Here is a 109,050-nt window from a genome sequence, read left to right as displayed (position 1 = left end):
GCACGGCGCTGTCCCGCAGCGACCCCTGGCGGGCGGAGCGGGGAATGGCGGGACCGGGACACAGCGACAGGGGAAATATCGCGACAGGGGACACAGCGCGATAGGAGACACAGCGACAGGGGAAATATCGCGACAGGGGACACACCGCGACAGGGGACACACCGCGATAGGAGACACAGCGACAGGGGACACAGCGACAGGGGAAATATCGCGACAGGGGAGACACAGCGCGATAGGAGACACAGCGACAGGGGAAATATCGCGACAGGGGACACACCGCGACAGGGGACACACCGCGATAGGAGACACAGCGACAGGGGACACAGCGACAGGGGAAATATCGCGACAGGGGACACATCGCGACAGGGGACACACCGCGATAGGAGACACAGCGACAGGGGACACAGCGACAGGGGAAATATCGCGACAGGGGAGACACAGCGACAGGGGACACAGCGACAGGAGAAATATCGCAACAGGGGACACACCGCGACAGGGGACACACCGCGATAGGAGACACAGCGACAGGGGACACAGCGACAGGGGACACAGCGATAGGGGACACAGCGATAGGGGACACACCGCGACAGGGGACACAGCTCGACAGGGGACACAGCGACAGGGGAAATATCGCGACAGGGGACACATCGCGACAGGGGACACAGCGACAGGGGACACAGTGACAGGGGACAAACTGACAGGGGACACACCGTGATGGGGGACACACCGTGATGGGGGACACACCGATAGGGGACACAGCATGACAGGGGACACACTGCGATAGGAGACACAGCGACAGGGGACACAGCGATAGGGGATGCACCGCGACAGGGGACACACTGAGACGTGTGACACACCGCAACAGAGGACACACCCAACACGTGACACACCCCGACACATGACACACTGTGACACACGACACACCGTGACATGTCACCCAGCCTGACGTGTCACAGCGCCCCCGCCCTCTGGGCAGAGACACTCTGGGGTCCCAGCACGTGGCTCCTGCTTCCAGTGGGGTTGAGGAAATTTCGACACCTCCCGGAGCTGTGACACCCCCAGGGCCGCGTGGTGCCACCAGCGTGTCCAGAGGCCACCAGCTGCGGGGGGACGGGGAGGGGACACACAGACAGGGGACACATCCTGCCCCACCCCTCACACCTGTCCCACCCATCACACCTGTCCCACTCTCCCCGGGGTGCTCCGGGAAGTGACACCCCTGTCCCTGGAGCAGGCTCCTCCCAGCCAGGTGCCCCAGGTCCCCGCTCTGGGGTCCCCCACGGGGGACCCTCGTGGGGTCCCCCGGGCACGGCGGGTGTCCGGGCTGGGGCACGGGGCCGGCCTCTGTCCAGCCTCCGCCGGCTGCCAGTCCTGGTGCCCGTGCTGGCGCTGGGGGACCCACACCTGCAGACCCCGAGATGAGGATGGGGACAGGCCACTCGCTCCCGGGAACCGCCTCCCCTCCACTCCCAGGTGTCCCCCACGAGCCCCTCCTGCCCCAGAGACCCTCACGGGCTGCGGGCACGGCTGGGGGGACCCGGCCCTCATGGGGACTCCCAGCTTGGGGGAGCCGGCCCTCGGGGGGACCCTCACAGCACCCGGGCTCCTCCGGCCCCGGCCCGGCACAGCTCGGGGGTGGGGGGCACTCCCGCAGTAGCCCCGGGACCGCCTGCTCCCCCTTGGGGTGCAGCAGGGGAGCCCCAGTTCCCCCAGTTATCCCAGTTCCCCCAGTTATCCCAGTTCCCCAGGGGCAGCCGGTCCCCACTGCGCTGTCACCCCCTGCGCTGTCACCCCCTGTGCTGTCACCCCCTCCCCACCCACACCCCGAGGCAGCCCGAGGGCAGGGGGAGTCCCCAGGCAGCCCCGGGTGGGGTGGGCTCCCCTCCCTTCTCACCCCCTGCACCCCCGAGCTCTGGTCCCCCTGGGCTGGCAGTGGCCGCCCCGGTGTGTCCCCGTCCCCAGCCCTGTCCCCAGCGGTGGGGTTGGGGTGAGGGGCGGGGGGCCAAGGGGGTCTCAGGGGTTGAGAGGCGGGATCAGGGACGAGTGCCAGGGGTGGGGAGGGCAGGAGTGGGGTTGGGGGGGTCAGAGGTGGGGCCAAGGGTGGGGGCTCAGGGATGGGGGGCTCAAGGATGGGGGCTCAAGGATGGGGGCTCAGGGATGAGGGGCTCAGGGATGGGGGGCTCGGGGGGCGCAGGCAGCTGGCGAGGGAGGAGGGTCCCTGCTCCCCACCCGGCCCCGGGGGCTGCGGGTCCCTGCTCGGGGCGGTCTCGGGGGGTCGTGCCCCAAAGCGGCCGCCGGCTCTGCCCGCAGCCCCGTCCCGGCGTCCGCAGCCCGGGGCGGCGGCGGAGGGCGCAGGGGCTGCGCTGCCCGGCCCGGGGCCGAGGAAGGAAGCGGCGGGCGCGGGGGGCCGGGCGCGGTGGGGGAAGTTTCTCCGCGGGACCGCCCGGAGCGGCGGAGGAGGCGGCCGCAGACTTCCTCCTCCTCCTCCTCCTCTTCGTCCTGCTCTTCGTCCTCCTGCCGCTGCCGCCCCGGCCCCGCGCCCGCCGCCGCGCCATGCTCCGGGGTGAGTGCGGGGCCGGGGGCACCGGGCAGGGCCGGGGGGTCCCGCGGCCGGGGGGTCCCCGCCGGGCTGGGCTCCGAGCGGGGGGCGGGAGGAGCCGCCCGTCGGGGCCAGGGCGGGGGCGGCGGCAGCGGGACCCGCCCGGAGCGGGACCACGGGGGATAACGGGACTGCCTGGGATAACGGGGGACCGGGGAGAACGGGGGTGGCACAGCGGAGCTCCGGGGATAACGGGACCTCCGGGGATAAGGGAACCGCCAGGGATAACGGGGGCCCGGGGATAACGGGACAGCCGGGGATAACGGGGGACCGGGGTGCCGGAGGAGCGGCGTTTTGGGCGGGAGCGGGCCCGGCAGCAGCCGGGACAGAGCGGGGACAGAAACTGGCCCGGCCCGACCCCCTCGGCGGGACCCCCGCCCCTGGCCCCGCGCCCGCCGAATCTGCAGCCGCACCCCTGTCCCGCTCCCGGCCCGGCGCTGCAGGGGCTGCGCTGGCACCGGGGGGCGCTGCACGGCCCGCGGGACCCCCGGCCCCCGTCCTGACCCACCGGCCCCCTGCACTGACCCCCCTGCACCGGCCCACCGGCCCCCTGCACTGACCACTGAGCCCCCGCACTGACCAGCACTGCGCTGACCCCACTGACCTCCCCCAGCACTGCTCCACTGCGCTGACCCCCAATTCCTCGGATCCCCCTGGCCTGACCCCCCGCACGGACCCACCGAGCCCCCTGCACTGAGCCCAGTGATGCCTCCAGCACTGCCCCCACTGCCCCCTGCACCCACTGCAGTGACCCACGGACCCCACTGCCCTTTGCACCCACTGCAGTGACCCACGGACCCCACTGCCCCCTGCACCGCCCCTGCAGTGACCCACGGACCCCACTGCCCCCTGCACGGCCCCTGCAGTGACCCACGGACCCCACTGCCCCCTGCACGGCCCCTGCAGTGACCCACGGACCCCACTGCCCCCTGCACCCACTGCAGTGACCCACGGACCCCACTGCCCCCTGCACCGCCCCTGCAGTGACCCACGGACCCCACTGCCCCCTGCACCGCCCCTGCAGTGACCCACGGACCCCACTGATCCCCTGCACCCACTGCAGTGACCCACTGCCCCCCTCTGTGTGACCCCACACATCCTTGCAGGCGCTGCCACACGTGTGCAGCAGTCAGGACGTGCCAGGGCTGTCCCTGTGGCCGGGGTGCCTGCCGTGGGTGCTTGTCATGGGGTCCCCCCAAGGGTGTCCCCCGTGTCACTGGGTCACTCAGTCAGTGTGGGGCCACCATCCCTAGAGCCTGTGGGGCTGTGGATGGATGCTGGGTGTGGGGGCTGCTGGTCTTCCTCCGCTTGGCTCAGGGGAAGGAGAAGCCACTGAGGTACTGAGGCACCGTTTGTGGCCTATGGGGTCAGGTTGTGGTGGGAGTGTGGTGGGAGGGGGCCCACGGGGACGGGCTGTGGTGGGAGCGGGCTGGCCCAGGCACCAGGAGTGTCTGTGGGCAGTTGTGGAGGTGCTGGGCCATGCTGGCTGTGGTGCAGGTGTGGGCTGTGCCCTCGTGCATGGAAGTGAGTTTGGTTTGGCCGTGGCCCAGAGAGGCGCTGGAGCAGCACGGGGCTGCCACCCAGCACTGGGACCCGCTGGAGCCAAGGAGCCTGGCCTGGCCTGCCTGGCTCCATCCCTCCATCCATCCATCCTGCCCATCCCTCCATCCTTCCATCAATCCAGCCATCCATCCATCCATCATCCCTCCGTCCATTCATCCTGTCCATCCTTCCATCCATCCATCCTGTCCATCCCTCCATCCATCCATCCTGTCCATCCCTCCATCCATCATCCATCCCTCCATCCATCCATCATCCATCCATCCATCCATCCATCCATCATCCATCATCCATCCTTCCATCCATCATCCATCATCCATCCATCCATCCATCCATCCATCATCCATCATCCATCCATCCATCCATCATCCATCCATCCATCATCCATCCATCCATCCATCCTGCCCATTCATCATCCATCCATCATCCATCCCTCCATCCTTCCATCAATCCAGCCATCCATCCATCCATCCCTCCATCCATTCATCCTGTCCATCTATCCATCATCCATCCTGTCCTTCCCTCCATCCATCATCCAACCATCCATCCATCCTGCCCATCCTTCCATCTTTCCATCCATCCAGCCATCATCCATCCTTCCTTCCATCCATCCATCCATCCATCCATCCATCCATCCATCCATCCATCCATCCATCCATCTATCCATCCATCCATCATCCATCCATCCATCATCCATCCATCCTTCCATCCATCCTGCCCATCCCTCCATCCTTCCATCAATCCAGCCATCCATCCATCATCCATCCATCCATCCATCATCCATCCATCCATCATCCATCCATCATCCATCATCCATCCATCCATCCATCCATCCATCCATCCATCATCCATCCATCCATCCATCATCCATCCATCCATCCATCATCCATCCATCATCCATCCATCATCCATCCATCATCCATCCATCCATCCATCCATCCATCCTCCATCCATCATCCATCCATCCATCCATCATCCATCCATCCATCCATCCATCCATCCATCCATCATCCATCATCCATCCATCCATCATCCATCCATCCATCCATCATCCATCCATCCATCCATCCATCATCCATCCATCATCCATCATCCATCCATCCATCCATCATCCATCCATCATCCATCCATCATCCATCCATCCATCCATCATCCATCCATCCATCCATCCATCATCCATCCATCATCCATCCATCCATCCATCCATCCATCCATCCATCCATCATCCATCCATCATCCATCCATCATCCATCCATCCATCCATCCATCCATCATCCATCCATCTGTCTGTCCGTCCATCCATTATCCATCCGTCCATCCCTCCACCCACCCCAGGATCCCCATGATCCAGCCCTGTGGTTGCTGGGAACAGTGGCCCGGTCAAGGAGTGGCCACATGCCCTCGAGGGGCCTGGATCCGGCCCCAGCCCTGGAGCTGCAGAGCTTTGGCAGCGCCTGGAGCAGAGGCCAAGGGCCGGGAGTGGCCGTGGCCATGGCAAGGGGCAGAGCAGAGCCTGGCCTGGCAGGGAAATAAAATGAGGAAATTAGTCACGACAGCTGGAAAATGAGGGAAATCAAAATCCTCCGACTCAGCATGGAAGTTATTTTAGCTGCCACGGCAGAGCCTGCGGCAGAGCTGGGGGGCCCCTGGGGGGTCCCTGCATCTCCACCATGGCCATGGGCCCCCGTGGGGTCCCTGCTTGGGATTTAGAGATTTCAGAAGTTTTATTCATTTCCTCTTTCTGCTGCTGAGCAGGCTGCAGGGCCGGGGGGGGCAACGCTGTGCCTGCCACCCACAGAGCAGGAGTGACCCCAGTGACGGGGCTGGTGACCCCCAGCCCTGGGGGGACCTGGGCACGTCCCTCGGGCCGGGATGCACCCGGCGGCCCGGGGCAGGGTGGGGTGCACAGGGCGGGGTGCTGGGGGCACGGTGGGGTGTGAGGTGCCCGAAGTGGGGTGTGCCGGCGGCTGTGGGGCGGGGAAGGGGTGCCTGGGGCGTGCAGGGTCGGTTCAGGGCGGTCGGGTCAGGTTTGGGGACCGTGGGACAGGGAGCTCACGGGGGTGGCTGCTCCACTTCCCCGGCGGAAAACCCCCGGGGGCTGCCCCGGCCGGGAGCGCTGGCAGAGGGTTTTGCTTCCCTTTTCTGCTGAAGAGATGAGTCGCTTTTCCCGTGCCAGGGGGTGGCGATGGGAGGGGGGACCTCTGTGTGCCACCCACAGCCCCCCTCTGCCGCCTCCCCCTCTCCCCAGCCCCCCAAACGCCATCCGAGTGCCACCGCCGTGAGGAGCGTGGCCGGGGGGGCTCGGGGTGCAGCCCCCGTGCTCCCACCCCTCCTTCCCCGGCCCCCTCTGCTGGGGCTGGGAAGGGGCAGGTGCCCCCATGGGCTGTGTCCCCCGCGGGCTGTCCCCTCAAGCCCACGAGGCCACTTTGACCCCGGCATCCCGGGGGGCCAGAAGGGGTTAAACGTGCTGCCGGCCGCGGATCTCCCGGGAGAACAGAGCTGGCCTTGTGCCGGCAGCAGGCGGTGGGGGCACACCCGGGCCGAGGCACCCACCCAGCGTCCCCGGACCGGCCCATCCTGGCCCCCAGGGCAGCGGGGCCCCCGGGAGCCCCAGCGTGGCTGCAGGGACACGGGTGATCTCCAGCCCTGCCTGGCACCACGAGGATGCAGCCCCTGGCCCTGTCCTGGAATGGGGTTCCTTTGGCAGGGCTCCTGCCTACCCTCTGTCCCGTGCTGGGGGACACAGGGACCCAGGGGCTCAAGGAGGCAGGGCACTGGTCCCTCCTCATCCTCCCTGGGAAGACGGGTGTGAGTCAGGGGCTTGGCTGGGGCTGTGGGGTGGTTGGGACTGTGATGTGCTGGCTGTGGCTGCAGACTTGGCTGTGACAGAGCCGGAGCCCCCCTGGCACCACATCCCCTCCTTGGCACCCAGACAGACTCGGAGCTGCTGCGGGGGCTCTGCCCTACACAAAGCCCCTCCTCAGCGAGGCATTTGCATTTGTGAGGCATTTGCCCTGTGAGCCCTATGAGCGTGGGCCGTGCCTGCGGGTCTCCTTGTCGTGCCACGGGCACCTCGTACCTGGTGCTGGCAGTGCCAGGGCTGGCAGGAGCCAGAACGCTCCTGTGTGAGCCCTTGGGTCCTGCTGTGGCCCCTCCATGGGCACCGTGGTGTGTGCCCAGGTTTGCTGAGTGCTGGTGACAAACCTGGGGACTCTGTGGGGGCTCCACACCCCCCAGGGGTGCTGGGCGATGGAGAAGTGACCCCTGGCCTCTAGCCCCTTCTTCTCCTCCTCTTCCTCCTCCTTTCCTTCCTCCTCTCCATTTCCCAGTGGTGATGCCCTTCGTGGGCACGAGTGTTACCTCTGCTCCGGGGTGGAGATGGGAATGGGAATAGGGGTGAGGATGGGGAGGGAATGGGGATGGGGAGTGGATAGGGATGGTTCCTGCCAGGTGCAGCTCATCCCGAGGTGCCCACAGTTGGTTTGGGCTCAGCAGGAGCCGTGTGTGTCATGGCCCTCTGTGGGATGGGCACAGGGCCAGGCTGGGGCTCAGGGCTGCTTCGGGTCCAGACTGGGTCAGATGGGCCAAATGGGGCCGTGGGGTGACAGGGGCAGCTGTGTCCCACTCCAGGGGCTGCCCTGGGGTACCCCCCAGCCCTGGGAGCCCTGGGCCAAGGGATGGAGTGGCTGCAGGACAGAAGGGACACAGGGGATGTGGGTGGCAGCTGTGGAAGGTGAATGTCCCTGAGGGTGGCCCTGTGCAGCCACGGAGGGACCTCGGTCTCCCATAGTCCTGATCCTGGTCCCCCGGATCCCGGTCCCATGACCCTGATCCTGTTCCTCCCACTGCCCTGCTCCTTCTCCCTCTGCTCCTGCTCCCATTGCTCTGATCCACTTCCTTCCCCCACTGTCCTGCTCCAGCTCCTCCTGATCCAGTTCCTTCTCCCACTGTCCTGGTCTCCTTGATCCTGATCCCACTGTTTTGATTCTGGTCCCGTCCCCATCACTCTCCTCCTGCTCCTGCTGCCACCCCTCTGTCCCTCCTCCCACCGCCCCACCTCGCGGCCCTGTGAGTCCTGCAGCCCAGCACTGCCTGCGCTTGCCCCGGGCTGAGCAACTGGTGCACAGTGGTGCGAGGAAACCTCCGGGCTGTGTTTGCTCCCAAACTGGAGGCCAAAGGCCAGGACTGTGTTTGCGGCCCCCTGGGACCCTGCAGGCGGCTTCCTGCGGGGGTGGGGATGGGGCGGCCGCCGGTGCCGGCCGTGCTGTTCCCTGGTCACACAGCAGGGATGCGGGGATCCCCTGCCCGTGGAAGCAGGTTTGCGGTGGGGAAGCTGAGGCACAGCGCTGCGGGGAGTTCCTGGCAGCCCCCCGTGCCTGTCCCGGGGGTCGGGGCGCAGCCAGGCAGGGCGGGGGTCACGGCACAGCCGCAGGAAGCCGCGTGTCAGGGCGGGAAGAGGAAGAGCAACTTCCCCATCCGAGGGGGCAGGGACCGGCTGGGGCTCGGGCCGGGGGGCTCGGGCCCTTCCCCTTCCCCAGCCCTGCGGATTCAGCGGGCTCCGGGGACCCCCAGCCCGGGACTCCGGGACACTGCGGCTTCTCTGCCCCGGCACCTCTGCTCCCTGCCTGTCACCGGCACACGAGTGGGGCTCCCGTCCTCCCACTGTGATCCCATGGGTGGGCACCAGCTGCCCACGGCCGGATCCCGGTGGGAAAGGGGCTGCTGGCCCCAGGGTGGGCACCTCCCCACCCCAGCACCGTGGGGTGCCCCCGCCTCGGCTGGGCAGGGCTTGGCAGCGCCTGGCTCCGGCCAGCAGCAGGAAGGGGAGCAGGATGCAGCCCTTAATGGGAATTGCAGAGGGAACCTGAGGAAGGAAAACGCGCGCCGGGATTGGGGATAAACACAGCTGCCGGAGCGGACATTGGCTCCGGGGCCACGCCAGCCACAGCGCCAGCCCGGCCTCTGCCCGCCGGGAGCGGCCCTGCTTGGTGTGGGCAGGATGGGGCCAGGACAAACGGTGACAGCCCACGGGCTGCCGCAGCCCCGGGATGCCCCTGCTCCCTGCCCTGCTGCCCTCTGTCCCATTCCGGGCTGAGGCACAACATGGGATGGCACAGCATGGCATGGCACAACATGGGATGGCACAGCATGGCACGGCACAACATGGGATGGCACAGCATGGCACGGCACAACATGGCATGGCACAGGGTGCTGCCACAGCCTGGCTGCCATGCATGCAGCACCCTGGGGACAATGTGGTCCCCATGCACACTGGCTGTGGTGGCACACACATGTTGTCCCTGGGTCATGGCAGGCAGATCCCCATTGGGGGGGTCTCTGTCAGGGGGATTTGCCTGCCTGGGAAGCTCATCTGGGCACTGGGTTGGATGGTGAACCAAGGGGGTGACCCCTGTGCAGCCTCCAGCCTCGGGGTGTCACAGAGGGGGACCACGCTGACACAGCCCTGGAGCGTTGCCCTCCCTGAGCCTGTTCTTTTCCCGCAGGCTGCTGAAGGGGACAGCAGCACCGCCGGGATGCAGAGCATCAAGTGCGTGGTGGTGGGTGACGGGGCGGTGGGCAAGACCTGCCTGCTCATCTGCTACACCACCAACGCCTTCCCCAAGGAGTACATCCCCACCGTGTTCGACAACTACAGCGCCCAGAACACGGTGGACGGCAGGACTATTAACTTAAACCTGTGGGACACGGCTGGCCAGGAGGAGTACGACCGCCTGCGGACGCTTTCCTACCCCCAGACCAACGTCTTCATCATCTGCTTCTCCATCGCCAGCCCGCCCTCCTACGAGAACGTCAAGCACAAGTGGTACCCTGAGGTGTGCCACCACTGCCCCAGCGTGCCCATCCTCCTCGTCGGCACCAAGAAGGATCTGAGGAACAACCCCGAGACCATGAAGCGGCTCAAGGAGCAGAACCAGGCGCCCATCACCACCCAGCAGGGCATCAGCCTCTCCAAGCAGATCCGCGCCGTCAAGTACCTGGAGTGCTCGGCGCTCAACCAGGAGGGCATCAAGGATGTGTTCACCGAGGCCGTGAGGGCCGTGCTCAACCCCGTCCCGGCCAAGCCCAAGAAACCCTGCGTGCTCTTGTGACGGGGCTGGCGAGAGACGATCCTGCCCCTGCCCCGGCGCCCCCACACATCTCCTGCCCCCCAGCCACCCCTGTGCCTCCCCGAGCCTCGGTGGGACCGGGGCTGCCAGCCCGAAGCCCCCAGCTTTAGTAATACAGACCTTGTTTGCACTAACTGGCCGCCTGCCCCGGGGGCACCGGGCTCCCCCACCCCGGCTGTCAGCGGTTGCTTTTGGTGACCCCTCTCCGGTCCTGGCACAGCAACGCTTCCTGAGAAGGGCATGGGCCAACCCCACTCCAGCCCTGAGCACCCCACAGGGACCCGCCACCCCGAGTCCTCCACAGGGACCTGCCACCTCCACCCTCTACACCAGCTGGGGCACAGGGAGTCCCCAGCCTCTCTGTGCCAGCCCTGGCATTCGCCCAGCCCGGAGCATCTCGCTGGCACTGCCCCGTACTGCCCCGGGATCCCCCTGGCAGCACCAGGGGCTCCTGGGGGGTGTTTGGGGTGAGTCCCACACCAGGGACCTCCGGCCCTGCTGAGCCAGCGTGGCCAGAGTAGAGAGTTCCTGCCCTGGCTGGTGCTGGAGATCCACAGGGCAGCAGGACTCACCTGTAACCAGCTGTCCCCAGAGTTGCTTCTCCTTAAATAAAAACCTGCCCAGGCCCCCTGTGTCCTGTGCTCTCCCCCACGCACCCACCTTTCCTGGGCATGGGGGCACTCCCTGGAGGGACATGGGTGTCACTGGCCCGAGCTGGGCTGGGACCCCTCACTGGGCCAGGGCCAAGCTGAGGGTGCTCATGGTACCTGCCAGGGCTCTCTTCCAGGTAACTGCCAGGGGAAGCTTGGGATGTCCCTGCCATGGCCAGTTCTGACCCCACCATCTCTGTGCCCAGCTGAGCTCCCCCCCAGGGGCTTGGGGACATTGAAGGGACAGCAATGGGGACAGTGCAGGAGGTGTCCATGGGGGCACTGAACTGTGTAGGAATGGGGACACTGAGGATGGAGACATTGCAGGAATTGGCACACAAGTGGGGTCCCCACCTGGGCACCCCCAGCCACCCCAGTACTGCCTCTGGAGTGGCAGGTGGAGGGCAGAGCCCTGTGTTCCCATGCCCAGGGGTGTCCCTGGTGTTCCTGTGTCCCGTGGCAGGCGATGGCAGCAGCGAGGGACCAGTGGCATCCCCAGCCGCTCTCGGCACCCCCTTGCCACCCCCCCGGCACGTGCTGGCGGGCGGCCAGGTCCGGACACGGGCCCCTTGTCCGGGCCCGGAGCCTTCCTGCAGGAAGGGCAGAGACCCGGCGCCCGCCACAAGCCGCCTTTGTTCCTGCTCCCGTTTGCAGCCAGAGCGGGGGCAGGCGTGGGCAGCGGGGCCGGGGGGCTCCGGGCACGGCCCAGCCCCGGCCCTCCCATGGCCGCGCCTCCTGGAGCCTCCCGGGGGCCCTGCAGACCCCACCCTGGGAGCCCACGGCGAGGGGACACGGCCCCAGGGGTGCTGCGCAGCCACAGGCTCGTGGGTCCCTGCTGCACCAAATCCTGCTCCCACCATGGGCATCCAACATCCCTGTCCTGGTCTGGCCGTGGGAGGATCCCCACGGCCACGTCCTGCTCCTGCTCTGGGGATCCCTGCAGCCATGTCCTGGTCCCGCTTTGGGGATCCCCATGGCCGTGTCTGGGTCCTGCTGTGGGGATCCCCATGGCCGTGTCTGGGTCCTGCTGTGGGGATCCCCAGGGCCATGTCCTGGTCCCACTGTGGGGCTGGCAAGGTGCCACCCCGGTGGGGTTCGGTGTAGAAGTGGGTGTTGGGATGAGGAGGGGATCCCACGATGCCACGAGCGGGACACAGCCCTGCCCTGGCCCGGCACAGGGGGATGAGCTCATGGCTCTTCCCCTCCCAGCTGCTCCCAGGGCGGCCGCAGCGAGGGCAGGGCCCCACCATGGCCCGGGACAGGGGGAACCAAGCCCCCGGCAGTTCCCCTGCCCCTGCCCAGCCCCAGCAGTGCCAGCCCCAGCAGTGCCAGCCCCAGCCCTCCTGGCTCCAGGCTCTGTGCCCGGGGCTGTGCCGGCTCTGGCCCCGCAGCATCCGTAAGATCTGCAGGATCCGCAGCCAAGTCAGCGGCCTCAGGAGCTGGGCGGGGAGCGGGGCCACCAGCTGCGGGGTGGGCTCAGTCCCACGCCTCCAGCCCGGCTCCTGGCTGGTTCCCAGCCTTGCTGAGCCTTCCCGGGCTTCATCCGGCATCCAGGGGCCACGTCCCACATCACAGCCCCAACAGCCAGGATTTACATTCCACACCCCAGCGATCCACATCCTGCAGGGGTCTGCATCCTGAGCCTCAGCTCCAGGGAGTGGATCCAGGGGTCACATCTTGCACCCCAGCTCCAACACCCAGGATCCACATCCCACACTCCAGCCCCGGTGCCCAGGCTCCATGTCCTGCAGCCCATTCCAGCCCCACCCTGCCCATGGTGCTGGTCTGGACCTGCTGGCTGTTCCAGGCCGTGCCAGGCTGGGCCAGGTGGAAATGCTGTGGAGGTTGCTGAGAGCTCACAAAAATACTTAGTGCTTTATTTCCACCTCAAAGCCAAGGCGCTGCGGAGCAGCGTGTCACACGCATGCAGGGACACGGATGGAGCCCACGGATGGGGACACTGACGATGGAGACGTGCGGCAGGACCCGCTCGAAGCCAGCTCGGCCCCGGCTCTGCCAGGGCCCCGCAGCTCCCGCTGGAGGAGGCTCTGCCCAGCCCTGGCATGAGCACTGGGACATCCCAGGGGACTCTCGGTGGTGGCTGTGCTCAGGTGAAGGGCAGGGAGGGACCCACACTGGTCCTTCCTGGCCAAGCATGAGGTGGGACGAGCCCTGGCAAGTGCAGACCTCCCCAAAATCAAGGCAGCTCCAGGTGCCCCTTCCAGCAGCATTGCAGGAGGAGCTTGGGGACACTGTCAGCCCCCATTTGCCATCCAGCCATGTCCCCTGTGCCCTGGCAGCCAGAGCTGCACACTGGGGGCACTACTGAACCCCAGCAGTTCCCAGCTCCATCCCCACGGCACAGGGGAAGCCATGGGGACACTGGGGCAAAGACCTCCAGCACCAGCACGCTCACCCTTCCTCCACAAACTGGGTTGGAACAGGCACAGCAGCCCTGGAATAGCCTGTGCTGCTGGGGGGGCTTTTGGGAAAGGCAGGAGTGAGATGTGGATGCTCCCAGCACCTGCTCTGCCCTGTGTGCTCCCACCCTGCTCCAGGCAGTCCCTGCATGGCCCAGCACCTTCCCACTCCCCTCCTGGGCACTCAGGGACAGATGGGCCCTGCCCCAGTCCAGTGAGAGACCAGTGCCTGAAGCCAGCCCAAAAGGCCACCAGCCCTTTTTGAGGACTTGCCCCAAGACCCCCAGCCTGAAGGAGGAACTGTGAGACCCCCCAGGCCAAGAAAGCTCAGGACAGGGCTGGACCCCTGTGTCCTGATACCGGGAGCAGCATCCTGCTCTCCCTGGAGCATTCTCCGAAGCAACAGCCCGCAGGTCGCTGTTCCTCCTCTGCCCTGCCCTCCTGGAGCTGGCAGGGAGCCAGGACAGGGGGTGCCCGGGAAGAGCCCGCAGCTGCCCTGGAGCAGAGCTGCAGGTGCAGCGAGGGACAGACACTCTGGGATCTCGGGAGGATCCTCGCAGCAGCTCCACAGCAAACACCCGGCCCCGGCAGGACAGGGAAGAGGAGCCCCCAGCAGCGGGGCTGGCTAGAAGTGCTTGTCCTCCAGCAGCGAGCTCACCACCAGCTCCTTGTTGCCGAAGTCCCAGAAGGCAGTCATGTGGAAGGCCATGTTGGAGAGGACAACCAGGTACTCCAGGAAGGCGAACACAGTGTACACTGGGGGAGGAAACAGAGCAGGTCAGGGAGACCCGCAGCTGCATCTGCCCTGGGAGCTGGGGAGGGTCTCTGGGCCACCTGTTTGGGACAGCAGAGCAGGGGCTGGGGGGCTTGGCCCCCCACCAGGGAAGAAGTGTGGCTGGGCACCTGGAGCTTCCCTGGGCTGGGATTTGGAAGGCAAGGTGTCACATTAAGAAGATGTCAGACATCAGGAAGAATTCTTGGACATCAGAAGGAGTTTTTTCATAGAAGGGGTGGTCAGGCACTGGAAGAGGCTGCCCAGGGAGATTTGGAGTGCCTGTCCCTGCAGGTGTCCAAGGAAGGCCTGGAGGTGGCACTCAGTGCTCTGGGCTGGGGACAAGGTGGGCATCAGGCACAGCTGGGACTTGCTGATCCCAGGGATCTCTTCCAACCTTAACGATCCTGGGATTCAGTGATTCTGTGACCACCCAGCCCCTTCCCCTGGCAGCCCCCTCACCTCCAGGGCCGCAGTACCAGTTGTGGTGGAAGTAAACGCACACGGCGAACGCGAATGTGATGAAGGTGAAGAAGAAGAGCAGCTGCTTCCACTTGTACGACTTGCGCTCCTGGAAGAGACCAAGGGCTGGGTGATGCCAGAGCAGCCATCCCATCCCATCCCATCCCATCCCATCCCATCCCATCCCATCCCATCCCATCCCATCCCATCCCATCCCATCCCATCCCAGGGAAGCTCTGCCCTGGTCCCACACAGCCTGGGGGTCTCTGCACCCTGGCTCCTTGTGCAGAGCCCTGCAGGCCAGCCCCAGGGGTGGCTTGGGCAGGGCTGTGCCCCAGGGCACACGGGGCTCACACCTACATGGAAATACAGGGTGTGAGGGAGCCATGGGGTCCCAGCAAATATGGGGCCCACAGTGCTGGGGTGCTCAGGGAACTCCTTGAGGATGGGCCAAGACTCTACCAGAGGCAGATCCCCTGGCCCGGGTGGCTGCAGGTGGCCCCAGGGCACAGGGAATTCACCGGGTGTTGCACTCCCTCACTCACAACAGCAGCAGGGAGGAGGAAACCACATGAAGGGTGGCAGCCGGGGCGGGTGCTGCGCTGGAGAGCTCGCCCAGCATGCCCTGGCCCCGGAGGGGCCCCATCCTGCCCCTCAGCACCACCTCTGATGGGGCAGGAACAGAGCATGGGGATGCTGCCAGAGGACCCACACCCCAGCTCACCGCTTCTGTCCCCCAGAGCTCAGCCTTGGTGACAACCCAGGGGTCAGGCCTGTCCTCTGTGATAGGCTCCCCAACCCACTACCCAGCAGCCCAAAGTTGGGGGCTGTGGGTGCAGTGACCCCCCGTAGCCACAGCAGGTACCGGTTCCAGTTCCCTTCTTCTATTTCTCCCATCACAATGAGGGTCATGGATAAGGATCCTACAGCCCGGGGGGGCAGAGGAATCCCAAACCATGTCTGGATCCCAGTGAGGGTGCAGGGGAACCCTGGAGCAGGAGGGCTCCAGGGGGGGACAGCCCCACAGAAGGGGCTGGGGATGCCACAGACAGCCCAGGCTGTTACAGGTGGGAGGGGAATTTCCCCCTCGCCCGACGCTTCAGGTGAGACAAAGATTCCATTCTGAGGGAGTGCTGACAATAAGGAAAATTCAAATGGCCCCATCACACTTTCCATTACCCCCGGAACGTGTGCCAGGGGCTCGGCCAGGGAGGAAAACCCAGAGAGGAAGGACGGATTCACGGGCACTTCACCGTGTGGGGACACGCGGGTGACGCCACCTCCAGCCCACGGGGCCTGGGCTGGTCCTTCCTGCTGGGACTGACGGTCCCACTGCCGGTCCCCGAGCCGAGCGCGGGCTGTGAGGAGCAGCGGTGGCACCGGGAGCGGCAGAGCCCCGAGCGGGGCCGGGCGCGGTGCCGAGTTTCACACCGGAAAAGCGGCTCGGAACAGCCGCTGTCACAGCGCTGCCACCGCGCTCCCACGGCAAACGGCTGCGCTGAGCCTCGGCACGGCCCCGCCGCACCCAGACAGCCCTGCCGGGGCCTCCAGGGACCCGCGGGGCCACCAGGGACCCGCCGGGGCCACCGGGCAGCTGCTCCTCCCGGGAGCACGGAGGCAGAGAACAGCTCGGGTCATCCAGCTCCAACGCCCTGGTCCTGCTGCAGGACCCTGAGATGGCCCTGTAGGAGCCACCCCGGGACCACAGTGACCTCGCACCTCTGGGTGCCCTCTGAGCTCCCCCTCTCCCGGTCTGGGCCGAGGATTATCACACGGATAATTAGGTGTTAATCCCTAATTCCAGGGCACAGCTGGCTCAGCCCAGTGCCAGGGGATCACAGGGCACGGTCCCAGGAGGTGGCACCTGGTGACATGCCACGATGCTGAGCAGAGCTGGCTTGGAAGGTGGCACCTCGGGGAAGGTCCCTGCAGGAGCACGGGCAGGATGCCCAGGCACAGCAGGGGGACTGGGGTGCATGAGGACCCCCGTGGGATGTGGGAGCTGGAGTGCCACCCTGCCTTGCTGCAGCAGCAAGGGACAGGGCCAGCCCACACTTCGGGCAGCACGGTGGGAGCTCCAGGAGCTGCTGGATGGAGGAACTGCCCATCCCCTCACTGGTGTGGGCTGGACCCACTGCCCTGCTCAGGGCTCAGGCAGTGCCAGGCACGGTCCCTGCTTCCCACGGCCCCAGCTTTGTGGGGACCCTGCACCTGGGGACATCCCAGGGAGCCACACGATGGCCAGAGGAGGGCACCAAGATTAGAGGCACGGAGTACCTCTGCTGTGAGGAAAGACTGGGAGAATTGGGATTGATCCGCCTAGACAGGACCAGGAACCCCCAGGTCAGAACCCTGGAGAGGAGCTGGCAGCTCCAAGCACCCTGGCAAGAAGCCACCAAACTCTGGCTGCCCGTGAGGAAAAAGGGGGATTAGAAAATCCCAAGGACGGGGTGCTCCCAGCTGAGCTGGTGCCAGGCTCCCCTGTGGCCTCTCTGGGGCTGCCAACTTCCTCCTGGCAAGACAGACCAGGGCACCCGCGGCCCCCCCAGTGTCACACAGCCACTCCAGCCCTCTGTGGCTGCATGTGTGTCTGGCCCAGAAAAGCACAGGGGAATTATATTTAGTGCCCAGCTGGCAGGCCAGATCTGAGGCACATTCCCCAGCAGGTGAAGGTGAGCCAGGAGCAGGAGGCTGGACACACCCTGGGATGCTGCTCCCAGCCCAGGCAGCCCAGGGGCACACTCTGGGATGCTGCTCCCAGCCCACAGAAGGCACTGGGGGTCTCATTCCCCCACCCTGGGGGAGCCCCAAGCCCTGCAAATGCAGCTCTGAGGGCTGAGGTGGCTGCTGTGAGATCCAGCAAGGAGGCACAGGAGCCTCCTGCTTCTTCCACTGCCTCCAGAGAGAAGAAGGACTGTGCCTAGCCCCCAGTTCCTGATGGGGACAGGGATGACAGTGATCTTAACTCAAACGGCAACAGCTCACTCTGCACTCCACTGGTTCTGCCCGGGAGCCACCATCCCTTTCTGAGGCACAAGTGGCACCTGCAGGGCTGTGTGTCACACACCATCCCAGCTCCCCTCGAGGGTTTCCGGGTCTGTGCAGAGAGCCCGGAGCCAAGGGCCCCACACAGAGCTCAGCTATTTATAGAGGGCTTGTCTGAGCCACCGGCAGCGCTCCCAGGGGCGCTGCGAGGAGCTGGGGTGAAACCACGCGTGGTCACCAAGGTGCTTGTGGCCCCTGCTGCTCACAGATCCCTGCTGGGCAGGGACACAGCTCAGCCACCCTGCTCCAGCTCCAGGGGCTCAGCTGGGCCCAGGGGACAGAGGGGGCTGTGCCCCAGAGGCTCCTGTGCCTTTGCACCGGCTGCAGCCTGGGCTGGGCTCAGCCGTGTGCCCTGCCAGGGGAGTGGGACATTGTGGGATAGAGCCCAGGGGCCGGGGGCACAGCAGGACCCAGCTCCAGTAGCCACAGCATGGACTAGAAATGACCCTAAAGTCCACCCAGTGCCAAACCTACCATGGCAGGGACACCTCCCACTGTGCCAGGCTGCTCCAGCCCCAGTGTCCCACCTGGCCTTGGGCACTGCCAGGGATCCAGGGGCAGCCCCAGCTGCTCTGGCAATTCCATCCCAGCCCCTGCCCACCCTGCCAGGGAACAATTCCCAATTCCCAATCTCCCATCCAGCCCTGCCCTCTGGCACTGGGAGCCATTCCCTGGCTCCTGTCCCTCCAGGCCTTGTCCCCAGTCCCTCTGCAGCTCTCCTGGAGCCCCTTCAGGCCCTGCCAGGGGCTCTGAGCTCTCCCTGGATCCTTCTCCTCTCCCAGCTCTCCCAGCCTGGCTCCAGAGCTCCAGCCCTCCAAGTATCTCCGTGGTCTCCTCTAATGGGCCTGAACCAGCCAGCCTGGTGGCCACCACATGCACACACTGGTGTCTGCTGGGGCCACCAGCCCTGAGCTGGGCGGGGGGGGGAAAGTGTGTTTGCAAACAAGAAGTGAAACTGCTCTGCCCCACTGCCCAGCTCGGCAACTCAGGGCTGGGGGAAGGAGGGTTTTAAGGGCGAGCAGCCAGCCAGGAACAGCAGAGCTGCCAGCCCAGGTGGGTACTGCCACGCCACAGCCAAGCACCAAGCACGAGGTGCAGTGATCAGCCACAGCTGAAGGCTCCCAGGTTCCATTTCCCTTTTCCACAGAATCTCTCTCCTCTTCTTTGCCCCCTCCCCTCCTTTTCTCTCTCCTGCTTTCTTTTTTCTCCCCTCCCACAGAGGTTTATTTTCCTTTCTCTCACCATTTGCCACCTCGAAACTGGAAACCGCCTGTACTTCCCCATTACAAACCAGTTCCTCTGCACCTTCCTGCCCTCGCAGAACAGCAGTTGCAACAGGAGCCCCGCCGGATGAGAAACTTTTGCAAGACCAATTCCTGTCCCTCCTATGACACCAGACCTGGGGAGTTTCACTCCTGCCAGCAGCACTAAAAGCAGTGCCAGCTGTGGGGTGGGGAAGGCACAGCCCCCCTGCTCCCTCCTCCTTCCAGCTCCCCACACGGAGCTTGTCCTGGAGATGGTCCCAGGTTTGGCCCTGGAGAACCTGAACCCTGTGGGGACCCTCTGCTGAGGAGGAGGGAAGGACAGAACACCGCGGGACTGGAGCCATCCCTCGCCTGTCCCCTCCTGCCATCACCAGCTCCAGGGCTGGGGGCAGCAAATGTGAACAAAGGCCCCACAAGGGACACCAACCGAGCCAGAGCCTGTCCCCAAGGTGCCGTGATGCACACAGAGGGATCAGCTGTGCCCTGGCCTAAAACAGCCCCACGAGCGTGGCCGGGCAGCTCACTGGCACTGCCCAAGCCCTTGGACGCAGCAAGGATGTGGCAGTGGTACCTCCTCTGTCCCGCTGTCCGCCCCGCTGAGCCAAGCAAGCCGTGGGTGTCACAGGAGCTGTGCCAAGCCTGCCAGGGCCACCAGCCGTGAGCAGAGGGCTTGGAGCCAGAGGAATCCAGGCAGAGAATGGGAGAAGCCCCAGGAGACCCTGCTCGGCCCGGAGGATCCGTGGGAATGACTGGCGGCAGGAGCCCAACGCGCATCACCGGACACGGGATGCGACAGCTGCAGAGTGACCACGAGTCCCTTAGCCAAAGGTGACGCCTGGTGGTGTGACAAGCACTGTGCCCTCTTCACCCCGACACAGCCGGTCTGCGAGCTGTGTCACCCCGCAGCGCCCTGCTCTTCCTCCTCCTCCCTTACCCACCACCCTCGTGCCCTGGGCGACAGCTCCATCCTGTGGCCTCGCATGAAGCGGGCGGGGACACCAGAGCTGGCACAGGGACACCGGAGCTGGCACAGGGACACTGCACCCCCGGTGGCCTCAGGTCAGGGCCGGCCCTGGAGGGCTCCTGTCTCCTCGGGGAAAGCCCCAGCTTTGGGGGGACCACGCACCCCCGAGGGTAGCTCCCCTCCACCAGCAGGGTTGTTCCAGGATGGGAGGAGGAAGCGGGTGGTGGCACTGTGCCAGGTGGTGGCATGCTCAGCCAAGGTGTCACCATGTTCCCTGCCCTTCCCGCCACGGATGTGCAGATTCCTTCAGTCCTCGGCTAGAGTCACAGAAAGCAAGGAGGCTGGAAAATCCCTCTGAGACCACTGAGTGCAAGTGCTCCCCAGCAGTGCCAAGACCACCATTAACTCATGTCCCCAAGTTTCACATCCACACAGCTGTAAAATCCCTCCAGGGATGGAGACTCCACCCCTGGCCTGGGCAGCTGGACAGCCCTGTCTAGGAAGGAATTTCCCTAATATCCAATGTGAACCTCCCCTGGCATGATCTCCCTCCTCCTGTTCCCTGGGAGCAGAGCCTGACCCCCCCAGCTGTCCCCTCCTGGCAGGAGTTGTGCAGAGCCACAAGGTCACCCCTGAGCCTCCTGTTCTCCAGGATGAGCTCCTTCAGCTCCATTCCCCTCCCTGGACATGCTCCAGCCCCCAAAGGCTCTCTTGCATTGTGAGACCTAAAGCTGAGCCCAGGATCTGGGATGCCTCAGCCCTGCCTGTTGCAGGGGAGATGAACCAGCCCCAGTGGGTGACGTGGCAGGGGAGGAGATCTGGGGCCTTGGAGGTCTCACCCAGAAAAACAACAAGCCAAAACAATATGACAGAAATAAAGGAAGCTGTGAGAAAGCTGCCAGGGAATGACTGCGAGCTCCCGCTATTCCCATATCAGCAGAGAGAACAGATCACTTCCTAGTGAGCGAGGAGACTCTCAACATCTCCACAAGTCCCTTTCCTAAGGAGCCTTGCAGCCAAACAGCTGCTGGAAGCTTCTTTTCCAGGCCTCTGGAGTCAGGCAGCAGGGACAGGCTCGGTGAATTGGCGGAAGGAGAGGATAAGCAGCGGTGACAGAGTAGGAGCTGCTCCAGGACTGAAGAGCCAGGCTCCCCAGCACTCATCCTGCTGGGACTGTGGGGCTGGGACCCCCAGCACTCATCCTGCTGGAACTGTGGGGCTGGGACCCCCAGCACTCATCCTGCTGGGACTGTGGGGCTGGGACCCCCAGCACTCATCCTGCTGGGACTGCAGGGCTCCCCAGCACTCATCCTGCTGGGACTGTGGGGCTGGGACCCCCAGCACTCATCCTGCTGGGACTGTGGGGCTGAGCCCCTCAGCACTCATCCTGCTGGGACTGTGGGGCTGGGACCCCCAGCACTCATCCTGCTGGGATTGCAGGGCTGAGCCCCCCACACTCATCCTGCTGGGATTGCAGAGCTGGGCCCCCCAGCACTCATCCTGCTGGGACTGTGGGGCTGGGACCCCCAGCACTCATCCTGCTGGGACTGTGGGGCTGGGACCCCCAGCACTCATCCTGCTGGGACTGTGGGGCTGGGACCCCCAGCACTCATTCTGCTGGGACTGCAGGGCCCCCCAGCACTCATCCTGCTGGAACTGCAGAGCTGGGCCCCCCAGCACTCATCCTGCTGGGACTGTGGGGCTGGGACCCCCAGCACTCATCCTGCTGGGACTGTGGGGCTGGGACCCTCAGCACTCATCCTGCTGGGACTGTGGGGCTGGGACCCCCAGCACTCATCCTGCTGGGACTATGGGGCTGGAACCCCCAGCACTCATCCTGCTGGGACACGGACCCCAGGCACAGCACCCACCCTGCAGCCCTGCTCACAGTCCCTTGGGAAAGGCTTGTCCAGCCCTCGGCAGCTTCCCAGCCTGGGACACAGGCACACACCTCCCAAGGGCTCTGCTCTGCAAACTGTCACCTTCCTGGGGCAACACAGCCCTGGGACCCCTCCCATTTAACACTGGGACCATGACTGGGATCAGCTGGGGAGAAGTATCCCCAGGGGAAAGGACAGAGAGATCCAGGCAGTTCAGATGCACAGGTGAAGGCAAGGGTGCAGGAGCCACGTGGGCACAGAATCAGGTCCCACACAGCCTCACACCTGGATGTCCTGCCCTGCCTGTGGCTGTCAGTGCCCACAGTCCAGGACAAACCTGGATGTCCTGCCTGAGGCCCAGGACCCACACCACAAACCAGCACAGCACAGAAGCTGCATCCAGGCAATGGGGTCAGGAGCCCCTGGCTGGATTCTCCACCGGACCCACTGCTCCCACAGCCAGCCCCTGCACCCCCTGACCCTTCCCCAGAAAAGGAGCCAGAGCCAGCCTGCTCACAGTCACTCTGGAGCAAAGGGAGAGCAACTCCTGCTGCCCGCTGCTCCCAGCTTGCAGGACCAGCAATTCCCAGCACAGGGAAGCCAACTTCAGCTTAGAAACAGGCATGGAGAATGGATGAGCAATCCCAATCCACAGGGATGCTAGATGGTTCCCAATATGATCTCTCAATGAAAACTTAATCAGACATTGGGAGGAAATTCTTCCCTGGCAGGGTGGGCAGGCCCTGGCACAGGGTGCCCAGAGCAGCTGGGGCTGGCCCTGCATCCCTGGCAGTGCCCAAGGCCAGGTTGGACACTGGGGCTGGAGCAGCCTGGCACAGTGGAAGGTGTCCCTGCCATGCTAGGGGGTGGAATGGATGGGCTTTAAGGTCCCTTCCCACCCAAACCAGAAAATAGGAAATTAAATGCTTCCTTCCCATTTTGCTTTGGTAAATGGATTTTGTTGACTTCTTCTGTTTCACCTGCTGCTGTTGGCTCCTCTAGCACCTGCTCAGGGCTATATCACAAGCAAGGACAGCCAAAGCCCTTTAGTGTCAGCCCAGAGCCCCCTGCCAACTCCCAGCATGGCCCCAGAGCCCCCTCCCAGCTCCCAGCACAAAGAGAAGAAAGGAAAGTGTCTGTACCTCGGGACTTACTGTGTGTTTCTTAGTCATTCTCCAGAGGATGCAGGTGAGCAGCATGTGGCCCAGGGCCGACGTGATGAACACGATGAAGGCATTTTCGTGGATTGCTGGATTGACAAACAACAAGTTTCCTGTTCAATCCAAGCCAGGAGCACAAGGGGAACGTGGGGCAGGATTTGGGAGGGCTTTGTGCTCTGCTGGGAGCCCCAGCACCCCGGTGATGCCGGGACTCCAGCGGGGTCTTGGCAGGAGACAGGCCCATAACCTGACAGCACAGCTCCATAACCTGCTCATGCTGCCTCAGGGCCCCTGAGGAAGTGCCTGGAAGACTTATCCCAGAGTGCCAGGAAGGTGTTTCTGTGCTCTGGGACCATCACGTCACATGGCTGTAAACTCAGGGACCCTTGAGAGCAGCTTAGCATCGCCACTGTTGTTCTAGGGATGGGGAAACTGAGGCATGGGGAGGGGGTGCAGAGTGAGCCAGTCCAAAATCCATCTTCTGGCCCCTGTATTACCTACCTGCCCATGAGGAGCATCAGCAGCTTCATCTGCAGCACTGAGGTTGCCTTGTGCATACCTGGACTAGCCCAGGTACAGGATCAGGCTGGGAAAGCAGCTGGAGCAAGGCTAAGGCAGAGCTGTTCCAGAGGCCTCAAACCCCACACAACCCTGCACCTTCAGGTGAGAGATTTTCTAAGTGCTGCTCTGAAAAGAACTTCCCAGCCCCTTCTCCAGAAGCTGAACCTCAGGCTGAATTCCCAACCACCTGAACAGCAGGAATGACCATCCCCGTTTGCCCTCTCCGTGCCAGGGGAAGGGAAGCACGTGAGGAGTGAGGTGCCAGCAGGTGGGAGAGGTCAGACCGGGGTGTCCCGCGGGGATGATTAACCTGAGCACGGCAGCTCAGGGCTGACACTTTCCCCAGAGCTGGGGATTAGTCTGGGGTGAGGATCCCAGGAAGTGGGTCAGCCTCAGCTCCCAGGGCTCTGCACCGGGCCAGGCCAGGCTGGCTGCTAGCCAAACCTCAAAGCAGCACCTGGATTCCCAGGGCAGGGCCCTGGCATGGACAAGCTGGAGAAGCCTCTGGGGCAGGTCAGGCTGCAGACCCTGCCATGAGGAGGGCACTGGGACACCTTGCCATGGGGACAGGGAATGCTGGCAGGAGACAAGGAGGGTGAGCTGGGCAGGGACAGGTCCTAGACCACAGACCTCCATCAGCAGGAGGTTCCTGTCCTGCCATCCCAGGCACTGGGCTCCACCATGGACAGTCCTCATCCCAAAGGCTGGGCGAGATCCCGGGATTCTGTTCAAAGCACCACAGCCCCGAATCCCAGAACAGTTATGGGATGGGAGGGACCTTAAAAACCTTTTCATCCCAACCCCTGCCATGGCAGGGACACCTCCCACTGTGCCAGGCTGCTCCAGCCCCAGTGTCCAACCTGGCCTTGGGCACTGCCAGGGATCCAGGGGCAGCCCCAGCTGCTCTGGCAATTCCATCCCAGCCCCTGCCCACCCTGCCAGGGAACAATTCCCAATTCCCAATCTCCCATCCAGCCCTGCCCTCTGGCAGTGGGAAGCCATTCCCCTTGTCCTGGCACTCCATTCTTTGTTCAAAGTCCAGCCCACAGCGGGACACAATATCCATCACCACCATCCTGCTGTGCAGGGAAAGCCAACACACTACTGTCCTGCTGACACATCCCAGCACGGGCTCTGTTCCCACTGCAACAGCACCACCTTGCTGGCTCAGGCATGTCAGTGCTCTCCAGCTAACCCCTGGTGCCTCCTCCAGATCTTAGGATGAAACAGCGGCTGGAGATCAGCACTGCCACTTATGTTCTTCTGAGATGAGACCATGTGGGGGAACAGAATTTCCCAGCCTGTCATGGGCAGCTTTTGGACACATGGATTTAACCTGAAAAACTCTGATTCTGTTTCCAGGAACTATTAAAGGGCTGGAGCCCCTCTGGAGCCAGGCTGGGAGAGCTGGGGGTGCTCACCTGGAGAGGAGAAGCTCCAGGGAGAGCTCAGAGCCCCTGGCAGGGCCTGAAGGGGCTCCAGGAGAGCTGCAGAGGGACTGGGGACAAGGCCTGGAGGGACAGGAGCCAGGGAATGGCTCCCAGTGCCAGAGGGCAGGGCTGGGTGGGAGATTGGGAATTGGGAATTGTTCCCTGGCAGGGTGGGCAGGGGCTGGGATGGAATTCCCAGAGCAGCTGTGGCTGCCCCTGGATCCCTGGCAGTGCCCAAGGCCAGGTTGGACACTGGGGCTGGAGCAGCCTGGCACAGTGGGAGGTGCCCCTGCCATGGCAGGGGTGGCACTGGGTGGCACAGACAAACCAGTCTGGCATTCTCTGATTCTATGAAATTGTCCCCAGAAATTCCTGGGGAGGGCATGTGAAGGCAGCTGGAGCAGAGCCAGCTCAGAGCCCAGCCCTGCTGTGGGGATGGAGGGGAAGCAGGATGAGCTCTGACCCACCTTGCTCACCTGCCCTCAGCCCTGGATCAGGCCTCAGCACACGGGTGGAAAAGTGCCAAGGCCTGGTCCAGGTTCCATCCCCAACCTGAACTCACGGCTTCAACCAAGCATCAGCAACCAAGAACTGTGGGCAGAGCACGGCTGTTTGCATGTTATGCACGCTTCATTCCTCTGTAACTACTAACTTTAATGGAATCTCTGGGGGGGGTTTAACTGTTTTTTCTTTCCAAACTGCCTCATTGCAAAGCAGTGGCCCGAGGCAGGGCTCAGCAGGGCAGGGCCCGGGCGGGGCCGGGGGGTGACACCTACCATAGTTTTCGGTGGAGGACACGTAGGTGAGGATGAGGAGGGCGAAGTTCTCGAGCAGGTTGAGCAGCAGGGTGACGTGGCACAGGCGCAGGTAGCGGGGGTGGGGGCAGTGGCAGCTCTGGTAGTGGTTCCAGTAGGCCACGGCCACGAGGACGCGCGGGGCCGAGTGCAGGCCGATGCACAGGCGCCACACGTAGCGCTGCGGCGTCTCGCCCCCGATGGCCGCGCTGATGGACGGCAGGTAGTTGGGCACCTGCGGGGACACGGGCTCGTGGGGACAGGTGCGAGGCTGTCAGCCTCTTCCAGACACTGGAACTGTCCTTTTTTAGATTCTGAATGAGTTTATTCCTAGTCCCAAAGCCAGGGCAGTGCCCTGGTCCATCCTACGGGGTCATGGGTCCCACAGCGCTGCTGGGGCAGTCCTGGGGTGCTGGGGGGGCCCTGCCCAGGTACCTGCTCAGGTTTCTCACCTTTACACTCCTGATTGTCCATAGAATCCCAGAATGGTTTTGGCTGGAAGGACCTTAAGGCCCAAGGACACCTCCCACTGCCCCAGGCTGCTCCAAGCCCCAGTGTCCAACCTGGCCTTGGGCACTGCCAGGGATCCAGGGGCAGCCCCAGCTGCTCTGGGAATTCCATCCCAGCCCCTGCCCACCCTGCCAGGGAACAATTCCTCATTCCCAATTTCCCATCCAGCCCTGCCCTCTGGCAGTGGGAAGCCATTGCCCCTTTCCTGTCCCTCCAGGCCCTGCTAAAGCTCCCCTGCAGGTGTGAGATGACTCCTGCCCTCCATTCCCAGCTCGTGTCCAGCTGCTCATCCTGAAAGCCCTGAGCCCAATCCCATCCCACATGGAGCTCCAGGCCCTCCCTCCCCAGACACCTGTGGCTCCTCTGAACTCCAGCAGACCTGGGGGCAGCAGCTCTGGACCAACCCCTCCCCAGGACAATGTATTTCCCTTCAGCTTCCCCGTGTTCATTCCTCACTGTAATAACCCCCAGCATGCTCAGTCCAGACACCAGCCTGACCAGTCTGTAGTGCCTTCAGTCCCAGCACAAAGCCAAACCTGCTGCTGCCAGTCCTGAGGCACCACAAGGACAATGAGACAATGCAGCTTGCTCTGGATTCTGTAACACTTGTGGTGGGAAAGCCCAAGAGAGGAGCCCAGAAGGAGACAGAAGAGGAGAGAGGAATCCAGAAGGTGGATAGGAGCCCAAGAGGAGAAGGGAGCCCAGAAGGAGGGAGAGGAGGCCAGGAAAGGAGGGAGAAGAGCCCAAGAGGAGGGAGAGGAGCCCAGGAAAGGAGGAAGAAGAGCCCAGAAGGAGGGAGAAGAGCCCAGAAGGAGGGAGAAGAGCCCAGAAGGAGGGAGAGGAGCCCAGGAGGACACAGGAGCTCTGTCACCCCCCAGGAATATGGGTTTTTCCCAGGCAGTTCCTCACCCCACAGTGGGTCGCAGTCGTCTCACGGAAGTTGAAGAGCAGAGACCAGATGACACAGAAGAGGAACCCAAAGAGGGGGCAGAACACAGTCCCGAGGGCCAGCGTGGTGAAACGCAGCCGGAACAGGATCCCGTCCCGATCCAGCGGCAGCGGGACCTGCAACATCTTGGAAACCTGGAAATAAACAAACAGGTGCATCACTGGGGTGCTCTGTCCTGCTCTGGGCAGGTTGACAAGGGGGGGGTCAGTCACAGGCTGGGCTCAATGACCCTGGGGGGCTTTTTGAGTCTGGGATCCTGTCCAGCCCCACACAGACCAGGGCAGGGACCCCACACGGCTCAGCCCCTCACACCCTGAGTGACCCCACAGACACCCAGCTCAGCCCCTCACACCCTGAGTGACCCCACAGACACCCAGCTCAGCCCCTCACACCCCGTGTGACCCCACAGACACCCAGCTCAGCCCCTCACACCCTGAGTGACCCCACAGACACCCAGCTCAGCCCCTCACACCCCGTGTGACCCCACAGACACCCAGCTCAGCCCCTCACACCCTGAGTGACCCCACAGACACCCAGCTTAGCCCCTCACACCCTGAGTGACCCCACAGACACCCAGCTCAGCCCCTCACACCCTGAGTGACCCCACAGACACCCAGCTCAGCCCCTCACACCCTGAGTGACCCCACAGACACCCAGCTCAGCCCCTCACATCTGCTGTGACCCCACAGATATCCAGCTCAGCCCCTCACACCCTGAGCGATCCCACAGACACCCAGCTCAGCCCCTCACAGCCTGAGTGACCCCACAGACACCCAGCTCAGCCCCTCACACCCTGAGTGACCCCACAGACACCCAGCTCAGCCCCTCACACCCTGAGCGATCCCACAGACACCCAGCTCAGCCCCTCACACCCCGTGTGACCCCACAGACACCCAGCTCAGCCCCTCACACCCTGAGCGATCCCACAGACACCCAGCTCAGCCCCTCACACCCTGAGTGACCCCACAGACACCCAGCTCAGCCCCTCACACCCCGTGTGACCCCACAGACACCCAGCTCAGCCCCTCACACCCCGTGTGACCCCACAGACACCCAGCTCAGCCCCTCACACCCCGTGTGACCCCACAGATACCCAGCTCAGCCCCTCACACCCCGTGTGACCCCACAGACACCCAGCTCAGCCCCTCACATCTGCTGTGACCCCACAGACACCCAGCTCAGCCCCTCACACCCTGAGTGACCCCACAGACACCCAGCTCAGCCCCTCACACCCCGTGTGACCCCACAGACACCCAGCTCAGCCCCTCACACCCTGAGTGACCCCACAGACACCCAGCTTAGCCCCTCACACCCTGAGTGACCCCACAGACACCCAGCTCAGCCCCTCACACCCTGAGTGACCCCACAGACACCCAGCTCAGCCCCTCACACCCTGAGCGATCCCACAGACACCCAGCTCAGCCCCTCACACCCCGTGTGACCCCACAGACACCCAGCTCAGCCCCTCACACCCCGTGTGACCCCACAGACACCCAGCTCAGCCCCTCACACCCTGAGTGACCCCACAGACACCCAGCTCAGCCCCTCACATCTGCTGTGACCCCACAGACACCCAGCTCAGCCCCTCACATCTGCTGTGACCCCACAGATATCCAGCTCAGCCCCTCACACCCTGAGTGACCCCACAGATAGCCAGCTCAGCCCTTCACACCTGCTGTGACCCCACACAGATACCCAGCTCAGCCCCTCACACCCTGAGTGACCCCACAGACACCCAGCTCAGCCCCTCACACCCTGAGCAATCCCACAGACACCCAGCTCAGCCCCTCACATCTGCTGTGACCCCACAGACACCCAGCTCAGCCCCTCACATCTGCTGTGACCCCACAGACACCCAGCTCAGCCCCTCACACCCTGAGCGATCCCACAGACACCCAGCTCAGCCCCTCACACCCTGAGCGATCCCACAGACACCCAGCTCAGCCCCTCACACCCTGAGTGACCCCACAGACACCCAGCTCAGCCCCTCACACCCTGAGTGACCCCACAGACACCCAGCTCAGCCCCTCACACCCCGTGTGACCCTACAACCGCAGGATGGGCAGCCAAAGAAAATCCCATTGTGGGGACACAGGCACCTCGAGACTCACAGACAAGAGGGAGCAGGGCAGGGCAGGGCAGGGCAGGGCTGTTCCCTGCAGCCCTCCAGAGGGATCTGGCAGGAAGGGCACGTGAACCCTGTCCCGTGGCATCCATCCAGACCATTCCCTGTGCTCGGGGCAGCGCTGACACAGCCGGGCCACCGCTGTCAGTCCCGCCGGGAGCTGCGGCTCCTCCAGCACAGCCCGGCTCCACAGCCCCGCTCTCCCATCCCAGCTCCCTCAGCCCAGCTCCCCCGGCCCGGTTCCACAGCCCGGCTCCCTCAGCCCGGCTCCCTCAGCCCGGTTCCACAGCCCGGCTCTCCCAGCCCGGCTCTCCCAGCCCGGTTCCACAGCCCGGCTCCATGGCCCCGCTCCCTCAGGCCAGCTCCCCCAGCCTAGCTCTCCCAGCCCAGCTCTCCCAGCCCAGCTCCATGGCCCCGCTCCACGGCCCAGTTCCCCCAGCCCGGTTCCACAGCCCAGCTACCTCAGCCCGGCTCCCTCAGACCGGCTCTCCCAGCCCAGTTCCACAGCCCGGTTCCCCAGCCCGGCTCCCCTGGCCCGGCTCCACGGCCCAGTTCCCCCAGCCCGGTTCCACAGCCCAGCTACCTCAGCCCGGCTCCCTCAGACCGGCTCTCCCAGCCCAGTTCCACAGCCCGGCTCCATGGCCCCTCTCCCAGCCCGGTTCCCCAGCCCGGCTCCCCTGGCCCGGCTCCCCCAGCCCGTGCTCGCCCCGCCGCGCCCGGCCCTGCACGGGCAGCTCTGCCTGGGGCTGGGCCAGAGCACCTCAGGCTGGAGAGCAGGGAAAGGCTCTTCTTCCCCAGAGGCTGCTGGCACTGCCCAGGCTCCCCAGGGAATGGGCACGGCCCCGAGGCTGCCAGAGCTCCAGGAGCCTTTGGACAGCGATGCCAGGGGTGCCCAGGCTGGGGTTGATGGGGGTCTGGATCAATGATCCCTGTGGGTCCCTTCAGCTCAGGACATTCCTTGACTCCACACACCCGCGGCTGCAGGACCAGGGCAGCACAAGCCCCCCACAAGAACGAAGCCGGGGCTTGTCAGGTCGGGATCGCGGGGACAGGCAGCTCTGGAGCCGGGCACACCCCAGAGCAGGGGTCCCCCAGCGCCAAGGGACCCCCTGAGCCCCAAGGGATCAGGCTGGGATGGATCCCGCCTCACCACCGCCCGGCTGCGGGACAAATCCGATTTATGGACAATCCCTGAGCCGTCTGGGCAGTGCCCCAGGGCAGCACGGCCACTCTGCCGGCACCAAACGCCCCCCACAACCGGGCACAGAGCCCCACCGAAGGCACCGACCCCAAGCACCGAGGGGCCACCGAACCAGGGCTCAGCCCCACCCGCGCGGCTGGGGAGAGAGGGAGTTATTTGAGGATAAAAGCCAAGAGAAAGGGAAGCTCCAAAGGGCCGGGACTGGGTGTGGAGGAGGGTCCGCGGGCCGGGACCCCCCGAGGGCTCCCCACGGCCCGGGGCCCCCCAGCCCTGCTCCTCCCTCGGGGGGCTCGGGCACAGCTCCCCGTGCCGCGGGGACACGCCGGAGCAGCAGCCCCGCAGCCCCTGCCCTCGCTGCCCGCAGGGGTCCCGCCCGAAGAGCGCGATCGAAAGGCAAACATTCCCCGTCGGTGTGGAACGGCGCCGGCCTGGGCGGCGGGAGAGCGGCTGCACCAGCCCGGACCTGCCCCGGGTGCCGCACACCCCCTCCCCGGGCACCCCGCCCCAGCAGCCCGCAGGGAGCGGCCCCTCCGCGCCCCCGCATCCCCTCCCTGGGACCCCCTCCCCAAAACCCGCGTGTCCCGCGGGGTCCGGCACCCCGCTCACCGCTCAGCCGCCCTGGCGCTGCTCCATGGCCCGGCGCGGCAGCCGCACCACGCCTCCTCCTCCTCCTTTTCCTCCTCCTCCTTTTCCGCCTCCTCCTCCTCTTCCTCCCTTTCTCCCACCTCTTCCTCTTCCCCGCCCGCCCCCAACCCCGCTGCGGCCCCTTTAAGAGGCGGGGCCCAGCCGCCGCGCGCCGCGACACACGATTGGTCCTCGCGGCAGAAGCCCCGCCCACCTCAAAACGCCCCGGATGTCAGGGTGGCGCCGCGACGCGGGCCGTTCTGGACCCTTCCGCGGCGCCACGCCCCGCCCTCTCCGCCGCCCGTTCGGCCAATGGGCGCTCGGTGCGCGGCGCCCCTTGGCCCAATCAGCGTTGAGCTCAGGGCGAGGGCGGGGCGGGGCGCGGCCAATGGGCGGCGGAAGCGCGGCGGGCGGGGCGGGGCCGAGGCGGCGCGCGGGGCAGGCCGGGAGTGCGCGCGCGGGCTGTGACGCAGCTGCGGCCCCGTGAGGCGGCGGCGGCACCGCGGGCCCGACCCGGCCCGGCCGCTCCCAGCGGCGCTTCCCGGCACCCGCGGCCAGCACCGGCGCCTGCCAGGGCCGCCCTGCCCGCCACCTGCGGTGAGCACCGCCGCCCGGCCGCCCTGCCCTCCCGGCGTGGCGGTGGCGCCGCCGCCGACAGGCCTTTTGTGCCGGGAGAGCGGGTGGTCCCGGAGTGGGGGGGCGCGGGGAGGCCGCGGGACGGAGGGAGGGCCGGAGGGAGGCGGGAAGGCCGTGAGCGGGTGGGATTTCTCGGCGGCCCTGCCCCGGCTATCTCCGGGAGTACCTGCCCGCTTTTTGGGATGTTTAGGCCGTTTTGGCCGTCCCGGTGCGGGTCCGGTTGGAGATTCCGGGTGTTTTCCACGCGGGATACGCGGCTCTGGATGCGGGTAACGGCCCGGCGGTCCCCGGGGCCGGGAGTTATTTACTGTCGTGCTAATAAGCTGTAGTTTAAAGTTAGGTTGCGTACATGTGACTGGGAGTTGTGGCGATGACGTGAGTCTCTTTGGGTGGTTTTAGGGGGATTTTGTGCTGTTGCTGTTAAACTTCAATCAGAGCCTTCTGGCGCGAGGGGTCCCTCCCCAGCTGGGGCTGCAGGGAGCGGGATACGGATGCTGTGTAAAACCCACGAGCTTTGCTAATTCTGGTCCAGCTCTTGAGTTCACAGATCCCAAATCCCCGGGGCTGGAAAAGCCCTCCCAGCCCAGGCAGTCCCAGCTGTGCCCCGTGCCCACCTTGTCCCCAGCCCAGAGCTCTGAGTGCCACCTCCAGGGGACACCTGCAGGGATGGGCACTGCAAAGCTCCCTGGGCAGCCCCTGCCAAGGCCTGAGCAGCCTTTCCATGGGGAAATTCCTGCTGCTGGCCAAGCTGAGCCTGCCCTGGCCCAGCCTGAGGCCGTTCCCTCTCCTCCTGTCCCTTTTTCTGAGCCCTGTCCCGGCTGTCCTCTCCTGGCAGGAGCTGTGCAGAGCCACAAGGTCCCCCCTGAGCCTCCTTTGCTCCAGGCTGAGCCCCTTCCCAGCTCCCTCAGGAATTCTTCAGTCCCTTCCCAGCTCCCTTCCCTGCCCTGGACACACTCCAGCCCCTCCAGGTCTCTCCTGCAGGAGCAGAACTGGACACAGCCCTCGAGGTGCAGGAAGGAGGGGTGTGTTTAAAGTAGAACAAAATGCACGCTGTGGAAGGGGGAATCTTTCCATAATGCACTTTTTCTTAGAAAATGGTTTTTTAGTTCTCTTCTTAGGGAGAGTTTGGCGTTTAGTGATCTCAGGACGATGTGAGAGCAGTGACTTAGGAAAGAGGAACCACAGAAAATGAGTGGCTTGTGAGCTTGCAGATAAGCCTGAGAGTCACAACATCGGACAGCTGGAAAGTGCAGGTGATTTTCATCTGGCCTGAACGGGAGACTTGCACTGGGACAAGGGGAGATGGGGGAAAATATTCCACAGGAATGGAGAGGTGTGTTTGGGAACAGAGAGCTGGGGGGGATCAGCCTGGAGAAAAGGATTTGCAGGGTGGGCTTTTCCACTCTCATAACTCCCTGACAGGCTCAGCTTGGGCAGCAGCAGGAATTTCCCCATGGAAAGGCTGCTCAGGCCTTGGCAGGGGCTGCCCAGGGAGCTTTGCAGTGTCCATCCCTGCAGGTGTCCCCTGGAGGTGGCACTCAGAGCTCTGGGCTGGGGACAAGGTGGGACTGCCTGGGCTGGGAGGGCTTTTCCAGCCCCGGGGATCCCATGGGAGAAGGTGAGGAGGGCTCAGGGTGCAGTGTTACCCTGTGCCAGAGGAGCTCTCCCAGGAGCTCCTCTTAGCTTGGGGAGCTCTGAGAGTTTGTCAGAGCAGCTTTTCCTGGCTTTTCCCAGGATCCTTTCACTGAAATTCCTCTTCCTGTGACAAATGAAGACTGTAAGGATTTATCTGTGGATGTGTGGAGACCTTTAACACTCCAAAATTGTGCTGTGTGTCTGATGGAGTAGTTGGAGGTGACACTAAAATCACCTTTTCAGTTCTGCCAGGGGAGTGTGGGGTTGGGCTGGTTGTTGTGGGCTGATTTAGTCTCCAGCTGTGCAGGGATGGCTGTGGCTGCTCCCAGTCCGGATTTGGGCATTCCCAGAAAGGGCTGTTGGTGTTAGGGAAACAAACACTTCAGTTTCAAGGATGGGCAGATGGCTGTAGAGATTTCCCTGGGGGAGGCTGTGCTGGGCAGTGCCCAGTCCCTCTGTGCTTGCCCTGGGCACAGGGAAAGGGCAGCTTTGGCTTTAACAGGGGTTGCTGGCTTTGGGAATATTCCTGCTGTGGGCCATCCTTGAATTGCTGATGTTCTTAGTTCTGCAGTGCTGTGTGTGGCTACTGCTGCCAGGGAGTACCTGGGAATGTGGGGGAATTCCTGCATTTCCTGCTGAATATGGAGGAGGGTGGGGTAATACTAGCCTTTTTTTTTTTTTTTTTTTTTGTTAGTGGGACATTATTTTAGTAATGCATATTTTTGTGGTTCGTATTGTCATTTTCTTCTGGCTAATATGGCTTTTCAGAGATCATTACACCCATTATTTTTGGTTAACATGGCAGTTCTGGGGTTAATACTGGCTTTTTTAAACTTTGGCTTTTTCTTGTTAATATGGCTTTCTTGGGTTAACGTGACATTTTGTTGTTCTAGTTGTAGCTTTTTTTTGTTGCTAGTACTGCTCTTTTGGGGATAATATGAACGTTATTCAGGGTAGTACTGGCTTTTTTTGTTAATCTGGCACGTTTTTGGCTAATCTGGAGTTTTCAGTGGTGAAGCTGCAGGAAAACACACCACAGTTCCCTGACAGCGTGCCCGAGGAGCTGTGGGGATTGTGCTGGGTTTGTTGACAAACTCAGAGAGTTGGAGCAGAGCTTGTAGCAGTTTGTGCTGGGGGAGGAGGCTGGGGAGAGGCAGCAGGGAATGTGCTGTCAATAAACCGTGGGAGCTGGAGAGGGAATTGGGCCCAGCAAAACTGCCCTGGAACAGCCACTGCTGGGAAGGGCAGAAGTGGGGAGCAGAGCGAGGCTGGAATCCCGTAATCCCTGTGCAGTGCATTCCCCCCTCGTGCTCGGAGCAGTTGGCAAAGAGGGTGGAACAGGAAAATCATTCCTGGAAACCCCCGGGATTGCTGTGGGATCGCTGCTGCCCAGGACACGGGCCGAGATGGGCAGGAACTCCAGCCATAATTAAGGGTGACACCTTAATTTTAGGGACACTGATGTTTAGTGACACCTTCTTAGCTGTCACTGGAATGTTGGTGCCCTTGCCCCTCCTGGGGTTGTGGCAGGGTTTGGGATCACACGGTGTCATGGGGCTGGTGCTGAAGGATTCTGGTGGGATTGCTGCCCTCAGCAGTGAGGGAGATGGAAAATGAGTTTGCAGGGTGAGCTTTCCATAAAACCTGAATTCTGCTTTCCAGATCTAGGAAGAAAACCTGATACAGCCTGAAAATGTTTAACAAATCCTTTGGAACTCCATTTGGAGGCAGCACCGGCTTTGGGACAACTTCAACTTTTGGGCAAAGTAAGTGAAATACCCAAGGTGGTTTTTAATGAGGTGTCTTTTCCTGGAGTGCAGCTCAGAGAATCACATGGAGGTGGTGATCCCACGTGGGATGGAATTAGGGAGCTGCTGGGTGCTCCAGCTGGCTTGGAAGAGGCTCAGGAGCCTGAGGCTTCACCCCTAACCAAGCTTTCAGTTTGGGCAGACAACCGGGCTTCCATGTCTGCTGTGGAAATTCCTTCTGTGGGAAGAGTGGAAAATGCAGTGCTTAGGGAAGGCGGTGCCGCTGGGGCGTTCTGGGGCTGGGACAAATCCCTAGTGGGTTTGTTGGGAAGGCTCGGAAGGAAGCAGCGTGTGTTCCGGGGGCTGTTTGTGGGGCTGCAGCCTCAGCGGGCTCACTGGGCTGTGCTTGCAGATGCTGGCTTTGGTACCACCAGCGGAGGAGCCTTCGGGACCTCGGCCTTCGGCTCCAGCAACAACACGGGCAGCCTGTTCGGGAGCACGCAGACAAAGCCAGGTACTGCCCGGCTGGGTAAAGAGGGCAGGGGAGAAAGGGAAAATCCCCAAACCGGGGATTCGTCAACAAAAAGTAGCCAGAAAAGGCCCTCGCAAGCCCAGGACAGCACGAACCTGTCAAAGCTCCCAAGCAGAGGAGGTTGTGAAGGGTTAACAGCCTGTTTCTGTCTGCAGGAGGGTTGTTTGGGTCCACCACGTTCAACCAACCAGCCACCTCCTCCACCAGCACTGGCTTTGGCTTTGGAACATCCACTGGGACATCAAACAGCCTCTTCGGAACCACCAGCACCGGTGGAAGCCTCTTCTCATCCCAGAATAATGCCTTTGCACAGAACAAACCAGCTGGTTTTGGAAGTGAGTGAAACTGGTTCCCCTCTGCAGTTGGGTGGGAGAGCAGTGGGAGCTGGATGTGCCTGGGGGCCGGGGCTGGGGGGGGTTTCTCCTGCAGGATACAGTGACAGCCCTGTCCCCACAGCAGCTGAGGGGAGCTCACATGCTCCTGAATCTGTAGCTGTGATTTCAGCCCTACATTTTAAAATAAATTGCCCAAGGTGGTTGGCAGGAATGTTTTATCCTGAATACTGTTTTGGTGCTATTTGATTTTAGGTTTTTATCCTGTGGCAGAGCAGTTACAGTTGGGTTTGTCTGTGGCAGGGAATGCTGTTAAACTCTTCTGTAATTTCATGAGGCAAAAGCAACTGCTTGCAGCCCCTTCTGAACAAAGAAAAGGAGCCTCACAGGTTCTCTTTATAATAAAGTTTTTGTATTATTTTCTTCCTACTTGTTGGAAACTGGCTGCTGTGGTTTGTCTGGTGTTTCTGGGGTGCTGAGTTAAGGACACTTCTGCAGCAGAGAACTGCATTAGCAGCACCATCAACTTCCAGCTTTGCTCTCAGATTATTTTTCCCAACTGTTCTTTCCATTTTCAAATCAGTTTCTAATTTGAATGAAGTATTAGGGTGTAAGTTTTAAATACTTAATTCGGGTTTGTTTTAATGCTGATGTTGTTATTTTTTTATGCTTTATTCAGACTTTGGTACGAGCACCAGCAGTGGAGGGCTCTTTGGGACCACCAACACCACTTCCAACCCTTTTGGGAGCACATCTGGCTCTCTCTTTGGCCCAACCAGCTTTACTGCTGCTCCAACTGGCACGACTATTAAATTTAATGTAAGTTCTGCTCTTTCTTCCTAGTCCAGCCCGTTCACTGTGGGAAGTACTCAGTTTTGCAGTTGTTCAGTGGTGTCTTGGTCACTGAGGTGAAAAAATTATTCATGTGCAAGTGTTCTGAACTGATTTGGAAACATCCCTTCTCAAACACTGTAGAATTTCAGGCTTGCTGGGTGTAGAGCCAACGCTGAAGGAGTAAAGGAGCTCCTAAAGCTGAGCCTTCCCAGCAAGTGCCATGGAATTCAAGGTGATCCGTGGCAAATGCTGGCAGCAGTAAGGGTTAGAGACATCTTGTGATGGGTCAGAATCAGCACAGCTCTCCTGAGCCTGCCTGGCTCTGGGAATGGGACCTGGAAGGAGAGGAGTGGTGTCCTGCCTCCCCTGGACGAGTCCCCTTTAAGACAGGATTCAGTAACTGCTACCAAGTTCTGTGGCAGTTGGACCTGGAGGGGGGCCCAGCAGAGAGGCCTTGAGGAGCTGGGGCCTGCTGGAGGAGGGACTCTGTTCCCAAACACTTGTTCATGCAGATCTCATCCCTCTTCATTTTTGGACTGAGCTGATGTAAGACTGAGGTTTTGGGGGCAGAGCTGTGCTGCTGCCAGGGCTCTTCCAGTGCTGCTGATTTGTACTTCCACAGCACTGTTAAAAAGAGGGGGGATAGTGAAATTCATGCAGAGCTCTAGTACGTCAGAAGCTGAGGTAAACTGCTTTTAAAGTGAAACTGAAAGCAGAATTGCTGGGAGTTGTTTTGAGTGTTCTGTGGGTAATTCCAATGCTGATCATCAGTAAACACAAATGGGTGAGGCCTCAGCTGTACAAATAATGATGGAATCATAAAACCATGCAATCACACAAGGCTAGGGTTGGGAGGGGCCCTAAATCCCACCCAGTGCCACCCCTGCCATGGCAGGGGCACCTCCCACTGTGCCAGGCTGCTCCAGCCCCAGTGTCCAACCTGGCCTTGGGCACTGCCAGGGATCCAGGGGCAGCCCCAGCTGCTCTGGCAATTCCATCCCAGCCCCTGCCCACCCTGCCAGGGAACAATTCCCAATTCCCAATCTCCCATCCAGCCCTGCCCTCTGGCACTGGGAGCCATTCCCTGGCTCCTGTCCCTCCAGGCCTTCCCCAGTCCCTCTGCAGCTCTCCTGGAGCCCCTTCAGGCCCTGCCAGGGGCTCTGAGCTCTCCCTGGAGCTTCTCCTCTCCAGGTGAGCACCCCCAGCTCTCCCAGCCTGGCTCCAGAGGGGCTCCAGCCCTGGAGCAGCTCTGGGGCCTCCTCTGCACTCCCTCCTAGAACTTCACATTCTCCTGTTCATGGGCCCCAGGGCTGGGGGCTCTGCAGGTGGGGTCTTGCCCGAGCAGAGCAGTCACACAGAGCCTCAGGTCTGTGCTAGGTGTAGGATTTCCCAGGATCTGCAGGGAGTTCTGGCTGTGTTCCCCCAAGTCTGGCTGGATTTTAACCTGCCCTTCCTCCCTTCCCGGCAGCCCCCGACCGGCACCGACACCATGGTGAAATCCGGCGTCAGCACCAACATCAACACCAAGCACCAGTGCATCACTGCCATGAAGGAGTACGAGAGCAAGTCCCTCGAGGTCAGTGCAGGGGGACACAGCTTCACCTCAGGCCTTTCTGGGCCACAGTTACTGTCTGTGCTCGTTAATGCAAAAATATTAACGAACCGTCAACGTCTGCATCGCATACGAGAGATGTTGTCAAGTAAAACAATTAATGCAACACCACGTTAATTGCAGTTGGGTTTAAGTGCTTAATGCAGGTCGGGAAGAGCTGAAATTCCATCTTGCCAGAAGGACATGAGATCCTGTCGGGAACAGCCCTGCTCTGCTGAGATAACAGCCAGGATCCCAGGCAGAGCTCAGTTGTTTGTTATAAACTAGTGTTCCCCAGGATTTATCCTGAGGCCTTCCCATTTGGGCTGCTTTTGGACCCTTCAAAACAGATAGATTATCAAATATCTGAAAATGCTCTGGGATGTCAAATTGAAGTCTAAACATGGATCTAAGTTCGGGTCCCATTTTTGCTGTCCTTATTTTTAAAAATGTGGGTGTTGCAGCTTTTCTTGAGCCTTCACCTTGGTGAAGATGGGGTGCTGTGTGAGTGTGGTAAGGACACTTGCCTGCCCTTGTCCTGTGTAAAAAGAGCTGGGTTTTCCTCTAGGAACTCCGTTTGGAAGACTACCAGGCAAATAGGAAAGGGCCCACGAATCCTGTAGGAGCAGGAGCAACTGCTGGCTTGTTTGGCTCTTCCACTGCCACATCCAGCACAGCCACAGGACTTTTTGGCTCTTCCACTACCAATACAGGCTTCTCCTATGGACAGAATAAAACTGCTTTTGGAACCAGTAAGTACTGCCTGGCCCTGGTGTTCCTGTGAGTGCATGTGCAAGTATTCTGTTAAACCATTTAGAACTCTGCGATGTAAAATGTTGAAACACTGCTGTGAGCTCAGAGTTGTGCTGGTTGTATTGCCAGCCTTCACTGGTGGAGCTCCTTGTCATAGGAATCTGTTTTCTTACTTTCCCTTGGAAAAATTTAAGCAGCAGTTGGATTTTTATTAGGTTTTGGTGCAAACTAAAAAGTAAATAGATTATAGAATCCCAGAATGGTTTGGGTTAGAAGGGACCTTGAAGCTCACCCAGTGTCACCCTGCCATGGGCAGGGACACCTTCCACTGTCCCAGGCTGCTCCAGCCCCAGTGTCCAACCTGGCCTGGGGCACTGCCAGGGATCCAGGGGCAACCACAGCTGCTCTGGGCACCTGTGCCAGAGCCTGCCCGCCCTGCCAGGGAAGGATTTTCCCCTAGGTAATGGATATTTGTGTCTGTGGAATTCAACTGTGAATAGATCCAAATCCTCCAGGCTGTAGGAATGGAAGTGGTTGTTGAATGAGCAGAGACAGCAGCCAGGGAGCACCTGGGGCTGGGCCAGGGCACCTGGAGAGCAGGGAAAGGTTCTTCCCCAGAGGCTGCTGGCACTGCCCAGGCTCCCCAGGGAATGGGCACGGCCCCGAGGCTGCCAGAGCTCCAGGAGCCTTTGGACAGTGCTGCCAGGGGTGCCCAGGCTGGGGTTGCTGGGGCTCTGGGCAGGGCAGGGCTGGCACTGGATGGTCCCTGTGGGTCCCTCCCAGCTCAGGATATTCTGTGACCCTTTTTCCTGTGTGAATCTGCCAGGCTGGGTCTCTAACTGCTGTTGCTGTCCCAGGTACGACCGGCTTTGGCACAGGCACCACCGGGGGGCTCTTTGGGCAGCAGTCCCAGACCACGAGTCTGTTCAACAAACCCTTCGGCCAGGCCACCACCACGCAGAACACCGGCTTCTCCTTCGGGGGCACCAGCACCCTGGGCCAGCCCAACACCAACACCATGGTAAGAGGGGCTGCCAGCGGGGCTGCAGCCGCTCCTGCTGGCCACGGGAGGCTGCAGCGTTGGGATGTGCCTCACTCACCTTCCACTAAAGCTGGGTGCCGAGCTCTGAAGGCTGCGGTGGAGCGAGGAACCTCCTGGCAGTCAGCTGTGTTCCTGACAATTGGAGAACAGTCAGCTGTTCACAAATCATGTACCCACTCACCTCCTCAGGCAGCTGCTCTCTAGCAACTCCTGTGCTTCCGATCGTTTTCACACAGATAATGTCATTCTGTTATCAGCCTTCTATGGGAATTCAAATCCCGGGCTTTCTGGTGATAGATGAGCAACATTTGGGGGCTTTTGCAACAGAAAGATTCTATCTAGTTGTAACTCATTATCTAACTAGAGGCTTTGGCTCCAGATATCCCATGTTCTTTGTGAATTTGTTGTGACTTCTCCCAGAAAACCCTGTGAAATGTTTCTTTTCCATCTTCCTTGCTCAAAGCAATGAGGAAATTCCAATATCCTTTAAATCCTGGAGCATAAATTTTTGGTTTGTGATTTTTTTTTTTTTTTTTTTTTTTTTATTTCCTGTTAGTAACTAATTTCTTGGAGGAGGACTAAAGCTTCTGGAATGCTCTAATGCTCTTCACCCCTCCTCTTCCCCCAGCACGAGGGCAAATGCAGCATTGTTTTATTGCCTGATTTTGTGTGCTGGATCTGCTGTTGTCACTGCTGGACTTGGAAAAGCTTGGGAGCATTATCTTAACCTGGTTTCTTTTTTTAGGGTCTCTTTGGGGTCACCCAGCCCTCGCAGCCTGGAGGCCTTTTTGGGACAGCTGCCAATACAAATGCTGGGACTGGATTTGGAACGGGAACTGGCCTTTTTGGACAAGCCAACACGGGATTTGGTGTTGGTGGTTCGGTATGTCTGTGCCTCCGTAATAAAGAGAGAAAACCAAGCAGAGCCCTGTTCCAGGGTGCTGACTGCACGGAAGCTGTGTCAGCTTAGGAATTAGGATGGCTGAGATACAAAAGTCAGGTGGTTTGCTGTAAACTGGAGGATAAACAGGTGTAGTAGAGTCATTTTTTAAACAAGTGATGTGTGGAGTGATAAAAGCAGCAGGAGACACTGAGGAGAGGTGCCTGGGGTGCCTCAGCATAGGGTTGGAAATACAGGTTATAAGTTGTGATGGACCAAAACCAAACTTGGTTTTTGATATTCAGTCATTTTGGTTCTGGTGGAGCAAAAATCACAGGATCACTGAGAATGGAAAAGTGCCTTAAAGCCCCTTGAGTCTGACCCTAACAGCTGCTTTTGGGGGATCTTGCAGGTGGCTTGGGATAACCCCACTCATGGGAGGGTGGGCTGAGGGGGCTCAGCTCTGCTTGGCTTTAGTTCTGCTTCCTTGCCTGCAGCCAAACACCGATACAATTCCTGTGGTATCAGCGTGCCAGGTTTCCAAATTCCTGTTGTTTTCCTTTCAGACCCTGTTTGGGAACAAGCCTGCTGGATTTGGAGCCACCACGACCAGCGCTCCCTCGTTTGGTACCACCACGGGCGGGGGCCTCTTCGGTAACAAACCTGCTCTGAGTTTAGGAACCCCTACAAACCACTCCAGTTTGGGGACAGGGAAAAGAAGTGTGATTTCAATCATTTAAATCTGTACTGTGCGTAGCACGCACTGTGGAGAGCACATGCTGAGTGCTGTAGTGTTGGAATTGTCAGGTTGATGGCCCTGGCACGGAGGAACGTGCTGGGCTGTGCCTTTGCTCTTGGTGGGGCTCCCTGACTCAGGAGGTAGATGGTCAAGTGCCACTGTTTTGGTGAGTTAAGGGAATTTTCAGCCTGGGATGGCCAGGAGAGCCCCTGGGATCCAGGGGAGCATTGGGAAGGGCATTCCCAGCAGGTCAGGGAGGGGATCCTGCCCCTCTGCTCAGCTCCAGGGAGGCTCATCTGGAGTGTCCTGTTCAGTTCTGGGCTCCACAGTTCAAGGAAGACCAGGAGCTACTGGAGAGGGCCCAGGGAAGGCCACAGAGATGATTTGGGGTCTGGAGCATCTCTGGTGAGGAGAGGCTGGGGGAGCTGGGCCTGGTGAGTTTGGAGAAGGGAAGGCTGAGAGGGGATCCATCCATGCACACAAATGCCCCCTCCGTGCACACAAATGCCCCCTCCGTGCACACACATCTCTCCAAGGGTGCCAGGATGGTGCCAGGCTCTGCTCAGTGGTGCCAGTGGCAGGACAAGGAGCAATGGCCAGGAATTAAACCACAACAGTTCCAGCCCAGCCTGAGGAAGAACTTCCTTCCCTGGAGGGGCAGAGCCCTGCAAGAGCTGCCCAGGCAGGGGCTGGAGTCTCCCTCTCTGGAGACATCCCAAACCCCCTGGCCACGTTCCTGTGTCACTGCTGCAGGTGGCCCTGCCTGGGCAGGGGGCTGGGCTGATCTCAGAGGTCCCTTCCAACTCCAACCATGCTGTAATTCTGTGGTTGAAAAGTCTTGAAATCAAGGATTCAGAAGGGTTTGTTAGGAGGCTATGAACACCCTGTGTTGGCACAGCAGCACTGGGAGAATTGGGGTAAAGCCAGTGATCCCTGGGCTTGGGCAGGTGTCAGGAGATCTGCACTGCAGTGAAGGTGAATTGAGTCAGCTCCAGTTTAGCTGGTGGCTGTTGTTGTCCTTGGTGGTGTGAAGGACCAAAGTCCTGAGGAGCTGATGTTGTGTTCCTGGAGGCCTCTGATGTGAGAACTGATGTTGGGTGGGTGTGACTGAGCAGGAGGAATGTGCAGGGATAGCTGAAGGGAGTGGCAGCTTCTTTCATGGGACTCTGAAATCTCTCCTGCCTTTTTAAGTCTGGATTTCAGAGCAACAAATCTGAGTCTCTGGGAGTGAGTAGGAGGGGGTTGGACCCTGCCATCCCTGTCCTGCAGTGCTGTTTTGTGTTGGTTATTTAAAGCAGTGGGGCCTGCTGTGTCAGCCTGCCCATATAGACAGGGAGGAACTCAAGGGAACTGGCTGATCTTTTAGCTCCTTCCCTGTTGGAATCCTGGATGCTGAGAATTTTAAACTTCAGCGTGCAGGATTCCAACACTTCCCAAATGAAGCTCTGAGCAGTTCTCAGTGCTCTGAACCAGGGCAGCACCTTGGCAGGCAGGGTTTGACTGTGGTGAGCAGTCTTGGGCAAACCTCCCAGGGGTGTGAGGGGTGCTTTGAGGTCTTGTTCTGCTGCTCAGGATCTCCATGGCCCCACAGTGTGTTGGTAGTGTTTGATGAAGACCAACCTTTGCAGTGTGTGGTTTTGGTTTGCCTGTGTAGCAGTTTATAGGAGGAATGGAGCTGGATTCCAAGGAATTGATGCACACCTGCAGTTTTTTCAGTTTAATCCTAGCTTTATGTACTAACCAAGCATGGGATGGGGTCAGCATCTGCAGTAGAACTGTGCTCATGGTAGATTTGGGGTGGCCTTGTTCCAGCTACAGCTGTGCCCTTGAACTGTGCAGATCTGAGTTCCCACCTGCTCTGTGGTGAGGGTCAGAGAAATGTGTGTGGTATAAACAGGATGAAATGAGGTTTGTTCCCTCCAGGCACTCAAAAAACCCCAACACGTTTTACTCCGTTGCCAGATAGAACAGCATCATGTCAGCTCTGTCTTTCTGGGAAACTCTGAAGTTTGTAGCAAACTGAAAAGCTTAAGAAGGCAGACCAACGTTTTTCTGTGCTGCTTTAATGCTATATTTATAACTAAAATGTGTTTATTGCCAGTGAAGTCCCTTCTTGCTGATTGTCAGTTTAACCTGTGCTGCTGGAAACAGTGAGAAATTTGACTTTGGCAGGGCTCTTCAACCCTGTGAGGCTTATTTATTTAAATACATGGCTTTAATTTCATCTCTAATGAGGTGCTCATTCTGTTGTTGAAGGTTTTGGTGCCAACACTGCTGGAAATAGCTTGTTTGGAAATAAGCCTGCGACTGGGACTCTGGGGACTGGACTTGGAACAGGGTTTGGAACAGGTAAGCAGTTTCCCAGCTCGTTTCTGGACAGCTCCAGCCCTCAGGCTGCAGTGCTGGTCCAGCCTGGGCAAGCTGAGTTAGGAAAGGCTGGGTGGGCATGTTTCAGCTTCAAGCCAGGATGGCTCAGGACAGCTCCAAGGGGAGCTTCTTAGCACAGTGCCAAGTGGCCTGACAGAAACTGGGCAGCACTGGTGGGACTGGTGAGGTGCTCTGTGCTCAGAGCCTCTGCTGCCTGCAGCATCCATGGGCATGGAGAGGGTTTCCTGCAGTCCAGTAAGGAACTGACTCTTTGCTGTGCCTGTAAGCTTGTCAGAGTCCTGTAGTAACTGACAGTCACCTCTCGTGTCACAGCTCTGGGGGCAGGACAGACGTCCTTGTTTGGAAACACCCAGCCAAAGCTGGGGGGAACGCTGGGGACGGGAGCGTTCGGAGCCCCAGGATTCAACACATCCACTGCTACCCTGGGCTTCGGGGCCCCTCAGCCTGCTGTAGGTGAGTGTCCATGAGCCTGCTGCCTCCTGCCTTGTTCCCATGTGCCTCAACACAGGAGCACACCCCTGCCAAAGGGTTTGGAAGGACACAACATCTCCTCGGGCCACTTCTGTTCTCAGTCACAGTGCAGACTGTGTAAATGACCCTTGTTTTGCTAGTTACATATATATTGGTAAAGGAGTTCCAAGTTGCTTTACGTGCCCAATAATTGCACCTATTTTAGAGCATTGTCTTGAAGATTAGTAACATTTCCCAAATTGAATTTGGGGCAGCAAGAATAGATGTGCACAAAGAAAAGTAAGGGAAGTGCAACGTTGGATTTTTCAGTACTTACAGATAGGGGAGGCCTAGAGGGCCTTTATTAACAGGAATGCTGTGCCTTTGGGACAAAAATAAGACCCAGTTGTCTCCAGCTCTCCTGACTTCCTGCAGACCCTGACAGTAAGCTGTTGTCCTGAGAGTGGTTTTGTTGTTCTTTGGGAATGCTCACGTGCCACCCTGGTTTTGTTGGAATTATAATTAAGCTGCTTTTAGTGGCTTGAATGTTTCATGGGGTGAAGTCTTAGAACATTTTAATAGGACTTAAAATTAAATGCTTTAAGACAGAGAGGTAAGATTTAGAATCCATTGTAGAGGGCACTCTAGAGCTGTATGGTTGTGGTAGCAGTAATGTCAAAATTCTGCATTAAATATTTTCCCTGCACACACTTCCAGAAGCCACCAGGACTGAATATCCTGGCACTGCTCTGTAGCTCTCTGTGCCCTCAGCTTTTCACCCATGAGAACTCAGTGAATATGGTTGCACACTCTGTTGGAGGAAGGAGATGCTCTGGGAGCTGCTGTGTTTCTCCCTGCCCTGGTTCTGTTCCCAGAGCTCTAAAACTGAAATGCTGCTCCTTTTGTAGCTCTGACAGACCCCAACGCCTCTGCAGCCCAGCAAGCTGTCCTCCAGCAGCACCTCAACAGCCTGACCTACTCACCCTTTGGGGACTCCCCTCTCTTCAGAAACCCCATGTCAGACCCGAAGAAGAAGGAAGAGGTAAGTGCCCATCAGCACTGAACTCATTTTTATGGGTGACAATTGGAATTACTTTGGTCTGTGTGCAGTCCTCACTTCAGTGCACACTGAGCAGTCAGGTAACTTGCCCTCTGTGCTCTCCCAGTGGTGCAGTGGCTTTTTACCCTCCAGGACACAGAGGGCTTCATTTTATTCCAGTGGAAAGTTCCCTGCCCATGGCAGGGGGGTTGGAAGTGCATGATCTGTAAGGGACTTTCCAGCCCAAACCATTCCATGATTTCCTGATTTTGCCTGCATCACAACCTTTGCTATGGAGTTCCTGTGCTCCCTGCTGCTGATTGGGAATAAAGATGGATTGTTGTTAATGCTTGGAAAATAATTGTAGTCCTTTGCTTAGTACATCCCTGAGAGTCTCTGATAAACCTTTCCCTGTTGCTTTGTTCAAAAGATGGTAAAAGAAACACTTCCCAGGCTTTTGAGGTGATAGGGGAGGTTCTGGGTGTCTGCTGCCCCTGGGCAGATTGCAGGGGCTGGAGGTGAGTCCTGCCTGGCAGCTGGAGCCCAGGGTGCTCATGGATCCAGGCTGGTGGCTGGGGCTGTGCGTGGAGCCCTCTAACCTGGGTGCAATTATTGCTTCCCTTTACTTACCACCCCCTTTGCCTTTCAGGGCCCTGGGCTGGAGCACCCTAAAGCTCTGTCCCATGCCTGAGATTTCCAACTGTCCATCCTTCTGTTCCAGAGGCTGAAGCCAACCAACCCAGCAGCCCAGAAGGCCCTGACGACCCCCACCCACTACAAGCTGACCCCACGCCCCGCGACCAGAGTGCGGCCCAAGGCCCTGCAGTCAGCAGGCTCGGCCAAATCCCAGCTCTTTGATGGGCTGGATGATGATGAGCCCTCCCTGTCCAATGGAGCCTTCATGCCAAAGTGAGCTTCTCTTTTGTCTCTGTGTGAGAATCCTTTGGAAACTCGTGTATTACCCCAAATCTCATGACTTTGTGCCCTGGTTCAGACTGGAAGAACAATAACAAGTTGTCTGTAAGACATCACTGAAACTGTTTTCTATAGAGGAGGGGAAAAGGTTCAGCTTAGACTCTTAAGGCCAAATAAGCTGTAAAATGAGGTCAGCCTGTGATGGTGTGATGGGAGCAAAGCTCCTATAAAGCCATTGAGGAATTCTTACAAGGAAAGCTTGCACAGGGTGATACTTCCTGCTCCTGAACTGGAAGTGTCAACAACACTAGGTTTGCTCATGCCCTAAGTATGGAGGCAGATTTCTGGTGGTTTTATGCCAGCCCTGGTTCTGTTTCAGATCCATAGATGTTTCTGTGAGAAATAAATCATGGATCTGCCTAAGTGAAGTTTTGGGTTCAGTTTTTAGGTACATCAGTGGCAGTCCAATAGAAAAGGGGTTTGGAAAGGTTTGGAGTTGAGTAGAAACAAAGAACTAAAAGATGAAGGTGACCCTGCTGTAAAATGAACCTGCACCTGTGGGCCAGACTTCTGTGCTTCTAGAAAAGCTGATTTAGGAAACAGAGAACACTGTGGTTTGCTGAACTTGGGCTTTAAGCCTTTCACTGACTTGTTCTTTTTACACCTCTATATAAACCAGGGCCTTGAGTGGAATTCCCAAAACAATTTTAGGATCTCTTACAGGAGATTTGATATGTCCTGGGTGTGGGAACAGGTCTTAGAGCTGGTTCCTGGTCCTTGGAGCATCTGAATTAAGTATGAAATATACATGCTTGCAGTGGATAGATCCAAATTTCCCTTCCTTGGTGTGTTGTGTTTTTAGGAAGAGCATCAAGAAGCTGGTTCTGAAGAACCTCAGCAGCAGCAACCTGTTCTCTCCCGTGAGCCGAGAGAACGAGGACCTGGCGTCGCCGTCGGAGTACCCGGAGAATGGGGACAGGTGAGCGAGTCACCCTGCAGGGCTTTGTCCTCAGAAATGCAGACTGGTTCTGCCTGTCCCCAAATTACTGCTCTACAGCAGCCCCTTCTTCTCAGGGATGTCACTTCACTGTTCATTGAAAGCAGTTGACCTGCTTGGGAGATGCATTTCCTCCTGCACTAACCATGTGTTCTTCCTGTGTGGGCACTGCCAGCTCACCCCACCCAAAATCTGGGTCAGAGAGCAGGCACTTATGTTCTGGACGAGACTCTCTTCCTTCCCTGTAGCAAGAAACCAGGATATTCCTTGGGAGAAGTGCTAAAGCTGACTCTGAGGGGAGAAGAACCTCTGCTGATCAGTCCTCAGTGATGTGGGGACTGCAAGGGAGCTCCACTGATCCTCATGTCCATTATTTCTATTTTCTATATGTCTGTTTTGTACAGATTACAGTGAGGACCCTCTAAGGCTACATTTTCCTCCCACAAAAGCCAGAATTCCGACCTCCTCTAAAAAACCTGTGGCCATATTTCAGTTGAACTCTGATTTTTGCCTTGGTTTTCTTTTAATCAGGGTCTGGAAAAAACCTGCCCAGTTCACCACGTCGATTTTACTGAAAGCTATTAAAATAAGAGCTGCTGTGGCAGTGAGGTTACTCTGGCCCTGTGGGCAGAGGGTTTGGAGCTGTGGGGTTGCTGTTACACCCCCTTTTGAGGCTTCTCTCCAGCCTGAGCTCCCTGTTGCACTCAGCTCTGCACAGGGCACGTGCCTTAGTCCCCAGCATGTGGGGACTGTCCCAGTCTCACCACTGTCCTTGCTGTAGTGGGAGCCTCAGTGGCAGAGGCGATCAGGCAGGAGCAGAGGGAAGGGGAATAATCACTGACACTGCAGTTGGTGTGGTCCTGTTTGCTCTTTGTGTGGAAAGAACAGAATTTTAATCATAGAATCACAGTCTCCTGAACAGGGAGGGATCACCCGAGTCCAGCCCCTGGCTCTGCACAGGAATGTTGGCGTAAGTCCCCTTGGAATAAAATAATTCACAAAGTCCTTCCTGTGCCCAGGTTCTTCCTGTCGGTGCCTCCCGAGGAGAACCACAGGCAGGACGGGGAGCGGGAGGAGGAGGAGGAGGCCCACGAGGTGACCAGGTTTTACACCAACCCCATTGCCAAGCCCATCCCCCAGAGCCTGGAGGGCAGCGGGCACAAGCCCCACTCGAGCGTGGACGACACCATCGTGGCGCTGAACATGCGCGCGGCGCTGCGCAACGGGCTGGAGGGCAGCAGCGAGGACGCCTCCTTCCAGGAGGATTCCCTGCAGGAGGAGTGGGACAAGGAGATCGAGCCTGGGGCCCAGCTGCATCCTGCAGGTGAGGCTGGCGGGGGCACCATTGCATGCAGAGTTTCCTGCTCTTTGACATCCTCCTCAGATTTTGCTTTTTTCCCCTCTTTCTTCCACCACAATCCAAACCTTGCTTTTCTTACCTAGTGCAGAAATTTTATCTGCTGAGTCAATGAGCATTTAAATTTTATCCCCCAGTTTTATATCACGTGTGTTGGAGTTTTTTAAACTTAAGAAGGTAAAGGGAAAAGATTTGCTAATCCTTCCAGGTAATTCTTCTGTGGCATGTAATGAAACTGGCAGGTGACATGTGCAAAAGAAACGTGTCTAGACATTTTGTAGATGGAGAATGCTTTTGGGAAATAGGAAAATCATTAGACAAATTAACAGCTGAAGAAGAATTGGAGCCTGTTAAATGTAGAAGAAGCTGCAGTTTGGTCAGCAGTCCCTGAGGCCCCAGGCTACTAAAGCTGGGACAATGTTTCCTTCAGGTGTTGATGGATTTGCAATTTTTCTTCTCCCTGCGCACCTTCTTCCCTTCCTGTTTGCACACCTGCTGCTCTCTGGTGGGTGCCTGGGCAGAACCTGCCAGTTCATTTAAATGTGCTCTGGAGGCTGTGGAATGAAGGTGTTGTGGTATCTGTTGGCTTTGGGTTCCCTGATTCTCAGTTCCTCTGAGGCTTCCAGCTGTTCAGGCTGGCAAAAGAAATGGGATAACAGTCTGGGAATGTTGATACATTGCTGCCAGCCCTGTTCTCAGGGAATGCTGTGTTGCAGGGATTGTCCTGACACGAGCTGGCTACTACACCATCCCGACCCTGGAGGAGCTGGCCCGGCTGACCAACGACAGGAAGGAATGTATCGTGACAGACTTCACCATCGGCCGCACGGGTGAGACCCCCAGCCTTCCTGGGCCAGGACCCTGATCCAGGGATCCTAAAGCTGCAGGACCTGAGTTCCAAACCCTCAGTCTGGCTGTCACCAGTGCCCTTGCTTTGGGAGCAGTTTGCATCAAAGTTTTGTAGGATTTTAGGATGAAATAAATCCCAGAATCACAGACTGATTTGGTTTGGGAAGGGCATTAAAGCTCATCCCATTCCATGGGCAGGGACACCTTCCGCTGTCCCAGGCTGCTCCAAACCCTATCCAGCCTGGCCTTGGACATGTCCAGGGATCCAGGGGCAGCCACAGCTGCTCTGGGGCCTCCCCACCCTGCCAGGGAACAATTACCAATTCCCAATCTCCCATCCAGCCCTGCCCTCTGGCACTGGGAGCTATTCCCTGGCTCCTGTCCCTCCAGGCCTTGTCCCCAGTCCCTCTGCAGCTCTCCTGGAGCCCCTTCAGGCCCTGCCAGGGGCTCTGAGCTCTCCCTGGAGCTTCCCCTTTTCCAGGTTGAACATTCCCAGCTCTCCCAGCCATTTGATATTGATGTCAAAGTTGATAATGCTCCTCCAGAGTTTTCTCAGGGGGAAGGATGTGTCGCTTTGCTCAAGAGACAGGACTGGGCTGGGAGGGGACAGGAGGAGCACAGCAGGAACATGGGCTCTCTGGCACATGACTTTTCACAGACAATTTAATTGTGACCTTTTGGGTGGTTTTGCAGGTTATGGATCGATTTACTTCGAAGGAGAGATAAATCTAACAAACTTAAACCTGGATGAGATTGTACATATCCGGAGAAAAGAAGTTATTGTTTACCCTGACGACGAAAAAAAACCTCCCATTGGGGAAGGGTTAAATAGGTAAGTGTTGGATAAGGATGATTTTTAGGATCCTGACAGTCTGCTGTGCTTGCAGGCTGCAACCAAGAGACAAATCCAAATAGTGCATTCGGTTGACGGTGTCAACCAGGTTTCTGAAGTGCAGGTTGCGTTTAAAAGCTGATAGGAGTTTCCTGGCCGGGGCTGTGCTCTGCTGCCCTGCCCGGGTTGCCCAGCCCCTCCTCTGTGAGCCTGCTGTCCCGTTGCAGGCGAGCCGAGGTGACCCTGGACGGGGTGTGGCCCACGGACAAGACGTCGCGGTGCCTGATCAAGAGCCCCGAGCGGCTGGCCGAGATGGACTACGAGGGCCGGCTGGAGGCCGTGTCCCGCAAGCAGGGCGCGCGCTTCAAGGAGTACCGCCCCGAGACCGGCTCCTGGGTCTTCAAGGTGAGCCACCACGCTGCCCTGGGCTGCAGGCTCCTCAGCATTCCCAGCCGTCACCGTCCGCTAGGACACGCGGCTGTCGTGATGGTTCCTTAACCGATCCCAGAGGTGCAGAAGGCAAACGGCAGGGGGCCATCAGTTCAATCACAACAAATGCACCTCTATTATAGAGTGCCAACAGCAAATGTGATGGAGGGGACAGAAAGGAAATAAAGGATAGAGAGAAAAGAGGGGAAGGGGGTTATAGCTACCACTGCTGAGATGAGATCCGCAACGGTCCAGCCACATGGATTCGCCATTGTCCGTGGGGGTTCACCCAAGTGTTCCCAAAAAGTTACAGTTTATACAGTCTTTAGCCAAAGCGAGTGGCATCTGCCTAGAAGGTGGGCGAGATTGTTGGGCCATTGTGAAGAGCCCCTTGGTGTGTGAAGCAGGTGCTGGCATGCAGGGACAAGGCACCGCTTGTCACAACCTGCTGGAATGCAGCGTTCTGCAGGAGCACAGCGAGTGCACCTGCTGACAGTCACTGGGCACACAACCACCTGGGCCAGGCCAGAGCTCCTGTCAGGGCTCTGCAGGGTCCTTGCATGGTCGTGAGGTAAATGAAGGAAACTTCGGACCGTCTCTCACACCAGCTCGAGGCATTTCTGACTTTGGACAGCTGTCTCGAGTCCCTCGGCTCTGGTGAGACCTGTCCTCACCAAAGCAGCTCCTCATTCCTGGCAGTGTTCAGGGTTGGGTTGGATGGGGCTTGGAGCAACCTGGACTAATGGAAGGTGCCCCTGCCCATGGAATGAATGAGCTTTAAGGTCCCTCCCAGTCCAGACCAGTCTGTGGTTCTGTGGTGAAAACTGTGGCCCCAGAACTGCCTAGAGCAGGTGGCTTTGGTCTGTATAGAGGCTGAATTTGTTGCAGGTGTCCCAAGAGTTGTGTGTTAGGACACCTGTATAGGGCACAGTTACACCTGCCCAGTGTTCAGGCCTTCCAGAAATTTCATTTCCAAGCTGTGACATGTTTGTCCTTCTCCTTAACACAGGTAGCACACTTTTCCAAGTATGGCTTGCAAGATTCTGATGAGGAAGAAGAAGATCATCCTTTAAAAGTGGACACCAAGAAGTTAAAGACCACACCTGTGCCACCCCCAGGGCACCTGCCACCCCAGCAGATGGCCCTGAATGGCAAACCAGCGCCCCCGGCTCAGGTAGAAGGAGAGCAGTGACTAAAGGGGGTTGATGACATGGAATTTGGAGAGTAGCTGGTGCCTGGGAAGGGGGTGGTTGGAGTAACGTGCAATCTGGAGAGTGAAGCCTTACAGAAACTCTTCTGAGCTCTGCCTGAGTGGCTGCGTGTTGTTTTCCTTTGAGACACTTGACATTGCAGACTAAGGATGGGGCGGGAAGGCTTTCAACCCTTGTTTCTTGTTTGAATTCTAGTCTGAGTTTGGCAGATTTGCACCTCTTCTGGAAGAACCCTTATTTTTGTGACTATTAAATGCACGCCCGTAATGCCACCGCCGTGTGCTGCCTGCCTGGACAGTGATGCTGTGCACTCAGTTGCCTTTACCACCATTAGTGTGCAAGACTGTCTGCTGTTCATTTTAAGAATGTGCTCTATTTTTATTAAAATAATACTTTTTGTAAGGCTGGCTATATGCTGGCTTTGTAAACATATCTGTGTTGGATGTGACTGCTTTAAACCTTTGCAAAACATCCTCAGGGCCCATCTTAGACAGGAATGTTTGATCCACAGGCAGTGTTTGATCCAGCTCACTGGGAACACCAGGAGCCCAGGTGGGCAAGAGGCCAATGGCCCCTGCCCCTGGGCTGCCCCAGCCATGGTGTGGGCACAGCCCCAGGGCAGGGATTGTCCCCTGTGCTGGGCACTGGGTGACACCTCGAGGGCTGTGTCCAGTTCTAGGCAAGAGAGACCTGGAGGGGTGAAGAGGGTCCCACAGAGAGCTGGCTAGAGTGATGACACTCAAACCAATATGGCTAGATGTCATCCTCCCTTTATTGTCTAATTTTTTCATGTTTTATACCTTTATCACCTTACATAATACAATAGCTAATTAACATTCATTGGTTAATGTAATATAATTACATATACAAGTCACTTATTGATTGGCTGTTCTACTACAAGTGTCTGATCAGGTTATGGTACGTGACAGTTTTCATATACTACTCAGTGTCCAGCATGGACTGTTGTGTTTGTACAAAGCTTATTGTCTTTTTAAGGATGTCCTTAAAGTAACTCTGTAATACTTTAAAGTAACTCTGTAATCTGCAGGCCAGGGTTGTCCAGTTCCTGCAAAGGAATAGCATCAAGGATAGCATGTCCCTGATGCAGGTTCTCTGCATTTCTCTGTAGAGAAATTTCTTTCCACAAGAAATTTCTCTACAGAGGGGCTGGAGCATGTCCAGGGCAGGGAATGGAGCTGGGAAGGGGCTGGAGCCCCAGGAGGGGCTGAGGGAGCTGGGAAGGGGCTGAGCCTGGAGCAAAGGAGGCTCAGGGGGACCTTGTGGCTCTGCACAGCTCCTGAAAGGAAGGTGGAGCAGGACATGGCCTCAAGTTGTGCCAGGGGAGATTTAGGTTGGATATTGGGAAAATTTCTTCCTGAAAAGGGCTGTCCAGCCCTGGCACAGGAGGTGAAGTCACCTCCCTGAGGGGTTCCACCACAGCCTGTGGATGTGGCACTTGGCTCGGAGTCAGCGGTGGCCCTGGCAGTGCTGGGCACAGTTGGACTTGCTGGGCTCAGAGGCTTTTCCTACCTCAGTAGTTCTGTGTTTCTAACACAGAGCTTCTCCCTGCTATCCAGTGTGAGTCTCTGCTGACCATTTGTGTGGCAGGAGAGCAGAGCTCTCCAGGCAGGTGAGGGGGGCCCTCAGGACCCCGATCCCTGTACAGCAATTCCAGAAGCACCATCTGCTCCCTGGGCAGAACACCCTGCTGCTGGGGCAGGCTGGGGGCTGCCAGCTCTCCTGGGTTCTGCATGGAGAATCCCAGAGCAGTGGCCAGCTGCTGCTCCAGCTCTCACAGCTCCTCAGCTAATTAACACCCACTCATCCATCCCTCTGCTGGAGTAGGTCCTTAATTATTTGCATTTTGAGCTGCACATGTGGCTGCCCAATATCATCACTTCAGCTCCCCTCCCTGCTTCATGTTCAGACTGGGGGGGATCAAGCTGAGGTTTTAAACACTCAGGAGTACTGGGAATGTCACTGATACTTTCAAATGTCCTTGCACAATCCAGAGTACTTAGCAAAAACTCCTCCAGGTTAATTAACCTCTCTGACTTGCATAACATTAACTTGGGTTTTAATTTCTGAAATTAGGAAGAACATCAGTTAGTTTCCCAAAACCCTAAGAAACATCATAGCATTGCTTAAAACTTCCCAAAACCTTGGTGTAGAACACATCTGGTAATACTATTATTTGGGCTGTAAGAAGCATTTAGTATCTAGACTTGGGTTTTGTTGTCTTCACTCACGAAGTTAAATATTAATGAATTTATTAATATTGCAAGGGAGCTTGCTGCATTAAAGCCCAATGAAGGGAGCAGTGAAACTTGTGTGTTTGTAACCATATTTTGACTTGTAAATCTGTTCCACACGTGGGGCCAGGCTCAGATTCTGCATCTACCACTCAGTTCCATCCTTACAGATGCCCCAGGTGATTTTATCTCAGCTGAGAACCTTCACCCCATCCTGGCTGGCTCTGCAGAGCTAAGCACAGCCTTGTGAGGGTGCTCCTTAATTCCTGAGAGGATTCCCAGGATGCTCCCTGCCTAGGTTTCCTCACTCCTGTTTTTGCATCACTTCAGTGCTCTGTACTGTGTTTTTTCTGGGAAGCTGGAAGCATGAGGCTTTCACAGGACACAAAGCTGAGTCATGGGATGGTTAAACTGGAACCAAACCAGTACAAGGGAGCTCAGGTCTCACAGAGCAAGCTGGGCAAAAGTACAGCCCATGTAAGCAGTTAGCCATGGAATCATGGAAGGGTTTGGGTTAGAGGGACCTCAGTGCCCACCCAGTGCCACCCTGCCATGGCAGGGACACCTCCCACTGTGCCAGGCTGCTCCAGCCCCAGTGTCCAGCCTGGCCTTGGGCACTGCCAGGGATCCAGGGGCAGCCCCAGCTGCTCTGGGCACCTGTGCCAGGGCCTGCCCACCCTGCCAGTAACCATGTGAAGTGAAGATCTTTGTGGAATGTAGGCTCTGTGGTTGGAGTTTGTACCACATGGGATGGATCTGGGAGGAGGGGAGGGAGGCAGGACACACAGAGCTCTCCCTTCGCTGGGCACGTGAGAACTGCAATGCTGAAGAACAGTTTCCTAAACTGAATGGCAGAACTGGGAAAACTCCAGGAGGGCACCGCTGCTCTGGGACTGCTCCTTCCCTGGCGTGGCACGCCCTGAAGGTTCTGTGTGTCCATCCCTGACCTTGGTGCGCAGCCCTGGCAGAGCCAGGAGCGCTCGGCAGCGCCCACGGGTGCTGGTGGGAGCCGTGGCTGTCCTGGCTGAGCTGTGCTCTATGGGTGTGACCTGGCCTCTGTATCCGCAGCCCCCGGAGCTGGAGCAGCTGGGCAGGGTGGTGGAGCTGGACAGTGACATGGCAGACGTCACCCAGGAGCCAGCCCAGGAGCCCTTGGCAGAGGACGCCCTGGCCGAGGAGCAGGAGGCGGTGCCGGCGTCCACGCACATCGCATCCACGCAGGGCATCAACCCCTACGTCCTGCAGGTCAGTGTCCTGCCCTGCTCCTCTCCAGCATGCATTTGCCTCCCCGAGGGTGTTCACACACCAGCCTGTAATGCTCAGTGCATCCCATGGAGTGGGATTGAGCTCACACACCACATCTCTGTTCTGGGGAAAGCCCCACACGTGGAGAGCTCAGTGCTGACATGGAACACCTTAAAGCCAGAGCTCAGTTTGTAGAACTCTGGCCTGTGGGCACTGGGATAAGCTGAACTGATACCAGAGCAGCTGCCTTGGGCCCCTTCTGCCTTGGTAGAAAAAAAGGTTTTGGGGTAACTAGTCTTGATTTGGGGCTTGGTGTTGATGCTTTTATTTCACAGTAGCACAGAAGATTTGGGTTAGGAAAAAACATAAAGCCCATCTCATCCCACCCTGCCATGGCAGGGACACCTCCCACTGTGCCAGGCTGCTCCAGCCCCAGTGTCCAACCTGACCCTGGGCACTGCCAGGGATCCAGGGGCAGCCCCAGCTGCTCTGGCAATTCCATCCCAGCCCCTGCCCACCCTGCCAGGCAACAATTCCCAATTCCCAATCTCCCATCCAGCCCTGCCCTCTGGCACTGGGAGCCATTCCCTGGCTCCTGTCCCTCCAGCCCTTTGTAATTTTTGTGGAAGGACAGAACCTTGAACACTTTTGGGCTTCTACCTGTAATGACAAATAGACCAGAAGTTATTCCTTAAGCTGACAAACAGCAGACAGAGCTAAGATCTAAAAAATCAGGATCATTGTGGATGTCACCCCCATCCCCAAAGAGTCCTGTACACTGATTTTAAAGTATTTGTAAAACCTCATCCATCAGGCAACAAGCCTGAGCTGTCCCTCCACTTGGAATGTTTGCAGCACGGCTGTTTTGTTTGGTCATGTGCTGCATGTAGGAGTTTTTTTTGGGTGGGAAGAGCTATTTTGATGAGCTTATTGAGCTGCTACTGTGGGAGGGATTGCTGATGTTCTGGTTTGGCTTCCCACATCCTCAGATCATGAAAGCTTCCTTGCTTGCTGATGACGACGACCTGGATTTGATCCTGGATTATCCTGGGAAGCAGCCTGTCAAGATGGATGCTTCCCAAGAGATCTGCTCCCCAAGGCTTCCCATTTCAAAATCACAAGGACAGAAGAGACACTCAGGTATGGTGAGAATCCACAGATTGTGTGAAGAAAGGTGAATTTTAACATGAGCAGGCAAAATCCTGGCATCTGCAGCAGTTCCTTCCTGCCACTCCTTCCTTCTCTCTTCATTCATTCCCTGCTCCAGCACGAGCCCTGCCCTGATACTCCAGCGCCTGGAGCACCTCCTCACCTCCTCTGAAGCTTGCACTGATTTTTTAACTTATTTTTTTCTTTTCATGTTTTTTTTCTGCTTCTAAGATCTCCCAGAGGCACCAACTTTGCAGCTTGGTTTGGAGATGGCCTTTGGTGGGTCTGCTGCACAGGGCAGCCCCTAGCAGATTCCTCCACTGCCCAAAGCTTGCCCCTTGCACTCAGTGCACCCATAAGTGGTGCTCAATATCCATAGGGATATTGAGGAATACCTCTGGGAACAAGCAGGAAGGTGCTCCCTGATGGAGGAAACCCATTCATTCAGATCTGTTCATCAATTCAAAGCCCACGTGGCTGGCAGGGACAGCCCTGAGGTGTGTGTGGGGCCAGCGTGAGCCCTGCTGATCCGTGTGCCACCCCACTGCTGTTCTGATGTCCTGATTCCGACATGAAATCAGGGACTCCTTTGGGAATGGCCCAGTTTGGGGTGGGGCTGCGCCTTTCCCGTTCCTGGGAACACCCCACGTGTTCCTGTGGGCAGTGCTGGAGGGTCAGTGGGACTCAGCACTGCCTACAGTCACACTTAGCTCCGTGTTCCCATCACGCCATCCAGACATTTGCCACTGGCTGTTCTGGGAATTCCTGAAATCCTTTCAAAGCCCAGAAATGCCCTCTGAAATGCAGGTACCCTTCCACTGACATATTCTTCCTGCTTCTCCCCGTCAGCTGCTGGGCTGCTGCAATCCAAGTTTGCCAATGTACTTTTCCAAGCACCGAGTGCTGCTGTGGCAGATGCCAAGGGCCCGAGGACTTTGGGCAGTCCCCCCTCTGCTGCGTCTCCGCTGGCCTCGGCGTTCGCGGTGCCCGCGGCGGTGCCCGAGGTGCAGGTGAGGACGGTGGGGGCGCGCAGGCAGCGCGGGCTCGTCCCTCTGGAGAGGTCCATCACCTATGGAAAAGGGAAGCTCCTGATGGACATGGGACTCTTCGTGGGCCGCTCCTTCCGTGTTGGCTGGGGACCCAACTGGACGCTGGCCAATTGCGGAGATCAGTTGAGTGGCTCGAGTGAAGTGGAAGATGCTCAGTTTGAGCCCGTGGAATACGGATTCCTGCCGACTCCTGTGGCTCCCAAATCGTGAGTAGTGCTTTCCTTCAGTGGATGCGACATGCTCGCTCTTGGTGGCTGGCAGAATCCTGGTTGTGGGTCGCTGTTCCTTCTGACATGCAGGAGTGGTGTTAGCCATGGAGATCTCCTCATGGCCCTTCTCTACAAAAATGTCTCTGTCAAATCCTGGAATAGCATAGTAAGAGGATTTGGTTTTTCTTTTTTATCAAACAAATAGCACTGTCACCCAGCACAAGGTTAAAGAGAAGGTTCAGTGTTATTATCCAGAAAGCTTCCAATCTCTTGGTTCTCCCTGAGGATATCTGCCCTACCTGAGGAAGTTCTAGTTCAGCTTCTCAGTTCCCAGACACCTTCATACTGCCTGTGCACCCAGCAGCACATGGGCCGTTAGGATATCCATACCTGAACTAGACTGGAATGTAGCCCAGTCCCACCATGTCAGCGCTCCAGAAAGCTTGTCTGGATGTTCTCCAGCATATGTGAAGTGCTGAGGAATGAGCTGGGGTGAAGGTGTGCTTGGCTGCCTCTGCAGAGTTCAGTGAGTCACAGTTTATTCTCCAAATCACAGAAGGTTTGGGTTCAGAGACTTAAATACCATCTTGTTCCAACCCACTGCTGTGGCCAGGGACACCTTCCACTACCCCAGGCTGTTCAGGGTCCCAAAGCCTGGCTCCAAATCCCAGACTCACCAAAATCTTCATGCCTTGGGTCATGTTTTACTGTTGTGTTAACTAGGACAAGCTGCAGCATGAGCTGCAGAACTTTTGCTACCTGATCTATCTCCTCTTTTCCTCCAGACTCACAGAATCCCCTTTCAAAGTTCACGTGGAAAAGTTGAGCCTGGAACAATGGAAGATGGACAGAGACAAGGAGCTGTATCTCACCCCTCTGGAGATAAAGCTGAAGCACAGCACTGTCCATATGGATGAGCCCTGTCCTCTCCTGGCCCCCAACCCTGGAGTCTCTGCTATCCATGACTATGCTGACTGGGCCAGGAAAGCATCCGAGGATCCCACTGTGGCAGAGAGTGAGTACAGAATGATCTCTCTCACAGAATGGTTTAGGTTGGAAAAGCCCTCCCAGCCCATGGAATGCCAGCTGTGCCCCATGCCCACCTCGTCCCCAGCCCAGAGCTCTGAGTGCCACCTCCAGGGGACACCTGCAGGGATGGGCACTGCAAAGCTCCCTGGGCAGCCCCACAGTGGGGGACAGTGAACCCTCCAGAGTTATCCTCACATGAGCCCCTCTGAGTTCTGTGCCTCCACTCGTGACGCTGGGTGTGTGTCCCCACAGCCATTGTGAAGCACTGGTGCTTGGCCTGGACGCTATGTGAGGCCATCTGGGGCAAGCTGAAGGAGCTGGAGGCCAGCCTGGAGGAGCCCAGCGAGTACGTGCTGGCGCTGGAGCGGCGCAGGGCGTTCTCGCGGTGGCTGTCGGAGACGGCGGCCGGGCGCATCGAGGAGGAGGTGGCCCTGGCCCGGCACGGCAGCCACGTCGAGGCCGTGTTCAGCTGCCTCACGGGCAAGAGGATCGGCGAGGCCTGCAGGCTGGCACAGCAGGCAGGTGAGCACCCCAGGCTGCTGGGCACTGCCCAGGCTCCCCAGGGAATGGGCACGGCCCCGAGGCTGCCAGAGCTCCAGGAGCCTTTGGACAGCGCTGCCAGGGGTGCCCAGGGTGGGGTTGGTGGGGGTCTGGGCAGGGCAGGGGTGGCACTGGGGGGGTCCCTGGGGGTCCCTGCAGCTCAGGGTATTCTGTGATTCTGTAAGGTTCCTAAATCTCAACTTTTGTGTAGAGGAGGAAGGACATGCACAAAGAGTTTAAACTTAAGAGAGCTCACAGTCATTGGCTGCTCTGCATGTGGAATGTTCCCCTGTCAGTGACCACAAAATCGTGGAATGGGCTGGGTTGGAAGGGACTTTAAAGCCCATCCAGTCCCACCCCCTGCTGTGGGCACTAGCTCCCTCCACTATCCCAGGTAGCTCCAAGCCCCATCCAGCCTGGCCTTGAAGATTGGGTAGGGGCTGCTGCTGGACCCCCTGGTCCCCTTCACTCTGGCTCTGTCAGCTACCCCCAGTTAGGAAGTGCTGCTGGAGTGCATTTGGAACTGGGAGTTTTCATAGTCTCTCCTTTGAATTTTTAATGAATGATCTTTTTAATTGAGCTTCTATGCAGACATTTTATATTTGAGTTAAAAATGTGTATTTTCAGAGCTTTATGGCAGGTTTTATCCCTGTCTTTTATACCACGTGTTTATGGACTAGTTTATTTTGTAAGAAACATTGGAGTGGTGGCCTCTCCATTTCTGGGAGTGTTCCATGCTCCAGTGGATGGGGCTTGGAGCAACTGACCTAGTGGAAGGTGTCCCTGCCCACGGCAGGGGCTGGAAGGGGATGAGCTTTAGGATCCCTCCCAGCCCAAAGCCTTGTGGGGCTCTGAGGCGTGCAGTTCCCCCGAGATGTGCAGTTCCCCCGAGGTGTGCAGCTCCCCGAGATGTGCAGTTCCCCCGAGATGTGCAGTTCCCCGAGGTGTGCAGTTCCCCCGAGGTGTGCAGCTCCCCGAGATGTGCAGCTCCCCCGAGGTGTGCAGCTCCCTGAGATGTGCAGTTCCCCCGAGGCGTGCAGTTCCCCGAGGCGTGCAGTTCCCCGAGGTGTGCAGTTCCCCCGAGATGTGCAGTTCCCCCGAGGTGTGCAGTTCCCCCGAGGTGTGCAGTTCCCCGAGGTGTGCAGTTCCCCGAGGTGTGCAGTTCCCCCGAGGTGTGCAGTTCCCCTGAGATGTGCAGTTCCCCGAGGTGTGCAGTTCCCCGAGGTGTGCAGTTCCCCTGAGATGTGCAGCTCCCCGAGGTGTGCAGTTCCCCCGAGGTGTGCAGCTCCCCCGAGGTGTGCAGCTCCCCTAGGTGTGCAGTTCCCCTAGGTGTGCAGTTCCCCCGAGGTGTGCAGTTCCCCCGAGGTGTGCAGCTCCCCGAGGTGTGCAGCTCCCCGAGGTGTGCAGCTCCCCGGTGTCCCTGCAGGTGACCACCGGCTGGCGCTGCTGCTGTCGCAGCTGGCCGGGAGCCAGCCCGTGCGGGACCTGCTGACGCTGCAGCTGGTGGACTGGCACCGCCTGCACAGCGACCGCTTCATCCAGGAGGAGCGGCTGCGCCTCTTCGCCCTGCTCGCGGGCAAGCCGGTAAGGACGGCCCGGCCAGCAGCCGCTGGTGAAGTCCAGGGCAAGGAAGCACAAAGGGCCCTTGCACGCTAGCCACAGATGTTTCGTTCAGCGGCCTGGTGAGATGTTGAGGGCCCAAAAGCCAGACTCGTGGGGAGAGTCCGGGTCCCTGTGCCTCCAGGGGCAGGGGCTGCACAGTGGCATGGGGGCAGCACAAAGGTGAGGGCCAGTGGGGGAATAGGGAAGGAGTGGCTGAGGGACACAGGGAAAGGGAAGGAGCCAATGGGGTCTGACAGCTTTTGAGGGAAGCTTCTTGTGTCTCCCTAGCCCAGGCAATGCCTCTCAGGGTCCCCACAGCTCCCTGTTTCCATATTATTAAGAAAGCTTCTCTGAAGGATCAACTGAATCAACACAAAATGACAAAAACAATCAAAAGCGCCCCTAAGACAATTTTCAAAATGCAAACAATCCTGGGCCCCAAGTGTCCAAACAGATTTTCTGGAATGTCTTAGAGCTGGCAAGAGGCATGGCAGAGTTTTCTTAGCATGGTTTAGCAGGAAACTGAGTCAGGAGAAGGTTTCTTCACCAGGGGCTGCTTCTCTGCCACCTGTGGCAGTGTTGTTGGCTGTGATAGGTTCTATACAAGGTGTGCCTGTTGGAAACTCCACATAGAAATCATTAACTTTTAAGAAAAAGATGGTTACTTCAGGGAAACTTTCCTTTCTTGCCCTCCCAACCACCCCCTCTCTGAGCCTTGCCAGGCAGCCACGGGCACTGCAGGGAGGGGCTCCTCTCCCAGAGCCACGTCCTGCTGCCACACGCAGGCACCAGGCGTGGCTGAGCAGGGTTTGTGGCACCAGGTGTGGCAGCTCTCCGAGAGGATCAGCGTCAACGTGTGCTCGCTGCTGGACTGGAAGCGCTGCGTGGCCGTGCACCTGTGGTACCTGCTGCCCCCCACGGCCTCCATCTCCAAGGCTCTGGCCATGTACGAGTCGGCCTTTCAGGTGGGTCGCTCCCTCCTGCCAAAAGGAGCCCTTCAGGGTGCTCCTGCCTCTCTGGTGCTGCATGGAGGCTCCTGTGAGCAGCCGGGAATTGCTGAACGTGGGATTGAGTATAGGGTGTGGGGGGAATGGCTTCCCACTGCCAGAGGGCAGGTTAGGTGGGATCCTGGGAAGGAATTCCTCCTTGGGAGGGTGGCCTGGCCCTGGCACAGGGTGCCCAGAGAAGCTGTGGGTGCTCCTGGATCCCTGAAAGCATCCCAAGCCAGGGTGGACAGGGCTTGGAGCAGCCTGGGACAGTGGAAGGTGTCCCGATGCTAGGGGGTGGAGCTGGATGATCTTTAAGGTCCTTCCAACCCAAACCATTCTGTGATTCTATAGAATCATAAATTCTGTGGAGAAAACCCCTTTTTTTGGAGTGTTTCTAGGCTAGACAAAAACAGCTAGACAAAACTAGGGACAGTGGCCAACAGCAGGAAGACCCTTTTGAGGCAGGCAGCCTGTTTTCCCACTGGGGTCATTAATCCTCAGCTGCCTTGTGCAGCAGCCCATGGTGCCCCACACCCAGTGTGTGCCCCCTCAGCCCCCCCAGACAGTGTCCCACACCCTGTGGCTCCATGCATTATGCACAGCCCTGTGTGTTGCTGCAGAGCTCCCAGCTCTGTGTGCAGCAGGACAAAGGGTTCTGCTGAAAAACGTGTTCAATCATTTAACTACAGCCAGCTCAGCCCTCCATGCTCAGGGCAGCCTAAGCACAGCAGCAGGTCTGGAAAGTTGTCACTGATGTTTGCTTCAGTATTTAGTGTGCACAGTGTTGAGCACTTTTGAACACCCAGCAGTAGTGAAAGTTCGTGGTTGGTTGTTCTGGCTGACTCGGTGTGTCCAGTGCTGCTCGTGGCTGCCCAGACCCTGCTTAGCTACAGAGAGAAGGCTCCCTGGGATGCACCCACTTCATTCCATCAAGGCCTGGTTTTCCAGCTACAGAAGCCTTTGGGAATACAGGCTGTGTGTGAGAGCTGGCTGTACCTCCAGGCAGTGGTTTTTAAGAGCTCGGTGTGAGACATGAACCTGCCCAAGCATTTTGGGTTCAGGTTTTTCATGTTGGTCCATAGTTCTGGGGAGGTTCCAGCTGCAGGTGCAGAAGGAGTCTCCTGAGCCTCCTGAGCTGTGGAATTCAGTTTTGTTCAGAATACTATCTTCAAACTTACTGTTGGAACTATCTCCCTAGAACACCTCAGAGTGTGAAAAATACGCCTGCTGTCCTCTGCCTCCCTACCTGGAAGATTCTGGGTATGTCATTGAGGAAGATGACAGTGGTGGAAGGCCCCTGAGAGATGTCTGCTTCCATTTGTTAAAGCTCTACAGTGACAGGTAAGTGGGCAAAGAGTACAGTAAGTATTTAGAAAAGTCATGATCAGTCAGTGACTTCCTGAGTTCACCAGCCAGGGGTATGAAATCAGCCTGAACCTCTTAGAGCAGTCCGAAATCAGCCCCACATACACCCCTGACAGAAGGTGGTGTCACCTGGGGATGGTAGAGATGGGGAACTGTTGGAACCCAGGGCAATGGGGAACCTAAAGCTTTGGGGCACATCTGTGGGGGTTTAGATGCTTTCTGTGTCTGAAGAGTGCAGGAAGGCTTCTCTGTAGCTGCTTTTTTAGAAGGCAGTGAGAGATCTGCAGGGGAGCACGTACAGAGGAAAAGGAGTGACAGTCTGGGTGCAAATCATAAGGATTTTAGCAGTAAATACTGTTAATTTTCTTCTTAAAAAAGAAAACCAAACCCCACACGGATGTAAATCACAAACGTGGAGGTGGGTGAAGGGAGGGGATTGGATTTGGTTTTGTGGGCACAATCAGCTCTCCCAGTTACCAGTTTTCCTCTGCAGGTCCTATGAGCTTGACCAGCTGCTGGATCCCAGGAGTGTGACCTCTGACCCGCTGGATTTCCGCCTCAGCTGGCACCTGTGGGAGGTGCTCCGGGCCCTGAACTACTGCCACCTGTCCCAGCAGAGCTGGGGGGTGCTCAACACCAGTTATGCTGCCCAGCTGGAGAGCGAGGGGCTGTGGGAATGGGCCGTGTTCGTGATGCTGCACGAGCCTGACACGCAGTGAGTGACCCTGTGTGACTGTCCTGGGCTGGGCATGCCCTGAGTGACCCTGTGTGACTGTCCTGGGCTGGGCACACAGTGAGTGACCCTGTGTGACTGTCCTGGGCACACCATGAGTGACCCTGTGTGACTGTCCTGGGCACACCATGAGTGACCCTGTGTGACTGTCCTGGGCACACCATGAGTGACCCTGTGTGACTGTCCTGGGCTGGGCACGCAGTGAGTGACCCTGTGTGACTGTCCTGGGCTGGGCATGCCCTGAGTGACCCTGTGTGACTGTCCTGGGCTGGGCACGCAGTGACAGACCCTGTGTGACTGTCCTGGGCACACCATGAGTGACCCTGTGTGACTGTCCTGGGCTGGGCACGCAGTGACAGACCCTGTGTGACTGTCCTGGGCTGGGCACACAGTGACAGACCCTGTGTGACTGTCCTGGGCTGGGCACACAGTGACAGACCCTGTGTGACTGTCCTGGGCTGGGCACACCCTGAGTGACCCTGTGTGACTGTCCTGGGCCCACTGTGAGTGACCCTGTGTGACTGTCCTGGGCTGGACATGCTGTGAGTGACCCTGTGTGACTGTCCTGGGCACACCATGAGTGACCCTGTGTGACTGTCCTGGGCACACCGTGAGTGACCCCGTGTGACTGTCCTGGGCACACCGTGAGTGACCCCGTGTGACTGTCCTGGGCACACTGTGAGTGACCCTGTGTGACTGTCCTGGGCACACCATGAGTGACCCTGTGTGACTGTCCTGGGCTGGGCACGCAGTGAGTGACCCTGTGTGACTGTCCTGGGCTGGGCATGCCCTGAGTGACCCTGTGTGACTGTCCTGGGCTGGGCACGCAGTGACAGACCCTGTGTGACTGTCCTGGGCACACCATGAGTGACCCTGTGTGACTGTCCTGGGCTGGGCACACTGTGAGTGACCCTGTGTGACTGTCCTGGGCACACTGTGAGTGACCCTGTGTGACTGTCCTGGGCTGGGCATGCCCTGAGTGACCCTGTGTGACTGTCGTGGGCTGGGCACACAGTGACAGACCCTGTGTGACTGTCCTGGGCTGGGCACGCAGTGACAGACCCTGTGTGACTGTCCTGGGCTGGGCATGCCCTGAGTGACCCTGTGTGACTGTCCTGGGCACACCATGAGTGACCCTGTGTGACTGTCCTGGGCTGGGCACACTGTGAGTGACCCTGTGTGACTGTCCTGGGCTGGGCACGCAGTGACAGACCCTGTGTGACTGTCCTGGGCTGGGCACACAGTGACAGACCCTGTGTGACTGTCCTGGGCTGGGCACACCCTGAGTGACCCTGTGTGACTGTCCTGGGCCCACTGTGAGTGACCCTGTGTGACTGTCCTGGGCTGGACATGCTGTGAGTGACCCTGTGTGACTGTCCTGGGCACACCATGAGTGACCCTGTGAGACTGTCCTGTGCCTTGAAACAACATGGGGTGAGTTCTAAAGACCTGTGGTTGTAGTGGCTTCTCCCACACAGAACTGTGCACCTGGAGGGTTTTGTGCCACTTGGGAAAATCCCTGAATCCCAGACTGGTGTGGAGTGGGAGGGGCCCTGGAAGCCCATCTCCTCCAGTGTCTGCTCCTTGTGTGAGTGGCAGGAGGCAGAGCTGGTGTGGGTGACAGGCTCCCTCCCTCTGTGTCCCCAGTGTCCGGGAGAAGGCCGTGCGGGAGCTGCTGAGCCGGCACTGCGCCCTGGCCGAGAGCCCCGAGTCCTGGGCCAAGGAGACCTTCCTGACACAGCGCCTCTGCGTGCCCCCACGCTGGATCCACGAGGCCAAGGCGGTTCGGGCCAGGATGGAGGGTGACAAGCACAAAGAGGCCCTTTTCCTGTTCAAGGCTGGCCACTGGAACCAGTGCCACAAGCTGGTAGTCAGGCACTTGGCCTCAGGTGGGTCTTGCTGCTCCTCTTGCATCCTGTCCTTTGAGCAGCACTCAAAGGCATGGCAGGAGTAGGAGTGGGATCCCCTCTGCTCTGCAGCCAGGCTGGGAGAGCTGGGGGTGCTCACCTGGAGAGGAGAAGGCTCCAGGGAGAGCCCAGAGCCCCTTCCAGGGCCTGAAGAGCTGCAGAGGGACCAGGGACAAGTGGAAGGGGGTGGGATTGGATGTTATTTAAGGTCCCTCCCAACCCAAACCAGTGATTCCAAGCAAGGGGTGGCCAGTGAAGGGATCAGAGGGCCTGGCAGTTCCAAACCAGCTCTCCCTGGATAGCTGGTGTGGTGCTTTTCCTGGGCAAAGAGGGAAGCAGGGCAGTGCTTTCCCTGCTGCACAGCCCCACCTTCCTGGAGCACAGGGGCCTCTGGGAGCCAGGGCAGCGGTGGCCTTGCTGTTCCTGATCTGTGCGTGTCCCTGCTGTGTGAGACGAGGTGGCCTCTGTTGCTCTCCTGTTGTCTCCAGATGCAATTATCAACGAGAACTACAAGTACCTGAAAGGATTCCTGGAGGACCTGGCGCCTCCGGAGCGCAGCGCGCTCATCCAGGACTGGGAGCTGGCGGGGCTGGTCTACCTCGACTACATCCGTGTCAACGAGATGCTGGACAGGATTCAGCAGGTATGGCAGCTGCCTGCCCTGTGCCTTGGGAGCTCGCATGCAGTCTGCATTGAGGCTCTTCCTGGCTCTTGAGGGGGAGTTGGTGCTTCTCTGTGGCAGGCACTTCAAATTGAACATGGGGCATCTCTAAAACTGGGCTTTGCTATCTGCTGTCACAGCAAGGGGTGGGCTGTGCCCTGCAGATGTGGGTGTGAGATAGTGACAAGTGAAAGGGATGGGACAAACCCAGCAGTCTCCGTGTCCGTTCCCCACATTCCTGTCCAAGCTTCCCCTTTCCCTGCTCTGGTGTGAATTCAGGCAGGTTTTGGTGTTGTGTCACCTGGTGGGTGAGTTTGGCTGTGGCTGTGCTGCCTTGGAGCTGACTCGTGCTTGTTTCCAGCTGGATGTTTCCACCTACGAGCTGGAGCGGTTACACACCAAAGTGACGTCCCTGTGCAACAGGATAGAGCAGCTGCAGTGCCACACGGCCAAGGACCGCCTGGCTCAGTCGGGTATGGTGACACCCTGTCCACAGCTCCCTGGGACAGCCACACCTGGCTGACACCCGGGCAGCACCTGTATCCCAGACATTTAGGTTGGAAAAGACCTTTCAGATTGAATCCAACCCATTCCCCAGCACTGCCAAGGCCACCACTGTCCCCAAGTGTCACATCCACACAGCTGCGAAATCCCTCCAGGGATGGGGACTCCACCACCTCCCGGGGCAGCTGTGGAAGGGCTGCACAGCCCTGTCTGGGAAGGAATTTTCTCAGTATCTGACCTGAGCCTCCCCTGGCCCGGCCTGAGGCCATTCCCTCTCCTCCTGCCCCTGTCCCCTGGGAACAGAGCCCAACCCACCCTGGGCCTCCTCTTCTGCAGGCTGAGCCTCCTCAACCCTTTGGGGGAAAGAATTTTTCCCCAATATCCAACCTAAACCTGTACTGGCACAGCCTGTGTCCTCTCCCCCTGCGGCTGCACTGCCTGTGCTGAGGGAGGTCCGCATGCCTTCACTGCCGAACGGCCCCCGGCCCCTGGGTTTGCTCTGGAGCGCTCCCGGGGCAGAGCGCACGCAGAGCCGCTGTCCCTGCTCTTGCAGACATGGCGAAGCGCGTGGCCAACGTGCTGCGGGTGGTGCTGAGCCTGCAGCAGGGCCCGGAGGCGGGCCCCGAGCCCGCGGAGCCGCGCGTGCCCCTGCGGCTGCTGGCCCCGCACATCGGCCGCCTGCCCATGCCCGAGGACTACGCGCTGGAGGAGCTGCGCGGCCTCACCCAGGCCTACCTGCGCGAGCTGGCCCTGGCCGCGCACTGACCGCTGCCGGCCACCCCGCCCGGCCCGGCCCGGCCAGCGCTCACCCAGGACTCGCTGCGGGACGAGCAGCCGGGGCAGAGCTGCCCGCCGGGAAACGCTCCGCGCCCGTCGCGGGCTCCCGCCCCGGCACCGCCCCGCGCGCACGGAAGGTCTTCATGCATGAGGAGTATCGAAAGGTTTTTATCAAAAAAAAATATAAATAAATGCTCTAGATTATTTTCCTGTCTTTTTGAAAACCACAAATAAAATGTTTATAGTACTCCCACGGGTTCCTTTGCTTTTTAAGGCAGGGGTTTGGGTTTGTAGGTGTGTGTTCTTTGCTGTGTCACCCCGGGGTGGTTGGACTGGGTGAGCAGGGGGAAAGGACAGCCCTGGAATGTCTGATAAATCCCACCTTGCCTTTGGTGGTGATCAGGGTAGGCTCCTTCAGAATCTTGGGAGGAAACATCACTGGTCTCCAGGACGGAGTGTGGGGAACCCAAGCTAAACCAGATTGTGGTTTGGTACTAAAAGGGGCTTGTGTAGAAGCTAGAGATGGACAGGACACAGGGAATGGCTCCCAGTGCCAGAGGGCAGGGCTGGATGGGAGATTGGGAATTGGGAAGTGTTCCCTGGCAGGGTGGGCAGGGGCTGGGATGGAATTCCCAGAGCAGCTGGGGCTGCCCCTGGATCCCTGGCAGTGCCCAAGGCCAGGTTGGACACTGGGGCTGGAGCAGCCTGGCACAGTGGGAGGTGTCTCTGTCCCTGGCCGGTGGCACGTTCAGGTGACACTGGCTGTGTGCAGGGGCCGGGTCACTGTGGCTTTGCCTCCTTCCATTACTGTAATTGGGCCTGAGCAGCCCCGGCCCGGGCGGGACGGGCTGGGATGAATAATTCACCGCCTGGAAACAAAACCTCCGGCCTCAAAACCGCTCGGCATCTGCCGCCGGGGCTCGGCGTGGGAAAGGTGCCAGGAGGCGCCGGGGGAGAGGAGCCGGCGGATTCCCCGGGGCTGGAGCTGGGGGATGCTCCGGCACCCCTGCCCCTCGCTGCTTTGTGTCCTGGCTCCCTCAGCCTCCCGGGATTTTCGTCCCACCCAACGGGAACGATCTGCCTCTTCCCTTCCCTCGCTCTTTCCCAGGACCGGCGAGCGGGATGTCCCTGGCTGTGCTGGGTGTCGCTCCGCTCCGGGGCTGCACCAGCCGCCCCCGGCTCCTCCGCCGCGGCGGTGTCGCCGTCCCGCGGCCGCGGTGTCCCCGGGCCGGGGCAGGTGACAGGCACCGCGTGGCTGCCCCCTGCGCCCCCAAACCCATCCCCGAAGGGGCTCGGCTGCACCCAGAGCCCATCCCGGCCCCTGCCCCCTCCCAGCCAGGACCGGCGGGGGTCACCCACCGAGACCCCTCGCCGTGGGTGCCTGGGGGGCCGTGCCCCCCCCGCCCTGTCCCCGCCCTGACGTCACCCGCCCCCCCCCGTGTCCCCGGACCTGCGGCGGGATGGAGCCCGGAGCTCGCCTCTGCCTCGCCCTCTGCCTCGCCGGCGTCCTCCCGGCCCCGGGTGAGCAGGGGGGCTCGAGGGACGCGGACCCCCGCTCCGGGTGCGGGGGACGGCCCCGGTCCCCGGGGCAGCATCGCCCCGCACACAGGGAATCCCGGGGCTGGGGGCTCGGCTGGCGGTGAGGAGGGACGGGGGTCCCGTCGTGCTCCCCCGTCCCTCCCAGCTGCCGCAGGGTCCCGCGGCCGGCTCCTGGGGATCCCTGGGGAGGGGTCCGGCTGCACCCCGGCCCCTCCAAGCCCCCGCTCCGGGTGTCCCCAGGCTGCCGGGGGGCGCCGGGAAGGTTCGCCTACAAACTGCTCCACGACCTCTTCGCCAACTACTCCAGCGCCCTGCGCCCCGTGGAGGACACGGACCGGGCGCTCAACGTCACCCTCAAGGTCACCTTGGCCCAGATCATCGACATGGTGAGCGCCGGGCACGGCACCGGCCCCGCGCCCTGCTCCCGCAGCGGGTCCTGCTCGACCCCGCGCTGACGCTCAGCCCTTGAAACCAGCCCGGGTCCGCCCCCAGAGCCGCCCAGGTGGCCTCGAGTCAGCTCAGAGCCCTTTGCAGACAGCCCGGTCCCCCCCCAAAACCAGCACGACGCCCTCGAATCCAGTTCAGCTCCGCGGGGCACCCGGAGAGGGCACTGGCCTGGGGGCCGAGGGGAGTGGGGTGGCCCCGGGGTCCATTCCCCCACGCCCACCCTCTCCCCTCGGCAGGACGAGAGGAACCAGGTGCTCACCTCCTACCTGTGGGTCCGCCAGACCTGGCTGGACGCGCACCTCACCTGGGACAAGGACGAGTACGGCGGCATCGACAGCATCCGCATCCCCAGCAGCTACGTCTGGCGGCCGGACATCATCCTCTACAACAAGTGCGTTGTGCTTGGCCCCCGCGGCTGCTCCCGGGGCCGGGGGGCCCGGCTGGGGCTGGGGGGCTGCACGGGGTGCTGCCAGCCTCGGGGTGGGGACAGGAGGGTCCTGGAGGGCGACATGCAGGGAGATGAGGGGCGGGGGTGCTGGCAGCAGCCAGGCGTGCCTGGGACTGGCCCCACCACCGAGGGGACAGCCAGGGGCTGCACAGGGAGGGGATGCGGCCCCACGGGCACCCCTCCCTGCCCAGCGCCGATGAGCACTTCGGCGGCTCCATGGAGACCAACGTGGTGCTGCGCTCCGACGGGCACATCATGTGGGACTCGCCCGCCATCACCAAGAGCTCCTGCAAGGTGGACGTGTCCTACTTCCCCTTCGACGGGCAGCAGTGCCGCCTGACCTTCGGCTCCTGGACCTACAACGGGAACCAGATCGACCTCCGCAACCAGCTGGACACCGGGGACCTGACGGACTTCGTGGAGAACGTGGAGTGGGAGGTGCTGGGCATGCCGGCCACGAGGAACGTCATCACCTACGGCTGCTGCTCCGAGCCCTACCCCGACGTCACCTACACCCTGCTCCTGCGCCGCCGCGCCTCCTTCTACATCTTCAACCTGCTCCTGCCCTGCATCATGGTCTCCTTCCTGGCGCCCCTGGGCTTCTACCTGCCGGCCGACTCGGGGGAGAAGGTGTCGCTGGGGGTGACGGTGCTGCTGGCCCTCACCGTGTTCCAGCTGCTGGTGGCCGAGAGCATGCCCCCCTCGGAGAGCGTCCCGCTCATCGGTGAGCCCAGCGGCGCCCAGCGCCGGGCTCTGTGCCGGGGCTGGGGTCGGGGCTTGGCACGGGGGGGGGGAGCCGAGCACGCCCTGTGGGCTGCGGGACCCCCCGTGCCCCCCGCCAGTGCCCGCTGCCCCCACAGGGAAGTACTACATCGCCACCATGACCATGATCACGGCCTCCACCGCGCTCACCATCTTCATCATGAACGTGCACCACTGCGGGCCGGGGGCCCGGCCCGTGCCGCCCTGGGCGCGCCGGCTCATCCTGCACCACATGGCCCGGCTCTGCTGCGTCTACGAGGTGGGCGAGAGCTGCAAGAGCCCCCAGCGGGCACCGGGCGGGCGGGCAGCTGCGGGGGACGCCGGGGGAGCGGGGGAAAGCCCCGGGGAGGGGCAGGTGGGCACGGAGGTGCGGGGCTGCCCCTGGGACCACTGCCTGTGCCACCACGACGCCCTGCTGAGGAACGTGGGGTACATCGCCGGCTGCTTCCGGCGCCACCGCGCCAACCAGCGCCGCACCGGCGAGTGGAAGAAGGTGGCCAAGGTGATGGACCGCTTCTTCATGTGGGTCTTCTTCCTCATGGTCTTCCTCATGAGCGTGCTGGTCCTGGGCAACGCTGCCTGATGGCTCCGCGGACCCAGCACTGCGAACCCCCCGGGGATGGTTGGGGTGCCTCCTGAGGGAGACACAAATGCCCCCGGTCCCCCCCAGAGCTGCAGGGCGGGAGCTGCACCATCACTGGGGAAGAGGTGCCCGAGAGTGGGACCCCCAGCTGCAGGGCTGAGGGGGGCCAGCCCCTGTCCGACTGTACCAGAGTGGGCACCCGCGTCCCCCCGTGGCATCCTGCACCCGGGAAATCACCAAACTGGAAATAAACCGTGGAACACGTGTCCTGCCCCTGCTGCCTGGGACAAGGGTGCTGCCCGGGCTGAGGGTGGCCCTGGGAGGGATGGGGGGATCAGGCCCTGAGCCTTGGCTGACGGATGGGGCTCCCCATGGAGAGGGGTGTGGGGCTTCCCTCGGGAAGGAGTGCGGGGAAGCTCTGGAGCTGCTGCCCAGCCTGGCCAGGGCAGGCAGGTGCCGTGGTCCATCAGTGCCCACCCAGCCCAGCCTGGGGCAGCCACTGTGCCACGGCAGCCTGGCCCCTCGGGGAACCCTGCCCAGCCCCGGGAAAGGGAAGGGAAGGGAAGGGAAGGGAAGGGAAGGGAAGGGAAGGGAAGGGAAGGGAAGGGAAGGGAAGGGAAGGGAAGGGAAGGGAAGGGAAGGGAAGGGAAGGGAAGGGAGGGAAGGGAAGGGAAGGGAAGGGAAGGGAAGGGAAGGGAAGGGAAGGGAAGGGAAGGGAAGGGATGATAAGCTCTCCAGGACTGGTGGGTGTTGTGATTGGGGGAGGCTCTCCTGGGCACAGCAAGCACCAAAGGAGGAGTTTGGGATTCTCAGGGAAGCAAGGAGGGAGGCAGCAGGAATGGAGAGGGATGGCCTTTGGAAGAAGGGGCAGCAAAGCAGGAGGTGACAAGGATGTCCTGAAGTCCTGCAGGGAAAACGAGAAATCCCAGCAGCTCTGGATGAACCTTGGGAACACCTCCTGGAGCTCATGGAACTGCGTGGGGAGCTGCCATGGGGATGCAGCTGCCCAGCACCCGCCTGTGTGCTCCTGGGCAGCCCCAGGGCTCCACTTCGATAGCCTGGCACATGGGCATGTCCCCTTTGTCTAGTGGCACTCAGATGTCACACAGGGGTCTCTGCCTGTCCTGTGATGTCACACACGAGGCTCTTGCTGCCCCGCACTGTCACAAAGGGCCTCTGCCCACCTGCTGGGGTATAAAAGGGACCATGGGATGCTGTGACACCGCAGACTGGCATCACCAGGGCCTCTGCCACCCCACCAGGGTTGGGGGCCCTTCACTGGGGCCCCGCAGGTCACTGGGGAACCTCTTCACCAGCCTGTGCTGGAGACAGGGACGGTGCCATGGGGCTCCTCAACATCTTCACCCTGGGTGAGCTGGTGGCAGTCACGATGGTGGTGCTGCAGCTCATCCTGGTCACTGTCATGCTACGGGACAAGCGTCTATGGGTAGGTGGCCTCTGATCTGCTGGCTGGGCTCTCCCCTGGGCTGGGCCATGTGGGCTTGGGGTGTGTTGGTGTGGCATGCATGGCAGGACAGTGTGGGGCATTCTGGGGAGCTGTTCTTGTCTCACCCATCTGTGGTTCTTGCAGAGGATCCATCAGAACTCAACGCATGCAAGCGCAGTGAGAGGCCGGCTGGAAGGGCAGAGCAATGTGGACAGGGCACAGAGATCAGCAGAGATGGAGCTGCCCCATGGCAGCTCCCCACGCGGTTCCATGAGCTCCAGGAGGCGTTTCCCAAGGTTCATCCGGAGCTGCCAGGACTCCCAGGCGCTCTTTGAGGAGCACCGCAAGGAGCTGGAGGCACAGGTGCCCCAGTGGCTGAGGATGCAGAGGGGCTGCAGGGCGGCCCAGCCTGAGGTGCCCGTGGAGCCGAGGCTGCTGGGGGGCAAAGAGTCACCGCAGGGCCCCAGAGAGAAGCGGCCCGAGGCGGGCAGGGACAGCGCGGCCAAAAAGGACAAAGCCAAGGCCAAGAGACGAGGCAGCGGCAGCGCCCTGGAGCCAGAGCACGGCAGCAGCTGCACGGCCATGGCCTGGTTCATCCCCAGGGACGTGCAGATCGCCGAGGCCGTGGGCACGGAGGGCAGCAGCAGCAGCAGCAGCAGCTCGCTGGGGCTGGCGTTCAGCATCCAGAGCGCGGACCCGTGGTGGGGCCCGGCGCTGCCCCCCGCCCCACGGCCGCTGCCGCTGCCCGCGGGCCGGGGCCGGGAGCTGGGCCGGGAGCTGGGCCGGGCCCTGGGCAAGCTCCAGGCCCGGCTCGGGGGGTGCCTGGCAGCCTGGTGCAGCCACCGTCTCCCTCCGTGCTGCTGCCGCCGCCGCTGAGCCCCCGCTGCCCCCGCGGCGCGGAGCCGCAGGAACGGAATGCGGCCGTGCCCGTGTTTGTGGCTGTGTCCGTGCCCATGCCCTTGCCCCTGTCCGTGCCCGTGCCCGTGCCCGTGCCCGTCCGGAGCAGCCACGGCTGGCCCAGCCACTGCCACATGCCCAGCCCTGCCCAGCCCGGCGGGCACCCCGGCCTGGAAGGGAGCTCAGGCAGGACCTGACTCTCCCAAACCCACGCTCTCCAGGCCTGGTCCCTGGGCACCTCAGACTTTTCCTCATTCTTCGTCTCAATGTTTCCTCGCAGCAATGAAAAAAAAAAACAAACAAAAAAAAAATACCCCAACCAAACCAAACCTAAGGTGGTATTTGTAAAAGTTTTAGTGTCTTTCACAGCAGCAGCCACATTAAGTTCTAGCCGGGCTTTGGTCCCTCTCGTTTTCCCCCTGCAGGACTTCAGGACATCCTTGTCACCTCCTGCTTTGCTGCCCCTTCTTCCAAAGGCCATCCCTCTCCATTCCTGCTGCCTCCCTCCTTGCTTCCCTGAGAATCCCAAACTCCTCCTTTGGTGCTCCCTGTGCCCAGGAGAGCCTCCCCCCATCACATCACTTCTTCTTCTTTTCTCTCTTCTTGTTTGCATTTTGCCTTTCAATGTTTTTTGTAATTTGTTTCTATTCTCTCACGAGTTTCTCACAGCCCTGTGCCCAAGGCTGCCGGGGCTCTCCCCTGGGCTCCTGGGTGTCACAAAGGGATTCCTGACTGCCCCACGCTGTCACAAAGAGGGTTCTGGCTGCCCCACGATGTCACACAGGGGGACTCTGCCAGACTGCCAGGCTATAAAAGGGGCCCCACAGGAGCAGACAGTGCTGGGCACAACAGTCTGGCAGTGTCTTGGCAGACAACAGCCTCAGCTTCTGCCACCCCACCAGGGTTGGATTTCCATCACTGGGACTCCGCAGGTCACTGGGGAACCTCTTCACCAGCCTGTGCTGGTGACCTGGAGCTCCAGGGATGGCACCATGGGGTGCCCCAAGACCTTCAGCCAAGGTTCCTCCAAACCTCCCAAGCCCTCAGCAAGAAGCATGGCAAGGAGCTGGAGGCACAGGTGCCCCAGTGGCCGAGGATGCAGAGGGGCTGCAGGGCGGCCCAGCCTGAGGTGCCCGTGGAGCCGGGGCTGCTGGGGGGCAAAGAGTGGCCACAGGGCCCCAGAGAGAAGCGGCCCAAGGCGGGCACGGACAGCGCGGCCAAAAAGGACAAAGCCAAGGCCAAGAGACGAGGCAGCAGCATGTTCCTGGAGCTGGGACAAGGCAGCAACCCCTCGGCCATGGCCTGGTTCCCCCACCCTGCAGAAGGGCAGACCTTTGGCCCCAAGGCACCAAGGAACATCAGCTCGCTGGGGCTGGGCAGGACCGTCGCCGCTCCTCGGGGCAGGGGATCCCCGTCACTGCCCAGGCCCCGGCAGCAGGTGCCCGAGGAGAGTGGCAGGGGGCCAGGGTGTGGCCTCCTGGAGCTCTGCTCCTCCCTGAGGGACTTCGTGGTGGGCTGGTGGACACGACGCATCCAGCGCCGCCGCAGCCGCCACGTCCACTTCGCCAGCCCCCTGGTGACAGTGAGGTACATTGACTAGAGGGGCTGCGGACATCGCCCTCCAAGAGCCTTGGAACTCATTTCTCATTAATAAATTATCCAAACCCATGAGTTGCTTACTTTTACCATTTCAGTTCTGCCCCCCGCCTTCCCTACAGGGATGCAGAAAGGAGTTCCTAGCCGTGGCAGGGGGATTGGAATGAGATGATTTTTAAGGTCCCTCCCTCTCGGGGTCTCGATGCTGGGCTGACCCCAAGATTGTAAAAGTCTTTGCTTCCTAGCCTGCCACAGCCAAAGAAGGAGTCTGGAATGCTTAGGATTGTGTTCTCAAGGTTGTTTATTTTTCCTTATCTAGAACATTCTCTCTCTGCCCTGCTGAGCTCTGTCCAGCAGCTCGGCCATGGCATTCTGTCTGCCCTCAGGGCGGTGTTCACATTTTATACCAAAAGTTATGTACAGTCTGTTTACAATAACGTGCCAATGTCTAACATTGATGTTGGACAGTGTGTCCCTATCCTAAACCAACAGAAAAGTATCACCAGCACACCAAGACATGGAGGGCAAGGAGGAGAAGAAGGTCAGGACACACCCAAATTCCTCCATCTTGTACCCCTGAATCACATTCTAAAATCCCCAAAATTCTGCTTTTCCACCTTGTGTCAATTCCCCTATCACACTACTCAAACCCTTGTGGTTTGTAATTCCTCACACAGAGTTGACAGCTTTTTCCACGGGCTAAAATGGAAGCCACAGGTGGTTTTGACTTGGTGCCAAGGTCCCCGGGCCCCCTGCCAGGGTCTGGAGCCAGCCAGGGCAGCCAGAAGGATGTGCTGGACCCCGACACCTCTCAACCCAAACCACTCTATGATTACACAGTGATGCCACACGGCTTGTGCTGGAACTCCTTGGCATGACTTTCTTGTTGGGTGGGAGTTGGTCACACCTGGCACTCCCCAGGGGACTGTGCCATCGTTTATGGCTGCAGCTCCTGGTGTGGAGAGAACAGTGTGCTAAGAGCTGGACTAAAACCCGCGGCTGGTTCCTGCAGGGCACCGTCCAGGACCTCAGGGCTGTGCCAGACTCCAGCCCGGTGTCTCTGCTGACCGTGGCTCGCTGGGTGTCACTGCAGCTGAGCAGGAACAGATTCCCAACAAAGCCCAGCTCTCCCCACCTCCCACTGAAGGCAAGGGCTAAAAGGTGGTGAAGAAAGCCAGGCTGATGATGGACTGTGCTGTGCCAGGCAGGAGAACCTGGGGTTCTGTGCATGCCAGGCCAGCGGGGCAGCTCCTCAGTGTTCTTTGAAACAAGAACAAGAAACTCTCACCTGCCAGCTGGAGCTGCTGATCCCCTGGACAGGAGAGTGCCTGGGGCCCAGACTGGTCACAGAATCATAGAACCCTTTCACTTGAAAAGGACCTCTTAAATCCCACCCAGTGCCACCCCTGCCATGGGGACACCTCCCACTGTGCCAGGCTGCTCCAGCCCCAGTGTCCAACCTGGCCTTGGGCACTGCCAGGGATCCAGGGGCAGCCCCAGCTGCTCTGGCAATTCCATCCCAGCCCCTGCCCACCCTGCCAGGGAACAATTCCCAATTCCCAATCTCCCATCCAGCCCTGCCCTCTGGCAGTGGAAGCCTCTTCTGGTTTGAAAACAAAACCAGTGAGAGACTCCAAGTCAGAAATACAATTTATTAGGAAAAGTGAAAAAGAAAACAAAAACCATACAATAATACAAAAGAAAAAAACACTGACAGAGTCAGAATACAACCTGACACCCTTTTTGGTCAGGGTGTTGGTAGCCATCCAAATTGGAATGGCTGCAGTCCTCCTGGAAATCCAGTGGAAAGGCTGAGTCTGGTGTCCCAAACCCCAGATTATATCCAGTTAGGAATGCCTGGCTCCTCCCTATGGGTGGAGCCTCTCACAATGGATGTTCTAGCTCTTATCAGTCACGCAGTGACATTCAGTAGCCCATTATCAGCAGATGTCTCCCCGGAGGGAGGATTGGTTGTGGAAGAAATAAGGAAAACTGCCCACTTAGCACAAGACAGCTGCCATACAGATAGCAAATGGATTCATCTTGCCTTTCAATCTGGGACAAAGCCATTCCCCCTTGTCCCATCTCTCCATCCCTTATTCTCCATCTCTCTTGTAGGTCCCTTCAAAATGCCACCTGCAGCAGGTCCGTGAGGCCGAGCCAGTGCACAATTGAGGCGGAGGCTGAATTTCCCATCCCATCAACTTTTCCTCTTTAGTCCTTTTCTAACACACTGACCACGCCCTCAGGCAGCCTCTGAGGCAATAAATACAGCTGATAACCAACGCCACCCTCTAATCAACACCCTGTTGGAGTTCTGGGGAAGCCGACTGCCAGCTCATCCCGTCAATCCAAAAGCACTGGAAGGGCAGGAGCAGCTCAGGGGTTGCAGGTGCATCTCTGTCCCCTGAGCAGGAGAGCTGGCCCTGTGTCCCTGCAGGGGAAGGACAGAGGACAACGAGCTGCCGCGTGTCCACCCACAGCTGGGTTTTGTTCGGGTGTCTGAGGGCGAGGGCAGGGGGAGCTTGGACCTGCCCAGGTGGAAAACACTGCGGACACGGCGAGGATCTGCGGAGAGCAGCCAGGAACTGGCATCAGCAGAGGGTTCCCGGTGCCGTGGGAGGGATTTATCTCTTATCAAACAAAACAGGTGCGAGAGCAGAGCCGGGGGTGGGGAGCGGTCGCGAGCTGTGCTTTGCCAAAACTTCCCTCCCACAGAGCCCGCGCTGGGGACAACAAACAGGCAAGGACATCCGAACGGGGGACACCGGAACTGTCCCGGTTCTGTCCGGCACCCGAACCCCGGTTCCGGCTCTGTCCCAGCACTCTGACCCGGTCCCGGTTCTGTCTCAGCACTCTGACCCGGTGCTGGTCCCGGTTCTGTCCCTGCACTCTGACCCGGTGCTGGTCCCGGTTCTGTCCCAGCACTCTGACCCGGTCCCGGTTCTGACCCGGCACTCTGACCCGGTCCCGGTCCCGGTTCTGTCCCAGCACTCTGACCCGGTGCCGGTCCCGGTTCTGACCCGGTGCCGGTCCCGGTTCTGTCCCAGCACTCGGACCCGGTCCCGGTTCGGTCCCGGTTCTGACCCGGTGCCGGTCCCGGTTCTGACCCGGTGCCGGTCCCGGTTCTGTCCCAGCACTCGGACCCGGTCCCGGTTCGGTCCCGGTTCTGACCCGGTTCGGTCCCGGTTCTGAGCCGGTGCCGGTGCCGGGGGTGGCGCGGGTCCTGCAGTTCCGCGCGGCGCCGCCGGGGGGCGCTGGCGCAGCGGGAGCGGGGCCCGTGGGACCGCGCCCCCCCCGGGGGTCCCGAACGTCCCCAAAGCTCCCAAAGCTCCCCTGACCTCCCCAAACGTCCCCAAACCTGACCCAGCCCTTCCCGAGCCTCCCGGCCCCGGGGCAGCGCTCGCTGTGGGCATCGGGCACATCGGGGGTTTCACTGTGCCACCTCCAGGGGACACCTGCAGGGATGGGCACTGCAAAGCTCCCTGGGCAGCCCCTGCCAAGGCCTGAGCAGCCTTTCCATGGGGAAATTCCTGCTGCTGGCCAAGCTGAGCCTGCCCTGGCCCAGCCTCAGGCCGTTCCCTCTCCTCCTGTCCCTGTTCCCTGGAGCAGAGCCCGACCCCCCCGGCTGTCGCCTCCTGGCAGGAGCTGTGCAGAGCCACAAGGTCCCCCCTGAGCCTCCTTTGCTCCAGGCTCAGTCCCTTCCCAGCTCCCTCAGGGATTCTCCAGCCCCTTCCCAGCTCCCTTCCCTGCCCTGGACACGCTCCAGCCCCTCCAGGTCTATTGCAATGCGGGCCCAGAACTGGACATTTGGGGAGTTCTTCCATCTCCAGCTGTGTGGGACGTGTCCATGGGAGGCTTGAACTTCACCACCTCTGGGTGAGCGGTCACAGCAGGAGCTGCCACCTCCAGGGTAACTCCTGTCATTGTCCCCCTGTCCCTCCTCGGTGGCAGCAGCCCTCGTGTACCACGGCCCTTCCCAGCACGGACAGCCTTGCCAGGCTTTCCTCTCCAAGCCCCGTGGCACTGGGCAGCTTTGTGTGTTCCTGCTGCTCCCAAGACTGGAGCTCTCCTGTCTGGTGGCTTCAACTCATTCCTGGGAAATTATCCCAGAGCTGAAAGCTGCCCAGTGCATGAAGCTGTCTGTCTGTCTCTCTGTCTGTCTGTCTGTCAGGGTGTACCCACGGCGTCCATCCCACTGAGCCCACAGCCCTGGGATCCTCTGGGCTCTCAGCAGGCACAGGGGACGGGCACGCTGGGGAACCCAGGCAAGGGAAAGCTGCTGCGGTGTCAGGGAAGATGGGATCCTGTCCCTGCAGTCCCAGGGACACCTGGCACGGGCAGCAGCCCCAGCTCAGCGCGGCCTTGGGAATGTGTGCCTGGAGCCAGGATCCAGGTGATACTGCAAGAGCTGCCCTGGAACCTGCTCCTCATTTCCTCTGGGCAGGGATGCTCTGGGGGACTTCCCCCTTTGGGATCTGTGCTGTTCCCCACGAGGTTTGGAACTTCCCCAGCTTTCGGCCGGGTTTCACATGGTGGGTTTTGGGCTCTGCCCCATTGTCAAGGCCACCTGAAACCCCTTGTGCTCCGGGGTGAGGGCAGCCCTTGGCCCCATGTTTCACCCCACCACTGAAGCTGTGGGCTCTGCCCGGGAATCCTCTCAGAGCCCTGACCTGGAGCTGTAAGACCTCTAACTTCCTTCCTTGCCTTTTTGTCTCTGCGTGTTTGATGCTTCTTAATTTATGGCAGCAAAGCCTAATGGAGATCCTTAACTCTGCATCCGCAATGCAGCAGGCAAACAAGGAGCTCTCCCCCACTCCCAGGCCCTTTCCCATCTATTTTCCTATTTTAAAAATTACAATTTTTTAATGCATCACTTCACGGTCCTCCCAACTTTCTGTAGACACTTAGAAATATCAGCTGGCAAATAGAGCAAGGTGCTTCCAGACCTCCCTGTCTGTGCAGAACTCATTTGTGTTCCATAAAAAATGAGGCTTTTATGCTGGGGGAAGATACTAATTCCCTGGAGTCCTTGCACTGCCCAGGATTTTTTTTTCCCCCACAAGCATAGAAGTCAAACTCAGTAAAAGCATAGAATATTGCCAAGCAGCTCTTTGCCTTTAATATTCATCTGGCAGCTACGCTCTCTCCTGCTTCCCTACAAACCTCGTCCCCACGCACAGCAGCACCTTGTAGGTGTGGAGACGTGGAGCTGCTCATTAATTTGGGCCCAGGCTCAGAAGCCTGGCAGGAATTAAGTGCTGGAAGGCTTGGAATGGTGTTGATGAGGCTGAGGGAGTGAGCTGGGGGCAGGGCTCTGCCCGGGGGCTGCTCCTGTGGATATCCCTGCAAACCTGGCTGCCGAGTAAATCTCTCACCTGAGAGAGACAGCCAAGGTCTCCCCCAGGCCCCGGGGCCCCCCAGAGTTTGGCTCCAGTGGTCTGAGGAGGGGGAGCAGAGCCCCTGGCTGGGTCCCGGCTCATCCAAGGCTGTGCTGCAGTGAGGGGATGGGGGGAACTGCCAGGTGTGAATCCAGGACCTGCAGAAACCAGAAGAGGATGGAACCTGGAGACACCAAGCAGCCCTTCCCCTCCCTGCCCAAACCTTCTGCCATTCCGTGATTGACTGGCTGAGTCACAGAGGAGCTCGGCCTGGGAGAAATCCAGCCCTGATTTGGCAGGGGGGTTATAAGCACAGACACACATTACACACAGAGGGTGCTTGGGGTTAGTCAGGCTGAGAGCTAATTATGACATTAATATAATTAGAACAAAGAGCCAAAGTCCCTAGGGAAAATTCCTGACTGCAGGGGGAGGGCTCAAGTAAGATAACCCAACCAAAGATATTGCAGAAATAATGAAATACTTAAAAATTGACATAAACCAAAGCAAACACTCTGATTAAGGGATGGAAGGGGTGAAACTGCTGCAGAGGAAGGGAGAGGTCTGGGGGAGTGTTGTGTTTGGGAGGTTGGACATCCCAGCATCACCTTTAGAGCCCTTGGGGACGGTGTGACCAGCCTTGTGGGCCTCACCTTTGGACCAGCTGTCCCTTTTCTCAGTGCTTGAACTGGATGAAGGGGAGCTGACACAAAATCTGGAAACTGGGATGTGCCAGTGTTGCAGCAGCCCTGGCTCACTGGGGTTCCCTCCCTGGCCACCACGGGCACCCTGCCGAGGCCAGAGGGACATTGGTGCCAGTCGGTGTGGAGTCAAAGCAGCCCCACAGGTGGGGAAAGGTGCCTGTCCCGGGGGTGCAGGGCCAGGTGTCCAGCACAGGGCTGGGTCCCTGTGAGCTGGATCTGCCCCTGGCAGCACAGGGAGGGTCTCAAACCTGCTCACAGCCCCCAGTTCTGGCAGCTTGTCCCTTTGCTTGGCACTCCAGGTGCTGCAGTCTCAGCCCCTGAGAGGAGGCATCAGAATGGAAAACAAGCAGAGGTTGTGCCCTCTGGCTGCATCCTCCTGGAGAGCTCTGCCACCAGCCGGGGATGTTCAGGTGAAGAGGTTTTCCCTGGCCCAAAGGTCTTTTGTCCTCTGCTGTGTGGTTCATGCTGGGTTTGACACTGTCTCCCAGTCTGGGTGCCAGGCTCGGGTGCTTTTTTACACCCTATCAGATCCACCAAATTGTGGTTTTCCCCCACAGCCCTCGTGGTTTTCCCCCACAGTCTGTGCCTCTGTCCTTGCTCCCCCAGCCCCTCCGGGCAGGCTGGGCAGCTCTGCACCCCCAGCTCCCACCGTGTGACACCTCCAGGGCACTGAATCAGGATTCCTGTGAGCTCGCCCTGGGTTTCCATGGAAGCTTTCCTCCACAGCTTCCTCTGCCGCGGGTGGAGCACACAGGGATCCCTGAGAGCCTCAGCAGCCGGGCAGGTCGGAAAAGCACGACAGGAAGCATTTATCCACGTTTGGCTCTTGTCCTGGGCTCCCCTGTGATTGTCACCAGAGGGTGGGACACTGAAGGAGCTGTCACACGGGCTGGAGCTCATCCTGGCCAGGCCTGTGAGCCTGGGAGCAAAGTGAGTCAAACAGCACCAGAAGGCTCCTGGACACTGGTCCTGGCTGTTCCCTTGCCATGAGTGCCCCTAAGCCAGTCCCAGCTGGGCACAGGGACCTGCCACAGGTGAGCCACAGCCCAGACTGAAGGCCAAGAGAGCTCAGTGGATCAGCTGAGGCTGGAGAGCTGGGGGGGCTCACCTGGAGAGGAGAAGCTCCAGGGAGAGCTCAGAGCCCCTGGCAGGGCCTGAAGGGGCTCCAGGAGAGCTGCAGAGGGACTGGGGACAAGGCCTGGAGGGACAGGAGCCAGGGAATGGCTCCCAGTGCCAGGGGGCAGGGCTGGATGGGAGATTGGGAATTGGGAATTGTTCCCTGGCAGGGTGGGCAGGGGCTGGGAATTGCCAGAGCAGCTGGGGCTGCCCCTGGATCCCTGGCAGTGCCCAAGGCCAGGTTGGACACTGGGGCTGGAGCAGCCTGGCACAGTGGGAGGTGTCCCTGCCATGGCAGGGGTGGCACTGGGTGGGATTTAAGGTCCCTCCAACCCAAGCCTTGTGTGATTCCATGGTTCTGACTTGGGTCAGAGGAGGTCAATCCCATGCTCAGGGCTGTTCCCAGAGCTGTCCTCAAGCAAGTCCGGGATGCAAACCCAGCCTGAAGCCCCTGTGCTGCTGCCCATGCCCGAGAGGGGACACAGGGTGGCAGTTCAGGGTCGTGACAGGGGCGGCAAGGGAGTGGCACAGGAGACAGGGGATGGCAATGCAGGGAGGTGGCACGGGGTGACAGCGCGGTGCTGACAGTGCAGGGAGGGGACAGGAGGTGGCAAGGAAGCGGCAGAGGGTGGCAGGGAGGTGACAGCGAAGTGGTGGCACTGCAGCGCGGTGGCAGTGCTGCTTCTGGCCAGGAGGGGCCTCCTGCGATCCGCACTTAGTGCCGTGCCCGGTGTCACCGCCGTGCTCCCGGGGTGGCACGGCCCGGCTGCGGCTCGCCCTCGGCACAGGGGAGAGGTTGGGAGTGGCATCCATTTATTGTGTTCCTTCGCAGAGAGCCTGGCAGTGCGAGCATCATCATCATCATCACCAGCAGCAGCGGGGCAGGGCGACCTCCTGGGTCCTGTGGTCACTCGTCAGCAGAGAGTGACACCCCCCGAAGCCCCCCTTGCAGAGGCACCGGCAGCTCCGAAGGGCCAGAGTCCTGCTGGAGAGGTGCTCATGGAATTAAGGAATGGTTTGGGTTGGATGCGACCTGAGATCTCCCTCGGTGCCACCCCTGCCAGCCCTGCCGGGGGCACTGCGGGGTGTGTGACACGGCATCGCCCTGCTGGCCTGGCCCCAGGACCTGCTCCTGCCCAGAGGGACACTGCCACCGGCCCCGGAGCCTGAGCCCCCACCCTGCCCAGAGGTTTGGGACGTGTGACACTGCCACCGGCCCCGGAGCCTGTCCCCTCACCCTGCCCAGAGGTTTGGGACGTGTGACACTGCCACCGGCCCCGGAGCCTGTCCCCTCACCCTGCCCAGAGGTTTGGGACGTGTGACACTGCCACCGGCCCCGGAGCCTGTCCCCTCACCCTGCCCAGAGGTTTGGGACGTGTGACGGTGGCGGAGGCAGCAGCGTCCCCTCCCCGTCCCGCTGACTCACTGCCCTCCCCGCGCTTTCCAACAAGTCAAACTTAAAAGCAATTGAACTTTGTTTATTGTGTTTTTTTTCCATCAGGTTCCTTTCCCGGGAGAGTCCAATTAGCGCTAACGAGCGGGCTGGTAATTACAGCTCCGGCCCCAGGAGCATTGAGCGCTGCTGGCCGGGCGGCTGCGGCCCCCCCGCCGCTGCCCAGGGGCCAATTAACGGCATTGTCACCGACGGGTTTGTCACCGACGGGTTTGTCACCGACCGGCTTGTCACCGACGGGTTTGTCACCGGGGATGCGCCCTGGGGACTTTCCATCAGTCTGGGCCGGTGGCGCTGGGGGACTGTCCCCGCGGCCAGCGGTCATCGCGGAGACGCGGCCGCAGGACCCTGGTCCCGGACGAGCTCTCCCGGTAATTAACTCCTTCCCAGCCCCAGCTGTGCCCGAGGACCCTGGGGCATCTCTGTTCCCTTCTCTGCCCGTCCCCTCTCCAGAGGGAGGCATGTTTGTGCCTCGTTGTCCCTCGGTGCCCATCGGGGTCAGGCGGGGTGTCCCGGGGGTCTCCCGGCCCCTCCTGCTGCCGGGGTTGCTCCATCCCTCCATCCCTCCATCCCTCCATCCCTCCATCCCGGAGCAGATCCGTGCGGGGCAGCTCCTGCTGCCGGGAGCACGAGTCAAGCAGAAGCTTTCCTGGAGAAGCCAAAGCCAGCCCAGCTGAGGGGCAGTTTTAGGGGCTAAAAATGCCATGGTAAAATAGGAAAAGCTGTGCCAGTGGCAGCTCCAGCCCCCAGCAGCAGAGCAGGGGTTGGGGTGGTACCAAACGGGACCGTTTGTGCTGCAGGTCCCGAGAAGGTTGTACACTACAGGCACGCAAGGAAATGCTGCTGGGCTGTGGTAATTTAGCTGGAATTAAATAAACATTAATTCTGAGTGCCCTGAGGCTGGGCTGTGGCTGTGGTGGAGGGATGGTGCAGGTTCTGGGCTGGTCCAGGCAGGAGGATGGGTGGGAGCTGGGCCCAGTCTGGGCCCCAGGCAGCCAGTGCTGGACTTGCTGAAACGCTGGGATTTGTCCCTGCTCACCCAGCTCTTTTCTGCCGTCCCACAGCTGGCTCTGTGTATGGTCACTGTGCTTGAGGGGTTTGTCCCAGCTCTGCCCAGGGAGCTGCAGCCAAACCAGTGTCCCCAAGCAAGGAGCCTGGAGCACCTGGGGCAGTGAAGGTGTCCCTGCCGTGGCAGGGGTGGCACTGGGTGGGATTTGAGGTCCCCTCCAACCCAAACCTTCTGTGATTCCATGAGGGGCCATGGTGGTTCAGGGATGCTGGCATTGCAAAGGCTTTGCAATTCTGCAACCAGCTGTGGGGCGAGCAGGGACCCTTCCATGCATGGCCAGGACTGGGGACACTGCCCAAAGCCACCCCTTGCAGGGACTCCGTGTCCCCCGCCCATCTCTGAGCACGCACCCACCCGCCCCAGCACCTGCAGGGCTCAGCTGTTTGCTTTGAGCACTTCACCCAAAGGAGTTCAAAACGAGCAAGTGAGCCCTGGCTCTGAGCTGGAACCGTCCTGAGGCTCAGCTGGAATTGTCCTGAGGCTCAGCTGGAACTGTCCTGAGGCTCAGAGCTGGAATTGTCCTGAGGCTCAGCTGGAACCGTCCTGAGGCTCAGCTGGAACCATCCTGAGGCTCAGCTGGAACCGTCCTGAGGCTCAGCTGTAACTGTCCTGAGGCTCAGAGCTGGAACCATCCTGAGGCTCACCTGGAACTGTCCTGAGGCTCAGAGCTGGAACCATCCTGAGGCTCACCTGGAACTGTCCTGAGGCTCAGAGCTGGAACCATCCTGAGGCTCAGCTGGAACTGTCCTGAGGCTCAGAGCTGGAACCATCCTGAGGCTCAGCTGGAACTGTCCTGAGGCTCAGAGCTGGAACCATCCTGAGGCTCAGCTGGAACTGTCCTGAGGCTCAGAGCTGGAACCATCCTGAGGCTCAGCTGGAACTGTCCTGAGGCTCAGAGCTGCAATCATCCTGAGGCTCAGAGCTGCAATCATCCTGAGGCTCAGCTGGAACTGTCCTGAGGCTCAGCTGGAATTGTCCTGAGGCTCAGCTGTAACCGTCCTGAGGCTCAGAACTGTAACCATCCTGAGGTTCAGAGCTGCAATCATCCTGAGGCTCAGACCTGGAACTGTCCTGAGGCTCAGAGCTGCAATCATCCTGAGGCTCAGCTGGAACCATCCTGAGGCTCAGAGCTGGAACTGTCCTGAGGCTCAGAGCTGCAATCATCCTGAGGCTCAGCTGGAACTGTCCTGAGGCTCAGCTGGAATTGTCCTGAGGCTCAGCTGTAACCGTCCTGAGGCTCAGCTGGAACCATCCTGAGGCTCAGAACTGTAACCATCCTGAGGTTCAGAGCTGCAATCATCCTGAGGCTCAGCTGGAACTGTCCTGAGGCTCAGAGCTGCAATCATCCTGAGGCTCAGCTGGAACTGTCCTGAGGCTCAGAGCTGCAATCATCCTGAGGCTCAGCTGGAACTGTCCTGAGGCTCGTTACTCTGCTGTCCCTGCTGGGCTCGGGCTCCTCTGCAGGTAAACACGGGAAAGGGCCTCTTTCCTCGGGGCTTTTTCATGGAGGAACCTGGGCGTGGATGAAGCCAGACCCAGGAGCTGTCCCGTGTCACCCCGGCCCCGTGTCACCCCTGTCCCAAGCACCTGTGCAGTGGGACTCCTGTCCACCTTCCCATGCTGTCCCCCAAGGTTCCCAAAAGGCAGCAGTCCCCAGGCACTGGGGTTATGTCTGCAGAGTCCTCACTTCACAGAGCCCAGTCCTGCCCTGGCCGGGCAGTGGAGCTCTCCCAGTGAAACCACAGGCACCAGGGACACATCCTGACCACGCCTTGGGGTTCCCCAGCCAGGACCAGCCTTTCTAAGCACATGGAGAAGCAGCAGGCTCACCTGGTGGCTGTGCTGGCATCCAGAGGGACTCCACAGGATGGAGAGATGGGCCAACAGGAACCTCTGAGTTCAGCCAGGACGAGTGCAAAGCCCTGCCAGGACTGGGGAAGGAACCAGTACCAGCACAGGCTGGGGCCACCCGGCTGGACAAGCAGCAGGGAAGGGCCTGGGGGACACCTGGGGGACAGCGGGCTGGCCAGAGCAAAGGGTCCAACAGTGCATCAGCAGGAGCACTGCCAGCAGGGACAGGAGTGACCTTCCCTCCTGCTCACCACTGAGAGGCCATACCTGCACTGCTGGGGCCTGAAGGGGCTCTGCAGTACAGGAGAGACTCGGGCATGGTGGGCATTCCATGGACAGGGGGAATGGCTTCAATTAAGAGAGGAGAGATTTTGATGGGATACTGGGAAGAGATCCCTCCCTGGCAGGGTGGGCAGGCCCTGGCACAGGTGCCCAGAGCAGCTGGGGCTGCCCCTGGATCCCTGGCAGTTCCCAAGGCCAGGTTGGACACTGGGGCTGGAGCAGCCTGGCACAGTGGGAGGTGTCCCTGCCATGGCAGGGGTGGCACTGGGTGGGATTTGAGGCTCCTCCCAGCACAAACCTTCCTGGAATTCCATGATTTCCAAGTGGTATCTTGGAAGGGAGGAGTGCATTGGCCAAAGGAACACGCCCAGCATCTTGGGAATGACGGCAGTGGAGAGGATGAGGTCGATGATGGCCACCACGGCAGTGAAACAGAACGTGGGCTCGTGCAGGAGCACGGCCAGGAGCACGGCCAGGAGCACCAGGATGTCTCCCAGCACAGCCACGATGCCAGTGATGCAGAACGGGATGGAAATCCACACCTGGAAAGTTCCAGGTCAGGGATGCCCGTCAGGAGGAATGATGGAGGGTTGGTGTTGGATTGGCAGGGGGCTGGCATGGCACACACAGCCCAGGCCACATCCGTGTCCCCTGCTTCAGCTCCCTGTGATGGTGACAGGAAGGTTGGGATTTGGGCCACCACCACTGTGACCACAGTGCCCATGGCATCAGGGAATTTTGTTCTGGTTTTTGGGGAAAACTTTTCAGAACCACTTATCTGCAGTCAGGCTTGGAACTGGTGCTGTGATCAGCACATCCCAGAGGACTCAGAATCCCAGAATATCCTGAGTGGGATTGATCCCCAGGGACCCCCCAGTGCCAGCCCTGCCCTGCCCAGACCCCCACCAGCCCCAGCCTGGGCACCCCTGGCATCGCTGTCCAAAGGCTCCTGGAGCTCTGGCAGCCTCGGGGCCGTGCCCATTCCCTGGGGAGCCTGGGCAGTGCCAGCAGCCTCTGGGGAAGAAGAGCCTTTCCCTGCTCTCCAGCCTGAGGTGCCCTGGCCCAGCCCCAGGCGCTCCCTGGCTGCTGTCCCTGTCCCAGAGCAGAGATCAGAGCTGGCTGCCCCTCAGGACGATGTTGAAGACTCCAGCGAGGTCTCCCCTCAGACTCCTCTTCTGCAGCCCTTGCCATGTCCGTGTCTGTCACAGGCTGGCACCACGGTGTCCTGCCCTGCTGTGGCTTCTTGCCACTATTGCCACTTTCAGTGGGCAGAAACAGGGCATAATCCCAGAATCCCAGAATTCTTTAGGTTAAATTCTTTAAATTTAAATTTTAGGTTAAATTCTTTAAATTTTAATTCTTTAAAACATCAGGTCCAACCTTAAGCCAGACCTGCTGAGGCCACCAAGGGGCTCTTTGGCCCCTGCCCAACCTTCAGAAGCATTTCTCTGGCAGAGCTCAAGCGAGTCCTCCCTCCTGCTCAGAGAGAGGACTGGCCATGTCCAGGTCACACAGGTTCACCTGATGTTCCTTTGGGTCGTGCAGGAGCTGCACCATGTCTGGGTGAAACTGGGTGACAGAAACTGCAGCCAGGGAAGTGGTGCTCCCTGCTGGGGCCTGACCCTGGGGCACACGGGCACCACTGGCAGCTCTGGCTGGAAGTGCCAGCCATGGAGAGCCCAGTTAAAATGGTTCTACCCCTGCTCCACCCTCACCATGTGTGGGACTGAAGGCCAAACCGTGCAGAGCAGGTCCTGTCAAACCCCCTCCAGTTACACCAAATTTTTCCCCTCTCGACCTCACGGGATTTGCTAAATTATGCTTGCCTGGAAGAAATTGGACTGTCCAGGTTTGTGGGCCTGGAAGAAATTGGACTATCCAGATTTGTGGGCCTGGAAGAAATTGGTCTGTCCAGGTTTGTGGGTCTGGTAGCAATTGGAGGGTCCAGGTTAGTCAGGGCGTGCAGAAGTGGGGAAGAATATCCATCCATGGACTGGCACACAGGTGCTGATCCCCCTCAGGGTTATAACCTCCTGCTTGTCCTCCTCTTTAACTCTGTCTGTCTGCTCCTCCTGGCCGTGGCATCCTTCTCCTGCCTTCTCCTGGCCAGTGAACCCTTATGGCACAGCCCTTGAGAAACTACAAGATATAAAATCGGCACCAACGGAGGGCCCAGAGCACTGCACTTCCTCATCTCCCCTCACCAGTTCCATATCTCTCTTACTGAGGCTTTTTTTGCACATTGTCAGGGTTCTGTGACCTGATAAGAGTTGGAAGCTGTTAAGTGAAGTCAGATAATAGCAGACAAAGGCATCTGTCCTCTGCACGGAGCAGGGAGGTCCCAGCCTCCCTGAGAGAAAGACAATCAGAGAACTTTATTTCTTAATGTCATTTCTTTGACTGGCAGCTTTAAACGATGTTAAACACCCTCTGCTAAAATAAAGCACAAACAGCCGCTGGCTTGGATCACTGACATGACAGGAAAAGCATCTCCAGAGGACTTTGGTGGGCCCTGCCCAACGTCCAGGCTGGGGCTGCGGGCACTTCCCGGGATGATCCCTGGGGAGCAGGGACACTGATGGGATGGGCCGCAATTGGCACCTGACGTCAGAGCCCAGCGGAAAGCCCAGGAACTTAACAGGTGATTCAGTCAATAGAGAATGAAAGGCTTGGAATCAAATTAAATTAGGGCAATCAGCGGGCTGCAGGAAGCAGCTGCTGCCAAACAAGCCTGATTCCATTTTCTGCCCAGTGAAAGGTTTCTCCCCCAGGTACCTGGGAGAGCTGCTCTGCCCGCTGCCCTCAGGTGAGGGAGGAGCTGCCACAAGGATGCTCCTGGGAAGTACCAGAACCAGATGATCCAGAGACCTCAAAATGAAGCTGTCAGAACCACCACAAAACCACAGAACAGCCTGGTTTGGGTTGGAGGGACGCTAAATCCCACCCAGAGCCACCCTGCCATGGCAGGGACACCTCCCACTGTGCCAGGCTGCTCCAGCCCCAGTGTCCAGCCTGGCCTTGGGCCCCTGCTCTTCCTAACACCTAATCAGGATGGCAGTGCCCTGCCTGCCTCCTCCTCCTCCTCTCCCCCAGTCCTAGCCCCTGGGACATGATCCAGCCCATTTCACAAATTCTGCCTGCTGGTGAGCCCCCAGCTCTGTACCCTTCCATCCCCATGCCTGCTCTTGTGTCAAGGCATAAAGAACATTATCCATGGTTGAAATCCTAGCTTGTATTACAGAAAATGTGTGTTCAGCTAGTTATGGATTAATTATACAATCAGAAACAAGTCAACTCCTTTGCAGTAATTTCTGAGTTTAATTAAAAGGTTTGATGTTTATTTGTTTACTTTTTTAAACTCTAGTCCTATTTTTACCTAAAAAAAAATATGCAGAGAATCAGAATTCAGCAGTGTTAGAATGGCAGTTTGGTTTGATAGGAAAGCATGAAAAACCACTTTTAGAAGAAATTTCCAGCTAGTGCCTTTTTTCCTGGCTCTCTCACACTGTGGGCTCCAGGCTGGATGCTGAACTCCCCCTGCCCTGGGGCACTGCCGTGCCCGGGCTGCCACCAGCCCCCAGCCTGGCTCTCTCCGTGCTCAGCTCCACCTTGGGCACGGCCACTCCAGAAAGAAACAGCTCCTGTGCTCCCGGGCTGTGCATGAATTACCCGGGAAATGCCAGTGGGAGTATCCAGAGGGGGATTCCCAAAGGCACGGCCTCTCCAGGCTCCTCTGTAACAACCTCAGTGGGGTTGTTACAGAGGAGAACAGGGGAACAGCCTTAACCCCACCTCAGCTCTCTCTCATACCTCATCTCATCATCTCTTTAATGAATGGCACGTGCGAGGAGATCATGGAATGATTGAAAGGACCTTAAAGCTCGCCTCACTGCACCCCTGCCATGGGCAGGGACCCCTCCCTTAGACCAGGCTGCTCCAAGCCCTGTCCAACCTGGCCTTGACAGCCCAGCCAGCCAGGAATGAGCAGTTGCCTCCAGCAGAGCTAAAAGCCCTTTCCTGTGTTTGCCTGGAGAATGCCGGGGCAGGTTCATTCACAGTCCTGCTGCACTGCTGGCTGGAAGCCTCTGCTGGCTCTCAGTACCAAGGTCAAGCCATGGAATGGGTTATCCGTGCCCCCACCAGGCTCTGCCAAGCCCCAGGCAGCGTAAACCCAAAATGTGCAAATTCAGCATAGGAAAAAAGTGCAAATTTAGGGCAGCAGAAACATTCTGTCAGGTGGTTTCAGAGATGCCAGGGAAGGTGCAGCAGAAAGTCAGATAAATACCACAAAGAAAAAAAAATATGTTTGAGGTGAAGAATGGCAGATTCAAACCAGTTTTGAAACAGAAAGCAATGCATTGAGCTCTAATTTTAATGTAGAAGTGAAACCTTAAAGAAGGTGTTTTGGGTGGGATTTGTGGCCACGGTGCTGGGCTGTGACTTGAACCAGTCCTTCAGATCACCTTCCTAGCTGTGGGCACAAACAGTGATTTTAGGGCAGAATTCAAAGAGTGACAGGATGGTTTGGGCTGGGAAGGACCTCAAATCCCACCCAGTGCCACCCCACCATGGCAGGGACACCTCCCACTGTGCCAGGCTGCTCCAGCCCCAGTGTCCAGCCTGGCCTTGGATCCAGGGGCAGCCCCAGCTGCTCTGGGCAGGGCTGTTGCATCGTGGTAGCTCTTGGACATCACCAGGTTGCTCCAAGACACCCAGAGGAGGTCAGAGGAAAGAATTTTGCTGCACCCAGCTCTTTCATTGCCATGACTTTGGGGGTGACCCTGTGGAGCTCTGCCCCAGGTGTGTCTGGGCAGGATGGGACTTGAGCCACAGCTTTGCTGCAGAGGAAACAGCAAAGTTTCCTCTTTGTCTGATGATTTCCTTCGGATTCCTTGCATTAATCACAGTCATTAGGTTTGGAAAAACCCCCTCAGACCATCAAATCCAGCCATTCCCCCAGCACTGCCAAGCCCACCACTAACACGTCCACACACTGTTTGAACTTCCAGGAATGGTAATTCCACCACTTCCCTGGGCAGCCTGTGCCGGTGCCAGAGCACCCCGTGGGTTCAGCCCCCAGCCTCACCTCTGCTCCTCCTCCACCTCTCTCCCAGCTGGGGTCTCCCACCCTTGGTGACTGTGACTCTGCAGGGACAGAGCGCTTTGGAGAGTGCAGGTTTGGGTGTGCTCAGTTTCCATCAACACCCAGAAACCTGGAAAAGCTGCTCAGGGCTCAGCCACGAGCCACGATCCTCTCAGCCTCTTATGCAAGAGGGGCTCAGAGAGGAGAACCTCGGGGAAGGTCCAGGGGGACTAAAGAGGACAACACAGAGGAAATCTCTCCAGTTGGATCGGGATCTGTGTGTTGACACAGGTGCACCTGCAGTCCTGAGCTTATCCCAGGGCTGTCCCTGGCCCTGGGAACATCTCTAAACTCAAGCTGGGTTCTTGCTGCTCACCTATCACCTGGGGAGGAGGAAGGGAAGGAGGACCTGCTGTGTGCTCTTGCTCCCAGTCCCAGATAACTCTGGTCACGGAGCAGGGGCTCACTGGAGCTGACGAGTCCTCCCTCCTGCCTGCTCCCAGGTGCTCTCCCTGGGACGGCAGCCGGGGCTGCCCTTGCAGGGATGAGGAGCACGGGCTCCTGCATCATGCACAGACCTTCCTGGGCAAGAGCGCTGCGAGCAGGGCCCGGCGGATCTGCCCGCTCCTCACGCCGTACACCAGCGGGTTGAGCGCGGCGGGCACGGCCACGTACAGGTCGGCCAGCAGGACCCGCGCGGGCGCGGCGCCAGGGAACCGCTGGCAGTAGATGGACACGATCCCGGGCACGTAGAACAGCAGCACCACGCACAGGTGGCACCCGCAGGTGCTCAGGGCCTTCCCGAGGGACTCCTTCCCCAGGACGGCTCTCAGGATCAGCCCGTAGGACGCGGCAATGAAAGCCACGTCCATCCCCACCAGCAGGGAGGACACGGCCACGCTGTAGAGGCCGCTGGCCCCGGGGCCGGTGCAGGCCAGGCTGGCCACGGCCACGTGCTCGCAGTAGGAGTGGGGCACCAGGCGGGAGCCGCAGTAGGGCACGGACGTCAGCAGCCCCGTCAGGGGCACCATGCAGAGGACAGCCCTCAGCACCACGGCCAGGCCGATCTGGGACACGCGCCGGCCGTTCAGGAGCCCGTGGTACCTGAGAGGGTGGCAGATGGCAACGTAGCGGTCGACGGCCATGGCCAGCAGCACCCCCGACTCCTCAGCCGTCGCGGAGTGAACCAGGAACATCTGCACAAAGCAGGCCGTGGAGCCAATCTCAGCAGAGCCCAGCCAGAACACGCTCAGCATCTTGGGCACGACGGACGTCACCATGACCACGTCGGTGGCCGCCAGCATGGCCAGGAAGCAATGGGTGGGGGCCTGCAGGGTCTTGTCCAGCCCCAGGACCAGCAAAACCGCCCCGTTTCCTACCATGGCAAGGACGTAGGCCGAGCAGAAAAGGATGCCCAGGCAGGTGGAGAAAGCTTCCAGGCCAGGGACACCCACCAGGATGAAGGAGGAGGAGCTCCTGTTGAAGGAATCAGAAGCCATTCAGGAGAACCTTCATTTGTGTTTGAAAATATACACCAAATTTTGAGGTACCAGGGGGATAAGATGGGGGCTCTGCATCAGTGCAAGAGCCAGATCAGGAATCCACATCGTTATTATGATGTGTGAAACAGCTTATCATCCTTTCTTCATGGAAAGGCTGCCCAGGCCTTGGCAGGGGCTGCCCAGGGAGCTTTGCAGTGCCCATCCCTGCAGGTGTCCCCTGGAGGTGGCACTCAGAGATCTGGGCTGGGGACAAGGTGGGCACGGGGCACAGCTGGCACTGCCTGGGCTGGGAGGGCTTTTCCAGCCCCAGGGATTTGGAATTCTGTGATCACCAGCTAGAGAAAATGGGTCAGAAATGCAGAATAAATGGGGTTGTTGTGGCTAGGAAGTTCCTATGAGGGGAAGAAGTTCATGTTTCAGGTTGTGCCACCAGGGATGGTGGCACTTTTAGTCTGTTGCTTGTGAAGGGCTTATTCCTTTGTTGGTTGCTTGCCAGGGCTCAGCTGACATCCTGAAATGAGCTGCAAGAGGAGAGAACAAGGAGAGCAAGGTCAGCTTCCAGCCCTGGCTTCCCTCAACGGGGCCAGCACAGGAAATTCCTCCAAATTTGTAGAGCAAAACAGTGCTCTGGGACATTAAACGTGATCATGAAATTCCCCTTTGCTGCTCTGCCTTCTGTCATCTGCCCATGGCAGAAGCCTGCAAAGGCAGGCAGGCAGAAGAAAACACCAATTTCCGAGGGTTTATTCAGATGGGAGAAGCTTGAAGGTAACATAGAAACTCCAGCAAACAGTTCTGGAGGGACAAGAAGAGTCTGAGTGTGGTGGGCACGATCCACACCTCCATTTGTGCTGGACATTTTCCTGCTGCTTCTCCCCAGAAAGCAGCAAAGACCAGGCAGTGCTGACACACCAGATTCACCGGGAGATATTGCCTGGAGGATCATCCACCAGGAGCGTTCCAGTACACAGCAAGCTGTCCCTGGCAAGGCACAAACTCACACGCTCTTGGCCCAAACACGTGGGAGTTATCTCCCATCCCATCCCAGGCTGGCCCCTGGCTGCTGCCTCCCTCCATCCCTCTCCTCCACAGCCTGGCAGTTACAAACTCAGGGTCGAGCACGTTTATTTTCCATCAGGGTAAGAACCTAAGGTGGGAGAAGGAGACCCAGAGCACTTGGGGGACGAGCTCAGCAGGACTCTGCTCACCCACACACCTGTGCAGGTGGAAACCACACGGTGTTCTGGGCTGGGTGTCCCGTGTGACCCCCACCTTGGGCAACGGGATGTGCTGTGCACCATCAGCAGGCGCTGCCCAGGGGATTTTTGCTGGGACAGCTGATGCTCCTGCACACGGGCTGAGGCTTTCCCTGGCCTGGAGCCCTGAGTGAAACAGCACGGTCAGCCGCGGGGCTGGTCCTGCTGGAGCCCCAAACCTCTCTGGATGGGCATCCCACCACGGGGTCCCTGTCCCTGTGTGAGAGGAAAACCAGTGTTGTGTCCCCTGCCTCCCCTCCAGCCCTTGGCACAAGCAGGAAATGCTGTGACTTGTCCTGTTTTACAGGGAACACAGGCATGGAAGGGTTAAACCGGGCTGCTGGCCGTTTGGGGATGGGATGCAATTTTCTCAGGCACTTGTATCCTCTGGTTTAGCCAAAATTCCAAAGGGCCTGACCTCATCCCCTCGGCTTTCCAGGCATTTGACTTCTTTGACCCCAAAACAGTTTAATCTCTCCTCTAAGTCACTTTGAGTCCTCACCACGACACAAACCAAGAGGTTTTTCTGCCTGGCTCCACTCAGGGACACGAACCAAGAGGTTTTTCTGCCTGGCTCCACTCAGGGACATGAACCAAGAGGTTTTTCTGCTGGGCTCAGCCATCGTCACTGGCCATGTGAGGCCGAGCACTGCAAAGCCAATATTGTGACAATGCTGCCCGGACGATGGTGTTGATGATGGTTTATTGCTCAGAGGACTCTGTTTCCAGCCTGGCAGCTGTGACCCCACTGGCAGCTGGCACAAGCCACTCCAGCAGGAAACACGTCTCGTGCCGGAATTGTTTGTTTGGAAAGGGCAAACACGTCTGAGATCCTGTAATCCTGAGCTTGGGAAAAAACAGCTCCTCCCTCCCTCCTCCCTCTCTGAGGTACTTGATCCTCTGGCAGCAGTTTCTGCACTTCATCCTCAGTAACAAAGCCCTCCAGGTTATTAAATAATGCTGCTCAGCCAGGCTCAGCTTTACTGGGTCCTCCAGGTTCACAGTACTGCTCCAGCCTAATTTCCTTATCAAGAATCCCAGACTGGTTTGGGTTGGGAGGGACCCCAAATTCCACCCAGTGCCACCCCTGCCATGGCAGGGACACCTCCCACTGTGCCAGGCTGCTCCAGCCCCAGTGTCCAACCTGGCCTTGGGCACTGCCAGGGATCCAGGGGCAGCCTGTGCCCCTCAGCACCCTCCCAGGGAACAATTCCTGCCCAATATCCCACCTAAACTGACTCTCCTGAGGGCCATGCACACACAGAGGCGTCCAGTACCAGGTCCCAGCCCTGTGTGAAGCATCCCACCTGGAGCAGCTGCTCCTTCAGGCTCGGGGAGCCCTTCTGGCTCTCCACAGCTCCCTGGCAGGAGGGTGCAGGCAGGTGGGTTTGGGCTCCCCAGTGCTGAAACTCTGAACTCACCCCAAATCGCCCATCCCAGCATTTATTCCTTGCTACAAGCCTGTGTCTCACCACAGCTCAGGACTTTTCCCAACCATCCATTCTCCTCCCAGTCCTGTTTGCCGTTCCTGGGTGTGTGCAAGCACAAGGGATGGACCAGAGGTGGGAATTGCAGGTCAGCCCAGGTGACAGGACTGGCAGATGTCACACCTGCGTGCCTGCAGCTTGTTTGAGGTGGGTTTAACCAAGGAAGAGCCAGGTAATCAGCACTGTTGTAATTAACCTAAATGAGGCAGCCAATGGTGGTTGCAGGTGTGTGACTGGCAGGTCTTGACCACAAAATTCACTAAATCTGGGATGCCTGGAGGTGATGAAGCAGCTCATTACCTCCATCAGAGCCAAAGCCCACTTAGATGTATTGGCACTGCTGCCCAGCAGCTTTTCTGGGTGGATTCTTCCATATTCCACCTTGATCTGGCTAAAGTTCGAGCTCGGCTCAGAGCGTGGCTTTGCACTTAAAAAGACTGCCCCAACGCCAGGTTAAAAGTAAAAAATACATACCCGGGATGATGTGTGACCTGATCCTGCCTGCTGCTGCCACATCTGCAGGTGCTGCTTCTGTCCCACAGGCAACGCCTCCACCTGCAAAAGACCTGCATGGAAATATTTAAGTGTCTTGGGGAAGCTGGTGTCCCTAATCACTGCTGGGACTTGAGGGACTGAATCATCACGGGGAGAAGCTGCTGCCTGGGAATTGCCAGGAAGAGAAATGATAAACAAACGCACTACTCCCACTGCGGGGGTGATGTGTCCCAGCACCAAGATGCCAAACAGATGCTGGCCCATACAGAGGAATATTTTAACCCTGGCTGGACATGGAAGTGCTGGAGCCAGTCCAGAGGAGGCCCCAGAGCTGCTCCAGGGCTGGAGCCCCTCTGGAGCCAGGCTGGGAGAGCTGGGGGGGCTCACCTGGAGAGGAGAAGCTCCAGGGAGAGCTCAGAGCCCCTGGCAGGGCCTGAAGGGGCTCCAGGAGAGCTGCAGAGGGACTGGGGACAAGGCCTGGAGGGACAGGAGCCAGGGAATAGCTCCCAGTGCCAGAGGGCAGGGCTGGGTGGGAGATTGGGAATTGGGAATTGTTCCCTGGCAGGGTGGGCAGGGGCTGGGATGGAATTGCCAGAGCAGCTGGGGCTGCCCCTGGATCCCTGGCAGTGCCCAGGGCCAGGTTGGACACTGGGGCTGGAGCAGCCTGGCACAGTGGGAGGTGTCCCTGGAGGTGGCACTCAGAGCTCTGGGCTGGGGACAAGGTGGGCACGGGGCACAGCTGGCACTGCATGGGCTGGGAGGGCTTTTCCAGCCCCAGGGATTTGGGATTCTGAGGGAGAGCAGCTCCAGCTCATGGGGAAGAACACAAACATGAGAACACTAATTTTTTAATCTGTCTTTTCAGTTGTGCTTGTCCTTCTATGACTTCGGCATAATTTCTGTTGCCCGAATTAGTTATTGATGTGTGGGGCTGCTGCAGAGCTGATTCACAGATCAAACACAAATCAGCAGCTCTGAGACACGCTGAAGATAATGAAATCCATAATATTTCCCCTGATTTAATGTACCTACCTCCTTTATTTCCCCCAAGTCTTAGAACAAGAAACCACAGAACTGGAATATTTATCAATCTGTACTGATACAAAAGGTGGTTCCTCACGAGGTACAAAAGCAGGTCTGGCCGATTTTACTGTTGAATGCCTGATCCAGCTCTTGCCAGCCCAGCAGGTAGGAAATCCCCACACCCAGGTGGCCCCTGCCACCCTGAGGGTCACAGGATTTTGTAGGGTCTGTGTTTGCTTCCCCCAAGGTGTCCTCAGCAGCTCTTTCTCCAGCACAGAGCCCACGGCCAAGGAAGGAAAAAATTACAAATATAATATTTAAATACATATAAATTATATAAATAGTCATTTTTCACACCTGTGGGAGGTTCCCAATTTAGTTGTGCAGGAACTGAGCTTTGCACATACAGGAAAGGACGGAATTGGGTTGTTTTGAAACCTCCCTATACCCAGAGTATTGGATATGAGGGGTCATGGGGGAATTTGAGATGCTGGGAGATGAAGTGATAAACTGGACAGTCAAATTCAGTGTGGGTTCATTCCTGTGGGGGTGTACCTGCTCGGGTGGGGCCCTTCAGGGGTGCAGACCCTTCGGGGATGTACCTGCTCTGTTTGATATTTTCTGCCCTTTATGATAAATATATTTACACAAAGGCTCCACAGCTCCCCACCCCTGGCAGTGTCCCAGGCCAGGCTGGACACTGGGGCTGGAGCAGCCTGGCACAGTGGGAGGGGTCCCTGCCATGGCAGGGGTGGCACTGGGTGGGCTTTGAGCTCTCTCCCAACCCAAACCAGTGTGGGGTTCCATGATTTTGGGATGGGTCAGTTCCTGATCCGTGCGGAACCACCCGTGCCTGGCACAGGCCAGCCCAGAGCTCCCTCCTGGGCACCCTGCACCCCCCATTGCCAAAACTCACCCCAAAACACCTCCCCACAAACATCTCGAGGTGCTGTTTGCAAATATGATTTTGCTGTGTGAATAATGAGTTAATTTGTTCCTAATTCAGGAAATGAAGATCTTAATTGGGTTTGCGCTAGAACTTTCTGCCTCCACAAAGTGTTATTGACCTTCTTCTTCCAAAAATAAATTTCCAAATTATAGGCAGTGATTAAATGCAAGAGAAAGATGACACAATGGTTAATTGCAGATGAATGCTTTGTGCTGTCTGAGCACACTCAGGGCTGTGCTGCAAGGGAAGGAGCATGTCCCAGCTCCGTGTTCCTGACAGGCTTTGAGTGCCCCACAGCCCCGTCAGCTGCTGGGCTGCTGCAGCCCTTCCCTGCAGCCTTTCCTGCAGCCCCGGTGCATGGGTTTGCTGCAGGATGAGCAGCCATAAATCACAGTTCTCTGTGCTGAGAGCCAGCCTGGGGACAGCTGAGGAGCCCCTTCCCATCCCCAAACCTTCCCAGTGGAGTCCCAACAGGAACTTCTGCCTTGAACATTTAAATGGGAGTCAGGATTCTTTCTGTATCTGCTTGGTCCTCATGCCACAGGTGATGGGGGTGGGCACAGCGGGCACCAGGATGTGGATGTTGCCCGTGGTGATGTGGAGAGGTGGAGCCAGGACCTTCCCAATCCCGTGAAGAGTGCCAGACTCTGGAATCAGTAAGGCTGGAAAAGCCCTCCCAGCCCAGGCAGTGCCAGCTGTGCCCCGTGCCCACCTTGTCCCCAGCCCAGAGCTCTGAGTGCCACCTCCAGGGGACACCTGCAGGGATGGGCACTGCAAAGCTCCCTGGGCAGCCCCTGCCAAGGCCTGAGCAGCCTTTCCATGGGGAAATTCCTGCTGCTGGCCAAGCTGAGCCTGCCCTGGCCCAGCCTGAGGCTGTTTGCTCTTGTCCTGGTTTTATCATAGGATCACAAAATGGTTTGGAACCTCAAAGCTCACCCAGTGCCACCCCTGCCATGGCAGGACCTCCCAGTATCCCATCCAGCCCTGCCCTCTGGCACTGGGAGCCATTCCCTGGCTCCTGTCCCTCCAGGCCTTGTCCCCAGTCCCTCTGCAGCTCTCCTGGAGCCCCTTCAGGCCCTGGAACACTCGGAGCCCTGGGCTGTGCCCTCTCAAAGGTGTGGAACGGGCAGCTGGAGGCTCCCCCAGAACAATGGGAACAGCATCCCACCCTCCAGCTCTGTTCCCCATCACTCACCATCTCTGTGTGAAACTCATCACATTATTAAAAAAAAAAATCAAAATGCCATTTGTGATTATGAATCAGGAGGTGTGAGCCATGGGAGGCGGGGAGGAAGGAAATGAGCTTTGAGGTGCCTTCCCACCCAAACATTCTGTGATTCCGTGATGGTTCTATGAGTCCTGTGACTGCTTTCTTGGTCTGGGCTCTTCCTTTAGAAGCCTTTTGGGGATTTTGCTCTTGTTTCCTGGTGTGTAGTCCCCCCCTCTCGCTCTGTATCTCTCTCTCTCTAGATGCGATATAGACCCACGTGCAAATACACAGATATAAAATCTCCCTTGGTATAAATCAGGGAGCTGCACGGGGCAGCCAGGGGAGGAAGGCACCAGGGCTGGATCACTTCACCTCCCAAATGCAAAATTTGCACAGAGCAGGGTGAAAACCTGTGAATTTACTGTCTACATCATTTTTGCTACTTTTTTTCTCCCTCCACTGCCCCAGATCTCTCTCTCCTCCCGTTTTTGCACTGTGCTGTTTATTCAGAGAAGACAAGGAAAAGCTTGTAGGCATTCCTGTGGTGCTCACAGCCTGGAGGACAAAGGCGTGAGCTGTGAGCCCCTGGGGGAGCCCTGCAGGGTTTGTGGCTGCTTAAATGCAGCTTCCCATCCCTGGCCCTGGTCCCCTCCTGTCCTCTGCTGGCACCTGGGTAAGTACAGCTGGGCTGCCCGAAGGAAACAGGGATCTTGTTCCTCTGAAAGGGCAGTTTCTGTGAGGGCTTGATCCAAAGCAGAATTTACAGAAGTCTCTGGCAGAAGCAACAAACAGCGCATAAGGAAAGTGCTGGGAGCAAATTGCTTTGCTAAATATTCCTTTTGATGTCATATCTACAGGTGGGGTGGGGCAGGGGGTGGAGCTGGGCGATCTTTATGGTCCCTTCAAACCTTTCTGTGCTGATTCTGATAAAAAGGGACCCTAAAAGTCCACCTGGGGCAATAATTACAAATTCCCCTCTTTCTCTCAAGTGGTTCATGAGTAGGTGTTGGCTGCCCCTGGATATCTGGAATTTCCAAGGCCATGTTGGACACTGGGGCTGGAGCAGCCTGGCACAGTGGGAGGTGTCCCTGCCATGGCAGGGGTGGCACTGGGTGGGATTTGAGGTCCCTTCCCACCCAAACCAATCTGGGATTCTATGAGGAGTCTGAGACAAATTTTAATCAATCTGTGCTCCTCAGTTATGCAAAAAGTGTCAACTCCCAGCTGATCAGAGCCCCACACCTTCCCCTGGCCAGCTGTGGGGAGGGCTGAGCCGAGCCGAGCTTCCATCAGCTGCTCAGCTGGAGATCGTAGCAGGCACTGATGTACCTGCACTACAGAGAGCTTGCTCGGAATGTGGCTCTGGAAATGCCCTGGCTGCCCCCAGGTGCCTCCTGTGGCTGAGCACCGCAGCTCCTGCCCGGCTGGGAGGCTGCAGCACCCTGACAGAGAGACTGGGATCTGCTGGGGAGTTCTCTAACAGCCCCAGGGCAGGTGGAACATCATTTCATCTGCAGTGTCCCTCAGAGAAAGAGAGACCTGGCGGGGCTGGAGCGTGTCCAGGGCAGGGAAGGGAGCTGGGAGGGGGCTGGAGAATTCCTGAGGAGCTGGGAAGGGGCTGGAGAATTCCTGAGGGAGCTGGGAAGGGGCTGAGCCTGGAGCAAAGGAGGCTCAGGGGGGACCTTGTGGCTCTGCACAGCTCCTGCCAGGAGGGGACAGCCGGGACAGGGCTCAGAAAAAGGGACAGGAGGAGAGGGAACGGCCTCAGGCTGGGCCAGGGCAGGCTCAGCTTGGCCAGCAGCAGGAATTTCCCCATGGAAAGGCTGCTCAGGCCTTGGCAGGGGCTGCCCAGGGAGCTTTGCAGTGCCCATCCCTGCAGGTGTCCCCTGGAGGTGGCACTCAGAGCTCTGGGCTGGGGACAAGGTGGGACTGCATGGGCTGGGTTTCCAGCCTCAGGGATCCTGGGATTCTGGGATTCAGGTTTTCTCTTATTTGAGCCTCTGAATTTCTTCTTTTGCATTTAATCTTGTTGGAGCTGAGAAGTACAGATGGCATTTTCCTCCCCTTGGGGCTGCTTTGGATAATTGACCTGCCGGTCTTGCCGATAAAGTTCCCTAAAACATCAACCACTCTGCAAACTGAAACCAAGGGGAAGGAATCAGCACAGACTCACACTTAATGGGGCTGCATCTCCTCTCTGAGGGAGATGTTATCTCTTGTGGTCCCACCCCACTCAGTTCATCGTGGACTCTTCAAACATGGACTTTTCCCTGCCTTTTCCTTTTCCTCCTTCCTCCCTCCCCTCCCCTGCCAGGTGCCTCATCCCCCAGGAGCCAGCGTGGCCAAGGCTGCTGCCATGGGGGCAGCCAGCCCCATTCCCTGGTCTCCCTAGGGCAGTAGGGCCATTCCCCACTGCCAGTTGCCTCCTGCTGTTCCTCTCCAGACTGCTTGCTCATGGGCAATCCCCCCTCCTGGAAGAAATTCCTTGTCTTCCTTCCCATCCCTGTCACCTCTCCGTGGCACAGCTCCTCTCCACCGAGGGATGGGTCCTGACAATGCACATCATCCCTCTCCCATTTTGGGAAGGGCAGTGAGAGGGCAGAGCTGGTGTGGCCCTGTGGCAAAGCTGCCCTCCCTGCAGGCACAGCAGAGACCAGGCTGCTGGGAGCAGGCTTTCACTGGGATTCACTGCCCACAGGGGATTTGGTCTCTGCAGAAGTACAGACAGTGTTCCCAGACTTGTGTTTTTATTTGCAATGTCCCTGTTCAGTCCAGGCTATGGAACTGTCAGTTCCCAGAGTTGTGTGACCCTCTGGACTCCTCAGCTTTCACTGCACAACCAGAGTGAGTCACGTCTTTGCAGTTACGGAGACAAGAACTGGTGGCCTGTGGCCACAAACCCAGAAATCTGAGTCACCTGGAACACAAACCCAGAAATGTGACTGCGGCCACCTTGAAGGGTCTGCAGGGGACCGAGTTGTTTTTCCTGATTCGTGATATCATCTGCTCAGCCCATAAGCCTTTTGGGAACATCAGGAAAATCTGGCCCAGCGCCCAGGTTATGCTCCAGTGAGGACAGGCTGCTCTGAACAGAGCTCCAGGGAGCCCTGGGTGTGCAGTGCCACCCAAAATCACCCTGTGATGAGTGGGGCAGGCTGTGCATGGCCCCGCTCCCCCAGGTGCACTCGGGATGCGTAAGTGACATGTTTCATACCTGGGCTGCTGAGCTGCCCCTCTCAGAGCATCCAGTGGTCACTGAGGAGCTCCACCCCATCCCAGGGCAACCCCTCCTGGTTAACCACGCCTGGAATTGTGTAAAATTATCCTCCCTGCAAGGAAATTCCTGGTGGCTTTGTCCTGTCTGCAGGGTCCTGCCAGGCCCTTTCCTTGAGTCTTCCCCAGGGCTGGTCTCCTCCTCTGGAACATCTCAGCTCAGCCTGCTCCTTATCCCAGCTGCTGAGTGCACAAGGAGGTGAAAGACAAAGGGAAACCACAGAATCCCAGACTGGAATTCTGGATTTGGAATTGGAATTTGGGCTGGAAGGGACCCTAAAGCCACCCAGTGCCACCCTGCCATGGCAGGGACACCTCCCACTGTGCCAGGCTGCTCCAGCCCCAGTGTCCAACCTGGCCTTGGGCACTGCCAGGGATCCAGGGGATTCTCTGGCAATTCCATCCCAGCCCCTGCCCACCCTGCCAGGGAACAATTCCCAATTCCCAATCTCCCATCCAGCCCTGCCCTCTGGCACTGGGAGCCATTCCCTGGCTCCTGTCCCTCCAGGCCTTGTCCCCAGTCCCTCTGCAGCTCTCCTGGAGCCCCTTCAGGCCCTGCCAGGGGCTCTGAGCTCTCCCTGGAGCTTCTCCTCTCCAGGTGAGCCCCCCCAGCTCTCCCAGCCTGGCTGCAGAGCAGAAGTTTCACATCCCTGTGAGCATCCTGGAGCTCCTGGGCTGACCCCCCTGTGCTGGTGCTGCTGTGAAGAGGATGTTGGCAGCTCAGACTGTTTGCTGGCAAAATGGAATTTGGGGATGGCAAATACAGTGTGCAGGTCCCGGGCTGAGGAAATGCAGGCGGGGAAAGGCAGTGACAGCTGGAAAGCACTTGTAGAAAAATTGTTCTGTCCATTATTGCTGTGGGCGCTGCTGTGGAAAGTCAAACAGAGCAGAGCAAACAGCCAGTGCTGGGAAGGCTCGTGGGGCTGTCAATGATTAAAGGGAGGCAGAGAGTGGCTGGGAGCAGGGACCAGCTGCAGAACAGGCAGGCTGGGGGGCAGCTGGCAGGGTGGGAGTGAGGGAGAGCCCCGAGGGAGCACAGGGCATGGCCCGTGTCCTGGGCCACAGTGAGGGCAGCAGGGCCAGCAGGGCAATCTGCCCCTCTTCCCTGATCTCAGGAGAGCCCTTCTGGAGTATGTCCTGTTCTGGGGCCCCAAAACAGGGACATGGAGGGGCTGGAGCAAGTCCAGAGGAGGCCCCGGAGCTGCTCCAGGGCTGGAGCCCCTCTGGAGCCAGGCTGGGAGAGCTGGGGGTGCTCACCTGGAGAGGAGAAGCTCCAGGGAGAGCTCAGAGCCCTTGGCAGGGCCTGAAGGGGCTCCAGGAGAGCTGCAGAGGGACTGGGGACAAGGGATGGAGGGACAGGAGCCAGGGAATGGCTCCCAGTGCCAGAGGGCAGGGCTGGATGGGAGATTGGGAATTGGGAATTGTTCCCTGGCAGGGTGGGCAGGGGCTGGGATGGAATTGCCAGAGCAGCTGGGGCTGCCCCTGGATCCCTGGCAGTGCCCAAGGCCAGGTTGGACACTGGGGCTGGAGCAGCCTGGCACAGTGGGAGGTGTCCCTGCCATGGCAGGGCTGGCACTGGGTGGGATTTGTGGTCCCTTCCCAACCCAAACCTCTTTGTGATGATGAATAAATGACACTGCCTCACTTCATTCTTATCCTGGTCATCATTTGTGTTTTGTACCAACCTCACAGTTCCATCCCTTGTCCGACATTCCTTTGGTATCAGCTGACCCCACACAGCCCCCCCAGAGATTCAGCTGGGCTGGTGTTGATGGATTTGAAAGACTTTTTCCTCCCAGGAAGGGAGAAGTGTCTGCAGCAGCACAACGTTCTTACCAGTAGAACTTCATCTGTTCTGCAAGACAAAAAATGGGTCCTAAGGAGTTAAAGGAGTTAAAGAGCCTGACTCTGACACAGAGTCTGATCTGGGATCCTCTGATGCATTCCACTGAGATATTTGTTCTCTTTATTGTTTTAGGATCAGCCACTGAACTCCTCTGCCTCTGTATTTTGGGATTTCAGTGTCTGTGAAAGTCCAGGGCCCTTCCTTGTAACCCAGCATGCATGGTGTGATCCTGAGGGCGGTCACACGTTCATTGGGGAAGTTTGCTGTATCTGGGAATTGGATTTTGGGTTTGGGATTTGGGAATTGGATTTTTGGGATTTCAGTGTCTGTGAAAGTCCAGGGCCCTTCCTTGTAACCCAGCATGCATGGTGTGATCCTGAGGGCAGTCACACGTTCATTGGGGAAGTTTGCTGTATCTGGGAATTGGACATGGGCTGATGTTCTGACCTGGTCTGAGCACACAGAACCCTCTGTTTATGCCTCCATATCCTCACCACCAGACACAGCAGCCCTTGGCCCGGGTAAACAGATTCCATACACTGATCTCAGCCTGAGAATGCAGCAGGCCGTCAGTGAGGCCAGCAGGAGCTGGATGTTTCAAGTACACGACGTGGGACACTATAAAGGGATACAGGGCTTCTCAAATGATGAGAGAAACTCCCCAAAATGCAGCTTTGAGTCTCCCCAGATCTGTACTGAGTGTCCCAGATTTGGGGCTAGCTGTGAGGACCAAGGTTCCATGGCAGGTGATGGCTTGACGTGGCCCCTGAAGCTGTGGAGCTCACCTGCTCTAAGGTGAGCTGAGATGCTCTGTCAGTGCAAACAAGGAAGCTTCAAACCAAATCCCAACGCCAGCCACACATCCCAGATCCCAAACACTTCATCTCCGCTTTCCCTGGGGGGTGAGACCGTGGGAAGTGTTTGTAGCTTTTTAGGTCATGCCGAAACAAACCCTCAGCTTTTGCCCTGGGCAGCTGTTCCAGGGCTGGGCAGCCTTTCCATGGGGAAATTCCTGCTGCTGGCCATTCCCTCTCCTCCTGTCCCTGTTCCCTGGAGCAGAGCCCGACCCCCCCGGCTGTCCCCTCCTGGCAGGAGCTGTGCAGAGCCACAAGGTCCCCCGAGAGGTGCAGCTGGCCTGTGACAACAGCACAAAACCATCTCTCCATGAGCAGCACAGGTTCTGAGATCACTCAGCATCACAGCTGCTCGTGTACTGGTTATAAATTCCCCTGGATCTTTCTCCCGTCCCTTCTGGAAGCAGAATCATCTGATAATGTTCTGCTAGATTGAATTTTGACCAGTTTGATGGCATTCTAGTGATTTATTTTGAAGAAATCATTGCAGAATTGCAGAATAATTTTGTTACCGCCTCTCCTCACAGCTCTGCCCTCATTTCCTTGTGTTGTTAGTGAGATGCCTGCTGCAATATTTTCCAAAAATCCCATTAAAACAGAGTGATAAAGGAGAATGGACACATTTGGCCTTATGAGAATGAAACTACTTCAAACTGCAGAACATAATATCTGTTGAGGAGATCAAAACACGGACTCTTCTAAACCTTTTCAGAATTATATCCCTGGAAGTGTTCCAGGCCAGGCTGGAAAGGCCTTGGAGCAACCTGGTCTGGTGGAAGCTGTCCCTGCCCATGGCAGGGGTGGAACAGGGTGAGCTTTAAGGTCCCTCTCAACCCAAACTGGCCTGGGATTCTATGATTCTGTATTCTGGAATTTTGGTATCTTTGAACTTTGTGAAACAAGGTGAAGAAAATGTGAAATTCATTCGCCACTCATGCACCTCAACCCTGCCTCCTTGATCCAGATGTGGCCAGGCAACCTGGAAACCCTGAAATGAATTCTTTCTAGGAAGGAAATCCTCCTGCAGAGCAGACCATAGCTGTCCCTGCCCCTGGCAAGCACCTGGATCCATCTGGCCCACTTTGGGCAGCTGGGAATGCTCCAGAAATCAAAGTGGGCTTTTCAGTGACACTTTCTGGCTGCTTTGGCAGAGCAGTGGTCTCCCCACAGGTAATGCTGTGCCCTCTCCCTGCCAGCCATTCCTGGTGAGCTGTGCTGTGGATGGGGAGCTGGAGGAGAACTGGGAGGAACGTTCCCCTCAGGAATGACTCTCGTTTGTCCGAGAGTCCCCAGCGTGGTGCTGGCTCTGGGGGCTGGGCACTGCTGCCCTGGGGACCACCCAGCAGCAGGAGTCTCACAGCTTTGCCTGGCATTCTTTTCCCATCAGGGTACATTTATTGCATCCCAGTTGTTATTCAGAATCCCAGAATCTCCTGAGCTGGGAGGGACCCCCAGGGATCCCCTAGTGCCAGCCCTGCCCTGCCCAGACCCCCACCAGCCCCAGCCTGGGCACCCCTGGCAGCGCTGTCCAAAGGCTCCTGGAGCTCTGGCAGCCTCGGGGCCGTGCCCATTCCCTGGGGAGCCTGGGCAGTGCCAGCAGGCTCTGGGGAAGAAGAGCCTTTCCCTGCTCTCCAGCCTGAGGTGCCCTGGCCCAGCCCCAGGCGCTCCCTGGCTGCTGTCCCTGTCCCAGAGCAGAGATCGGAGCTGTCCCTGCGCTGCCCCTCGGGAGGAGCTGCAGCCCCGGGGAGCTCTGACCTCAGGCTGCTCCAGGCTGAGCTGAGCCAGGGACCTCGGGGGGCCCCTCCAGACCTTCCCCATCCTCGTGTCCCTCCTTTGGACGATGTCTAAGAGCTCTGGACCTCTTTCATGTGCACCTCTCAGCCTGGCAGAGGTTTGGGCCGTGCCTGCTCTGAGCCTGTTTCCAGCCAGGGACACTCGGGCTGTGCCTCTGAACCTCTCTGCCCTCTCCATTCAATATGGGCAAGCAGAACCCGCTGTTTGCAGATGTCTCTGGGACTGTTTGATTTTCCATCCCGTGCACTAAAAGTGGAGTCTGCTGCCTGTACAGCCCCACTCCCTGTGCCCTGGGCGTTTTCTGAGCCCCCGTGGGTTATTTCCCTGATGGACCAAGCCAGGCATTAGCTGTGTCAATGTTTGCCCCTGCAGAGCTCATTCACTTGGCAGGAGGGGTGTGGGGG

General features: G+C 58.9%; 6 protein-coding genes across 12 annotated transcripts; 4 read left to right on the top strand and 2 right to left on the bottom strand.

Moving 5' to 3' along the window:
• The first annotated feature begins 2,481 nt into the window (after positions 1 to 2,481).
• On the top strand, positions 2,482 to 10,913 carry RHOG (ras homolog family member G). Its single transcript, XM_053934234.1, has 2 exons — positions 2,482 to 2,563; positions 9,664 to 10,913. The coding sequence occupies exon 2, from the start codon at positions 9,694 to 9,696 to the stop codon at positions 10,267 to 10,269; it is 576 nt and encodes a 191-aa protein (XP_053790209.1). The 5' UTR covers positions 2,482 to 2,563; positions 9,664 to 9,693; the 3' UTR covers positions 10,270 to 10,913.
• A 1,880-nt stretch (positions 10,914 to 12,793) lies between these two features.
• On the bottom strand, positions 12,794 to 31,166 carry PGAP2 (post-GPI attachment to proteins 2). 2 transcript variants are annotated; one of them, XM_053934230.1, is made up of 6 exons: positions 31,082 to 31,166; positions 27,110 to 27,283; positions 25,673 to 25,925; positions 22,888 to 22,994; positions 14,592 to 14,700; positions 12,794 to 14,113 (listed from the first exon to the last, which is right to left on the bottom strand). In XM_053934230.1, the coding sequence occupies exons 2-6, from the start codon at positions 27,272 to 27,274 to the stop codon at positions 13,983 to 13,985; spliced, it is 765 nt and encodes a 254-aa protein (XP_053790205.1). In that variant the 5' UTR covers positions 27,275 to 27,283; positions 31,082 to 31,166; the 3' UTR covers positions 12,794 to 13,982. The 2 variants fall into 2 exon arrangements, with proteins under 2 accessions (XP_053790205.1, XP_053790206.1); XM_053934231.1 differs by having other exon boundaries at positions 22,900 to 22,994.
• A 425-nt stretch (positions 31,167 to 31,591) lies between these two features.
• NUP98 (nucleoporin 98 and 96 precursor) lies at positions 31,592 to 68,546 on the top strand. 5 transcript variants are annotated; one of them, XM_053934192.1, is made up of 34 exons: positions 31,592 to 31,696; positions 32,842 to 32,988; positions 35,033 to 35,136; positions 35,531 to 35,632; positions 35,806 to 35,985; positions 36,662 to 36,801; positions 38,285 to 38,392; positions 38,976 to 39,159; positions 40,018 to 40,181; positions 40,948 to 41,085; positions 41,649 to 41,736; positions 44,078 to 44,170; positions 44,522 to 44,662; positions 45,568 to 45,701; positions 46,420 to 46,607; positions 47,476 to 47,592; positions 48,630 to 48,934; positions 49,684 to 49,797; positions 50,510 to 50,648; positions 50,876 to 51,053; positions 52,087 to 52,251; positions 55,609 to 55,785; positions 56,775 to 56,925; positions 57,784 to 58,189; positions 58,978 to 59,207; positions 59,474 to 59,743; positions 61,188 to 61,345; positions 62,185 to 62,328; positions 63,551 to 63,693; positions 64,211 to 64,432; positions 66,098 to 66,339; positions 66,846 to 67,000; positions 67,380 to 67,491; positions 68,076 to 68,546. In XM_053934192.1, the coding sequence occupies exons 3-34, from the start codon at positions 35,064 to 35,066 to the stop codon at positions 68,285 to 68,287; spliced, it is 5,373 nt and encodes a 1,790-aa protein (XP_053790167.1). In that variant the 5' UTR covers positions 31,592 to 31,696; positions 32,842 to 32,988; positions 35,033 to 35,063; the 3' UTR covers positions 68,288 to 68,546. The 5 variants fall into 5 exon arrangements, with proteins under 5 accessions (XP_053790167.1, XP_053790168.1, XP_053790171.1 ...); XM_053934193.1 differs by lacking the exon at positions 32,842 to 32,988; XM_053934194.1 differs by lacking the exons at positions 31,592 to 31,696; positions 32,842 to 32,988 and adding an exon at positions 31,841 to 32,004.
• Positions 68,547 to 69,748: 1,202 nt separating this feature from the next.
• CHRNA10 (cholinergic receptor nicotinic alpha 10 subunit) lies at positions 69,749 to 72,344 on the top strand. Of its 2 annotated transcripts, XM_053934219.1 has the most exons (5): positions 69,749 to 69,820; positions 70,079 to 70,224; positions 70,522 to 70,676; positions 70,925 to 71,457; positions 71,594 to 72,344. In XM_053934219.1, exons 1-5 carry the CDS (start codon positions 69,760 to 69,762, stop codon positions 72,076 to 72,078), a joined length of 1,380 nt encoding a protein of 459 aa, XP_053790194.1. In that variant the 5' UTR covers positions 69,749 to 69,759; the 3' UTR covers positions 72,079 to 72,344. The 2 variants fall into 2 exon arrangements, with proteins under 2 accessions (XP_053790194.1, XP_053790193.1); XM_053934218.1 differs by having other exon boundaries at positions 70,925 to 72,344.
• Positions 72,345 to 73,291: 947 nt separating this feature from the next.
• Positions 73,292 to 76,093, top strand: LOC128783486 (uncharacterized). The gene is made up of 2 exons (XM_053934229.1): positions 73,292 to 73,525; positions 73,670 to 76,093. The coding sequence occupies exons 1-2, from the start codon at positions 73,421 to 73,423 to the stop codon at positions 74,399 to 74,401; spliced, it is 837 nt and encodes a 278-aa protein (XP_053790204.1). The 5' UTR covers positions 73,292 to 73,420; the 3' UTR covers positions 74,402 to 76,093.
• An 11,002-nt stretch (positions 76,094 to 87,095) lies between these two features.
• Positions 87,096 to 94,544, bottom strand: LOC128781943 (olfactory receptor 52I1-like). The gene is made up of 3 exons (XM_053931986.1): positions 93,536 to 94,544; positions 88,173 to 88,416; positions 87,096 to 87,199 (listed from the first exon to the last, which is right to left on the bottom strand). The coding sequence occupies exons 1-3, from the start codon at positions 94,454 to 94,456 to the stop codon at positions 87,096 to 87,098; spliced, it is 1,269 nt and encodes a 422-aa protein (XP_053787961.1). The 5' UTR covers positions 94,457 to 94,544.
• Between the last annotated feature and the right edge of the window lie 14,506 nt (positions 94,545 to 109,050).

The sequence above is a fragment of the Vidua chalybeata genome, chromosome 2 (genome assembly GCF_026979565.1).
Source record: "Vidua chalybeata isolate OUT-0048 chromosome 2, bVidCha1 merged haplotype, whole genome shotgun sequence".
Taxonomy (NCBI): Eukaryota; Metazoa; Chordata; class Aves; order Passeriformes; family Viduidae; genus Vidua; species Vidua chalybeata.
Note: the sequence above shows the minus strand (reverse complement) of the source record. Positions and strands in the feature narration are given on the sequence as shown.

Excerpts from the sequence above, each read along its gene's own strand:
- RHOG (XM_053934234.1), top strand. The coding sequence starts at position 9,694 with ATGCAGAGCATCAAGTGCGTGGTGGTGGGTGACGGGGCGGTGGGCAAG.
- PGAP2 (XM_053934230.1), bottom strand. The coding sequence starts at position 27,274 with ATGTTGCAGGTCCCGCTGCCGCTGGATCGGGACGGGATCCTGTTCCGG. Across the intron at positions 14,701-22,887 it reads AACACACAGTAAGTCCCGAG|GAGCGCAAGTCGTACAAGTG; the intron begins GTACAGACACTT and ends GGTCTCTTCCAG. Across the intron at positions 14,114-14,591 it reads CTGGTACTGCGGCCCTGGAG|TGTACACTGTGTTCGCCTTC; the intron begins GTGAGGGGGCTG and ends TTCCTCCCCCAG.
- NUP98 (XM_053934193.1), top strand. The coding sequence starts at position 35,064 with ATGTTTAACAAATCCTTTGGAACTCCATTTGGAGGCAGCACCGGCTTT. Across the intron at positions 41,086-41,648 it reads GATTTGGTGTTGGTGGTTCG|ACCCTGTTTGGGAACAAGCC; the intron begins GTATGTCTGTGC and ends TTTTCCTTTCAG. Across the intron at positions 62,329-63,550 it reads TGTACGAGTCGGCCTTTCAG|AACACCTCAGAGTGTGAAAA; the intron begins GTGGGTCGCTCC and ends CTATCTCCCTAG.
- CHRNA10 (XM_053934218.1), top strand. The coding sequence starts at position 69,760 with ATGGAGCCCGGAGCTCGCCTCTGCCTCGCCCTCTGCCTCGCCGGCGTC. Across the intron at positions 70,225-70,521 it reads TGGCCCAGATCATCGACATG|GACGAGAGGAACCAGGTGCT; the intron begins GTGAGCGCCGGG and ends TCCCCTCGGCAG. Across the intron at positions 70,677-70,924 it reads GACATCATCCTCTACAACAA|CGCCGATGAGCACTTCGGCG; the intron begins GTGCGTTGTGCT and ends CTCCCTGCCCAG.
- LOC128783486 (XM_053934229.1), top strand. The coding sequence starts at position 73,421 with ATGGGGCTCCTCAACATCTTCACCCTGGGTGAGCTGGTGGCAGTCACG. Across the intron at positions 73,526-73,669 it reads TACGGGACAAGCGTCTATGG|AGGATCCATCAGAACTCAAC; the intron begins GTAGGTGGCCTC and ends TGGTTCTTGCAG.
- LOC128781943 (XM_053931986.1), bottom strand. The coding sequence starts at position 94,456 with ATGGCTTCTGATTCCTTCAACAGGAGCTCCTCCTCCTTCATCCTGGTG. Across the intron at positions 88,417-93,535 it reads CAGCGCTCTTGCCCAGGAAG|GTGTGGATTTCCATCCCGTT; the intron begins GTCTGTGCATGA and ends GGAACTTTCCAG. Across the intron at positions 87,200-88,172 it reads AATCATGGAATTCCAGGAAG|AGGAGCCCGAGCCCAGCAGG; the intron begins GTTTGTGCTGGG and ends GTTTACCTGCAG.